At 46.6% G+C, this 113,430-nt stretch overlaps 3 protein-coding genes across 3 annotated transcripts; all 3 read right to left on the bottom strand.

The window, feature by feature from the left end:
* Positions 1-14,111: 14,111 nt before the first annotated feature.
* Positions 14,112-59,610, bottom strand: ppp1r37 (protein phosphatase 1, regulatory subunit 37). Its single transcript, XM_015340994.2, has 13 exons — positions 57,811-59,610; positions 42,352-42,449; positions 33,001-33,046; positions 31,279-31,379; positions 30,001-30,120; positions 27,919-28,069; positions 27,026-27,181; positions 26,676-26,788; positions 25,915-26,056; positions 25,403-25,569; positions 24,165-25,017; positions 23,405-23,490; positions 14,112-22,610 (listed from the first exon to the last, which is right to left on the bottom strand). The coding sequence occupies exons 1-12, from the start codon at positions 58,424-58,426 to the stop codon at positions 23,417-23,419; spliced, it is 2,637 nt and encodes an 878-aa protein (XP_015196480.1). The 5' UTR covers positions 58,427-59,610; the 3' UTR covers positions 14,112-22,610; positions 23,405-23,416.
* Positions 59,611-75,321: 15,711 nt separating this feature from the next.
* On the bottom strand, positions 75,322-86,885 carry bmp16 (bone morphogenetic protein 16). The gene is made up of 3 exons (XM_015340900.2): positions 86,567-86,885; positions 79,993-80,309; positions 75,322-79,002 (listed from the first exon to the last, which is right to left on the bottom strand). The coding sequence occupies exons 2-3, from the start codon at positions 80,300-80,302 to the stop codon at positions 78,116-78,118; spliced, it is 1,197 nt and encodes a 398-aa protein (XP_015196386.2). The 5' UTR covers positions 80,303-80,309; positions 86,567-86,885; the 3' UTR covers positions 75,322-78,115.
* Positions 86,886-99,925: 13,040 nt separating this feature from the next.
* gemin7 (gem (nuclear organelle) associated protein 7) lies at positions 99,926-100,828 on the bottom strand. The gene is made up of 2 exons (XM_006627622.3): positions 100,692-100,828; positions 99,926-100,439 (listed from the first exon to the last, which is right to left on the bottom strand). The coding sequence occupies exon 2, from the start codon at positions 100,405-100,407 to the stop codon at positions 100,057-100,059; it is 351 nt and encodes a 116-aa protein (XP_006627685.1). The 5' UTR covers positions 100,408-100,439; positions 100,692-100,828; the 3' UTR covers positions 99,926-100,056.
* Between the last annotated feature and the right edge of the window lie 12,602 nt (positions 100,829-113,430).

Raw genomic sequence — 113,430 nt, 5'->3', positions numbered from 1 at the left:
ACTCAGAACTAGCAGCCAACTGAAGCCGAGCCTTCAGTGTGTGAGCTTGGCCACTACCTGGCTGAGAGGCCTCCTGGCAAAGCTAAGATTGCTGCTGGTTAGTGGGATCAGTAGGGAGCTCTCACCCTGCGCTCATGCCTCAGTATAGTGACGGAGACACTATACTGTAAAAAAGGTGCAGTCCTTTGGGTGAGACATAAAATAGAGGTCCTCAGAGCGATTGTCCTGATGTTCCGGACAGTAAATACCCCGGAATGAAGTCGTGTCTTGACAGAAGGAGGGCCAGCTGAGGGCGGTCCAGGTTCCTCAGTCTGAACTCTCTCACTTCATCTGCCTTCACTATTTTAAAGTCCACTCTACTGAAAGTCCTCAAAATGTCCACCTAAAGCCAATATTTTGGTACTCACAGATTTAAACAATGCCACCTATTTTTTAAGTAATTTACTTTTTGGGAAAATTCCCCCTATTTTTCAGATGCTTTTTTGTGAATCAACCTAATGATTTCAATTGTGTCAAAAATAGTAGGAAACTGTAAGTGATGTCCCCCCACACCGTCAGTGGCTCCCCTTCCGCATGTCCGAGAGGCCAGAGCTGCAGCGCCGGCCCAGCCAGGCCCCCTCAGCACGGGCCCAAGCAGTGGCCCACCTTCTCATGTAGTATCATTAAAAAGCACTTTACAGGAAAATGAAAAAAACAAACAAACAAAAACAAAACAAACAAAAACAGTAAAACAAACAAAAACAGTAACTAAGATAGGAAATAAAATTTGCACAAAGGACACGAAGGATTTGAAATGCAGTAGTACAAGATTCAAGCCTATATGGGATGATAATAAATACAGGTTGTGCAGCAGACATTACACCGCAGAAATGTTCAAATGTGATCTTCATGCAGAGTGAACGAGTAAGTTGTATTTGTCTGTAAAACCGTCTCAAAGTTGAAAACAATATTTCTATGGGATTAAAAGAGATCTATCCACGAACCTGCTTGTTTACCATGCAATAGGCCTGCTTCAGGTCACCAGAACTTTGGTTGCCCCATTCTGAACTGCAGGCAATGACAGCAACAGGGTGCTGCACATATCTGGAAATTGTGTCTATTTTGTGATGTAAAATGTAAAAACGTGTACATTTTTCTTTTATTGTGGTTTGAAATGTACTCAATTCTAATTCTTTCAAACGCCGAAATATAAAAATAGCAATGCAGTCAGAAAGGTACTGAGGTGCCCAAGCCAAGTAGCCACTTGAGCAGGAGGATTTTGATGTCGACACAAAGCCTGACAGGAAGCCAGTGCAACGATTCCAGGATAGGAGTAATGTGACCACTTACACTAGACCTGGTCAGGATTCTGGCTGACAAATTCTGGACATACTTTGTCCAGTTTTTTAGTGTGCAATTATTTTCTAAAGTTTGTTTTAGTGTGGATTAAGGTACCCCAGCAAGTAGGGCATTGCAATTATCAAGTTTGGAAAAGATGAATGTGTTAACCAGCTCTTCTGCTACAGTCATAGACAACATAGGATGTAGTCTGGCGATACTTCTGTGACGGAAGAATTATGTTTTTACAATATTTTCCATGTGGATCAAATGTTAAGCCTGGATCAAATATAACCCCCAAATTCTTCAATTTAGATTGGGATTCAACCACAGTGACATCCACAGAGGGTTAGTGCACTGGCTCTAGACAGTAGCTGGAAGGTGCAGAAAAGCATGACCACCATCCTCATGCCACTGCTACTTCAGGATCTCCCTTGGCTCACCTTGCTCAGGAAGGCCAGTCACCTTGTTTTTACGTCATGAGAGGGCACCTTGACTGCAGGCTCAGTCTAGTCACAATATACCTTTGGATGTGAAATTAAGTGAGCCTCCACTGGCACCTCGTCCGACAAAACCGCAGTAGCTGCAAGCCAGAGGAAAGGTAGACATCAGCTGACAAATCACAGTGAGACGGAAGAGTAATCATCTGCAACAGATCCTCACAAGGAAACTTGATGTTTCAAGTCATTCAATTTTTGCTTTCAATTTTCTGAAGGTGATGAGAAAAGATTAAAATACTCTATATATGTATACAATGTAGGTAAGGAGAAGAAAAGTGGTTTGAAACTTCTAGTGCTGTTTCCAGGTACCATAGGCTGAGCACTGTAATCCAGATAACACCATCTGAAGTCATCATCTGATATTCATTTAATTTTCCCAAATGGCGCAGTGGCATCACAAGCTTCACAGGAGGCTGCTCATGAGTTTGATCCTGTCAGTGCTGTCTCTCCTGACTGACTGGAACTCTCAGGACTGAAAAATGGTGAATGAAGCTTGTGAGTGTGAATTCTGGGAAGAGAAAACTGTAAAAGAGAGCATGGGCATCTTTCTGCAGCTAACACCATGATGCAACTGCTGGTTTATTTTTTTCAAAATATCGAAAAAACAATAAATTCCAGTTTCTGTTTCTTTGGAACATGTCTGTGCTTAATGCAGGTGTTGCACCCTTCCTGCTGCCTTATTGTGGAATGGTTATTCCTACAGTTCAGTCTGAGAAAGTGTTCTAACAACAACTAAATAAACAAGAAATAGATCGGACGTTCCATGAGGATTATTATTGTCTCCCAAGTCCTCTGCTGCTTGTTTGTACGTGATCTAGAAATAATTGAGGGAAAATCTTTTGTTGCGCAATCATCTTAAAATAAGAATTCATCCCTTTTCCAGAATTTACTACAGATTTATTAATTCTGGTAAAACAAATTCTACTTTTAATTACTTATTCTCAAAAATATGTAAAGTGTCTTTTTTCTCCTGCTTTTCCCCACACGAACATACAATTTTGTGGCACCTCATACAGGGCAAGAGTCCTAGTCAGACACATGATTCCTTAAATACAGCAGTCTTCTTCACCTTAAAGAGGTTTCATGTAAAGAAGAGAACCCAGTTCATCACCAGCACAGCCCCAATATGACACACAGCAGCCAATCTGCTCCAGGAATTCCCCAGCACAGCAGATCATGTGCACGTGTGACAAATTGCTTTAACAATTGAATGAAGTTGAAATCTATGGAGACCACATTGTAGAAGCCAGGATCAGTGTGGCTGAACACTCAATTACCTACTGTAATTAAACAATAGATTAATCATTCATTAGACTTTAAAAAAATCTCTACAATTTGATGAAATTTCAACTTCTGATTATGTTCCAGAATATCTGATTTTCCAATGGCTTGTGTGCTCTAAGCAATTAAAAAGAAAAAGCCCAATTAAGACAGGGTTTAACCAATTAGCCCAAATGGTGTTTAACTGTATTTGAGAACTGAGCTAGAGGGAGACAGGAAGCAACAGGCCTCAGAAGCATAAATCTGAAATCTGCTCTCTCTGTGTTCGTGTGGGTTTCCTCAGTCCAAAAACAAGCCAATCTTCTGGCAGAGTAATTGGCTTCTGGGAAAACTGGCCCTGGTGTGCGTCTGTGCCCTGTGATGGCCTGGTGTCCCCCTCTTCAGCCTGTTGCTTGCTAGGATAGGCTCAGCTCCCTGCGACCCTGAATCGGAAGGAGTGGATGGAAATTGGATGGGTGGGATATTGTATTGGAGCCAACGATCAGAGGTGGAGAAATGAGGCTGTCATAGCTTTTAAAATGTTTTTTCCAGGTTCCTAATTGACTGAAATCCATAGTCAACTCATAGGCAACCCTTTGTTACACTTTCATTCTCCAGCTGCAGATGACCTATAGCAACCTGAAGCCCCATTCTGAGCTGGCATGGCAGGGGTTTGAATTTCTCAAAGAGATCAGATGTTACATTGACAGTAATGTGAAAGCGAGTGGTGGGTTGGGAACTGCTACTGGAGTAACTGAAGGAGCAGGAAAGTGTGAGAAGAGTGAAAACTGTACACTCACTTCCAAATGGGACAGTTTGTAAAACGTTTTTTTGCCAGGAGCCAAGAACCACGTCTGTAATTGAAACAATGTGCAATGCTCATTAATTTCCCCCTCTTGCATCATCCATCTGTCTCTCGGCCTGTCCCTGATAGAAGTCTTGTATGTTTTCATTTATCATTGCAAAATCAGCTGTGATTCATATACTGTACAAACCAGTTTGTAAATCTTAAAACAGTAAAATGTTAATATTTAGTACACCAAAAAATATTAGTTAAAGAGACAACAAGAATTCCACATACTGGGGGAAGTGTATGGGAACACGCCTTTACGACATTCTGTGACTGTGGAAGTAAAAATCACACATACAGTACCTCCGCAACGATCAGCTAATTAACCACTTCCTGGAACTCCATAAACATAAAAACCCCCAAGTCCCCTGGGTTGGGGCGGAACAAGTATTGTAAATTTCCACAGTACATCACACTTCTTCCACCTACTTCACACAGTCCTTCACCCGCAGCAGAGCACGAAGCTGATGTCTCTGATGGGCAGGATCCATAATGGTGTATACTGCTGGTGAAACAGGGACAGGAACAGAGTGGACAGAATGGTCCAATCATCCTGATCCTTATCACTGGCCACGACTGGAGCAGGGGTCACTGACATGGTGACCTCTGACAACAGAGTCCGCGAGCAGTCAGGCTCAACTGGTGACCATCCTTGTATCTACCCACTTTGGACTCCCAGAGTTACTACAGATATGCACTGGAACCTGGTTCAAATCTGTGAGCTACACCCCCACTCTTTTGTCCCCTCTGAGCTTGCTTTTCTGTAATATCTGTTGCAAAGTCTGGGTGCAGTTGACCTAACAGCACTTGCAGTCTACGATCCATGAGCTGCTCAGCCCTGCAGTTGAGTTTGGACTGGTGTGTTGTTAGATCAAGAGCCTGACCACCTTGGTAGCAAATCTCCCTCTGTCAGCCTGGGGCTTCATGTCCATTAGGTTTCACATGACTCCAACTCCGCAGGGTGATACATCACAAGCCAACGCCAGAGCCTTTCTGCTATTGTAATGTGCTAACACTCCATCTCTTTGAAACAGTTGTTCTGCTTAGAAGTATGATGCATTGTAATGTGCTGTACCTGTGCAAGTGGCTGTTTTTTCCAACTGGCAGTGGAGAGGCTCCAGCACAGTAGCCTTGTGTCTTAGGAGGCAATCGTAAAAGTTTGGTAATCCCAGAAAAGCTCAGTATTGTCCTGAGTTTTATATTGCTTTAATTTTCTGTAGGGCAGGTGCCTTAGCTTCTAATTGAAAGCTTAAGAAATCCAAATTTGTAGCTGCACAAATGCACCTTTCTTCTTGCAGGTGTAACTCTGGAGTACTTCCTGCAAGCCTTCATTGTGCTCCTGCTCTGTCCTTCTACAGATGAGGATGTCATCTAGGTAGGGCTGCATATCTGGGATCCCTGCTAGCAAGGTGTCCATGAAATGCTGAAATGCTCCCCAAATTGCAAGCTATGAACTCTGAAAAGGTCCCTTTGTTTATGGACAACAATTGAGCCTATTTCTCATCAAGATTCCTCTGTTGCTACATCTGTTTTGGGTCCAGTGAGGTGAACCCTGCCTCTCCAGCCAATGACACAAAGAGTTCTGAGACAGTGGGGAGAGGGTAAACATCAGGCTTCACAGATGTGCTGTCTGTGCATTGATAGTTTCCACAAATCCTTAGTGTCCCATCTTTCTTTGCCACTGGGACAGTGGGGGTTCCCCATTTAGAGAAGGACACTGGAATGAAACCCCCTGCAGCACGAGGCTGTCCAATGCCTCATGCCTCATCTGGGGGCGACAGAAGGACCCACCTCAATGGTCACATGGTCACAGGTGGCCTGAGACAGGCTCCTCACTCTTTAAAAACTCTTGCATATTGTTGTAGTATAGCCTGTGTTGTGGCCTGTACGGTCTTATTTACTCCTGTGACTTTGATGCCCAGTGGTTCAAACCACTCATGCCCAGGAAACTGGTTCCTTTCCTTTCAATAATGAGCAGAGGTGCTGTGTGCCATTTATCTTGATATTCCATTATTTCCTTAATGTTTTATGGGAAATAAGTTTCCGCTTAATGTTTTTTTGCTTAATGTCCTTTTTTTACAGTCTACATTAACAATGTTCAGTGGGCACCCCTGTACTGCACTTCCAGGATTTTGATTCTGTATCTGACATTCTTGTCTAACTGGAAGAAAAAACAGACCTGAAGATTACCAAGATTTGGATGGGATGCAAAACACATCTGTTAATGATTCTGATGAAGAAATGAAGAAATGACTTGCTTGTATGCTTTACAGTGTACTTTGAAACTTTACAGGGAGAATCCAAAACAAAGATTAGACTTTAGGGAAATCGGTTCTGACACAAGAGCAGGAGGGGACAGGATTGATAAGGAATTGGCAGATAATGCATATGAACAGTAAAGAACTGATTAGTTTATCAATAAATATATTTTTGTAACTAGAATTTTATAAAATGGTCAAGAAAGAACCGCTAGAGGAAGGCTGCCAGCGGTGTGCCTGGAGGAAGCTGGTGGTTTGATGACCTCCAGCTGTGGTGTGCCTGGGACGCGGGCTGGGCAGGACCGAGGGAACACTCTGGCAGCTCTAGCTGTGTGCTCATGTTCTAGAACAAGAGTAGAGAACAGCGAACGTGAATCGTTAGGGGGCTGTCATGGAGGGTTCTAGAGTGTGGTGAGATGATTAGTGTTACAGGAGAAAGAATGGAAACTAGTGCAGTGAGAGCAGCCTGCGTGTGATGGTAGGAGCCACGCACACACAGACCCGCAGCAAGCTCACACAGTGGGGTCTGTTACAGAGGAAAAAAGGAATTCAACGAATTTGAAAGAGGATATCAGACAGATAGAAGGGAATACTGTAATTCAGGCTGAATCATTTTTTCAGTAATAATTATTTTGCATTTCTATACTAGTTTTGGTCCAAAGGATCTTTGACAACTTTATATACAGGAGGGCCTATCAAGAACAAACCGGGCAGCCTTGTGAAAATCTCTGTTTTGCGTCAAGCAAAATCCATCTGTGACGATGAATTCCAATTACTCCAATCTGAACGCAGATACCGACTCCCCAACTCCAAAACCAATAGATTTAAGTTCTCTCTCAAATCATACATTAATTTCGCGTGCAAATATGTAAGTATGCTGTTGTTGTGTTTTTTTTCTGTCCGTCTGCACACCAACACTGTTGCGGGGATAATAAAGACTCTCTCTCTCTCTATCCACTACTGAAGTGCAGTGCCCACCTAAACCTGACACACAGCAGCTCGTGACATCACTGATCAGATGGATGGATAATGAATTGTTTCACTTCAATCCATTCACCATTTTCTAACAGCTTTATCCAACACAGTTGAGTGGGAGGCGGAGCCTATCCCAGCAAGCCATGAGCACCAAGCCAGGAGACACCCTGTTGAAAACGTCAGTCTATCGCAGGGCAGACACGAACCCAAACAAGCACACATTCACACCAGGGCTTTGGACTGCGGGAGGAAACTAGAGCACCCAGAGGAAACTCATACGAACATACAAGAAGGGAGAACATACAAACCCCATGCACTCAGCACCCCACACCCAGAAATGAACCCAGGGCCCCAGCACTGCTAGACAGCCCTTCCCACCACTGGGCCACCTGCTTCACCAATTCAATTGACTTCAGGAAAGCCATGTTGTACCGCACAAGACTGATACTGAATGTATCCAGGGGTTACTGCAAACGGTGCCATGCAATATTTTAATGACCTAGTGTCATGCCCGCCCCCACTTCAGGTCAGCTTGCATTATGCTGGTTGCTCTGGTTACATGACAGTAAGCCTGTTCCACCTGTGTGCTATTTTACAACCACACCCGTCTCACGTAGATCAAGCTTTTCAAGTTCAGCCTTGGCTTAGTCGGAGCTCTAGTTTAGAGTTTTCGCTTATCCTCAGCTGAGTTCTCTAGCGCTGTGTTCCCTGCCTTGTGTTACTCTCTGGATACCTGACCTAGCTTTGACTCCACCCTGCCTCTGGATTTTCCCTGTGCTTGCTCCACTGTGTCCCCTTAATGAACCTTGTTAACTCATTTTATTTGGATTTCCCCTGTGCTTCAGTACAGTGTCTACTTGGATTTGACCTTTGAGTGCCAAACCACGACTCTGGACCGTTTGCCTGTTTCCCTGTTTCCCTTGAGAACTCCTGCTTTACTCTGGTACAAACAGCAGTACACCTAGGAGTTGAGACTTCAGTTTCCCAGTCACAGCACTCAGAGGGGGTGGGACATCGATTTGAAAATGTTGGTCTAGAGGAAAGAATGGTCTATTGATTCACCAGAGCCACTTAAAGCAGACAGTTAAGAACTGGAACAGGGAACTGGGATCAGGAACACAGAAAATAAAAACATAATGGGATTGGGTGCCCGGAGCCCCGGACTCAGAAGTCAGGACGTCTGGGGATAAGGCATTGCCCTCGGGCTGCTCCTGAGGTCCCGTCGATAGGCGGGCCTTCAGACATTCGTCTTCCAAAGCTGAGCACTGAATTGTGGAGACGCTGGGCTTAAATAACAAATAGGGGGAAGAGACGCAGGTGAAGGTACTTAAACTAAACGTATTACAAAAAAGGTAGGAGCGCCCTCTAGAGGAGGGATGACGACCGTGACAGATTCAGAATGAGGCAACCAAGCTTCCGGTGACATGCAGCCGCCCTGTGACTCTGTAAACACGCAGGCGTGTGAATACATCTCTATTAATCCAATAGAAACATTGCTCTCGACTTCGAGACAGTTTCGCAGACAAATAATACATACCTGTGAACTTTGCATGCAGGTTACATTTGAATATTTCTGTAATAAAATGTCTGCTGCACGACCTGTACTTATTGGCCGTTACATCGCGCTACATTACTCATGACAGCGACAAGTGAGCAGGAAGGGCCGCTTCACGGCACAGCTCATGGGAGCCCTCACTCTCGCTCACGGAGAGACCAGGGGTTTGCAACAACATGGCGACTTACAGTACGTACACATAGCTCATGCTTTTGTACTTAATTTGAAATGTGTACAATTATATACTGTATACTGTAGCTGTACAAGACACTGGACAAGCTTGAAGAGCTTGTATCCATGGCAATTCCATTCTGAGGTTCTTATATATAACATTGTATAAGCAGAAGTATACACTGGCAGCTTGTCCACAGACTGCCATGTTTTTCCGATTGTGTCAATTGTAAGTGCCTGTGTAAGTGCTGGACTACTCGTGTTTGCTCCAAAGTTCAGCTGCGCTTATATTTCCTGCGCAGACTAAGAGTGTTTGGGGTTCGACAGGAAGTAATGCTCCTCTTCTACGGTGCTGTAATCATGAGCATGATCAGATATGGTATTTCAGTGTGGTTTGGTCATCTATCAGTTCATTTTAAATCACAAATTACCCACCTCATCCAGACAGCTTTGAAGGTCGTGGGAATGAAACAGCACCCCTCCCTGCAGACAATCTTTGAAAAACCCATAATCAAACAGGCAGGAAAAATTATATCCGATCCCTCCCACTTCCTCAATTCTGAATATCAACTTCTTCCTTCTGGCAAACGTTTTAGGGTTCCCAAATGTAAGTCAAACAGATACAAACATTCCTGTGTTCCACTATCCATTAAAGCAGTCAAAGCAAATGTCAAGGATAAACACAATTATGAGTCTTACAACCCACTTGAGTGCAATATGTTTTGTGATGTGTTACTGTACAAGTGCAATAGAATGATGTGCTGTATTTTTATTTTTTGTAATATTAAAATGTGCAATGTTTTTCTTCTTTTTTTTGCATTCTATACTATTTAAATGTACAGGTGTGCTGGGTGTCCATAAACCAATTCCCTCAGGGGACAGTCAAATCTTATCTTATCTCATCTTAACTGTGGAGGAGACACACATGTGAGATGAGTTATTGTGCAACTGGCAGTTTCTGGTAGAAACAGAAGCATAATACGTAGGAGTTTAATTGTTGTGAAACAGTAAACGCAGTAGGCCCAGTAAGTGAAAATGCACGGAAGGGCACCACCCCTGAAAGTGAGAAGGTTCAGAGGAGAATGCTTTGCCTGACGTAATTTTTGCTTTTGCCAGGAATGGTGCCGAGACCTGAATACTAGTGACTAGGGGGGAAACCACCCTTTGGCCACTGGTCACGAAACAAAAGAAGTGTACTTCTTGGTCTTCTTTAAACAAGAGATAGTATTTTTCGTTCTGTGAGGTCTATAATAAAATTCTGATAAATTCTTACATTATTTACAGCACACTTGCTATGAAGCCGAGCGAGAAACGGCTCTCAGAGCTCCTCCAATGTCCCACAGTGCACCACGGCGATCGTAACCAGGAAGTTAGCGGGAGTTTCACGGTTTCACTGTCTGCCATTGCTGTACGGGATTTGGAGACTGTTTTTTATCAACTATAACCACAGCAACAGGAATTTATTTTGCTTGTTTCTAGCTATGTCTGAGTGTTAACACCGGAGCACATCGTGAAGTACAGTAGTTATATAGATTATATAAATAACGCTTTTTTGGGGGTTTAATCCTGCTCAGCAGTATAAACTATGTCGGACCAGAAAAAAGAAGATCACCTCTCCAATTCTCAGCTCATCCAGCAGGTCTGTGGGATATTATCAGTGTTATGCACAGAAAGAAAACATTAGTGACGTGATTACAATGATTATCTTGTACAAAAAAACCCAGGGACTGAATATGAACAGGACATTTCCGCTGACAGTCAGGAAAACAAAAAAAAATGCCTCGAATAAACATTACGAAGACCAAATGAATGCGAGGGGGCGTTATTTACGAACCACTTTAGTTCCGTCCGCTTGTAGATCCATGTTGATAGTGCGCAGCTGAATCTGTTGACTTCACTACCAAAATGCGAATATGAGTCATTTCCTGCACTTGTCAGTCTTGAGCTGTACTGCCGTGCGTGTTATTCGCCCCTGCCTTTGTATACGAGCAGTAAACTGTAAACGCCAATAAATCTTGATAGCGCAACAGAGATGAGAAAGCATGGTATGTCGGCGCACTTGCTGCCCAGCGGCAATATTTTCTTGCAGGTGGGAAGGCGCTGCAATACTCAGAAGAGCCACATGGGGGCGATACAGGTCTTGGTTCCCAACCTCGAACACGCACGAGGATGCACAGATTAAGAGGAGCAGCTGAGTATTCTGTGTCATCTTCACATGTCCAGTTCAAACACCGGACATCCCAGTGGACTGACTGGATGAGACCCGACTGCACTGAAGTGTGCTTTTAGAGCAAGCGCAGAGGGTTTTGTATGTCTGGTGTTAAATGGTGACCTGTGTCTTTTGCACGGTTTGTGGCAGCTTGCCCTGCTGAGCTGGCTGCAGACGGACAGTGTGCAGAGCAAGGACTTACTCACCGTGGTCACAGGAGTGCAGGTGGCTCAGGAGATCCTCCGCAGGCTCACAGGCAAGGACCAAGTGGACGTCTACAAGGTGAGGATGAGAGGTTATAGTGAGTTCAGTCAGTCGTTATTTTCTGAAGTTTCCATCACAGAGCACAAGCTGCTCTTGAGCCACAGGCAAGTCACGCTGAGAGCCAGTCATTTAATTGACATTTGTATGCAAGTGTTTATAGGTGTTGCTGTTAACATGCTTGTAATTATTTTGCCATTAATGGTATATTAAGGGCAAAGGTGCAAACATATAGCAGGCCATTTATTCCAAAGGGTTTCCAAGTTATCAGTTGAGCAATAACCAAAGAATGTTACTCTGAGAGACTGTAGAAGAATACAAATCAGTAGCTTGAAATTGAAAAGGATGTGGAAGAACATGCTTCCTAACATGAAGGAGATTCTTATAAGGAAATGTCCTCCTGTCTAGTTACTGTTGGGAAAACTACAGATAAGAGAGCCTCACAGTAAGTAGACTGTCCAGTACAACATACTACTGTACTTGTGTAGATGTTGTCTTCCTTATAGTATTTGTACCTGCAGTGAATAGAGGCAGTGTGTAATTTGACTTGTCTGTGTCTCACTGATATGCACAGTACAGCACATAACATTCGACAGGTACGTGAAAATGAGAATGAGTTTACCAACATATGGAGACAACTGGCCCTAGTAATTATAACCTTAATGGTCTTTTCTCTGTCATCCTGCTGAAGAGAAAGCTTTCTGTAGCGTGTCTCTTGCAGTATTGTATGCTGCGCCCGTTACACCAGGCTGCTCTTGCTGTGTGAACAGGAGGAGTGCATTCTGGCCATTGCGGATTACGTGAAGTCACACCCCCGCGCTTCCCAGCAGGAGATTAACAGGCACGTTGAGAAGCAAGTCCTGCTTTTTGCAGCTCGTGTCCAGGCACTGGATTCGGCACCTCTGTTCTAACGCCGCTGGAGGACAGCTGCTCCTGGCCGCTCAGCAAGGGTGTTCGTGAAATGTTATTTTTCTTTCATTGTGCATCACTACACCCTGGACACATCTGAACTAGCACTGGGAATATTTAAACCCATTTCAAGGGTGTGTTCTACATATTCACCTGTCTTAATGTACATCTCATCTCTGTCTTGTTTCATTCATTTGAAATGTTGTGAATGCTATACAATATTTAGTTCAGGAAAAAGACTTAAAGCCAATATCCGTAGAGAACCATAACTATTCTTCGTCTATGAAAATGCATTTTTTAGAGTGTTCCCAAATACTGACAATCATAATGTATAATAAACATCTTGATCATTCATGTTTTAAAGTAAAAATGTATTTTGTGAAAGCTACAACTATTTAAGAATTTTTTGGCAATATATTTCCCTTTATTCTGCTTCTTCACATTACAAGAAAGCTTTACTGAAGCATTTATGTTGTATTCTTCTCCCAAAGTGATTTCAGGCAAGGAGAGATGTCAAGAGCTTAGTTATTAATATGGGCGAGTTATTTATACTCCGAATTAAACATACTCTTTCCCAAACTACACCCATTTTCTGAGCCTTTGACAGCTGTTGAGAGGATTTCCAGACCTCTTGAGCACATCCTCGCCCACAGGAGTCAGAAATACACAGGGTTCATTGGCGCTGGGTTTCAGCTGAGCGAGCCAACATTCAGTTGATGTTCGAGAGGGGATCTGCGTCGGTGTGTGTTATATGCAAATGGACATATGAAGGTGAATTCCACGCTGAAAAATGGTAGACTGTTGATGTAGACATGCTCAACAGTTCTGCTGTTGAGCAATCTTCAGGTGTGACAATAACACTGCCCTTGCAGAGCTGTGAAACTACACCAAACCAGTCTGTACATGACCAGCCTAAAGATGATAAGATGCAATCTGGAACTGACCACATCGCGCACACAGGACTGGGGATTTCATTCCATCTGAGCTCACTGACTCCATTACTGACGTACATGGGCTTAGATTGCTGTAGGCAGGCGCAGCAGCAGGGCTCTAGCCTCGAGCTGGGAGGCAGTGGGCTCGGGTGCTGTTGTGCTGGAGCTGGGCCGTTCGCTCCTGGCTGCAGTACAGCTGAGGCAGCAGGGCTCCACCAGTATCCGGTGTGAGGAGCACACTGTTGGCTATTGAATGTTATCCTAAAGTTCTTCCAGTCCTTTTGAGCCAATAAACTGTAGCGAAGCTGTTTCATTTCACCAACAAACTCCTCGTGTTCCATACAAAGAAAAGTTAATTTCCACTGCGTGAACCCGGTCACGTTACCAAGCCAATAATTACTGTAGGTTCAATTATATTAGGTAGGTATGTTATGGTATAAGGTAGTAGTTCAGGTGGGGAGCTGCGTCAGCATGCATAGGCTGCAAAGGAACAAGTAACAGGTTTATTCCATGCTGAAAAAAAGAAGAGAGGAAACACAACGTTTCGGGCGTGGAGCCTTCTTCAGGTGTGTGGCACACAGGCGAGCGCTGATTGGACTAATCCTCCCAATGTCTAATCAGCGCGAAGGACTAACCCCTAGCAACCGCCGCGTGGGGCAGCTCGCGGGCGGTTGCTAGGGGTTACACGGGGCAGTCCGCGCGGGTGCCAGTGTTGACTGCAGCTGTTGCCAGTCGCTTTGAATGAAAGCGTCTGAAGAGGGACAGTTTCTTAAAAATAAAAGCAATCACAAGGGCTAAAATTTGTTCTCCTAAAACACTGGCCCGTTGTTGGAATCTGAAGTTGCAGAACGTTTCTATCAATATTCTCTAAACCGAGACAATCTTATAGCGTCGGAAAAAAATAAGAGACGGTAGAAATTAGGAAACCCTTTATTTCAACCAGGATTATACAATAAACCCATAAATGCAGTAAAACACTTTTATTTGTTTAAATTTCAAATCTCATTTTCTATGTTCATAACAATGCAGATACTGGCCAGTTAAAAGCCACTTCTAACAAACTGAATGCAATATATTAAACCTGTTTCTCAGATCTGGTTTATGTTATCCAAGTGCTGAGATGCGTAGGACACCATCACTGGAAAAGCAGGCTGTACAGTCAGGCAGCCCACTGCTACCCCAGAACCAGCCGAGCAGGATTGGAGAGGCAAATTCAATTAAAAAAAACATTTGAAAACAGATCTGAACAAAAACAACAGCAGCAGCAGCCCTCAGCTACGTTTCGGTTGTGTTCTCTGCAGGGGGGGCGTGTTGGAGGTTGCGGGCCGATGGTGGCAGCTGTGCAGCAGCGGGGCCGCGTGCTCGTCTGGTGGCGGCTGGGCGTGGCCGCTGGCTCGCTGCATCGGTACACTGGGGCCAGTGGGCCTGGGCTCTCCCGCCCACGAAGGGCTCAGTGAGCTACAGGCCCCCGAGAGTGTGCGTACGCTGCACATGTGCGATAGAGTGTATATAATACACAGCACCAGAGGACTGGAGGACCAGCCCTTGTTCTCTTACTGTGCCTATACTCATGCACATTCATCCGTTAAAAGACGTTTAGTTCTTTTTCTGTTGCAGCAGTCCCATTCAAACAGCTGCTGTCAGTAAAACCTGAAATGGACCACCTGTGGGACCGGAGTCTTTGTTTACATTCGCGGAGCTGGCTGACCCAGCAGGGGCTCCAGCCCTGCAGCCAGGCACGTGCACCCCATCGCACCCCCACCTGACCGGAACACGGGTGCTGCTGTTTTGTCAGCCCGTCAGGAACAGTTCAGAAACGCACCTCTTCTGCCTCTTGAGGGCCATGCCTGTGTACAGTCACAATTCACCTTAAGCTGGAGGGGAAGATGCAGTTAATCTTCCAACCACTCGTGTTTTTCTGTAAATATTTCGGTTTCATCAAAATATTTTAATGGAATCTGCCCCTGTCCCCACGTGCCGTTGTTTTCCAGAGCACCTGGGCTTTCACAGGTTATTCTCATTCTTCGGTTGTGAAGGAAACAGCTCAAGCATGCTTTTCTCATGCTTCATGGCAACAGCAGCTAATGGGGAAGAAGGTCATTCATTTACTCAGTGTAAGGCTTGGCAGGTGTTGTGAGGAGCTCAGCAATGCTTTTGTCTCCCCCTGTTGGCCAAAGTCAACAAACCAGGCCGTGTTTCCAGCTAAGGCCAATGCAGACTGGCCTCCGCCCTGCAGCGTGGGGAAGTCCCCACAAGACGTAAAGCCTGACGGTCTCTATTGGCCGCCCGAGCCACCGGCTGCCCTCGGAGCTGCCACCGCCCGCCAGCCCTCCGTCTCGCACTCCTCCCGAAGGCGTGAAGCTACTGCACAGTTAGACTCTTACACTTCTCTTCAAAACTACTGCAAGATTACAAAACCTGCTCTAAAGCTAGAACTCTGAACAATTCAAATTCTGTCATTTGCTCGGAAAATCAGGAGTATTTCAGATCATGATTTCTCAAAAAAAAATCACAAGGATACCTGATCGTCCCCCAGTGACGTCCCTTTGACCCTGCTTCAGAGTGGACACAGGCAGGGTGGAAATTTGGCAACTGTGAAAACAGTGGCACAGTGGTGTGCCCGAAGCGAGATGTTTGTATATTAACACACTTGCAGCTACAGGAGTAGGGCTGGGGCTGACGGGAGCAATTTTGCAATTTCTTTCATTGATAGACGTGTATACCTTTATTGTACTGCTTTCAGATACCAGACAGAATTTAGCATCAGGGACAAAACAAAGCTTAGGGATGGAAAAGCACAATAATAAAATAAAAACAAAATGCTTTAAAAGAAGAAGCCCAAATAAATAGGAATAAAATCCCCAAACACACAAATTACAAGCAGGAGAGATCATAGTGTTGTACAGTAATACAGACATCTGCGATTAGCTTTGCTGAAGGTGGCAACGACCTCTGTTCACAGTCCTCACAGCTCCCTGATAAACATATTGCACTAGGAGGCCAGCTGTACAGATCTGTAATCCCACTGCCTTCTCTTAGCCTGGGCTCTTTTTCCTTTGTGGCAACGTACTTTTATCACACATCTCTTTCTTGATCTGTGATGGAAGGTCCCAAACAGTACTGAGGGCTCAAGGTGCATCATAAGCATTTGCTTGAAGCCACATGTGGTGTCCTGGGTGCCACACCTACTGCCTGGGCTCTGTCACCACTTTCTCTATGGCTGCAGAGAAATGTCCTTGGAAAAAGCCAGTGAAATCCAGTACAGAACATGCTCATGAAGAAACGAGCAAATACGGGCTACCTTGGTTTCTGCCATTTCCAGACTTCAATACAACTAGCAGTCAATTAACGTAATTACTTACATGACTCCTTAATTAGAGTGCTGAGTTTCTGCTGGGGATCAATAATGAAAAAATCAGGTGGAACTCTGACGAAAAAATACAAGAATAAAAGTGCCAATCATCATTTAATGTTTTACAACTCTGTAAATGTGAAATCACCCAATATACAGTAAATGGCTGAACCTTTCAGTCCATATAACTGAGTGAATGTTAATTTTGAAAAAGCATTAGAAAGCTGAACAAAAATACTAGGAGACTGGAACTACACAGAGCAGAGCTGAAGGATTTTCTATGACGTGGGGGCAAGACTTGTTCTCAGACAGGCCCAGGTGACTGAGGATGAGAGCAGTGCCTGGACACACACGGGCAATGTGCTGCTTGAGGGTAAAAGCCAGCCACTAGCACAGGACAGTCATGACAGCAGGGACAACCAGGGACGGCCGATCTGCCCCCCAACCGGACGTGAGAAAGCAGGTGGATTACATATCCATACACTGGACCTTCAGCAGAACGAAAGACAAGACTACAGGACCCCCCAAAATACATTTTCTGACAAATCCATTTGTGTACACAAAAACATCCTCACTTCCTCATTTACAGCCCATATTAGGATTCAGTTTCTGTTACAAGTAGTGTGTACATCTCAACCCCCTCCAGAAAAAAACCCCATGAACCATGTCCATTGAATGGTGACATGTCAAGAAATAAGACTTCTCTGTACAAGGCAAGATCAGCATGTGACAAACACTGCTGTGTAATGTTCACAAGCCATTCTTGAAATAAAAATTATACAGTGACAATGAAAAACAAAACTTTTTATGTCAAATTAATTTGACTGCGGTAAAATGTCAGTGAGGTTGATACATACCCCTGGTGTCTTACAAGGCTGGAAGTAAAACTCCCATTTTGCACCAGTGAGATCCAGGCCTGTCACTGCCAATACACTGAATAGCCTGCAGACAGAAAACCTGGCACTGGCCTTGCAATGCGAGCCTTTCCTTCCTTGTGCTGGTTGGCTAAGGCTGTACCTCTCGGCGCTGACCAACGGTATCCCAATGACTGGGCATCTGGGTCTGAGCGGCTAGGATACCTCCTGCAGAGACAGTCCTAATTACCAGCCTACACAGCAGTGACTCACCCTCTGCATTCTCCCAGCACCTTAACGTGGTTGATTGGGTGGCCACACAAAAAACACAGGAAAACGGTTTGTAACCAAAATCAACAGGTGACCTGAAGTACTCAAATGATAATAAATCAATAATTCCCCCATACATACTTTGTTTTTGAAGATAAAGCTAAGCAACCTACTTAACTGATTTTGTAAGATTCCTTAAAGCATTTAAATGACTAACACTTCTAAAATTAGCTCAACAATTTAATATTAGCGATGTTCTGCATCAATGAATTGCATTCATTTTGCTTGAATGCTCGGTATTCCTACAATTGCTGTCTGGGTTTACGCAGATCTTGCAGCTGTGCATGATTCTTCTGACTTCTACAACCCAGTACTCACTGCCCTTTGCATGAAGCACCTGAAGTTAAATTTCTCCTTAGTTTTCCCCTTAAATTTTCTTAAAGGAAGTTGCAGAACTGAAAACACTGTCAAAACCCTACTTAAGGGGCCCTACCTCTGCATTTAATACTTTAGGGGGTTTACATGCAACCAAGCTACGATTCTCACATTTTGTCACTTCTCACTTTTTAAGAGGGAATGACAGATCTGAACAGGTGTTAAACTTAACAGAATGCATATCACTCCAGCACTTAAGGGGCTTGATTTAAACACCAGATTAAGATTTTTAAGGTTTTGTGTGCTTGCACAATTCAATCAGGCATTCCAAAAGTCAAACTAAAAAAAATCTTGTATTTTCCAGCTCTAATTTCCCAGGGAAAACCAGCTTTTCATTTCCTGAAGTCGAACCAGCGACCCAAATTTGCACTCTCTCTTTCGCTGTCCTAGCACATCTACACAAGCCTCATTCCCTCAGGTACCACCCATCGAGAGTTAGTGTTCTGCCCTGGATTCCCGAGTGGGATGGCGAGACAGTAGCTGGTGCTACTGCAGACGGCCCCGATGTCACAACCCTCAGCACATACTGGGTTCCACAGGCAAAGGGGCTTCACTGACAGAAAACAGCTATAGCTCACCAGAAACAAAAGCACAGACCTCTGAAGCAAAGGTAAAAATATCTGAATAAAAGACGTCTGATCTGTAGTTAAGACAGGACCGCCTTCTCCGTTATGACATTTCAAGGTTGAGAAAGGAGGACAACCGGACCATCACTGAGGCATTCCTGCTTTCCACCTCGCCACCATTGTAAAATCTAAGTCTTCTCCAACCACCAGTAGGAGGAAAAGTTGGTGCATTAATCAGGTAAAGCTAATCATCTTCAAACTCTCTTCCCCCCCTAAAACAAATATGCATTGGTTTTCCCTTCTTGCAGACTATGTCTAGCAGCATGTCAGCAGATCCACTCAATGATCTAAAAACTAGCAAGAGGCTCAGAGGAGAGTCTTCACTTTAAAAGACACATCTGCTCACAGGAAATCAGAAATCTGATTGTCACTGACACCCAATCCCATCTCTCTCTTCCTGAAATCCTAGACACTGTCCTCCAATCCCAGGCCAAACCCTTTCTTGTCCTTACTCACTGGCGCCTCTTCTGACAAGAACGTCAAGCGTCCTATTTAGCCGAGACAGAAAGTGAGGAAAACGAACGAGAATTCCGCCAAACGTTTAGATCTCCACCCTGGAGACCGAATGCAAGACCCCCTGTTCTTTCTGGATTACCCACAACTCCTCCTTCTATTTCAAAGACCGGCCCAACGTTCCCTCCACAGAAACATTCCCAACCAATTCCTTGTCACTGCCTGTTGGACAGGACAGGTGCAAAGAAATACTCTAATCCTCACACGACAACCTGCACATAATCAACTGGATTAAAATGAAGACATTTACTCCCCATTCCTGGATCAACATGTCCAAAGTTTATTTAAACACCTTTATCTGCACAAAGTGGTGAGTAGTGAATGTCTGCTCACATTCTGCCTGGCCAGACAGGACTGAATGCCAAGTTTCATCAATGCCAGAGTCAACATTCTGCAAGAGGTGGTGTGTTTAGCCCGTTGTCCTTGTGAAAAAATAGCAGAAAATTCCCCTTTCAGTTATTGCACACTTACATACATACGCTAGTTCTTAGTTCCTTTTTGTTCAGGTGAATAGACAAGATGTCTTTATTGCACTTGAAGACATGTCCAAATAAAAACTGCCTGGCAGTAACACTACCAAAAATTGTCTGGAACAAAACAAAAATTCTGGAACAATCAAGGTTTTGTCAGCTATCTGTGGCTGAACAGTTCTTATGTGTTTCTATTTCCCTCTCCGAGCGACGCATGAAGTATTTTTTGAACACTACAAACTTGTGGAGCTACTATAGTGTCCAGCCGCTGTCCTGGGCTGTGTGATGGTGCCCCCGAGCCCACAGACGCCCCTCGCCCCTGGTGCCGATGGCAGAAAGAGTGAACCTCTACGGGCCTTATGTGTCAGCTGGAGTTCTGACCGATCACTGTGGTTCTCTGGGGTAGAGCAACGCCTCATTACTGCATAAAGCACCCCACATCTGGATCTCTCTGGATGCCATGGTAAGGCATCTACCAAAATAAAAACACAATTGCATAGTTTTGATCAGATCTACAAGCAAGCACTAATCCACTTATTGTAGCATTGGGTTAAGAAAAAACACTGCAGTGTAAACGGTGTTAAATCCTGAGATTTAACACACAAGTCTGACTTTCCCCAACAAACCAACTTAATTTTTTAACTGAAACTCACTCTTTTGATTTTTACGATTACTTTTAGATAAGATTCTAAACGCCTTCTGCTCATTGGAATATTAACAGGAATACTACCCCTCTCCCACCTCAGCAAGAGAAGGCAAAATTAGATGCATTCTCTAAACATCTGCGATGAATCACTGTAAGAATAATTAAAAGTTTACAGAAGTGATGAATGGGGTGATATTCTCTTGTGAGGGACTCAGCCATGGCCAGCCAGGACTCACACAGCTCAGTGTGGGGCTCGTCATTCACTGCCTTGCCATGTGACTCAAACCTTGTATCTGCAGGAAGATAAAAACTACAAACCCCACAACACATCTAGGTGGGCACATTTTTGGTGGCGAAAATGACACACTGATGAAAGCACCTAGACCGACCCTGCTAGCATGACACTTATACAGGAACCCCAAGGCGTTACAGTATCAGCTCCAGTAAAAAGCTTCTGTCTCTGTCCTCTCGGAGAAATGGGACCAACCTTTCACAGCCTCGTCAGAGGGACAGAGAGGAAAGCAAAGGGGCTGTGAGCCCCCAGCAGACACGAGCTCCGGTCTCAGCCCACACAGCAGTGTTGAATCCCAAAAAGCAGCCCCTGAGCCTTGCAGCAGAAAACTCGGACAGACTCTCCTGGGCACCATTAACACTTCAGAGACGTGCGACTCATTTCTGGCGTGACGCTTTGCCATGGGCAGCGTGGCAGGATCTCCGAGGAAGCTGAGGGAATATGCGAAACAAAAGAACCCTAAACTAGTCTCCCCGCCTGCCTGCTCAGTGCACCTGACAGGCAGCGAGGGCGGCACACAGAGCCCATAGCCAGCTGGTTACCAGGAAGCCATGGCACTGGAAGACAAGGGGGTGCCTGTGCTCATTTACCAGCCCCCAGCCAGCCCAGGGCGCACGGCTGTGACCTGAACTCATGTAGTGTTTGCACAGTGGGGGACACAATCTCCAGCGCTGAGGGGGGCAAGCCCCAGGCTGCTCTCACAAACAGCAAAAACAAAAACTCAACACACCTCCCTGACCCACTCTTGAAAACTGCACCTGCCCATAACCCCCCACCCAGCAAAAAAAAAAAAAGATTAATAAACTCTTATTTGCATCAGAAATAATATACACCTCAGAAGAAAATTAAAAAGAACCCAAAAGATTAAAAAAAAGAAATATCACACACAAAAAAGGCTCATAAAGCTCTAAAATAAATAAGAATATAACTGATCTCTCAAAGCAGCAAAAAAAGAAGGTCAAAGTCAGTTTGAAGGCAGTTGTCTGTCTTTCCATGTGAGAGCTCTACCACATGCACATGGCTGGAGACGGGTAGCGGCCCGCCGTGGCGCGGAGCCACCGGGAGACCTGCCGTCCTCTTTCCACGGCCCGCAGGTTCGCTTGCTCTGTCAGAACTTTCTAAGGGGGACAAAGAAAATCGCATGGGGTAGGAGGGAAAAAAGGCTTGCCGTTTTTTTTAAATCCCTGCCACATCCAGATATTGCTGTGGAAAGAAGGGATCTGGAAGTTTGTCTCCCACCTTGGCTGCACAGTGATGATTACCGGGAAAAAGACACAGGAAGGGGGGACAGCTCTGCCAGACTTCTTTTGGGGAAAAAACAGAACAGATGGCATGACAGACAAAATTACATCCCCGTACCCTCCCTCACCAGCTCCTAGTAAATACACAACAGCTCCACAGTCCCCAGCAGAGATATCCAGGCCAAGCAGGCTCTCTGAATGTGTGTTTGTGGCGTGAATGCGGAGCACTGCGCGACACCAGAGTGTGAGCGAGCTCATCAGGTCGCAGTGGAGGTGGGGTAGAGGGTGGCACAAGATGCTGTCTTTCTTTTCCCTGTCAGGAAGCAGACAGGAACAAGGCAGCGTGTGTCCTTGCGAGGGTCCTGTTTCTTTGGTTCACGGCCTGTAAGAACAGCGCGCGCCTCCAGACGCCGGGGAATCCAGCTCAGCGATCTTCCCTCGGGCTTTGCAAGGAAGATGGAATGTAGTGACAGAAGATACGGTGCGACTGTTGCGGCCTCTGTTGTCAGACATCGGCTGAAGGTCCTGTTGCGTGTGTTTTTCATCCATAATTTTCTACTGCAATAGTTCCTTTGTTTCTCGAAGTGACAGGGAGGCAACTTTAGCATTTCAGTTCTCATGGGTGGGCATAGGTGAACGGAAAAGAAGCTAAAAGCCGAGTGGGCGAGTTCCGAGGAGACCAGAGCATCTTGCATCCCGGGAACTGAAGCAGCCCTGTTGGGAGGCGGTGAAATCCAAACACAGCGTAAGAACAGAGAAACAGGCTGTTGCTTTAAAACTCCAATCCACTTACAAACACAAACACAAGAACGATTCCAAGACAGAGGAAGCTATTCAGCCTATCTAGCCTGTTTGGCAGTTGTAGCTAATTCTTCAGAGGATTATTAGCTCATCCATCATTAGCTGTTTATTGAAAGAAGCCAGAATACTGGTATCAACAACATGGCTATGCAGCTTGTTCCTCACTCCCACAGCCCTAGTGTCTCCAAGTAGTGTCTCCTGTTCCGAGTTCTCTCTTAAATTCACTTCCATGTACTAAAGGGAAAATTAGCTCTAGGCTACTTAACTGGATCTTGTTTAAGTGGTCCTCTATTACTAGATATGACTTTAATTAACTAAGTGCCCACTGAATACTGATCACTTGAATAATTATGGATTAATATTATTATGGAAAGTGAATCTACTGTATTACAATACTAGGAAATCAGAAACAAGGATTTACACATTAGCCTCCAACTTTTTCTAGGAAGTATTTAATATACAGTATTACCCTGAGGAAGTATAGGAGGTATAGCTGAGGAGGAATCACCATTATTTATCAGTCACGTACATCTGTAGCAAAAAGTCAGAGCATGGTGAAAATGAACTGAAGTTTGATTTAAAGCAATGCACTGCACCCACACAGGCTGGAGCCTACCTTCTGTTTCACTGGTTGGTCTAGAATAAAACAACGGTAAAGGCCTGCGCCCAGAAACCCATGTGGGTGAAAACGAACATGGCGGCGTTACCTGCACAGTGTCTCACGGCGCTCCTCTGGCAGTCTCCAGGCTTGCCTCACGTAGCAGCTCCTCCAGGTCCTGCTCGCAGTTCAGCTCTGTGGTCAAGGGAAGAAACGGACACTTGCTCAGCTGCAGGCGTGACTGGGCATCTCTGTACAGAACAGAACACTGCCACCATCATTTCTGCCAGGCATTTCCAGGTACCTGGTCCGACCTGATAGGTACTGTGCCTCAGACAATTGATTGTGTCGTGCACAGAAAAAAATTAATGAGCTTAACTATCAACATCTTGCTGGCTGCCTTAGACACCGGAGGCCAGTGCAGAAGAGATCTGCAGGAAGAAACTACTGACTGGGATTGTAATGACTCTGACTGAGAAGTCAGTCATGCTCCTGAGGAAGGAAGAACAACTGGGTCGTACTGATTAATCTGCACTTTGTTGGGAAGATGTTGAAGAAATCGGCCAGAAGGAGGAAAGGAATTCTTTATACAAGCCACACTGAGTAAATCAAATCTCATTTTCACTTCACTGTACTGCACAAAAGGAATAATCTTCACGATAATCTTAACAAATGAAACACGGGGAAATCAATGCACAGACTTTCCTAATCACTCCCCATAGTGAAACCACGCCCTGCAGTGGAATCAGACTGTGCAGGTCCAACGAGCACAGTGAGACCCAGACCTTCCACTGTCTGAGGTGCGGAATCTCATATCCAGGCCTCTCGCTCCTGAAGCTTGTTTGTCTGACCGGGGAGGAGAGACTCACCGCGCTGTGCAGGGTAGCTCGCTGCCTTGGGGGCTGGCACTTCTCTGGAGTCGGGCAGGATGAGGGCGAACTCTGGCTTCAGCCCATTGGGCAGGGTGGCCGCGGCGGCACTTTTGTCTCTGTCGGGGGCAGCGGGGGGCTGGCCAGCCTCAGGCACAGGGTTCTGCGGGGGGGGGCTGGCGGCAGGCGTGGGCGGGGGGGCCGGGGAGGGCTGCTGCTGCTGTTGCTCCAGCGGGCTCTCCACTCGGGTCACCACAAAGATTTTGTGGCCACGTCCTGGGCTGGACACAGAAATGCACCTCTCATTGGCAGGGGAAGAGGGGGGGCGGGGGGAGGGCGATTCAGTGACAGTGACCCCTGCCGGTCCCTGGGCTGGCGGGCTGGGTGCAGGGGAGCTGGTCCCGCTGTCGGGCTCGGTGGCCAAGAGCTGGGGTCCGGTTAGGGCAGGAGGCACTTCTGGGGCTTGTTCCTCCGCCTGTGCTGGTCTTATAATCTCTTCACCATCATCATCATCATCGTCGTCGTCGTCATCTGTGTCCGAGTCTGACTCTTGGACCACAGGGGTGCTATTTGTCACAGCTCCTGCTGGACTTTCCTCTCCTTCCTCAGCTTCTTTCCCGCCTCCTTCATTAGCACTCCCATCCTCTCCTTTCCGCTCTCCTTCATTCTCCTCCTCCTCTCCCGCGGCTACGGCCGCCTCCTCCTCTTCTTCGGGCGTGATCTCGGGCATGGAGGCCGACTGGCGCATCTTCTGTTCCGTCTCCTCCTTCTCTTTGGCCAGGATGAAGTTGCGCTTGCAGCCGTTCTGGATCTCCGCCAGCAAAGCCTTCTGGGTTTCGATGAAGCTCTTCACCTGCAGCAGAGGAGACATGAAAACATGAGAACAGAGGCTTCACCACACTTTATAAGCAGTGCCTTTCTTTCGTCAAATGAAAAACAGCACAATCGCATTTTAAGGCGATTTTTCTCTCAAATGATGTTTTTCTTATTGTGAACTCAGTTGTTAGGTTAACAGTGTACCACAACGAGAAGCCCCAAAGTCACATTGTTTCATTCTACCACACTCGAGAACATCAGTCTTGTGCACGAGTGTCTGCATCAGGCCCTACATGTGCCTGTGTGTTGTGGCTGCAGACAGACCAGAACACTTTGACCGTGTGAATTCTTGCTGATAGAACAACGCCAGCAGGACAGAAAGGGCCGACACCCCCATGACCTGACAGGCCCAAGGGACTCACGGTCTCTCTCTTGGGCTCCCGGTCCAGGTCCAGCCTCAGCAGCGAGGTGTTGACCTTCAGCGCCAGCGAGAGGGCCATCAGGCCGCCCGTCTTGATCTCGTTCTCCCGGAGGTCCAGGCGCAGCAGGCGGGGGCTCTCCGCGATGAACTCCGCCACGGCCACAGCACCTGGGCAGGCAGAGACAGGTGGGTTGGCACAGGGGGCAGACCACGGCAGGAAAACGATTTCAACACGGGTCATCCTTGAGCTCAGTAGAGACTGAGATTTCGGCACAGCTAACCGCACCAAAGCTCATTTTTATCTCCTTACGAGCAACTGTACGCACTGGCTAAAATCACAGGAGCCCCACCAAGCACCAAGTCCAGTCTGAACAGGACAGGGGCGTGTCCCACAATGTTTTAAAAAAATTTGAAGCCCGACCCCCTCTCCTTCTTCTGGTGGGACAGCCTCCAGGATGTGCCCCTGGGATCTGCAAACCGCGACTGTGACGGGCGTGGCAGGATCTGCCCTACCTTCGCAGGAGAGCTTGGTATTGGCCAGTCCGAGCCGCAGGACGGAGCGGTTCGCGATCAGCCCGTCTTTCAGCTTGTGAACCCCTTCGTTCCCCACAGAGTTGTGCCCCAGGTTGAGCGTCTCCAGGGTCTGAGTGTAGGGCTGGGAACAGAAAGAGGATGAGACATACAGCACAGATGCAGCCTTGCAGCTGAGAAAGCAGCCTGGTCTTTCACCGCTCAGGTGCAGAAACAAAAGAACCAGCTGCTGGAAGGAGGGATGTGTGGTTTGCTCAGCAGCTGACAAAACGAGGGCAGGATGAGGGTGAAAAGACAGACGGCTCAGTTCTCAGCAAGAACAAGGTGTGAGGCCGCTTCTCACGCTAAACAAACAATACAATAACACAATAATCACTTATAACAGCTTACAAACCACACTGTACTGTAATACTTCACTTGTTAGTCGTGCTAAGCAGCATCAATTAACCCAGCGGTAAAGAAACCACTTCCTCGTTGGGGAGAGCAGCACGCTCTGAGTGGTCTGCTCTCATCACAGACTGCCCTCCTGTGCCCTGATGGTTTCCTGGCTGCTCCAGCCATACTGCTTGAGGGCTTTACTCTGACAGTCCATCAGAGAGAAAACAGCAAAGTGAACTACAGCATTCTGGTGCTGGGAAAAGGCTGATCTGGACTTTTTTTTCTGAGCTGGGCAGATCCTCCCCCAGACCTGAATGTGAGCAAAGTAAAAAGCGTGTGAGAAGGGTCACCGAGCTCGCCCTCACCAGCGCAGATGCCAGGTAGGTCATGCCGTTGTGGGTGAGCTGGTTGTTCCAGAGCACCAGGGTGACCAGGCCCTTCCGCTGCTCCTTCAGCCCCTCGCACAGGTACGAAAGCCCTGCACATCACAGAGCCACATGTTACAAGGGATGGAAACAGAAACAGGCCTCGGCAACGCAGACAGGGAGACAGAACCAGACCGTAACATAACACAGAAGAAAAACAGAGAGGGGCTTTAACACAGCAAAGCAACAGAACCAGGCCCTAACTTGATATATAGAGAGAGATATATCTCTCTATATATATATATGTAGGAGAGAAAGAAAGGCCAGCGCTGCAGGGAGAGAAGACGGACCCGAGTCCATGATGTGGTTGTTACGCAGGTCCAGGATCTGGATGTAGTAGTTGAACTTGAGCAGGTTGCCCAGCTGGGCTGAGTCCTGCAGGCCGTTCAGCTTGTTGTCTGCCAGGTACAGCTCCCGCAGGTTCATGTTCATCTTCAGGGCCGTGGCTGCAGTTCAGAGAGAGGCAGGATGTCAGTGCTGTCAGTCTCCAGCTCAGGGCTTCGGCCCTGCAGGCCTCACGGGGAGCTGGGAAGTCCCCAGCGGCTCAGTGGCTGTGGATCTGGAAACTGTGGATCTACATCAGTCAAGCTGATAATTGATTCGATTCAGCTATTAAGTGATCAAGTGGGAAGGAAACCACTGCTGACAGAGGGGAACATACAGTTTGTCTGTCTAAGCCCAGGAGCAGATATTATCCTTGTAATATCCCCAATACCTGCTTAGAGAACAGAAGACAATTTCCAACAATCTGGATTAATCAGCGTCCTACTACATATCCCACCTTTCCAGAACAAGGCAATTAATCAGGGAAACTCTTACTGTCGCTGAACACACACTCTCACAGGTGAGTTCATATTCAGACCTAATTTTCGGAAGAGAATAGTTCTGAATAGCTCAGAAGATTGTGCCCTGCATTTCTTGCCTAAATTACATCAGGGAAATAAATCCCAAAGTATTTCAATCTATTTCACGTTGCATACTGAAGATTATTGTACATACCTTAAGATATTTCAATCATGTTTCCTCTTTTAACGTACGACTGCGCAGAAGGTAGTATTTGTTTTGAAGAGAGTGCTTTGTGGCTGAGACTACCACAGCGGAGCGTCACAGACCAAGCCGTGGACTGAGGCCGTCCTGACCGTCCCCATGTACACTCAGCACAGTGCGAGCGCCTGCTACTCACCCAGCAGCATGAGCGGCCGTCCGGACAGGCTGGCGTTCTCCAGGTGCAGGACGGCCAGGCTGCTGCTGATGCGCAGGGCTCGTGCCACGAAGGGGGCAGAGTGGTCCAGCAGGGGGGTGTTCCTGGCGTTCAGGTACTGCAGGCAGCTTGTCTGGGACGGGCAGGGACAAGAGGGACATGTGAGGGAGAACCGCAAGGTCGTTGACCCTCCTGCTCTCCTCACACTTGTACAGGGGGTTGTGGTCCTGCTTATGCTGTGACCTTGCTTATGCTCTTTGAAGCTCCACACCAGCATACTGGAGCAATGATGAGCAATTCCAGTGTTTGGGGACCAGTTTTACACACATTTCTGGTGTGGTCAGATCTTCATATAAAGTATTTTCTGCATTCCAATCTAAATCTGGATAATTGCAGTGCTCCTACATGTCTTATTCGAGCTATATCATGTGACACTGTGCGTTAGGAACTGAGCCCTTCTGCAAGGGGAGTTAACATGACAACTCTTCAGTGCTCCGTGAAACAAACAACAGACATGAGATATTTGATCTTTCAGTCAGAATCCACAGCCTTGATGACCTTCCCAATTTACAAGATGCATTTTTATGCTCAATGGATTAGCACGCTTGTACACACATCCAAATAGTTCTATGTTAGATACACCTGGATCAGAGTTGCAGAACTCTCCTGATGTTCTGGAACACCATGTACAGAGGACATGCATATTGCCTACAAATCTGCTGCGTAATCGTGTCATCAGTGAAACTGATCTATTTCACATGCCTCCACCGCACGCCCTCCTCAGTAACAGGAGGACACTGTGGGCTGCCATCCCCCTCAACTCAGACATCAGTGTCTGCCGTACTTCAAGAAACAGCAAAAAGGTATTTGCCCATCGACCGAAGAACAATATAGTTTCTGCACTCAACCTCTTGGCACATGCGGTTTCCAAACTTAACACACATTTGCCCTCAATGGAACAGATGAAACAGCCTCCACAGCCCTTTGCATGAAGCTGTTTCCTGTTTTCAGTCCTGAATGTGCTCTCTCAATGTCCACTGGTGTCCGTGAGTCCTTCTTCCACTAAGTGTCGCCAAGCAGTGCTCTGGGCTGCCTTTGTGATATAATTCACAACTGGCACCAGTTGATATATAATTCATAACTGGCACAAGATCTGATTTTTAAATTCATCTGGATTCCTTTTGTAACAAAGCATGGTTTCAGTTCAATGGCAGTTCTAATAATTAAACACTACAAAGTGCAGAACGACTTCTTTCCCTAAAGCTTCCTCCAAAATGTTGACATTGAAATCTGGGTTTTGCAGAAGCAGAAGTTAAATATTGTCAAATCCCCAGTCTGCATTTTCGTTTTTGGGTTCCTCCTGTTTTCACGAAGATCCTTTTTGACTGGAAGAAGAACAAGGTATGACAGATTCAATCCTTTGATGATCTGAGGATTTCAAGTTTATATCAAAGGGACTATTAACCTTTACATTGAGAATAAATCAGGGTAAAGATGAAGTTGTAGAGAAGAATTGTGGCTTGTTTATAAGAACAAAGAGTTCTCTTTACTAATAATCAGATTAACAAAGATAATCTGAAGAGTGAAGTCTGATCTGCACAGGCCTCTATATTTGAAGTGTGATTCAGGCTGAAACTCAGATTGCAAGTTGTTGCAGCAACATGAGTACTCTTAAGTATAAAAATAACCAGCAAATCTAAATTAAAAAATAAAATCAATTTCCAGTTATGTCTAGGAAATACAATAGTTGCACAATCTAGTAATCAGAAAGGTCTGAAGTTCTGATTCTGTGCCCAAATCCAGGTGTTTCCAGCTCCAGTCCAGTGACCAGAGGGACTGGAACACAGCACAGCCTGTGGAGCACTCACACTTCCCGCAGCGTATAATGAACCAGGACGTGTGAAGATTTATGGTCACAGTAAAAGAGTGGATTCCTAAATCACTCACCAGGCACTGCTGGAATTACAGCCCTGGAGCGCTGGAGAATGAGGAATACCACTGTATGGTTGAATCAGAGCATTTCACCGAGAATCGTCAGACCTGACGCACTGTCTCCTGGCTCACCTTCCTCATCATGTGTGCGGCCGCCTGCCAGCCCCGGGTGCCAATGTGCTTGTTGAAGGAGATGTTGAGGTGCGTCGCCGACTCGTAGTACTCGATCATGTCGAACAGGGCCGAGGCTCCCTGCGAGAGACAAACACCGGGACAATCTCACTGCCGGCTCCAGGTCCCGGGACGAGCGCAGGAGGGAGACGCATTCCCACTGTTCCCGTAAACACAACGGCGGACACAGCGGCGCTTGCTGCTTCGCTAAGGATCGCAGCTCACGCATCATTACAGCCACGTTTTCTACTTCTCTCTCCTGTCTTCTGCCTGTTTCTCCTCTCTCTCAGAACACGTTTCAAGTCGGTGATTTTTGAAAGGCATGGTTAATTCCTCCTTCTCTATGATGACTGATGAATAACATTTTTCTTTGTAAATGTCACCGTGCAGCTGTCTAATTAACTCTCCATTCCTGCCAACAGTTTTTACAGCTCTGATTGACTGATTAACCCCATTAATCCCATTCATTGGTTAAGCACCAGTCAACACTGAGAAAAAGTGTAATGATAATCTGAATTCATCAGTTTATTGAGACATTTTCTGTAGCATTCTATGGCGATAGCAGCAGCCTATTTTTTAACTTGTGTGTTAAATAGTGAAGGTAAATCAGAATAGTTTTCTGACCTGTTTTTATTTTCTAGTGAATAGAAATAAATTAACAAAAACTCAAAGAACAAAGAAATGAATGAACTGAACAAAGAAAGTAATGGGAGTTCAGATTGCCAGTAAATGCTTTCTTGACAGTAAGGGCTGGTGCTGTAAAAAAATCTGATCTAGCAGTTGACATGCTCCTTCCCAAGATACAATCATCAGGCTAGCATGTTAAAAATATTTTAGCCATCTTTAATGTGCATCTCAAGTTTCTAGGACAGCTTCTTTCTACACAAAGCCCAACAAATTGTATAAGAGATTTCCTTCCAGAACTAAGGCCAACGAAATTCTTCAGATGAATGAAATTTTGCCAATCTGGTAGGACATTAAGCTTTAGATTAATCAGTGCACATAGTGCCAGTATGTGCTAATAATTAGCTGAAAGATCATAGTGTCACATCAATGCAGCATAAAAGGACCAGTCTGAGTGTTGCTGGACTGATCAATACATCTCCAGTAGACAAACCCTTCCAGATCACGCAAACGAAGAAAAGCTAAGTCTCTCTGGGGTGGTTTTCTAGCAGCTGTAATGAGAAGTCTTTCCTGCTCACTTGCAAACAAATAGTCAAGGTAGGAAGGAAAACTCACATCTTCATCCAGGTTCGTTTGCTCCAAATCCACCACTTTAAACTGAACTCGTTTGAAGACCTCCTCCAGAGCCTCACAAGCCTTGTAATCCAGTTTCTCACCTGCAGACAGAGGGACAGACAGGCTGACAATCTGAGACCTAAGAACAGACAAGCTGAAGCAGAGGAAGGCAGGCCGAGACACAGAGATGGGCTACAGCAGATGACGTACAAAGACAGACGCAGAACTGGAATGTCAGAGATCCTAGCATGTAGCAATATTTTGTTGGCTGTATAACTGGTTTGGAAATAATAAAAATATCACTCCTTTGCACCATTCAAACGTATATAAGGTCCAGGCTGGATTAAGCACAGTCCAAACTAAACGCTCACTCTTCTCTGGCACGGGTTAGTTTAAAGCTACACTGGACTTGTAACCAGGCCCATGATGTTCGGGAGAAGCTGCTCCTCACAGGGACTGCAAAAGAATAACTAAAATCTGAAAGAGACATGACCAGGCAAGAGCAAGTTCACTGTCTGGCAGAACCTCTTGCAAGTGCAACTCTTAATGCGCAGCGATCACCTCCTAGCTGTCGTTACAACTGAGGGCTTTGCTCTTTTGTTTTTGCGAGACGGAACCTTGCTCATTTACCGACAGCTACCCAGGCAGCTGTCAGTTTTGTCAACAGTATATTCTTTCGTAGTGAGTGAGTGAGCACAGCGCTGTGAGCCAGAAGGCTGGCACTCCGAGCTGCACCAGCAACTCGCCCTCCTCCCTCAGGTCCCAGCAAACAGAAGCGCTGGAATAAATGAAACTGTGGGAGAACTCTGGAGAGATCTGGAAAAGGCCAGGGCTACCACACCAACATTCCTGAGGTCGATTAAGTTTATTTTGCAATACTGTTGTCTCTGCACCCTTACAGTGCAGAACATGGGCTAATAATTTAGCTAATAATCATGTGGGTAAAAGAGGCCAAGTGTGAACCAGTGTTTAGCCTGGCGGGCATTGTGCCAACCACAGCATGTAGGAAAATGATCAGTCACTAAAATGATACAGAATGAAACAAAGGCCAGTTAGACTAATAATAACAATGCTTTGTGGAAATGAGCATTCACAACTCTTCAAAAACCTCTGACGTTCAACACATCTCACCCCCTGCCACTGAAAGTATTCAAGGGTAAAATCTTACTTAATTAGGGGGGTAAACTTCCAGTGTGGTTAGCACTGCTGCCTCACAGCTCTGGGATCCTGGGGTTAGTTCAGATTAGGGAGACTTCTGTGTGGAGTCTGCATGTTCTAGCCAAGTTCACAATGGACTTTTCTTTTGACCCTCACCAGGCTTTAACGTTTCTTGTTTTATTTCATTTGTAATTTCGAGAAGGCAGCAAGAAATTATTCTGGGCCTTGGGCTGGGAAGTTTGGGAGTAGGTTCCAGAAGAGCACACAACCTTTTCTCGGCTCCGTGAAACCGAAGCACTGGTCAAACCTCCACACGGGGGTTGAATTCAGGGATTTTCAAGGCTGGTTTCCACATTCCTGCCTCATTCTTTGAAAAGTACAAGCTCATGTTATTAAGTCAACACATGAACACTAGTGCATTCACGCTCATTCCCTTTTCAGCCGTTTACGGTGCAATGACTCAGCGGAGAGAACCGGCTCAGTGTGCAGGAACAGCGGCCACGCTGCGGGAGACACTGGACCCTGTGGATGGTGCTCGAGAACAGCAGGCAATGGGAATCTAACCTTTGAGCTCCAAACAGTCTATCCGCTGGGCCAAGTCTTTAAATTCCTGAAAAAAAACAAAACACAGATTTCTGTATTAGGAGGCCAGGAGCCCCAAGTCATGTGAAGACAACATATGACTGCCATGGCCTGAATGCTGCAGTGTTCCAGCCACAGCTCTAGGCTCCCAGTACATAAGCAACAGTTTTCAAAAAGCAGAAAGCAATCTTACATTATTAAGTGCACAATGCAACTTAGTAACAGCAGTTTAATAAACTTACAATTTATCTGTCGACTTTCATTTTGAACACCTTAATTTTTTATTCAGCTTCGCCTGTTTTTGAACCACCGGCGGTACCGGTGCAGGTGGGGAGAGAGGACCCTGCACACATCACTCCACAGCCTGAACGTCTGCGTCAGGTGCTCGCCCCTCCAGCACAGGGAGACCCGACCTCCGCTGGTGGAGCAATGTTGCTCTCTTGGGGAGCCCCCTCCAGCACAGGGAGACCCGACCCCCGCTGGTGGAGCGATGTTGCTCTCTTGGGGAGCCCCCTCCAGCACAGGGAGACCCGATCCCCGCTGGTGGAGCGATGTTGCTCTCTTGGGGAGCCCCCTCCAGCACAGGGAGACCCGACCCCCGCTGGAGGGGCGATGCTGCTCTCTCTGGGATCCCCCTCCATCCCACCCTGACAGTGGTCCAGGGCCACCTGCTGCACCCCGGCCACAGCTCGAAGGCTCAGCCTGCACTCTCAGCTCAATCTGCTCCGGAGCCCCACACGCTTGATTCGAGCATGCTGGCTCCCACGATTTTTATTTTTCTACGTTATTGCCAACTCTTTTCTCTGAGAGAGTATTTATATCATCTTACACTCAGCCAGCTGGAAGAAAAAAAAACATCCCACAGATGAGCTAAACTGAACTTTTTTTTAAATACTATGTAAAAATGGGGACACTCGAGCACTGAGCAGCAGACAGTGCGGGTTATTGCTCAGGTGAAATGAATGCGTGTGCAAGGCCAAGCCAAGGCAGAGGCTCACTGGTGCTGCTGTTCCATCCACAGACACACGTACGTCACCACCCCAGCGGGGCAAGAAGGAATCCTTCCAATCCATTACGAGCTGTAAGCTGTTGACATCTCCCTCCCTTGTTTTATACTGGGCACAACAAAAGCTCAGACAGAGCAGCATTGCTCCCGAGTCACACCTCCAGCACAGCCTGCTACAATTCTGTTTGCTGTCAAGGGCAGGGCTGCAGGAAGCAAAACCACAGGCAGCATGAAGTCATGAAAACCGGGTTAAGATCACAATGTGCTGATACCAGGACTCAGGCTAACACCCACACTGCTTCTTAATGACAACAACTTATTTTCGGGGGAAGTAGTCTGCACACATTTGCTCCTGTAAGGGCACTAGGGGCAGAGGGGCAGCCCCTGGGGCGCTCTGAGAAGATGCCTGGTCTGTATGAATGGAAAGATCTGCCTCCGCATGAAAGGAATCTCTATGGAAGCATAAAACCCTGAAAATCATAGCAATACACTCTAGTCTGAGGTTTGATAGCCCAAAATATCAGTGATCCCCCCCCCCATATCCTAATATAATAATATCCTCTGCTGAATAGTAGAAAATACAAAACAATGTATCTAAATGGTCCAGAATTGGGTTAATCAGTAAATTTGATTAATTAGACCCTTCAAACATGAGGCCAGCCAGTTGTAAGCCACTCAAAGATGGCTATAACATGTTTTTATCAAACACTGCACTAGAACACATCACTGTAATTTAAAGACACGGGTAAGGTTACAGACAAGAGGGGGCAGGCCAGCCCATCCAGCTCACTGACCTGAGGATCTTCCAGCGGCAATGACAGTGTCTGGACAGCTTGTTCCACACCCCCGCATCCCTTTGTTTTGAGGTTTTCGTTTGTATTAAAATCCTGTTTTGATTTCCATTCAGCATTTGAAAAATTACACCTGGGCCCTGACGATTATTAATGCACCCCTGAACTTCTCAAAAAGTCAGGTAATCGCTCCCTGTGCTGGCTTTGCGTCAGCCGCTGTGGCCACCAGAACAGACGCATGTCCGGACAGGGGGGCACAGAGCAAACCCCCGTGAAGCCTCTGTAACACAGCGTCCCGGGTCGCGGCCTGCTCAAGCCAAAGCCACTGACTTCCCTTTCTAGCCACCCTCTTCAAGCTCCAGCCTGCTCTTCCAACAGCAGACCACCAGCAGCAGCCGCTGGGTGACCCGGCGCCTCCGAAAGACCCCAGAGAACCGACCTCTTGGGGGGTCCTGAAGCCAAAACACGACTCCAATTCCTCTGCAGGCCCAAGTCAGCGTCAGGCCGGGCAAGCTGTCTGCATGCTCGGGGATGAGAAAGCTTATAGTTTGAACTGCCATGCCAAATCCTTTCACTAATAAACATCCATTCCTGACATTCCTCAGACAGACAGGTGTGTGAGTGTGAGTGTGAGTGTGAGTCCTTGCCCCCCCTCCTTAACTCCGCTGTCAGAGTGCAACCCAGTCGGCTCACAGAGTGCTCTCGGCTGGCCACACACCTCACAAGCGAGACAGGCCACTCAGATCGGGGGGGTGCAGGAAATGTGACACGGTCCTGACAAGGGCCTGGGCCCTTGCATTCTACAGGGGGCTGAAAAGCAGAGGAGCGGCACACAGCAGGCTCTGTGTCTGGGTGGGCTAGCCTGCTGCTCTGAGAGCCACAGGGCCTTGATGTGTGCTTCTGTTCCAGGCTGTGTCTGCTTGCACCAGGCTGCAGCCACCTGTGCACTGCTGCAGCTCGCACTCAGGCCTCTTCCAGCTCCTGGGGGCTGCCTGCTCATCGCTGGGGCACTTAAAAAGCACGTTCAGACACCACAAGCCTGGGTGTGCAGAAAGGTATGATAATCCCTTAAAAATCTGCAGGGTCTCTAAATACATATTTCTACCAAATAAAACATCAATGTAACTGAAATTCAGCATTTCCACACCCCTTCAGGACTCATATCTCCTCACAGATTCAGAACTCTTAGTCTCACAAAAAAGAGCTCCTGCACTTTTCTTTTCTTTGAACAGGCGGTCCTTTTATTCTACAGCCCTTAGCTTCAGCACTTGTTCCTGGAGGCCCGCGGGCACGTTTCTGCAGACACGAGTGTCACCGACAGGATGTGCACAACAACGTACTGCACATCACTGCCACAGCTCAGGCACCTGAAGGAGGCTTTAGACAGGCCGCCGTGTCTACCAAGTAATTCAAATCCTCATTGCAACAGCACAAAAGACACAGAATTACATTGTGCAAAATGGCACTTTTTAAAGCAGGGAGCAAAAGGCAATGCACACTGCAGAAAGGCCGTGTTAAATTGTTCGAGGTTGGACCTGCTGGATACGAGTGTCAGGCTGAAGCCGTGCTGCACAGGTGAGAAGGTGTTTCCCTTCGAATGTTGTAGAACTGACCTGCACAGGAGCAGGAGAGTCTTAGTCCCGCTGAGCAGTGTGTGGAGGCTAGGGGACACAGCTCAGTGTGCACAGCAGCTCAGGCCATCTCAGCTTTCACTTCAACTTCTCTGAGCTCTGTTGTCTGTGCTTTTTTACAGATGGGCAGGGCTCCCAGGAATCTGAACCAGTAAAGCCCCTGCTAAGAGCATCAGCTGTGACACACAGATCACTGGTATGGGCCAAGCAGGGTGACAATAATATAAAACAAATTCAAGAAAGAAAAAGATTAAATTAAACATGCTGAAGCTTTCAGAACAAACCATAGCAGTATGAGGCATCTTTCTCCAGTGGTGTGTGTCCTTTAGGTGACAGGAGTTTTCCACACTGACTAAGAACATATTCAGGGCTCATTGTGAGTCATGAGTAACAGTAGGAATTTCACACTAAGGCGGCACATACTGAGACAGGGCGAGCTCAGTCCCCGACCCCTTCCAGCCCTGCAGGTTCAAGGACAGGAAGCTGAGGCTGCTCACTTCTTCTCACCTCCAGCTTTTGCAAAACCTGCCAGCCGGAGTCGGCAGCCTCACGGGGGACGGCCGCCGTTCATAACGTTCCCAAACCAATTAACACACCGCTCTGTGTGTGCATAAAGCCAAAGGGTACAGCATCCCATCCGATCTGGAAATTCAGTGGAAATCCGTTCTTTTTTACACAAGCAGAAGATGAATGGTGCCAAAGTGTGGTTGATAGTAGTTCACTGTGCCTGCTCAGTTTTGCAAACAAGCTGATACTCTAGTTGGATGCTGCTGCTTATACCCACAAGCCTTGAGCAACAGTGAACCACACCAGACCTGACAAACCTGTTTTGTGTTTTCCCTCATCAGGTAGATGCCATATCCTGTGGTCCTTGCAACTTGTTTATGGTGTTAACACTACTGTCAACTGTCTTGACACCTCCGTGCATCTCCCCAAAGCACTCAGGGGACACGGTGTCGTACGAGCTGGTGGAATAGTGACCGTAATCGTGTAATTCAATGAGAAGCTCAACCCACTCCGGTTCTCACCGAGCCTCTCCTTGCCCACATGGGTCACGAAGAGAGAAGGACAAAAGATAGGGGTCATGCGCCACACGTCACTTGTAAAGCTCACTCCGTGCAGCACAGCTTCTGCTCTGTTCTCCTCATGCCAACGTAAGTGGCAAAGTCAAAGACTCCAATTCAATGTCAGCTGTGCAGTTCATTAGCTGTTACAGATGACCAAAACACTAGAAATCTAAAAATTAAGAATTGTTAAGCCATAATTATGGCAGAAAGATTAAGCAGCTAGCCCTCCCACACAGTGCTCTGCAAAGGGTGAAAACTGACTCTCATTGTGACTTTGAGAGAGACAGCAATACAATGTAATCATTGTTCACGGCCAGCAGAAACAGCCTGCTGTGTTATCTCCTTGCTGTCCAAGCACTGATGATGAGACTGGGAAGGAAATAATAGAAATGCAAATTCTCTCTGCAGAGGGCAGCTTTTTTTACCAGCTCATTTTTTTTTATCATGAAAAATTCTTCAGGCTGGGTGCCTGTTCATTTACATATATGAATTTGTAGCAGGCAGGCAGTCACAGGCCAGTTTCTTCTGCCCAGCGTGTACTTTTTTTTTTCCTGATACACAATAACACACCTGCAAAACAGAATAAACAACTAAAAAACCTGACAAAGCCACAACATTGAAGAGCCAAGCACCTTCTGTTAGAAATTTAAGAATGTAAAAGTGGACATGCACACTGATTATGTAAAATATTTAAAGACGAGACTGCCTGTCTCATTGTCAGCGAGCGAGCAGGAAAGACCAAGGAAAGACTTCACAAGCCTTTGGAAACAACATGCGCTTTCACAAAACATCAGTAAAAATGTGGACATGTCATCTGAAAATACAGATGGAGGCTTTAAACACATCCCCTCCTTCAGGAGCAGTGTGTGGAATTTGTGAGATCCACATGCACAACTTTACATATATCCTCAAGAAGGCAGCAGCCCTGCAATATAAAATTAGAGATGAACAAGCACTGGCACATATTGTCCCAAGAAAATGTGCTAATAAAGAAAGGCTTTTAAAATATAATGCATTTGTTCCGAGGGTAATCTGTCACGTAAAGTTCAGAAGATTTCTCTCAAGGCTGTTCTTTAAACATCAGTCTTTAATTCTGCCTGAGTTAAAGCTTCACTGGTACTCTTGAGAGTTCTACCAAACACCATAGCTACCTGACATCAACATTTTCAGTTGCTTTGTAAAAAGAACTAATGATCTGCGCACCCACCCACACAGTTTTTAAATATTTTCTACAGACTGTGACAATGCAGGAAGCTCAAGACTCACTGGGATTAAAGGATGGCGCAAGAAAATCCTGGGAGAAGTTTTCCTATGAGTACCAGCTGACTGCAGCTAACCTGTACAGATCTCCCCCTCTTTGAATCGCAACATGCAAGGTCCCTCTGCTCTCTCCTTTGTGGCTCAGGTGCTGCCAGCCACGAAGTAACAAATATAAATATACACTGAGGGCCGTGCAGCGCACTTGGTACAAATGTTCTGCCTAAGCACTCAAGCCATAAAGAAAGAAACACAAACAAGCATGTAGTGTAAACTTAGCCCATGGGGCTGCATGAGCTCTGGAGTTCACACACTATGTCAAAGCTACACATGAACTTCCAAGCCATAGGATGTCTCCCCAGAGTCCCACATTCAAACGAACAGTAGAGGGATGTAACTGAACCCTGACAGAAAACACAATGCTGTGACACTGTTTTATCAGGACAGAAGTTTTCTCATTCTATCAATTAAAGGCATGGAGGCAGACATCAAGGTATGGACAGTAATAGACCTGTGTGTCTGGTCATTTGTTTGACTTAAAACTCAACAAGCGGTAAAACGTGCTCTGGCACAACTCACCTAGAAAATGTTCACCGTCACGAACCATCTTCCTTCAGCTAAGCTCTGACCTGGAGCCACAGCACAGGCAGGACCTTTTCCAAGTTACTGCAGCTGGACATTTCTACAGGAGCTCTGTGACACATCAGTCCCAGTGTCTCTGCTCCCGTACCTACCTGCTCTGCTGGCTTCAGCTGAGGGGTGTCAGACTCTGCTGTCTGTGATCTACCTCGCTGTCAAGCCAGGAAAACACGACCAACAGTTTTCTGCTGTCCTGAGGTTCACTAGCAAACCAGCCCCTGCACTGCAAGCTTGCACACCTCAGACCATTGTCTCCTGGGGAGTCATGAAAAGCACAGGCTCAGCTGCACCGGCAGTCCCCGGCCAAACAGAAAAGCACCCCTAGCAGAGTGTAGGTGGCTTTGTGTTGCTGGAACCCTGTGCTTCTGAGGTGACCTTCCAGCCTGTTAGACATCAGGCCAGCCAACCACAACTCAACCGCCTCTTGTTAAAAGCAAAAGATAAAACACTCAATGTCAATGTCAAGAAACCCTGCCCTACTTGTAAAGCCCAAGTGATTTAAAACAACAAGACGGGAGACTTCCAGCATGTTGTATAGTGACTGCAAACCCACAGTCTAACCATGCTCATCATGTTGAACTGCAGGGACCCTCACAAGCCCTGCAGTGGGCCAGGCTGGCAGCCTGACTGTGCTGGCTTCACCACATTAGGCTGATAATACCGTGTTGTGAAGTGAGTGCAATCACAGCAGATCACTCTCACATTTTTGTAAACAGAGGTAACTCCACAGACACTGCTGCCTGACCTCATTAGGACTCATTCCATGCACTCTGGGAAGTCCATCTTCCTCACATTTGTCAGCTCTCTACCATCTTGGATGATTTTGTGATTAATAATAATGGTCTGCTGCACCGCAGACAGGAGGTACCTACAGTGTTTTAAGCATGACAGTACAGGTATAATTATGAAGAGTTATTTTCAGTCCAGAGTGATGTTTGGAATTCTCTTCAATGAAGCAAAGACACACCGCAGTAAAAAATGTTACAGAACGAGCTCAGCCCTCCAGAAATGTCACAGCTGTGCTCTGCACGGGTTGTCTCATGATCTCCACTCCAGCTGACAGTCAGCAGGAATGTCCGAAGACAGAGAGGTAATAATGAGTCAGCCATGCTTAAAAAGAGGGACCTGTCACCAGTTCTGCAGAGCTGCTTTAGGTTGTCTACCTACTCCAGAACATCAGACCTCAAACCTCAATATTTTAATGAATATTTGATTGCAATACTGAATCGCCATGTGTTTCCAGCTGTGACTCGAGATGCACAGGCAGAACGAGGAGCAGCAGACAAGCTCCTCCAACACATACCCCTTCAAACCAGCTGCAAATGCCACAGGGGGCGCTGTTTCTTTGAGAACCGGGTTGACTAACACTGACCTACCTGGCTCTGTTAAACAATTCCCCACTGCTGGGGGAATCCTGTTCACAGTTGACAAGTGACACAATGGATATTTTTAATTGTAGTAAGAGTTTGCCCTTCAGGCGAGTTGTACAGCTGTGCTCCATGTTTTCCGTTGCATGACCTCACTCTAAACTTTCTTTTGAGCAGTTATGTTTGTCACTGAAATAAACCAGATCTTCTAGCTGCAAACCAAGGCCAGAGCTGCATTTCATGTCTACAAGTCTGCCGCTGAGCGTTGTGCCTCTTCAGTCCCTCAAGCACTGTTTACATGGGAAGCTGATCACTACACCCAGAGCCCAACTAGGACTTCAGCCCTGCAGGCTAGTGACATGTATGCCTGGGGCTGTGTGTTCATTTCAGCTGACTATGTTAATGAGACACCCCAACAATCTTCATTTTGACAGCATAAAGATGTACATAATTTAAATAACGCAAAACTCTTAACTAAAATACATCAAAATAATTAGGGCTGATAAGGATAAAAAAAACATCCTACACCCAGAGAACAATGAATACATTTGACTAATCTGGGATATAGTGAAGATGTAATAACTGCTAATTGCTTTTTAAAGTGAGGCATGGCTTGGTAAGATAAACCCCAGAAATGTGGAACACTATGTGTCACGTCTTTCCATTGTGCTCAATTCCATGGTTATACCATTCACTGTGCAACTTTTCCACTCCCTCGATTTTTACAGTTCAGCAATTCTTTTAAAAGTAATTTCCCTAAAGGCATTAGCTAAAGAAATACTTTGTATAATAACACATCCCCATCTGCACAGATATTAAAGCAAACAATTTGTGTAAAAGGTACAACTTTCAACATCCTGTTTTTTTCCCTCTCGTGTAAATTTTTCCCTAGCGTGACATGTGAAAGTTAGTGATTCATGTGAATGTTACTTCACTTAAAGCTTTTACTTCCTTTGAAAAAACTACAATTTTTCTGGAATTTGTTTTCCCTGGAACAGGAAAATAATATTTAATTTCTTGAAAAAATGAAAAAAACGGTTAAACAATAAAAATTATGTAATTATTAAAGCTGAATAAAAATAAATGTTGTATGTAATTTTATGGAGAATTTGCACTAGTAGAGCACGCCACATACTGACAATGCAATTTCATGCTTTTGCACCACCAAAGGAGAAAATAATTTTACATTTATGCGATATTGACTACATTTACCACTTACTGATTTCAAATCATGATGATTACTGACGACTCTGTCTGGCACACTGCTGATGAAACCCGGGCACTGGCTCAATTGTACCTTCAACCCACTGGGAGTTGTGCGTTACAGTTACAGAGCCACATATGAACACCCTGTATCTGGAACAAGGCAACTCACTTCCTTACCAAGTGCAATAAAAACAAATGTCTACAGAGCTGCAGCCTTGCATCTCCAATGAGTAAATCCATTTGAACACTTCAGCTGCTGATGTGCCAAAATGAATGAGAGCTCACTGAACTCAAAGGACATCAGGCAGTGACCTAAAACTGAGCTGCCAGCTGTTAGTTCTGCAGCGGAACAAGGAGGCGACATGTTACCTGTATCTGTTTCAGCACTTTCGGTATGGGCTTGCAGTTCAGCTTCTGACAGGCCTGGCGGTATGCTGCAAGGATCTCTTCCACCGTCACGTTCTGAGCTGTGGGAAGAGCAGACGAGACAGCGGCTCAGAGAGTGGTCTGGAGGAGAGAGCAGGCATGTTGCCACCAGAAACAACAGCAGCAAACATCCATCAGGACGACTTTCAAAAAAAGAATTACTATGTGTAGGTGTTATTATTATGAGCAGAAAAATGCTCTAGGAAAGCAAAAATAAACTTAAGCAATAAATATACATAAAACAGACATTACTGATTCAAATCACCTTTCAGTGATTTCCGGGGGCTGCAGTGTTACTGCTATTTATCATGCAGATTTGCCATTAATGGAATTTTAATTTAAAAAGAGTTAAACAGAAAAGCAATTTCCCCCTTCACTGATTGAGCAACCAGTCCAACACAAAGTCCAGACAGATTAGGACATAATCAGGGAATGTTCGTTGCTCCAAATAAGCCACAGCAGAACAGCTCAGATTCCTGCTACTCAGAAGATTGATCACCTTCACATTTTGTCTGCTGATACCTCTTATATAAGTCAGCATCATGCTCTATATATTTTAAATTTGTTACCTCATTCTGTGCACCGTTGGGTACACCGAGGTTATGACACCGTAAAATACACACTTTTCTGCTTCATCAGTGCTGTCTGCACATGAGCCTGCAGTTGGTAAAACCTGGCAAGGATAAAAGCTGTTCTGCAATAGGAGTCTGATCCAGCTTCCCCTGGGAGATCACAGCTGCTATGCCAGACCTGGGGGACAGAGGCTTGTGCTGTGTTCCCTCTGATAAACAGCCATTGTTGAAAAGCTCACTGCAGCACTGCTCAGCTCTGAACACCACAGTTCTATTGCTCATCTTTCTCCAGTACTTGCTAAAGGCATTATTGTTCAGAACCTCTTCAGCTCAGAGAGGGCCGCCTAATTTACTCTGGGCTCTTTCCAGTAGTCTGTGTTCTCTCTGCCGGCCACTTGAGGTTTGCTGGCCTTTCTTGTGGTAAAAGTAATAATTACACAACCTTTGGGGGTAGTTTCAGCCAAAGTCATTTTTGAGTTATTACTGAAGACCATAAAGTAAGGAGTGCTGGATTTGCTTTAATTATCCAAACAGTGACAATGGCCCTTTGTATACTTTGCCTGCCTCTGGTTTTGCTACCTGTCTGGAATTCAGCTGCACCAGGCAGCAGAAACATGACTAGATTGCTCTATGAAAAGTTACTGACTGACCTTACTGATCCCTGCAAGGTGAAAATCTGCGCCTCCCTAGACAGCAGGACAGTCCGGCCCTACTGTGACACACCAGGCCCTGCTGCACCCCAAGGCCTAGCAAACCAGTGCTGCTGTGTTTATGCTCACTCTGGTGTTGCATCCTGCACTGTTTCCCAGCGTGGCGTCCCTGACTGAATTCCAGGTGGTCTGCCTGCAATTCCTAAAATTTGACCAGGCTTTTCCGATATAAACTACCTTCACACATTACACCTTGTGTTGTCCTTGAATATAATAAATAGCTTTAACCACAATAAGTTTACAAGCTGACCAAAACATGGGCTTTCTGTTTTAGGAGATAATACACACAGCCCCCCTCACCCAACAACAAAACAATAAGACAGCTTTCTACCATAACAGACATCTTACATTCTCTTGAGTTAATTGTTAAAACCTTTCTATGCTACTAAACAATAAATTTCATTTTTAAAACAATCCAAAGATGTTAAAACGATTTTAAAATGCACTACTGTCTCATCAGTGTGCTCACCGCTCACTGTAACCTTCAGATAATGAGTATTCAAACATAACTGCCCAATTATGTCATTCCTACTTTGTTATGAGAAAATTAAAAGTTAATTCAGGAATGTAGCAGGTACATTAGAATATATTAGAATATATTGACTGTAACAGAACTATCACTAGAAATAAAACAGGCTAAATATTACAGCACAAAAGTTAAACAGAATCCAACCAAAGATGCCTTTTAACCCAACAGAATAAAAGCAAACCCTTCTTAATGTTCACCTACAACAGCAGCAGACGTTTCCCAATGCAGCAACAGACTTCTCTACTCATACAATGACTCTCTGTACGAACGCTGTACTTTGTGCACAAGGATAGAAGTAGTTAAAGGCAAAAACAATGATATTCAAAAGCAAAATCGGCCTGTGCAGGGGAGGGGAGATGAGATGAGGAGAGAAGAGCCAGACCCAGTGATTCTGTTAGCTGCCCAGTATGAGCAAGGAGCCAGAGGGGGAAAATGAAAATCTGCACCAATCAGACACAGATAAATATAAAACACTGCACTGCTAAATGAAAAGGTAACACACAGTGGGGCATTTCTGACCTTCATTTTGAACAATACTGTCACTCTGGACCCTTCATTATGATGCATCTGAGATTTCTGACTCAGGTGACCAGAAAAGAAGACGACTGATTTAATTTACCGAATGCATATGTACACATCAAAGTGACTTTCGACAGGCTCTTGTTAAAAAACACGAGCCCCCAAGCCAAGAGGCACACTGCACTTCTTCCTTCTCATTCCAGCGACACTCCCTGCAGCCGCTGTGAACTGGGGGGGTAGTCACCGGCATCCAGACAGCTTTTCCAGCCACCGCATCTAAATTGGCTCTTAGTGACTTCACATTCCGTGACGAATGACACAAGTGTGAACTCTGCAATAGTGGCTTCCACTTGATAACGGTAAACATGCAGGAGCATGAGCTGCCTGTCAGAAAAAACAGTGTCCGTCTTGGTGCTGCCGACACTGTGTGAATCAGGATTATTGCTGCAGTGAACAGACTGCAGGTGCGGAGGAACAGAAAATTGTGCTAAAGAGAAAGTAACCATAGACGTCTCAGTCCCCAATCATCCCTACTGCATCTCCTCCTCCTGCAGTGCTCTGTGAAGAACACAATACTGAGCAATTATGCAGCACGCAATGCAGAGCTATGGCAGTGGCCCCAAGCTGTTCACAAGCTGGCACGACTTGCAGCAGAGCACCAGCACTGTGGGAGATCATGGGCTCTTCCCATGGCACTGCACCAACAGGTGGCTCTGGAAGTGGGGCTAAATGACTCCCAGCCCCCCCGCTGACAGCCCTGGACTGCGACGGCGGTCTGACAGCTTCTCTGCTCTTCCTGACCGGACAGGTGCTCAGACAGGACAGCATAAAGAAGACAGAAATGTTTTGCAAACTATGTTTAATTTTGATTGCTACATCAAAGGCACAATTTTAGAATCCTTATGTGGTTGTTAATACAAATTAGTTTATTTATTCTGCACTAAGTGAATTAATCCTCAGTATAATTAACATGAGAATCTCAAAGAACTTCACCACTACATTAAAATCCACAAGACAAGTCAACAGATCTGTTTTTCCAGAGCATTGTAACATGATCATGTATTTGAACAATAACACACCCCGTGGCCTCACACCCAAATAAAAATAAAATCGTTAATGACTAACAACATAAGCTATTTTCTTTTAAAGCTCATTTGTATTTCTTCTGATCCAGGGATCATTTTAAATCCTCTGAGAAGTTATGCATGCTGATTTCTAACAGTTATCCACAGAGAGGCACACAGAACATATACAGCACGGTGAGACACGAGTGAGGTATAGGCTACAATCTGCTCTCTTCACGGTTCACAGATCGGAGGAGTTCTCATTCTGAAAACAGGCAGTAGTTTAGGAAGCAGTGGATCCTTTGAAATACCTGACTGACCATGCAGGTCAGCAGATGCATTGAAACACCCACAGGAAGTCAATTACTTGCCCCATGCAGCACAGTGCTATCTATTAATAGCACTTCCACTGAGACTGGTCTTGGAAGAAGTAGAAAAGAAATTCCATTCAAAGATACTGAAAAGAAGTTAGGATTAGTAAACCCCAGAAATCATTACAGAGGCATTGCTTTTCATGCTTCTGAGTCATTAGAAGAACATAATTCAGACAGCACTTCGCACTTCTGCTGTACAGTACAGAACAACCAACCTGCAAGAGTTAAGAACTGCTCTGTCTTTTTCTGTGTTGTGGGAAATGCGTCTAAAAAGCCCATCTCTTTGCAGCACAGAAGACACTGAAAGGGTGGAAACAGCTTTAACTAAACGTACATCAGTGCAGGTTTTTACAAAAGGGTACTTTAAAACAAGAAATATTTTAAATACAATAAGGACTTCAGATATCTTAAGTATTTAAGCTCCTTCTTGTTGACTCGGAAAGAAAAAGCACTACCAGTGAACAGACACAGGGGAGCCCAGCAGGAAGAGCTGCTGACAGCTATTCCTGTTCAAAATACTCTAGCAAGATGATCTGGTGCTGCTTTCACCTTAGTCCTTATACCTCTGCACTGGGGCTGAGGAAGGGGGGCAGTTCGCCCCAAGCTGTTGCAAGTTCCCACAGCCTTTTTATGCACCTGTCTGGTTGTTATGCTGAACAAACACATCCAATCTCCGCTGAGGCTGCAGTCTTCAGGCCCAGCAGTAACACACTGCATCGTCCCTGCAGTGCACGCATGTGTCCCACGCTGCATGGCCCAGCCTGCATATATCATTGCTTTTTCAGAAACCTGAGATGTGAAGGAACTCCATCCAAATTAACACTGGGCACACAATTAACACTGGCACAGAAGACACAGGTCCGGGACAAGGTAGCATTGAAACTGAGTGACAGACTCAGTTCACGGCAGACTGCTGTGAAAGAAATAAATGGGAGTTTGGCTCACTGAGTTCACAAAACAAGGCATTTTGCATTTAACTTCCAGTCTAATTAGACCCCGTGATTGCATGATGACCAGATCCTGTTAACTCTGGTCCAAAACTCAGCACTGTTTGACTTGGGAAATCAGGATCTGCCCCACACACAGCCCAGCCTGCCCACAGATGGTGCTGTAGAAAATGAGGCTTTTAATAAAAACCCATTTTAATTTCTAAAGTGTCTTCTGTGTTGCTCATGCCAGTAATACACACAAACCCATATGGATGCTGAAACTGTTGAAGACAAGGCAGCAGAGGAGACGAGGGCCCTCTGCGCCTTCTGTGACTCTGCCATGGCTGCTCAAGTCCACTGTACAGCATGGGCAAGGAGTAAGAGAAGCGTGAGTGGGGACCAGAACTCCTGCCATGTGGAAAACAAGAAGAGCTGCATGGTGCACTGCGCTGCAGGCTTTCAGGGGACAGCTTGTGGAAGAGCTCTGAATGACTGAAGCACAGAGCTTCGCAGGATCCCCGACGCAACACTGTGCACAAGAGAGTAGGCTGCAGATTTTATTGATTAACCTACTTTCCTTAAAAAAACATGAAAGCTGTACTTTGTGTGTCCCTCCCTTTGAGTCCAGATTGCATAATACAAACCCAAATGAAAAAAAATAAAGGAAAAATACCTGGCAGGATTACAGCAGCGGCATTAAAATTAGGGAAAAGGGCGGCTTCTGGACCAGTTCCCTGCCTGCATGTTGCAGGGCTGTCCCAGGGTTTGCGTCTCATCAGTTGCTTTCCTTGTAAATACTTGGCACAGACAGCCTCTGGGATATTCAGCTCTGCTCACCAGGAGACTCTGCAGTTCTGTTCTTAGGAATCAGTGAGCTGCTTCCAGATTCATGGGTGAAAACCTATGATTTAGCTGTGCGGAGGCGTGTATCTGAGGTGTGCTTCTCCAGCGGGGACCTAGCCCTGCCACACACTCTGTGTGCCAGCCTCTCCTAGGATAGTGTTATGGAGTATGGTGCTTTTGAAGTTAAAAAAGTGAAAAGGAAAATGACAGACGAACAGGAAAATGACAGACAGCTACTTAAACACTTGAAACAAACATGCATGATTCAGAAACAATTGTACAGGGCCAATTCATGTCATGCAAGCAACTGTCTGTGCAGAAGCCCAGATATACTGTTTCTTATCAAAATCCACAGACCAGAATCTGTTGGCTGAAAAGCAGAATTTTGCAAAACAGCAACATGAGAGGCCAGCCTCTGCCAGCCCCCCCCCCCCCCAGCTCACATGAGAGCTACAGTAGAGTGGCAAAGCAGCAGAGTGTTGCTGGCTGGGGAGAGAAAGAATATGATACATTTCAAGAAGAAAAACACATTGACCACCGTGAAGGAAGTGTTGACAGAAAGTCACGTCTGCCTCCAATTAATCTATTCTGAAAAGCTGGAGGAAACGTTATTTTGCACTGATGTGCTGTGACAAAACACATCCAATCAACGAGCAATAATACTTCCTGATGGGTCCCTTTATCTCCCCTCTGCCACTCACCCTGTCCTCACCCATACCCATTAACCCCAGCATCGCGAGGAGCGCGAACGGGAGGCTGACTAAAGTCAGATCCCCCCCTCGACCATCTGTGAAGAGCTCAGACCTGACAGAACAAGACAGGGGACGCTGCTGCAGTCAGAGCAGCATCTGAGCTGTTTTCTCTCCCGACAGAATAGAGACAGGAAAGAGAACTGCAGAAGCCGACACAAAGCACTTTCTCTTTAACAAGAACATTGGAAATTTGGACTGTGGCCACCTAGTAGAAAGCTAGACCACATCTTAGAAAGTATGCTTCCTCAGAAATACAGCTGTGGGCAGCACATCTGGCTCACCATTCTGCAACAGACTGTCAGCACTTTCCTGAAATCTTTCACTGTCTCTGAAAGCTACGCTGCTGCCATTACACTTGGCCCCTGTTCCTTAACAGATTTTGATAGCAGCGAGAACATTTCGATAAAAGTATGTTCGGTTGTAATTTTAGCTAGATTATTTGACAAACAATGATAAACATGCAAAGCAAGCACCTCTCTAGGCAGGGAAACGTATGCAGCTACTGTAAGAGAAAGTATCAGCTTCAATGAAATGGTCTCAGGGCAACACCTCGAACACAGACACTTTTAACCAGTCATATGAGAATCACAAATCACACTTCCAGAGTAACAGACAGGCCGATGCCTCCTCTGGGAATTCTGATGCCATTCCACTCAAAAGCAATTCACGAAAATGAACCCAAATTCTCTCCAAACAAACACGAATAACCGGATTGCTCAGTAGCTGTCTGATTTTTGTCCAAATGGGAAACAAAGTACAACTTTTCCTTCCATGTTCCCACATGTCTTAACCTCAGTTTTAAATGTGTAGCCGGCGGCACGTTGTCCTGTGAACAGCAGTCTTTGTGTTCGGTACAATTTGTCCTAAAACTGAAGCAGCTGCAATATAACACCACTGTGTGAGCAGCATCACTGAAGCAAACACTGTTCCCAACAATAGTGCCATTCCTGTAGAAATGCTTTTTAAGTACAGAGTGTTTAAGAGGCAACATAAAGTACCATAAACTACTGGATCACACAAGTCTAATTAACCTGAATAAATTTGCTTACATAGGTAAATTTGGCAAAGAAACTACTGCTGCACATAAGAAAGCACATTACATTCACAGACGCAGCCTGCAGGCCACAACAGCAAAGGTTTTTGCACACTGTGGCAGCACACTGGCTGGCACAGGGCAGGGAGTCACACTGGGAACAGTCCGGTGCAGGAAGAGCCCCAGTACTCTGACAGAGGGAAGCTGGGATTGCCTGGCCATTCAACAAACTGACTTTATAAACCATTTCTAGCTTCAAATAATCTCCTGCAGGGGTACTCACTCTTGCTTGGCTGCTCCAAAGAAATGATCAATTTAATTATAATTTATAGCAGAATGCATCTTGCGGCATAAAACCTGTTGGTCTACCGTGTACTCTGCCTGATGTGAAATTGAAGGGGTGTGGAATATCAGCACTGTGTAGAAACAGCAGCTAAGCAGGCACAGTGTTCAGACAGGGGCAGGAAAGGGCCGCAGCCGTCCCAGGCTGTGCTCCTGCAAGGAGGAAGCTGGAAGAAGGAGCATGTGCAGCACAGGTGCCTCACAGGAGCAGGGTCACGGCCACAGGCAGACGCTCATCCGAGCTACAGCACAGGGACGGGCGAGTATACTTTAACTGCCACACACAGTCGAGGAAGGAGTATGGTTGGGAAAAACAGAAAAAGACGTCCCTCCATTTACCACATGCTCACCACTGCCCAAATGCATCCAGATGGTTTCACGAGTGAAACAAACACAGGCCAGAAAACCTGGGAGATGCTCACACTGGGTCAATAACAGACAGTACTATCACACTGGAACAACAACAGCCTCCAACCAGACAAGGTATCTGAACTCCCTGCTCGTATACACATACGGCGAAGCGCAGCAAGTTCAGTTGCACAGGGACCAGACACGGTCACCAGAAACATATCTAGGCTTGGATTCTGTTACCTGAGCTCCAGTAGACGCCTGGCCCAGACATTTTGCAGCGGTGTGCACTTCCCTCACGGCTACATCAAGCAAATATTCACCTTTCATTACCATCACATCCGGGGAAAAAAGGCAGGGTCACCAGGGTCTAAAACTCAACATTTTAAAACACACCTAAAATGAATTCTCTCATGTCACTGTCCTGATACATGCCTACAGTGATACCCTGTGGAGGAAGTTAAAGCCTTCACAGCTCTAATTGATTTTTAAATTATAAGAATCAAGAGGAAAGACTTTGCAAAGCACAGCATTGCAACACTGCAACAGGTGCAGACGGGTTAACTTGGAGAACTGTCTATTGAAACAAGGTTCACTTCACAAAGTAAACAGTAATTTATCTCCTGAAGGAGGACTAACGGCTGAACTTTGGCAGGTATGCGACAATCCAAGCAACCACTGCATACCTGGAAGCACATAGCCTTTCCGCCCCACAGACAGCTCCCACACGAGTGCTTCCAGGCAGCAACACAGCTTTCACACTCTCGCCCTTGCGAAGATGCAGACGGGGGTCAAGCAACCTCACAGTGGGGGGCAGGCTATCCAGCTCACAGGTGGAGGGAGGGCTTCCTATTTCAAAATGGCTGCTTACAGCATAAACAGTGTAGTGGGATGTGTGGAGATTTAGGACGTCTGTGCACCCAACCGCTCCTGCCTGCCAGCATGCTTATCCTCTTTTCGGGCTTTCGGGTGAAAATGCCAGAGAGGAGAATAGGCTGGCCATCACAAGGCTGACCTGTACTGGAAACACCGAAAGCAGAACTGATCCTCTTATTGAGCATCTTCTTGGAGAAAATGAGTCCAGACAAGCTTCTCTGCTATTACACAGAGACGTGACCATCTCACTGCAGGTCTTTGTAGAAACAAGCAACAGGTCAGGAGCTCTGGCCAAGGATCGGATGACTTGAACTGAGTCAAGGGACAGCGGGCTAACAGACCCCCAGGGCAAGAGGAGTATTCAGAAATCTTTGGTCAAGCGTGTGCTTTAACAATTCTTTCGCAACAGAAACAGAAAGGAGGGCAGCTTCACTCAAAGTGGAACTCAACAGGAGACGTAAACAGCAGACATGTGGTCTCAGTAGCTGACTGCAAGAGTCAGCAGTTCAAACTCATCTGGAAACACCCCACCTACACCAGTTCACTGCCCCTATCCACCCCTCCAAAGGACACGGGTCCCAGCACAGCTCTGATGACACAACAACACACTGCAAAGCTTCTGTCTGAAATGGTCAGGACACAACAAAGAGATTCATAACACCGGGTTGGTGGTGGTTGTTAAACTTGTATCTTTCTGTACCCATATAGAGGGTTTTACACTACAGTCTACATAGTCACCCACTTCACAAAAGAGTCATACAAATATTGACACCATCCACAGAGAGGTTTGCTTTGACAACAGCAGGGAGTTGTTTCTCTGTCAGCAACACAAGCAGGGGCCTGGACTGTACTCTGGAGTTCACAGAAAGGATTCAATATCCTGCTCACAATGAGTGAAGGCAACTAGTCATTAGTGAAACAGAACTGCCTGATAAAATCTCCAAACACAGCTACTTTAACTTAAAATGCAGGACACAAAAATTACATAACCAAAACCTATAATCTGTGGTCTTTCTCATTATAGTCTGAACAATAGAAACCCGATGTGCTCATCTTAAGCATAGCAATGCTTCAGTAATGATTTTTCCTGATGAACAAATAAATGTGTTACACTGCCCCACTGCTACTCCCTTGTTGTAGCATCAACAGCCAGGAGCAGACAGCAAACCCAGGGTAAACTGCACACAAATGCCCCTCTGACAACACTACACAACTCAATTAATCAACAGCGGATTGAAAAGCCTGTAACATTACACATTTGAGCAGATGTAAAATTTGAATATACCAACAACTGCTTAAATAAGACTGCCTGGGCTACATGCCGATTTCTGATCTGTGGAACATATCCTGGTTCGCTAATCCCTGTTCTCCAGGGGATAGTTAAAAAATTTAGGTCACAACAACAAAGACAGCAGGTGTAACATCAGGGGTTTCCATCCTGTTCTGCCTGAAGGAACATTCCTCTTACGACCCAACCAGAATAAAAAGTCGTCAGTCGGCTGTAATTATAATAAATATCACTATGTGCAGCAAACAGTTGTAAAATATTACACAGCTGCATCTGCGGGTTGTGAGGTCGGGGTTGGTCACTGCAAGTGCAAACCCACTGAAGAAGATAGCTGGTAAAACCCACGCTTGACTGGGGGACGAAGAGTTGACCCGCAATTACTAGACTGCAATTCCCAGAGCAGGCCAGACAAGACTTCACAGCCTCGGCTGGTTCCAGGTTGGCTCTGTGCTACACTGCCCGCAGCCACAGCTTGCCCACTCGCCAGTCTCTCACGATGGCACATCGTCTCCCCACGAGCGATGGGACGGGCAGTCCTGGGATGGGCAGTCCTGGGATGGGCAGTCCTGGGCGGCGCAAGCTGCTCCCCAGGCACATGCCAGCTCACCCCAGCCTGCCCAGCCCCCACAGGCCTGCAGGTGTGGAAATAATAACAATATAAACTCAGCTCTGTGACTCGTCGGCCTCTCCACTGCACCAGGCAGACTGCAGTGAGGAAAGTCCACAGCAGAAAGAGCTGTTTCCTGCCTGGCGCTATTTTCTGCACACAGTCATGTTTGCACTGTGTGTGAAATATGACAGAGGCCACAGACAGCAATGTGTAGCCTCGCAGGTCATGACCGCACTGACACTAAATAACCAGACAGGATTAAGAGGGGTGTATTATTCAGAGGCTGCAACTGGCTTCCTGTGCATCGAATGAAGCAGTCAGACAGGAGCTTCGAAACAGCTCCACCAATATAGAATCACCTGGCGAAAGGGCCCAACAGGTGGGCGAGTCGAGGGGCACACGGCGCACAGACAGTGTGAACTTGTACCAGCAGGGCTGAACTGACTCGTAACTGGAGAGGGGAAACTAACACGTGGCCTAGCGGGCACTGCGCTGACCAGCCTGCTGCCGTGGGAGAGGAAACGCCGCGCTCCCCGCGAGCCCAGGGGAAGTCAGGAACAGGACGTCTGTCCCTGCAACTTCACAAACACAAGGTAAAGCGCCAGGACACTCATAACAAATATGCAGAAAATCTTGCCAAAACCCAACTTCTTATTGCAAGAGTCCGTAAGTGTTGACAGGGAAAGAGCTGGAAAGTAATTCCGCGGCTCAACAAGGAAAACAAAAACGCATCAGAAGCCAGTGAAGTGCGCGAGACACCAGGGTGGAGGATTCTGAACCAGCTGACAGCTCCCTGCCTTCAAACTGCTAGAGCCCGCTTTCCCCTCAATTTCAAACTGGCAGCAAGAGAGTCCCGCCCCAAGAGTTTTTGTGGAAAAACATAAAATTCACCCATTGGAGTTCAGTCCCCATGCAATACAGTAACAGGTTTGTATTTAGGTTCTCAAAGTTGCCTTTTTTAAAATATATATAAAAGGCTTAAGCCCCTGTAAACCACTGTGAAGACCCAATGAAGTAGAGATTCCCATATTTCTGTATTTGTAGTGAATCATGCACATTTAAAACTCCTTTAGGAAACAAGGTAATTTTTCCTGACCGCTGACCTTGCCAGTAATTTGGATCTGGAGTTTCTAAGGGCCTCTGGGATTGGCATTAAGGTGGAGGCACCCGTGACCGACTCAAGAGGAGACGCAGTGGTCAGGGGTCAGCCTCAGGCCTGTCCCTTGGGTCCCGCAGGTCAATATCCTGCCGGCTGCCGGGCTCAGCGACCAGCGCACAGCCCTGACGGCCCTGTCCAGGAGCGGAGGCTCAGCGCGCCAGCCCGCTCAAGCGCCTGCAGTTTATTCATGTCCCAAATGCTAAAAACATCATAAAAGTTTTGACGGAGCCTCGTAAATGCAATGTGATTCACCACCCCTGCCTCGTTGCTGCGCTCGCTGTTTTCTTTGTGGACTTCCGTGCACTCAGAGCGGCAGACCAGCTCCTCTGCAGGCCTGCATTTCAATATGGCTCAATAAGCCAAGGGCGTTGGACTAGCCCAAAACGAAGCACTTAAATATCAGTTCTAGTCTGCTCAGTTATTTCTCTTTTTCTTGCTGTCCTATAACCTTCTTAGTAATATAATTATTCACGTAACATGGAAACAAGCCGAACTCCCACTCCAGAGCAGCTCAAGCCACTTAAGATTTTACCAGCTGCAAGCTATTATTAGGTTAATACTAATACAACCTCAAGTCCTGGCTATTTTCCAGTTGTTTTGGCCTGTTCTGAGGCCTCTTGCTTAAACCACCACGTAAGCTTGAACAATTTCAAACATATTTGCTGTTCTCCTCGGTCAGTATAACCTGTGGTTCTGTTGTAAGACATGGAATGGTTTAGACTACTTGAGAATAGCTAGCGCAGGTGCACACAGCCACTTCACCACACACACACCATGGGCTACTGGCACACAGGAGCACATGGTGGCGGCACACAGGTTTAAAGTAAAGTTTAGATTCACCCCACATCCGTGTGAAGCCAAAGAGCTACACATACAAGAAGGGACTCCCTCCTTCCACCACTGAAGAGCTGAGCGCGGCCCCACCCGGGTGACACACAGCAGCCATCCTGCACCAGGAGCCCCACTGCAGATCGGGGGGAGGAGAAGTGAAGTTTCACCAGCTGGAATATGGGAGAACGTCAGGGAGGCCACATTCTACAAGCCTATGTAGCCAGGACAGGGGGGGTAACACCCTCTGCCCCCTGCCTCTCTGGAGGAGCTAACCCAGCCCGGACACAGCTGCCTCCAGCCGTCCCTGACATCCCCAGTCACCCACAGGCGCAGACACTCGACAGAATCAGCACCAGCAAGAAACAGAAACACATGGAAAGAGTATTTTGACTTTTCCTTCTCAAACTTAAATAATCAGCAATGACACTTGTGGTAACAAAGCCAATGTGATGTCACACAGCCTGGCGCTTCTGAAACCACAACCAAACAGTTTTCCAAGAACCGGGAAAGGGATGCGGGTGAGGGGCAGAGATAAGGAACCAGTGAGGCATCCCACTGGAAAGAGCCCGTGGCACTTTTATTGCACCGATAGGACTGTACATTAATCAACCAACTGAGGCAGCAGATAAAACAACTCAGACGCTCTTACTGGACGACCTTTAATCCTTTTCCTTGCGTAAATTCTCACACTAAAACCCCCGACTAACCCAGAGAGCTGCAGGGAGAATGACCTCCCTGCCACCTGCCTGTATTCTAAGATCAGCAGCCAAACAGATGGAAAGCCTTCATGCTGCTCCGCTGGCGAGTCACTGATCTGGTGTCCCCCCGTGGCTCTGGGCTGCCTGGCTGCACTGCTGTGGTAATCATCACCCAGGGGCCCTGCCGCCAGCACAGCGGGGCTCTCACACCCAGCCACAGACACATTTCACCAGCTAAAACCATCCCTCATCATCCAGGGCAGCACCTTCACCTGAACTGTGGCCGGTTTCACATACTCCACTATCAAATGCAAAACAGCTCAAAAAGGGTAACAATTACTGGAGCAACGTCACCCATCGAATTGTGTGAATAACTTCTGCAAAATGAATTCAGAAAAAAATGTGAACAGATCACAAATCCAAAAAAGAGGAACTACCAGGGCACAAACAACTTCAGTAAATCTAGTGCAGGATGCTGCAGTCTGAAAGCACACCATGTTCCACAATGTTTCTTTACAAATACTTTTCGTAATTTGTAACTTTGAAAATGAATTAGTGTTTTAGATTTCCATTACAGTCAGCGACTGGGTCATTCAGGACATGCATGTCTGTGTGTCTTGGGCGATTTCATGTCCTTTCCCTGGTATTCATTTTGGTGACTGTTACATATCTGAATAAGCAAACTGCGTAGTTAACATCACTGATTAAGATCTGGGATTTGGATTGTTATCTCATGATTTGTCCCTAACATTTAACTTCTGTCTGCACAAGAATGGCTACAAACAAGAGGATGTTTGCTTGGCATCTCCTCTGCCAGCACCGATGAGGAGCTGAAAGGTGAGCAGGGGTGCGACAGGCTGGCAGAGCTGCATGGCTTCTCCAGTGGGTTTAGATGGAAACTAATTTCCTCAGAGCTGTGAACACGGCAAATTAGTCGAGCTGAAAAACAACCCCAGAGGTCCACACAGGACACACTGGATCACAGCTAGCTGTGCAACAAGCAAGAAAACGCAGGAGGAAAGACAAAGCTGACGACATAAACCAGAGTCGTGTTGCCCTGGTCCTGTAGGTTTAATATGGAGATTTGGAAAACATGTTAACTTCATCCTGTACAGCTCTCCCTCCAAGCAGGTAGTAAACAGGCTTGGCAGCATAAAGAAGGACTTCGCTGCACAGCGGCACATAACCATTCCCCAGAGAGACCCGCTGACCCCTAAGGTGGCATCTCACGGGGCGGACGCAGCGCAGACAGCTGCACCGGGTTCTGTGACGTCACTCAGAGCTCCGCTGGCAGCCCAACGTAAACAATATCAGAAGGACAAAGGGAGGTAATTTTCAAATGGCAGTCTTGGCCAGCGCACAGTGCGAGAGCTTCTGTCTGTGACACACTGCAGAACACATGCTTCTGGGGCTCGGGGTCACACAGGGTGGCCCGGAACCCATCAACCACAGGAGGGATGAAGCAGGGCCTGGCTTGAAGAACTGGAAATTTGTGGGAAGGTAACGGCTGTTTTCATGGCATGCGTGTCTGCTACTACTCCACTAACAAGGACTGTGTGAGGACACTACTAGCACAAGACACTCCACTCCTTCTAGGCACATCTATTTTCCAATCAATCACTTTTTTAAAATCTTTAAAACCCGAGACATGTCTTTGCGAAGGAAAAAGAGCACATGAAGTTTAGCAGACCTGCAACTTGACAAGCTACTGTTACAGGATCTTGAGCAGAAGAAAAACACATTCACCACCATCAGCCTGAAATCTCACATCTGACCCGCCACTAGATGAGAGGCCTGGAATTCAGGATGTGCCATCTGGTCTAACAGCGCAGCCGCTGTGCTGTCATGAGAGCAGACAGGGCTGGACACGAAACAGCAAGACACAGTGGCAGGAACTCAGGTGCCAGCGGAAGGACGGTATTTACCATGCCTCCAGGGGTCCTTGGGCTCCACAGCTCCGGATACGATGTCCTCATCTGAGGGGAAAGTCACCCTTTTCACCCCGTGTTTCAGCTTCTCGTGCTCATCCGGCGGTGAGGGGGGCACACCGGCCCCCACCTGAAGGGGCGCGCACTCAGCAGCCCCCGGTGTCGAGGGTGGGGTCCCTAGGCTCGCTGGGCACTCCGAAGCCACATCTGGATCAGTGGACACAATGTCCCTGTCTCCCGGGCCCCCTTCGGGCTGCACAGGGCCCGGTTCTGGCCACTGCCCGTCCTCCAATGCCAAATCCACGCCAGCTTGTGCATCATCCCCAGTGGCACCAAGCCCTTGGGCCGCTACAAGCTCGTCTGCTGGGCCGTAATCCAGATCAGTCCCGGCCGTCTGGGGTACCTGAACCCCATTTCTGTCGTCCCCGTTTACCTCTTCTTCGCCCCCCCCATCCACCACCTCCAGTGCGGTCTCCCCCTCTACCACTCGCCCGGCTGTGTCCACCTCCCGCAGGCTGAGTCGGGGGATGATTTCTGCGCAGTCTGCCTGCTCGCCAGCGGATTTCTTCGCTTTCCCATTGCTCAACTCTAGATCCTGCGCCTCGCTGTTCATTTTCTCATTTCTACCAAGCTAGAACGGACGAAAACTGCAAAACACCTACCCCAGCGTTTACAGGATTTGAATAAACAGTATCTTTAAAAAGGGTGTAAACACTCCCGGTTAGGTGAAGCCCACACTAAGATCGGTTGTTTTGTTTGTAAACTACAAACACATGACAGGAACCACCTGCAGACCAACTGCACCTCGCTGTCCGGCCAAAGGTAGTGGCTTGTTCTAGTGTTTGAGTATCCGACTAGTCGCCTTTCTTTTTTCCTGGATTTTTCCTGCAACAGATGCACTATGGCGGGAGTATTTAATCACCGCGATGAATCAGTAGTTCAAACTTGTGAAGTAATCTCAGGTCCTGCTGACGTTCTGCCCCTGTCTTGCCCAACAGTAATCATAATATTTATATAGTTTTAAACACAGCCTGCAGCACCTAAACATTCAGCTATATATTAACTCTTTATCCAAGAACAGTCGTTTATGTTCTCTAATGAAATGCTTAAATATGGATGGGCTTCTGTGAATCTTTACACTTGGACACGGTTTGAAATACAGCTGCGTCTACGTCTCTCGGGGTAGACGAACACGTCGCCGCTCTCGCTCGGACAGCCCGCGGCTGATGACTCCGGCTGCATCAAGTGGGGATCATGTTGACTCCGCTGCTCTTCACATCGCCCTCTCGCCTGTATTCACTCGTTTCCACAAGAAAACAAACTTCTCTCCTCGACGGGCGCCTACCTCCCCATATTCCTCTCGCTCGTGTTTTATTTACGTCTTTTGTTAGCAGGAAAAGCTCCGTCAACGATTATTTTTCAAATCGCCCAAGTCGTGCCCCCAACTAGCATTGTTTAGCCAGGACGGTCCCATTCCCCTTTCTAAGACTCGGTCGAGAAGCTTGTTTCGGGTGACATCTTTCTCTCCGATAGTTTCGGCTCCTTTTCTGTTTTCCACCCTCCGCCTTGTGTCTTAAAGAAGCGATACGTCTCTCGCCAGAAACACATCAGCTTCTCAAACCTCCGCTTGGAAAACGACAGCTTGACTTTTCGGAGCAGCAGTTTCGACAGTAAGCACCGGAGAAGGCAGGTAACTATTAAGTGGCGATTTAAACACTGCCTAACAATAAACTCGTTTTAAAAAGTCGTTTTCTTTCAAACTCACCGGTTAAACTTTTTTTTGTCTTTTCTTCCACCTAAATCAAATAACTTTTAAAGACATTGAAAGCGAATCTACAGATTAAGATTTTTCTACATTTACCCAACAACTGTTTTGTTTTCCATTGATTGCCGTGATGATGCTGACGAATTCGACACTTAGTAAAAGCACATTCGTTACCGCTAGAGCGTTAAACATCATGCAAAATGAAAAACACATCTGGAATAAAAATCGACTATTATTCTAAATAAATTGTTGTACTTCAGTGTTGTATTTGTTTTGGTTAATAATATAGTTCTCCTCTAATATCGTTGCAACTCAATCTATTGAATCTGCTGCTTTGGTGTGTAGTAGGATTTCATAACGTGTGTTAAAGAAAGTGCTGCTTGCTTGTGGTTTGATTTATCGCTCATCAGTGATTTTTAACGTTTTTCTTAAGTGTTAGGAAATTCTTCGCATGTATTATCTGTAAACGTACAATCATTTAAACAATTGAGCAGTTTTGCACAATATAAATTAGAACTTCAAGCAACAAAACGCATTCCTCTGATCCTTTTCCCCAAGAAAATGTTTTCTTCTCAAAGTTGAAACATAAGGGATGCTTTATTTGCCTTCATTTATAAATATGGTTGATTTGTGTGTGTGTGTCTTGTTTTCTCTGATGTACTGGAATTTATTTGGGAACTGAACCTCCCAAAGCATCTTTCTAAAATGCTCCTCTTAAATATAAATAATAATAATAATTGCTTACACTTATATAGCGCTTTGCTGGACACTCCACTCAAAGCGCTTTACAGGTCATGGGGATCCCCTCCACCACCACATTACTTGTAAAGCGCTTTGAGTGGAGACGTGGAATCGGCCTGTCATTTTAGCCATAAGGAAGCTGGAAACAGAATTAGAAGAAAAGCTTCTGCAAGTTATTCGTTTTCCAGAGGATCAATGTGTGCTAAACTCAGTGGGTATGTGCAAAATGAAGGGGTCATGTGCAATTATAGAGGCTTAGGGTACAAGGGGAGTAAACTCACAGGTTCTGGAAAACTCTGTGGATTCCTGTAGGAAGGATGTGCAATGACTATGTATGGTTTGATGTCTTTAATGTAATGTTACAATTATTTTTAATGTAAGTTTATTTGTACTACTAATATGTTTCCTGTAAGCCTGTCAATGTGTAAAACAGCTGCTTGGATGCAAAACTAAATTCTGAAAAATCAAAGAGTAAGGTTTTATTGAATCATATTGTCAACTCAAATTAATGTCTGACTTGTGTTATTAATGACTCCTAAATCATTAATAATTGCTAAATTCACAACAGTAAATATTTTATATAATGTTTTTTAATCTTTTTTTTCTGTTACATTTTAAATTCTGTGTCAGTAGCTATTTTGTTATATTAGTGATCTCTGGGAGTCTTGTGTTGTAATGGTGTGAATAAATTGTGTAATGAAAACAGTTTTTCAGAGTGCAGCAACTTGTATTACCCAAAGGTCGACAGTTTTCCCTCGAAGATATTAAATAATACGTTTCTCCCTGTTTAAAGTCTTTATTAGTCAAATTTCATAGATCTGTTAAACATGTGTGAAGGTAGCATTATAGAAGGTGGTAATACTAAACGGATATCTGCAGCACATTTTAATATGGTTCATGTTATGCCGGCACACTGGGTCTATTTGTGTTTACGACGCTGTGGCGCTTGTGTTTTGGGATGACTGGGGTGCGGTACCTGGGTGTCTTGGGAGGGGTTGCCTGTCTCCGCCAGCTGTAAGACTTGCACAATGAAGAGCAGAACCTGCGAAGCCTGTCTCAGTCCCTGGATCTCCGCGGTGTATCAGCTCATAGGCCTTTCATTTGTTTTGCTGTTTTCACCCTTAATGTAGCTGTTGCTGGCGGTCAGCAAAAATGCGACTGAGTGATCAGAAGGACAAAAAAGGTTGTGTCCTGCTTTATTGTAATTTTCCGTTATTTCCCTAACTTAAAGAATTGTAAGGGGGGCATGACTAGGGTTGAAAAAAGGAACAACAGACAGAAATTGGTGGCCCTCAGATATATTTTTCTCACTTTTGTTCACCTCAGCCGAGCCTAACCAAGCCTTAATGTGGAAAACGGCGCGTCGCTCACCCTTCAGGAGTTCAACAACTCTGGGTTTGAAGTGGGGCTTGTTGAGAGCTCCGGTCCTCCTTCCCTGAAATACGGCACTGGGAAGGTCATGAAGTTGAATTCCTAATTACCGTGTCTGCCCAGTAAAGACCCTCCGGCTGGCATTCAATAACACGCAGGAATACCCGATTGCCTGAAACTGTGAGGTACTTTATTGACAATATTTTTTAGTTGGCCTTAGTTAAATGGTTAAAAGTTAGTTTTGACTCCAGTATTGAACATATATTTCTCCCCTTTTTATTCACAAGTAAATAATTATTAAATAGATCATATTTCGAATAATTGTAAAGACTAGTCGAGTTTTGTTACTGGTCACTCAGCTGTGGAGGAGCCACCATCTAAGTTATTCTGTTTTAAATGTTTACTAAATTAAAAATAAAATCCCCTGTCAACGGGGGATGGGCTGTGGTTCTGCTGATATTTGTATCGGTAGATATTTGTACAAGAGCCATTTCGATTCGAACATCACTGGGGAAAAAGAATAAGGGAATATGTCTCCGCCCGGACGGAGATTTAGGGGGAAAAAGACGTCTGGTGATCCTATTTAATGTAATTTCTTGTTTTTATATTTTACTATCCTTTACTTTTTTGTTTTTTTTATTATTTATGACTATGTACAGTGTCCTTGAGTTCAGTACAAATAGTAAATACCAAGTTCTTCTTCTCATTATTATTGTAACGCAGACCGCCGACATTGCAGGCTGTGCGAGCCGTCTTACCAGCGCGGTGACGTCACCGCCCTTCCCTGTGGAGAGCAGAGACCGCAGCCGCCGGGCTAACGGGAGATTTCCCTTTGGCTCAAGAGGCTGGGTCCCTGTGGAGTGACGCTGGAGGTCCGGGTTCGAGTCCCTAGAGCGGTGGGGGGTCAACCGGAGGCGGCAGTGGCGAGGGCGCGTGAACCCGACAGCGCTATATTGGTGTTAACAGTGGGATGGGGTAGCCCTTCGGATGGCGAATTAAGCGGGGGAGGGTTTTTTTTAGGAAAAATTGTCGCTGCGTCCTTAGCTGTGCGATTCCTGAAGTCACAGTCTGCGAATTTCTTTGTCTAAGATGTCAAACGAAACAGCTGTTTGTACGTGAGCTTCCGCCGTGAAGTAACAGGATTTGTGTATTCAAAAAGGAATCGATTATGGGAACATTTTTTTAAATGTGTTTAGCGTCGCACACAGCACCAGCATCGACCGCTAGAGGGCGGCGTTCTCAAGCAGCGGCGCCGTTTTCTGCTTCCACACGGCACCCGCGGCATGACCGTGCCCAGCTTTTCTACGCAGTCTTAAGTCTCTCTTAACCCATGCCACACACTTTAAAAATTAATAGAACTACCCTTCTGCAGACCCCATACTATACTACAATACTAAGATTTTATGTCATTTTGTTTCTGTTACTGTTGCTTTCATTAATTGTTAAAATAACATATATAAATAATAATTGCTTGCACTTACCTGTATATAGTGCTTTGCTGGACACTCCACTCAAAGCACTTTACAGGTAATGGGGATCCCCTCCAGCCTCACCAGTGTGCAGCCCCACCTGGATGATGCACCAGTACTCTCCCCACATACCAGCTCTCAGTGGGAGGAGAGCAGAGTGATGAAGCCAGTTCAGAGATGAGGATCATTAGGAGGCCATGACTGGTAAAGGCCGGGGGGAAAGTTGTCCAGGACTTTTCCAGAAAGCTGGGGTATGTGGAAAGACAAATTCCTAATGATAGAAATTGTATATGGCCAATAAAGTGATCTTATATAGACAGAGCTCTGCAATACATGAAGGAGCCCACTTACCCCCCACTGGAGAGCAGCCCTCCTACACAGCAGAACAGGCAGAGGTGAGAGACGCTGCTGCACCAGGTGAATTAAGGATCAATTGAGTCACTGTTAGCGTTTGTTCTACACCTCACCAGCTACATTCATCCATTTTCTAACCACTTTGTCCAGTACAAGGTCACAGGAGACCCACGTGAACACGGAGAGAACTTACAAACTCCGTACAGACGGCGCCCCAGGAATGAACCCCTTAGCCCCAGTGCTGGAGGTTCAAGCATGGCTGACCACTGCACCACTTCAGTTCAGACAGTCGCTGTCAAGATCATACTGAGAGATCTGTAGTGATCAGGTGAAGCTCCTCGGGATCTCTGGGAAGTAGTTACACTGGACAAGTGTAACACTGGCATTTGGTTTCAGAACCACATTGTACTCATGTTTCAGGGAGTCAAGGTTACTTTCATGAATGAGGTTTTAATTTGCTCTTTGGCTCCTTAACACAGAAGGAGGAAGGGAAGGTAAGAGCTCCCACCAGCAAGCTAAGTAAATATTTTAACATCAAATTGGAAGCATTTGTGCAGATTTCTTGAACTCATTTCAGAGGATTTCTCCACTTCCTGTGTATTATTAATGGCTGCTCTGTCCTGCGAGGCTCCTGGTCGCCATGCTTGACGAAAACCAGCTGTATCCCTTCTATATTTCCTTTTTAGTAAAAAGAATAAAGTAATTATTTGAAAATGTATCTGGTTTATAAATATCATGATCCTGTCACCAGTAGCTTATTTATATACTAACCTGCATGATTACGGGCCTTCATTAAGTATGTGGCTTCTGCATTAGGAAACTGGGTTGTGATTAAGCTCGCAGGCTGCATCTGTGTTTAATATGTTAGATGTGATGTTCTGCTTTTTTGTAAGAGGACACTACACTGATTTTCATTACAGCTCAGTACTTAATCACATAAATCAGCTCGTTATAGACTTAATTGGCTAAATTGATCAACTTCCCCAACTCTTCAGGTGCTAAAGCATCAAAGAGAAGTACAAGTGCTGCAGACCAGAGCTGGCCCTTTGTCCCTTCTGTGTCCCTCAGGTGTGGTGGCTCGGCTCGCTCTTGAGCTGGAGGGCTTGTACCAGTAGTGGCTGAAGCTGGACCGGACACGGTGGTTGGATCCAAGGCCTCATCCTGGGCCCTGTTCCCAGCTGCCTGTGGGACTGCTCTGTGCCGAACGTCCTGTGATTAAATCTGTTTGCCACTGTTTTGTACCGGTTTGGTAGAAACTGCAGAATAGTGGTCTGGCCTATAAAAAATTATCTGTGTGTTTCAGTCCTCACCTATCAGGAATCCCTCATTCAGAACCCCCCCTCATGCCTTTACTGCATTCTGGGAAAGGGCGTGGACCTGATTTTAAGTGGCTCTTGAGTGGATGGACTCATCCTAACAGCCCAGTGGAGGCTTTTCCAGAGCATCCACTCCACATTTCTGAATCCGACATTTTCCCAAGTGGTGTGAAGCTGGATATACCCATTAGTCTCTGTAAGACAGGGCCTCCCAGTCTAGGACTTCATCATCCCAGTGTCTGCTGGTAATTGTACCAGCTGAACTGTTTAAATGGGTCCTATCAGCACTTGGTAGGCAGTGGTTGATTGTATATGTATACTGTATGTAGGAGTGGACAACAATCAACAGTGTTAAAGCATGTGGGAGACTTGGGCTGCGCAAAGGGCCTCTTCTACCCATCAGGCCGGTCTGGCAGGTCGGAGCTAATTGATCAGAGGATCTCAACCAGCCCTTTCTTGGATGAAAACGGTAACGTGGTTAGCAACACAGTAACATGTGGTAGTTTACATGTAGAGAAAAGCGAGACCACGTTGTAAAAAGCTTTGATATGTCTTTTCCACTCCCCTTACATCAGACATCCTGCGATTTGTGGTGCTGAAGAAGACAGAACTACTTGCACTGTTCTTGTGAAGTGCAGTAATTTCAGGAGTGCATTGCTGAAATTGCTTATCCAAACTTGTACAAACTTACTCAATCGGCTCTCATTGTGCGAGTCGGATCAGCCTCATGTGAAAGTCAGTGTTTGAGATGAATTTAAAGTGGGTGTGTTAAGCAACTGGAAGGACTTATTTTTCTCACTTACTTTTCTTCACACAGATATTAAATCAACTTCATAGCTATTCTCAATCAATCAATCAATCAAAGTTTATTAACAAATGCACAACAATACAGCGTGCAACAGTAGTTGCTGGCAATGAAATGTCTTTTCTATGAGCTCACTGGGGGGATAAAAATCACAAAATTAAAGTTAGAAGATAAGGTGACATAATAATACATAAAATAGTGCAATAGAAATTGAATAAGATAAACTCAGACAGAGTTCAATATAAATAGAGCTGCGGTGTGTCCAGGGTGTGTGCAATACATTATGTCCAAGTAGTGCAGTATGATGAATACAGTGAAAACTGTGTCTCCATGTAGCCATTAGGGGTGATGACACGGACATATATTTTTCATTGTATTCGGCATACTGCACTACTTGGACAAAGAACTGTGGACTCTTTATACAAATAAAAAAAGAGATAATTGCATCTAATAACAATATCTCTCATTTTTAGACAAGCATATGCATCTAAAAACTATTGTGAAGTTGATAGTTTAGTATTCAGTATTTAAGCTGCCGTAGACTCAAGAAACTGCAATAAAAATGTGGATTGAAAACCTGTTTCATTTAATGTACAGTAGCAAATCTGATGTGATACCTCAGATACCTCTGTGGCCCTTATTCAGCCCCAATACCCAAATCAAATTCACTTCAGATGAAAGGAACTAGTCCATGAGCTCAATTAAGATTCGATGTGAAGAATTCAGCTGGCTAAAAGAAATGTTATTAAGAAAACAAGATGTACACCTTTATAACTTCGACAGTGACAAATTCTTATTTGAGTGACTGAAAGAGTGTGACAATCTCTGACAACTGGACTTCAGAACATCCATGTACCTTCTGTGTTGGTGCTGAGATTATTCTGTGCAGTGTCTTCCCTTTCATACTGTGTTGACAGACGTTGTGTCCTTGCCCTCAGCATAACATGTTGGCGACACAAGTGGTAGATCGGTGCTGCGCCTGGTTTGTGCACCCCTCTCACAGTGCCTGTGTTTCAGAGCTGAGACATGACAGGTCTGGCTCTGCCTGCTCTGCGGGAATAATCCACTTCTTTCAGAACCCGACTGAACTGCGCCGTGGCTTCTTGTGTCCCCTGCAAATCAAGCAGCTGAAAGTGTCTGTGGTCACTGTCCCCTGGGGACAGCGGGAGCAGGACTCTGGACATGTGCGGTGACCTCAGTGTCAAGCGTGGCGTCAGCCAGGACCTCCCGGCTGCTCCTGGACGGACACCCACAGGCACCAAGCGTGTGGCGTGCAGCGCAGGGGCTCCTGAGGCCAGCGCTGGGGAGCACAGTTCTGACCAGGGTGACCTGAAGGGCGTTCTCTGTTTTCTACAGATGTGAGGCACTGACTCCCAGGGAAGGAATCCAGGAGTCCCCAGCTAATCTGTTTCACACGCGGCGGGGCCCGCGAGGACGATCTCCTGCTCTTCGCTGATGAGGAAGGGCTTGGTTTTGCCCCTTCTTTCCAAACCCCTTTTTTGTTCGTTTCCGACTTTCAGAAAGTGAATGACGTTTTTTTTAAGACATAAATAAAGCACTCTAAAAACGGAGCAATCAAGAATAAACCGCAGCCAGGAGAGAGGAGTGGCGCACCTCAGGGCGCTGGAATAACGCCGGGCCAGCTGAGGCTGAGATGAACCTGGCGATTTTTCAAAGTGTTTCCTTCCAAAGCAAAATGTCACACAAGGAAAAGTACAAATTTAGAAAGAGATATGTGGAAAAATATATACTGTAATCTCAGGATTTTTTTTTAAACAAATTTTATGTGATCTATATTTGGGATTAAAGGAGCAACATCTGCAGTAGAGCAGAAAAGGTCAGATACAGAGCACTCAAAGGAGCTCAGCCACACTGGCAGGGAGAGTGCGGATCCTGTTTCACAAGGAACAGCCTCTCCTGCTGGACCGTTTTTTTACATGTTCGTTCATCAGTCATCTGCTGAAGAATTGGCCACCATGAGTAGCAATGTTTCTTGTCGTGATTCGTCAATAAAGTGAAAGCTGATCATTAACACTCAATTCGTATTCAGCATCTGTGGAACTCTTCTGTCGGCTGAGCCTTATCCAAGGCAGGGAAAGATGCCAAATACCTTTGCACCTGTCTGTTAAAATTTCACTCTTTGTTGCAGCTTTTAGATTTATATTTGTGTTTCAGTTTAGAATGTTATTTTAGAAGTTCAAGCCGGGAGCTGTGTCAGCGTGCATAGGCTGCAAAGGAACAAGTGAAGGTTTATTCCCTGCTGAAAAGAGATGAAAAGAAACACAAATACACCTTCTTTGTGTGTGTCAAAGCCCCAAAGAAGGCTCCACAGCCAAAACGTTGTGTTTCCTTTTTCTCTTTTCAGCAGGGAATAAACCTTTACTTGTTGGTTTAGAAGACTGTTATATTAGTTGGGTATCAGTTGAGCCCATAAGGAGATTTCTGCAGTACTGACCTGTCTCCTTATTTAACTGGCGAGGCTCAGTCTTTAGTCTCCCCTTCTGGAACCAGCACACTAAGCAGAGCCCAGTAGCTTGTTCTGGCCACATCAGCTGTGCCCCTGTGAGGAACAACAGACACAGGTCCCCCCTCTTGCTGCAGGGGCCGCTGGGTGTGGGAGCTGCGGAGTTCCTGTGTCAGCTGATGGCTGCGGCCGCGACTGACCGCTGGCGGACAGGAGTCCTGCTCTCCCACTGCGCCCCAGGCTGCCTCGGCGCCACCCCTGCCCACAGGAGCCAAAGCGGGCATCCTGCACAGATACACCCACACCCAGCCGAGTGCAACACCCCCATCAGCCCCCTCAGGCGGGCCCGCTCCTCCATAGCCCCGGGTTTCTAACGCGGCGCCGCGCTCCACAGCCTGCCCTCTGCTGGCGGAGACAGAAGTTCCACTGCCTGGCATGTCAAAGACCCACGAAGGGCGGCAGTTCACCACCAAGTGCAGTATTTCAAACGTTCCTTGAAAGCAGTGGGGAAAGCGGACCGTGTTTTGATTTGCTCTTAGTTCTGCGTGGTGTGCGCTGAGCCACATTACAGGTACAACTGTAGATGTTGGAAGAAACTGTTTTTTTTTTTTCGCTAGAGGGTAAACAAATATTAAGCATCAGTCCGGTTCCCTCATGCAGCAAAGCTTTTCTATCTACCGTTCAGGCTTCCAGGCCACAGAGCCGGCGGTGCCAGACATGTGCCTGTATCCATGGTCAGTCTTCTTCAGCCACTGGTGCTTTTGTTTCTGTGAAGCCCGGCCCGGGTAGCAGGAACAGCCCGCTGCTCCACGAGCCCAGAGAACGTGCGGCCTGCGGACCTCCAGAATGAGTGAGCTCAGTTCCTCACATGGCTGCGCTTGGGGCTCCCCAGCGGCTTCGTGCTTCTACTGGTTTTCACAGCACCGGCAAGTGCTGGGTTTGTCATTTCCGATTAGCAGGTGGGTTGAAGTTCTGATGAAATCCGGACCTCAGTTCCCTTCGCTTTGGTGTCAGGATTTCACAGGCGAGGCTGTTGGGGTGTTTCTTGTGGGAAAGAGGGAAACTTGGAAAGACAATCATGACCCAGGCAAGGAAAAGAACAGGGGAAATATGTGGTTTCTTGGGAACCAGACAGAGAAGGCTTCCATTGTGAAGGTTAACAACGCAAAGGTTAAGTGACACCGGTGCTGCCAGACTTCTGGCTCGTAATGGCTACCACATGTTCATAAGGTTTTCAGATCAAATTGCTGTTTTGAAACGCATCAAAACTGCGGAGGACTAAAACGAGGCCTCTCTCTGCCACCGCACCTGAGCTGGAAGATTGATGGTGTGTGGGGTAATGATTTTATTCTGGGGCCACGTCAGTAAGAGAGGCACTTGTTTTTCCTGTCTCCCCTCCTGGAGAGGAAGCTGAGGAGCTGTTCAGTTGTGTGAGGGGGACCCGCTGTCCTTCGTCTTCTTTTCCATCTGCACCCTGTTGTTTAAAGCCTTCCTGCTCTCAGTGTGCTTTGCTCAGATGTGATTGCTTTAAACGGCGCTACTGTCTTGGCGCCAAGACTGGGACATGGAGAAGCCATTCCGATTCCGTGTGGCTCCTCTCTGTCCTTCCGCGGCCCAGGATTGGAGTCTCCCTGCGGACACTGTTCCGGCAGTGGGGCCACAGAGCAGGTGGAACTGGACAGGTCTGCCTTCTGCAGCTGCCTCTGCTGTGTTTATGTGAGATCAGACTCTCTGTGACTGGAGTTGCAGCAGCCAGGGGTTGTCTAGATCAGGTGAGAGGCTGCAAGGTTTTCTGCTTTCAAAACTTCCAACACTCATTGCCTCAGATCTGCAGATTGGTGAAAGAAATCTAGGATAATTATAAGAAACCATTATCTGTCTCTTCTCAGATATATCTAAAAAGGGACAAACGGGTTAAAAATAATTAGTTGGCGAAGGGGCAGATGTTTAGTGTTTGTGGCTTTACATGGGATATATAATATCCAGTCCCCATTATAATCAGCTAAGCATTATCTGTTCCTGAGCACATGCTGTGTAGCAATTGGGTTAATATGGTGCTCTAAGCAATCTTGAGGACCAGTTCTGGTTGTGAACAGAGAGCCAAGCCTGCACTGCAATCTTTCTTCATTAGAGTTAAAGGGGTTTTATCTCCTATAACCTTGAAATGAAGATTCAACCCACAAGTACGACAGTGAGTCAGTGCCAGATGGTAACTGTCTTTCTTATACATTATATCCCCGAGTCATAAGTACAGGAGACAAACATTGTCAGTGTGTTGAATGACGAAAAAGGAAACTTGCAAGCTTGGAGCTTCAGCAGTCTTCAGACATCCCACTGGACCACAAGAAGAGCCTGCTTTTCTGTGAGGGCTGATTATGGCTTGAAGTTAGACCTGCAACAGTTAAGCCCTGATAAGCGAGGGTGTCACATGTATAAGCTTGTGCTGCACACTGTTTGCAGCCTAGGAGGACGTGGTGCTATGTACAGTAGCAGCAGCCCCAGGGCAATCGCACTGATCCCTCCTGCCCCGCACGGCACAGTGTTCTGCACCCTGTGAGCTCTGTCTCCCCCCAATCACAGCCCTGAGATCCTGGGTTCAGGCCCTCAGCAGGGCCCTGTCCTACTTGAGACCTGTTGTCGTTTGCAGTAGCAGAACAGGAACATGGTCTGAGCAGTGAGTGTGAGAGGAGGGGTTTCCCAATTTCAAGGGCACAGATGTGAAAGCTGTGTGCTGTAATCGTTAACAGTGCATGCAGTGGTTTTGAGTTTTGGGGAAATGCTGGCACTTTAACACAGACACATTTCAAATGATTTCTTGCCTTGGGGAGGAGTGTGAGTATTTTCAATCAAGGTAATTGAGGGCCTGTGGTGAGAGGAGCACATCCGACAAAGTGGTTCAATTTTCCCGTCAGAAGCAATTTAGCTCTTTTCACAAAACAATTAAAAATGGGACCTGTAGATCAGACAGCGTGGGCTGCCTCTGGGGATGTACCACAGGCCTGCGTGTATCTGTTCTTCTGTTCTCCTTCCTAACTGGAGACGGGAGGCCCAACAGGAGAGCTCTGTTGTTCCCAGGGCTCTGTGCAAGACAAAGGAAACCTCAGCCCTCGAGTGAACAATGCTGCTCTCTGAGAGTCTGGGCCAGGAGAGAGAGCGCTCTGGGGCAGATGTTGTTTGGACTTGGTGAACTCGCATGTGTTTAAATTGCTTAATCTGATCTGTATGCCAGGTCGGCTTTTTTTTTCAGGATGAAATCCATTTTAATGTTTCTCTGGAGCATAGTGTACTTCACAAAGTAATTGCTCCCTGTGTTTCATCTGCCTGTTATCAGTCATGTTTGGGAACATGTGCAAATGCAATATTTTGTCCTCAAGGAACCAAAAAAAAAGATTTATAATATCGCCCCTGTTTGCCATTCATCAAATTCAATGAACTCATATTTTTATTAAGTTGTGTTATTCTTCAGTCTTTTTTTTTACTCGTCAGTGTTGTGGTTTTGGACTGAACGGACGAGCTGAGGGCTGGGCTGGCTTGTTTCGGAGCAGGTCCTGTGTCCTGTAGCGGAGACACCTGCTGGAAGCTCACCCTAGTCCTCTGTCTGGGATGTCTTCTAGCTTTCCTCCTGAAACACTAGTATTCAAATGTTCAAATGATCACAGAAATATAACCAGGGGTGCCAGTTTAATTGGTGGGAACTATTTTTTGACCTGTCAATCTGATTGGCTCAGTCTTCAGCTACCGAACACAGTCCTCTGGCCTTGAACCCCTCTGTGGTTAGTGGGGTGACAATGCAAAGAGCCCCACGAGTCTTAGGTGTCACCCGGTGAGCCAGCATCACGCTGTGGGCTGTATCCCATACCGCTGTGCTGCCCTGAGCAAACTCGGAGCCTCATGACAGCTTAGCTCACTTCCGGAACTTAGTGACGTACCGTATACAGACATTTTTACTTTTTCAACTCATTTACAGTCCCTGTGCTGCAGTGCCCTAATGACGAGTAAACGATTCTGTGGTTCCTGCCACACCGGACTCGTTAGCACTTAGTGATGTCAACTGCAGTGTTCCCACAATGCAGAGCAGTCGTGTACAGGCAGACACAGCACAGCCGGTGAGCTAAGTGTAACAGGCAGAAGAAATACGGTGAAAGATCACCATGGAGCTTCTTTTGCCCCAGAAGAGACACTCTTTTCTCGGCAAAGCAGAAAAGAGACAACCTCTCACGTCTAGTTTAAAAGGTGCTTCTGTTCTGGCGCGTTCCAGAGGCCCAGCCAGGCGCTCGGCTCAGGCGTGCTCAGCTCGGCCGGGCTCGGTGGGAGGCAGAGTGAGAAAGGCATTCGTCATCACTCCTGGCTGTTCCTTCCAGCTCCTTCACATCTGTACCGAGTCACATCGCAGGAGTAAACAGCTGCTGGCTTTATGCTTTTCTTTGTAGTTTTTAAGTGTAGATTTATCGTTGTGGCCTACTGTTGAAATCTGAATGTAAGGAGGGGAAGATAATCACCATGCTGTCATTGCAGGGAGGGAAAGGTACTCTCTAGTCTCTCAGGTGTGACTTGATGACACCTTTATTCTTCACCTTGTGGAAAACACTAGCACGCAGTGCCCTCCCCGACTCACTGCCTTAAATGAGGAGTATTAATTAATAAAAAGCTCTGGTCATCACTGCAGTTTGTGTTAAAGGCATTAGTCACAGCCTGTGAAGTTGTTTGCTCTTGCTGGAGCTGCCTGTCATAGTAGGAGTTTGTCAGAGGGGAAAACGAAGACGAAAAAGAAAAAAGTGAGAGTCGATCTGATTTCCAGCTGAGCAGAATCGCCGTTGTGTTGTGAGACACCTGTAAAAACATCATTTTTCATCTCGGGCTGCAAGAAATTACTGCACAATAGCTTCCCTGGGAGATGCTGAATTTTTTGGCGTTAAGTTTTTATCCAGCTCCGCTGTTCTGCAGACAGGGATATCTGGCTTCCAGGAAACCGCAGTGAGACGGACCACCAGCTGCCCAGGGCCAGCTCTCTTGTTGGCGTCTCAAGCTGCGGCCTTTTCCTTTCATTCTTTTCAAGCCTTTCAGGAAGCAGGCCATTTGGCTCATCTAAAGGAGCTCATTTTGATTTTAGTAGTTAATTGATCTGAGGGTCTCATCCAGCTGTTTCTTGAAAGACGCCAGGGTGTCAACCTCAGCAACATGACTGGGTAACTTGATCCATACTCCCACAACCCTTTGTGTAAAGCCTTTTCCTTTTGTGTCCTCTGATTCATGCTTCACTGTCATTCTGAGGAGGTTCACTGGGTTAACTACCTCAGTGCCTTGGAGGACTCCTAATACTCATAGTCTTCTCTGTTCAGGCCTAAAAACATTTAGCTCTTTTAGCCTGTAAGAGTAGGACATTTCTCCAAGTACTGAATTTTGTCTTTATCACTCCTCCTGTTCTGTTCTGGTATCATCAATGAATGTCATTACCACTCCAGAACCTAGATCAATGACCGTCCACTACCCGTTCTAATGGATCTCTATGTAACTCCAATAGTTACAACCCCCAGTCTGAGCATTCACCCCATATCTGTACCCATTGTCTATACAGTTCTCAGTCCTAATGTGTGTACTAGCTTGGATGTTTACATCCTGCAGTTGAGGAATTCATATTTTGTAAAGAACTTTATCAAAACCTGCGAAATTGAAAAATATCCTTTTATATGTTTACCATGACCCACCTTTTAAATCTCTGTTGACTATCCCCTAGAATTCTGCTTCCATGCAGACAATCTATTAGTTTCCATGACCTGACTTGTAAAGGAAGTCAGACTTATTGGTCTAAAATTACTTGGTTCAGTTTCGTCTTTATGGCGGGCACTACATGAGGAATTCTCCAGTCAACGGGCACGAGCTTTATCCTGAGTGATGGCTGGAGATTTTGTTAACACTCCATAAATAACATCCTTCATTTCCTTTAGTACAGTTGGTAAAACACCATCAGGCCCTGGAGATTTGTTTGAATAACACTTCTGCCTCCTCAGTACTTGTGCCTTTTAGCATCTAGTCAGCCAAAATGTACAAGAATTGCACTCAGTAAGTGTGAGGGTGTGTTGAATCCAGAGAATGGATTTAAATATGGAGATGATTACTAATCAAAGCTGTTCAGCTGTTCTGTGGTATTCCTGATCTCACCAGGACTTGTTTCCTTCCTGCTTTGTCAGTTTTACAAGGTGAGAGTGGAAAGTGGCGTTTTTGGGCCAAGCGCTGACAGCTGAGGCTACGCAGAAGATCTTTTTCACATCCTTGTTCTGTCCTTGCTGACACAGAGGACTTTTGGAAGTGGGAGCAGAGGGAGGGGGTGTGCTTGAGCACTTGTCTGGAAAGTGGCAGACCAAGCTGTGTGTGAGCTGTTATGTACAGCAGACATGTACTAAGAGAGTCAAAGGGAGGCGCATATACAGGTGTGTGCAGTAGTGTCACAGCCCGAGTTCATATCCTGTTTTCGTGCAAGCAGTGCTATCCTTTCCCCCTGAGGGGCTTAACCGCGCAGCTTCCGATAAGAGCGTCCGTCCTACTCCGTGTTCACCTGCAGAGTGCCAGCGGGCCGCAGCATCCGAACATCTGTAGGCCCAGCGAGGCCCGGCCAGCACCAGAGCAAAGGTCTGCTCCCAGCCGCGCGTGACTCATGTCGAAAGCACGCTGCTCGTGGACTCTGGAATGACTTCTTCCCCTCTGGGCGGCTGTTGGAAAGGCGCACACCCACACTCCGACACACACATGCGCGCTGGAGCTGGTCTGCAGTCTGAGAGGGGTCTATCAGTCGCTCTGTAGTGCACCTGCTGCCCCACGTTCACCTGAGGAGCGAACTGGAGCTCCTGGTGCTGGGCAGGGACACATGCGCAGGGCATGACAGACACACACACTGACACACACACTGACACACACAGACATACACACTGATGCACACGCACAGACAGACATGCACACACAGACAGACATAAGTACACATAGACACACACAGACACACGCACACATACACAGACAGGCACACGCACACACACAGACACACATAGACAGACTCACACATAGACAGATACGTGCACACATACAGACACAAGCACACACAGACACACACACAGACAGACATGCACACACAGAAAGAAACACACACACAGAGACAGACACACGCACACACAGACACACACATCCACACAGACACATTCCCAGAACATTGACAGAACCCAGGCAAAGCTCTGTTGAGTTGTAGTATGTATTTGAAAATAAATATATTAATCTCCTGGACCACAAAGAAAAGTTAATACAAAGGTGAAGTATGATATCAAATAAAACATCTGTAATAAAAACAAAGCAAAGGCAAATGACAAAGGACTGCAGTGTCCATTTACTGTGGTTGTTCCTAGTAGCAGTGTGTGCTCTACAGATAAAAATACCTTGTAGAGGAGGTTAAGCAGCACAAAATCGAGGAAGCTTCTTCGAAAAGGAGAGACTCTGCCTGACACACTCTCGGTCCTGTGAGACGCAGTGAAGCTCTGGAGGGCTGCATGTTTCTGGGAGAGTGAGCTTCTGAGCACGTTTCTCTCAAGCCATGAGAACTTTGCCGCTACCGCGTTTTTTGTGTGATTAAAAGAAGGGCATCGTATTGAATGTTCCATGTGTTTCCGACACACCCAGCTGGAGTGAGGACCATCTGTCTAAATCTTCACAACAGCACCCTGGGACCTGCAGAGCTCAGACATATTTACTTATTTCCTGCTTATTTCCATCAGTCTTGCATTTTTCTTCCTGCAGATTGGTTCAAACAGTGTCAATTATTTTGGTGAATGACATTTAAATGTGAGTGTCATTACGCTATTCTTTTTGGTTTCTTCAGGAAATTGCTTAATGAAACTGAATCTTTATCTTAATATTTACAGATGCAGAAATATATAAGTTAAAGCATATTATTACTGAATCCTGTTAAGTGTGACCTTTATTTGATCATTTGTTCACACCCAACAAAATGGACAACGCAGGGTCATCTTCCATTTCCAGCCATCGGTGGTCTTGCCTGAATCATTAAAGAAAACTCTTGTATTTTCATGTTTTCTGACTGTTTGTGTCTTTTAATAAAAAAAGTAATTTGGATGTAATTGTGAGTGAAGTAGAATTCAAAGCTGCTCTGGACCAGATTCAAGAAGGTGTTGTGTCCGAGGGAGAATTCAATCGACGGATCCAGACCTAGAGCACCGTGTGTGAAATTCCCAGCCTCGTGACCATTCGGAAGCGCCGTGTTCACTGAATCGCTCCCCAGCGTCTCCACTCTCAAGAGCTTCTGCCACAGCAAGACAGCAGCAGCACTAGGTGTCACTGAAGGTCTGAACGCGCCCCCAGACGCTGTCTGGCCCGCGCTCAGCGTGTGCCTGGGTCCCACTCACGAGGAGGCCATGATGTTCAGTTCACAGCCCGGCAAAAAGAAACCTTTTCAAAGAAGCTTCTTAACATTTAAAAAATGGGAGGAAGGGAAGTCTTGTGAACACGGTTGGAAATCTGACTTGCTGCACGACTGTGTCAGGAAACAGCTACCTTGTTCACGTGAGCCAGCAGGCTTCTGGGGCCTTTCGAGGCCAGGTCTTAACATTTATCACTGGAAACACCACTTTCGACTGTTCAGATGGAGAGTTTAGATATACAGTTCCTTCAGATATTCAGCTACTATTCTTCCATGCAGCTTTCAGAAGACCGTACGGTCCTTATGCTTCTGCTATTACAGAGCTCAGAATTATAGCTGTGTCACTTTTTGTTTTATTTTCAAACCTCATTTCCTCCTTTGTTCAGTCTCGGTTTGAGAGAAATTAAATACACAGATCTAGACCCTGAGCATCACAAGGGAAAGAACACTTTATTAGCCCTATACAATTTCTTGTATTAGGAATTCGTCTTTTCGCACACCCCAGCTTGCTCTCCATGAGACACACAGACAGGGAGAGAGAAGCTTGGGGTCAGAGCACAGGGTCAGCCATTTATACGGTGCCCCTGGAGCAGTTGGGGTTAAGGGCCTTGCTCAGGGGCCCAACAGAGTAGGATTCCTCTGCCGGTTGCAGGATTTGAACCGGCAACCTTCCAGCCACAGGCACAGATCCTGAGCCACAGAGCCACCGCTCTGCCGCTTTTTTCTCTAAGATCAAATGCCCTGGAGGAGACCTGTGCTCCAGTGTTGCGTGAAGAGGCTTCTCTCCTGTCTGTGAAGCTCTGACTATATAGCAGCACACCCTTCCGATCACTGTTACTATTAATGTTTTCCCTTGTTCAACCACCTGTCTTTGTAAAAACTGTTCTGTTAGACTGCAAGACTGCAATGTGGGGCTTTCATGGAATTTAAATAGTTCCTAGTTTCCTAGTTCTAGTTTATTTAATACTGGTACACTCATGTTTCTAGTTTTATTCTTTCATTCATTTTAAGGGCCCATTTTCATTAGAAACAGTCCCAGAGGCCCTCTGTGTCCTCACAGTGGTTTTCAGAGCTGCTCAGCTCTTAACGTTCCCAGGAGAGTTCATTGGCTTAAACTGAGCAGTTTAACCTCTTTTCCCTGTTCTCTCCAGGTGCTGCTGCTCCAGAGAAGCCTTGAAAGGCGATATATACCCACTGACCCTCCAAGACTGGACTGGAACACCCCTGGTTTATAACATACGGTGTGGATATTTTGAATTAGAGACATCTTTACAATAAAAGCAAAATATTTCCCTTACAGTTTTAAATATAAACATATTCTTAGAGGAAAGCTTTTCAAGTGGCAGTTTCTCAGATGTGTACTGTCTTTCCACCTGTTTGTTTTCACGTTTGCTGCTCTTTACTTTTAATTCACTCATTGCACAGAAATGTGGAGCCCAGTCCAGAAAACACCCTCTCGCTCAGTTCCTCCCGCGGCGCTTCTCAGAACTTCTGTCTGAGGTGTCCCGTGTCTGCTGGCACTGAGCCTGTACTCGTACTGCGCTATGGGTTTCAGGGTCCGAAACCGGGACGCCCCGCGTTGAGATGGGCGCGGCCTGCTGTTATCTGCAGCCGCAGCCCTCCACCACCATGTCTTGGTAGTTCTTGAGCACCACCCGGTCGTGCTGGTCCAGGTAGAGCATGGCGATGGGGCTGAGTGTGGTGGGCACGCAGCAGGCCCGCGGCACGTTGCTGTTGACCGAGTTGACCAGCGTCTGCACCATGGCGTGGCTGGAGGAGTTCATGTGGTCGGCCAGCGGGAAGCGGCACTCCCCCATGCAGAAGAAGGCGTGGTAGCCACTGGGAGCCACGATCCACTTGTTCCAGCCCACGTCCTTGAAGTCCACGTAGAGGGGGTGCCTCCTGCAGCGCGCCCTGGCCATCTTCTTGAGCTTGTGCAACCTGCCGTTGCGCTTCACCCTTCTCTCCCAGGGGCCCCTGGTCCTCCTGGGCTCGACCCTCTTCTGGGCCAGGGGCTGGCCCCTCCCGTCGTGGCTGTAGGTCACCAGGAGGGGTCTCTCCTGGGCCCAGCTGGGCTGGTCCTGGCCCACGGATCTCCTGACCCTCAAACGCTCCCTTCGCTGCTCCGGAGGGCGGCTGCTGTTCAGGTGCGTCACCTCCAGCACGAATGCCACATGGTGCGTCTGGCCATTGGGTGTGTCAAACAAGTCCGCGCCAAGGCTGAAACTTTCCCAGGAGTGCGAATCGTGGTCATCTGCCAGCAGCCTGGACGCCAGGAGCCGGGTCTCGGTGTCTGCTGGGCTCCTGGGATCAGGGAGCTGGTATAAGTTAACCCTTTGAGTCCCGGAGGGCACAGACTGCTCCCTGCGGGAGAGGCGAAGCTCAGCTGATGTCACCCGCTCGTCCCTGGGAATGGACGAGACGTTGAATACGATGTGGAAGCTGTCTGTTTCCCCCTGGCTACTCGGGAGGAGGTGTCTTGGAGTCTCTAAGAAAGGGAAATCATACAGTCAAGCGCATTTGAACTGCAGGTAATTAAAAAAAAATCACTGTATCACTTGAGAAGAGATAGTAAAAAAAGGCATCTTGAAGTAAAGGATCACAATCATCTAAGGGGAGAAATGATAACATTTGAAGTAGAATACAGTGCATAAGCCTAACAAGCAGTACTGTGAAAATTCAATATCTATCTGGGGTTGTCTCTCTGATAGCTCTTCTCCCCAAGGAGCGACACAAAGTGTTTCTGTAATACAGCATGTCATCCTGCAGTGACTCTACCTACAGGAGGACCAGCTACCTAGAGAGGACTCTGCCTACAGGAGGAATTGAGACTGATCTCCATATGAATACCCTCCACTCAGACAGCGTGATGGAGCTGAAATGGATGTGAAGTGATTCGTCGGTTTTATTCTTGGGGTCCCTGTTGGTTTGGGAGGAGAAGGAGTGTCACACTTCTCACTGCAGTTTCATTGGCCATTGGAATATTCTTCTGGAGCTGTGCAACAGTGCCTGTGAGAAAACCTATTGATGAGTGTTGTCGTATTCAGTCCTGCAGGGTTCAGTATTCTACTATGCACTTGATCCCCAGTGAACACTCATTATATCGTAGTCATTTAACCTTATCTAATCAAAAATAAATAAAATCTCATTCACTAAGGAGACATAAACACAGAATTTAGCCCTAAATTAATTTTAAATTTTCTTTCTGATCTGTTTATTTGGACTATGCTGCTACGCAGGAGAAGCAGACTGAAGACGAATGCATGGATGATGACTTCAGCAGTTAAATGTCCCAGTACTGTGGTTCTGTGGTGCCTGGGCTGGGTCAGGGCTCATCAGCTCTTCTAGAAGTTGCTGACAGACTTTAATCTCTTTCTGCAAGACCTGAGAAATATGAATCAGGCAGATGTCCACAGTAGTGAGACGAGCCACAATCTGGACAAGTTGACCCAGTATCTGCACAGCCAGATGTCCTCACCCAGGGGGTGGAAGCTGCGGAGGGTGTTGGCGCCCTGGGTATGCCTGGTGGGGAACCTGAAGCCCGGGTCCTGAATCAGGTGGAAGTCCTGGGAGTGGAACCGGTAGACGTCCAGCAGGTACTGCGGGATGGGGGTTCCTGGACGGGGTTCGGGCCGGTTCCGCAGGCCCAGCCGGGTCAGCAGCAAGTTCTGAATGGTCTGAGCCAGGCTGAGCTGTGGCGGTGTGCTCGGGTCAGAAGCCCCCTGGCGAGCTGACACGACTTGAGGTAGCAACAGGACCATCAGGACCAGGAGATTAGCAGGGAACATTGTGGAGCTGTGTGGGGCAAGAGAGAGGAGCTGGTTAAATCAGGTTTAAGCAGCTGACTTTGCTGTGTAGGAGGAGTTGTAATATTCTGGAGGGAGAAGCAGGCTGGCGACTGTCGAGACCAGTGATCTATTCTATTGAAGGGTTTCAGCACATCCCGCTGTTGTATTAGTTTATCACACACTGAACCGACTAACCCTGGTCTGGAGACTTGCTCCTAATACACACAGAGCTCGGCTGAAAAGAGTTCCATGTCGGGGTGAAACTGAAAACGATAGGTAAAGATCCAGCTCAAGGGCTTGTGAAATGCAGCTGCCTAGAATTTATCTGCCAGCCACAGAGACCTCAGCTGCCACAGGTTACCACATCCCTGCTTTCTGTTCCAGTCAAGCTACAGTACATGCAACTGAATGCAGAGTGTAGTGTATGCAGTCTCTGCCCTCCAAAGGGAAGCTTTCAACTGAACCCCCATCCCCATCCCCTCTGTGTAGCGAAACACCCACTGCACATGGGCCTCTGTGATAGGCATGACATTATGAATTAGATTTGAGTTTCTCTGTCATATTTCATCAAGATAAAAAGCTCTGAACAGGCCTGTAGTCAGTGGAAGAGGAGGTCACTGTCAGAGCCCTGCTGGGCCTGCCTTGCACAGCTCTGAGCCTTCCTGCTGTCTGCATGCAGCAGGTTTCAGACGGGTCAGAACACAGCGGGGGAGGCTGATAGAGCTGTTCGTGTGCTCACCCTTCTCCCTGCCAGAATAACAGCACATTTGAACATACAGTAACTTTTTGAACTCCAGAGAGCAAACTGTAGAACTGGAAAAAAAAAAACCTGCACAGAAAGATTTGTTTCAAAGCTGTGTCAAAGTTACCAGTTTGACACTCTGAACTTCCCTAAGATGATGCACTTCCCTGCACCGGAACAGAACCTCTTGCTGTAGCTGATGGTTTGATGTTTTTCAGTGAGACTGGTGTTATAAAGTCACAGCAAGTCAGGCATGGAGACACAAATAAACCCTAACCAGCAGACCTCTCTTCCTTTCCAGCCCTTGTTGTTGATGGCATTAAACATGAGAAACAATTATCTACATATCTGGCCAACAGACCATTAACCCTTCTCTCAAAGTCAGTGTCTTAGTCTCGGTGTGACTGTGTGTCAGTTCTTCCAGCTGTTTCTAGAGTGAGCAGAGCTGACACAGCGGCTGAGCTCTGCACGTTGAGGTGCAGGTGTGGAGCAGTGGGCAGAGCTCCGGGCTCGTAGCTGGAAGGCTAAACCCAAAAGCCAAGTGAAACACTGCTGTAGTGCCCTTGAGTAAGGCTCTTCACCTGGACTGTTGCTGTAAACTGCCCAGCTGTCTAATGTTCATTGCTTTGGATACAAACAAATAAGCCAAATAAGTTATTTAGTAATAATTTGGTGTTGCAGCCCGTGGTGACAAAGGTTATGCCATTGATGAGGAAAGAGTTGGTAAACCCTGTTTATTTTCATGGGACATTCTTGCTTTATCCTTAATCCACTCAGAATAGATGTTCAGACAATAGACACTGTTTTTAACCAATTTAAAGAGAAGACCCCTGAGATAAGAAATCAAGATGCAAACGCTCGAAGAATAGAAGCAGGATGGATCAGCCAGGTGTGCAGATAAAGGTGCTCAGAATGGGAGGAATTCCTATTTCTCCTCAGTCAGGCCTTTTGGCTTTACAGCTGTTCAGTAGCAGTGTGTCACTCTGCACATACAGTGCTGCTGCTCCTTAAACTCAGGGGGCTGGTTCTTAATTTATAACCATACATATCAGAGTTATTGGTAAAGTTGTCTTTAGGTTTCCTAAAGGTTTTCCAATACCCAGGATAGCATTTCTGACAGGCCTAGGCTACTCTATGCGCTTGTTTTCAGCCAAGATCGTTGTAATTAACAGGGTCTGGTTTGTACACACAGGAAAACGACTCTGAACATGTTGGAAACATGCAACTCCATCAACTGGGCGATGGAACAATAAAAATGTTTAATTGGCATAATTATAAACAGGAGCAGGTAAAGGTTTATCCCACCTTGAATAGAAAAGAGACAACAATTCAGAGCAAGAAGGCTCCACAGAGGAAAAGTTGTTTCTTTTCTCTTGATCTCTTCCTTTGCAGCCTACGCATGCTGACGCAGCTCCCTACTCAAACACAACCCTAAACGTGGCACGATGCTTTTCACTGGCAGAGAGCAATACTTGTCCCTCTGTTTCCCTGCATGCAAGCACAAGTAAGAAAATGAGAAAAGATGTTTTTTGGGTGTGCCATAGAAGCCGTATCAGGGGACGAGGTCGCAGTGTGAACCCTAGTGCCGTGAGCACCCCTATACTTCTGGCTTTGTAGGACCCCCTGTCCTCCTACTCCGCCCCCATGAGCCCCTATTGGAACACACACTATATTGGTCATTTAATAATAATAATAATAATTGCTTACACTTATATAGCACTTTTCTGGACACTCCACTCAAAACGCTTTACAGGTAATGGGGATCCCCTCCACCGCCACCAGTGTGCAGCCCCACCTAGATGATACACCTGTACTCTCCCCACACACCAGCTCTCAGTGGGGAGGAGAGCAGAGTGATGAAGCCAGATCAGAGATCTGGGATTTTTAATGACCACAGCGAGTCAGGACCTCGGTTTTATGTCTCATCCGAAGGACGGCGCCTGTTTACAGCGTTGTGTCCCCGTCACTATACTGGGGCATTAGGACCCACACAGACCGCAGGCCTCTGCTGGCCCCACTAACACCTCTTCCAGCAGCAACCTTAGTTGTATTTATTATTTGGAACTGAACTGGGTTCTGTTTTATCCCCAACATTCCCCTCTTGTGCAATCATGTATCGAGACAAACTTTGCTGTGTCATGCAATCAATTGTCATTCTATATATTCTTGAGCTCACTCCGCAAGATCCTTTACATCAATACGCCACTAAACACGTACGATGGGCTGAATGGCCTCCTCTTGCTTGTGACCTGTGTGGTGTTTTTGGGGTCTGAAAGTGATTAATCATAGTGCCATCAGTATGTTCTCAGTGCTCATCTGGAGTGGTCCAACCTCACAAGCACAGCTGCTAAGAAATTTGGCAGACCAGGTGAAGAGAGACTTGTTGCACCAATATGTGCGTGCTGAAACCCTTCTTAAAATTGTGCCGAAACGTTGTGTTTTCTTTCTTCTCTTCTCAGCATGGAATAGACCTCTTACTTGTTCCTTTCCAGGCTGAGCATGCTGACGCAGCTCCCCACCTGCACTACATTTCCATATCTAAGTCACATTGAAATTTGATGCAAAGACACTCATTAGAGAATCAGAGAAAACTGGCAGAAATACAATATTGTATTGATTGCATTGATATTGTAAGATTGTGAAACGCCATCAAATGAATGCAGATGTAGACTAAACATGCCAAAAAGGTGTCTGCCACCTGTGCATTTAATTTTTCTTCTTGACTTAAAACAATCTCTTTGCTAAGGTGAAGGTCTTCCTGGTAAAATATACTGTAGTTGAATTGACAAACAAGCACATTGCTTGGCTTGGTTTGAAAACCAAGAGTAGGGCTGATAGCCGCTAGACAGATAAGACAGATAGCACTACAATGGGCAGTGGTAAACTGCACTTCTCCACCTGAGTAAATCCTAGAAACAATCACAGGCTCAGGGCCTACAGTATGTCTCTTCCCCTTTCCCGTTGTAAAAATAAGTGAAGTGTTTGCTCCGTGATAGCCCAGAGCCTTTTAATAAAGTTCCAGTGGTGGGAAGCTTGAAAAATGTGTCTGCTCACAGCTCATTATCAGATTGTACCAAGCATGTCTCCCTTGGAAGAACTCGCATTGAGCCAGCCGGCAATAATCTGTTACTGTTGATTGTTGATGTCAGACAGCCCAGCAATGACATTTCCTATTTGGGAATCTGATTTGGCTGGTTTAACACAAAAGGCTGCACTATGGTAACATCGCTCAGCAGTCATGCAATTTTCAAACTGACTTATAGGCAGAGCACGCGGTTATTTTCATACACGCCTATCCTCTAATTTACAGGATTGCTTTCTCCCAAGAAACGTGCACACTTCAGCTCATCCTTGTCTTCTGGATAATGAGATTTTCCAGGAAAATTGCATGAGCTCATGCAAACCCGGATGGGGAGATAGTTCCATCTGGCTAAATGGATACCCAGTAAAAAGCATTAGCTGAAATTGTGAAGCAGAGGCAGAGAGGCAATCGTGTCATTGTGCTTCTGGGCTTCGCTGCAAAACAACAGCCTTCACTGTACTGGCTGTGTGGTAGTTTGTGTGGGGGAACTGACAGCTGAATGGAGAGCTGAGAGTCTCCTGCCAGAGATAACGCAGTCCCCTTCCTCCAAATGAGAGAACTGCACCTGTGTATGTTCCTGGCACTGATGTGCTGCCCTCTTCCTTATGGCCAAGAACCTCCACAGTCTGCTGCTTCAATCACAGCACCACAGTGGGCTGCTACAGCCCTGGAAACACCCAGGGATACTTACTGCACCCTACATGAGCCACTAACACCATAGACATCAAGAGATATACAGCTGGCATCACTTGTTTCATTGTTTGCCACCTTTCTGCCTGAACACTGCACAGTTGATCCCTGTTCCTACTGAGCCTTAGCAGCCTGAGTGTAGCCCTGCCTGTGTCACACAGTCCCTTCTCTTTCTCTCCTGTTGTTGATCCTCTGCTTCTTTTCCAGTTTTCATCTCTTCATCGCTCTTTGACTCTCTACAGAGCTGCAACATGCTCTCCTAGAGTGAGAACTGCCCGAGTGAAACACAGACTCCAAAAAGAAAAAAGGAAAAGATCTAGTCAACAGCCAGATCCTTTCCTAAAGCCCACTTTCCCCTTACTCTCTGTAAGATGCTGCTAGATGTGATAATACTGGGGCAGTATCGGGATAACGATGTGATGTGCTAATACGGGGTGGTGCAGTGGCTCTGTGGCTCAGGATCTGCGCCTGTGGCTGGAAGGTTGCTGGTTTGTATCCCGCGGCCTGCAGAGGAATCCTACTCTGTTGGGCCCCTGAGCAAGGCCCTTAACCCCAACTGCTCCAGGGGCGCTGTACAATGGCTGACCCTGTGCTCTGACCCCAAGCTTCTCTCCCTGTCTGTGTGTCTCATGGAGAGCAAGCTGTGGTCTGTGAAAAGACAAATTCCTAACGTGAGAAATTGTATAGGGCCAATAAAGTGATCTTATCTTATAATACCCTTGAATTCTAATTGTACTTCTCAAGATCTTCTCAAGGCTGTGTGACAGAAGTGTGGCACTCGGGAGCATGTTACTGTTGTGCACTGCTCTGAAGATGTCTGCTGACAGTGCAGTCTTGTGTAACAGAAATAATATTCCTGAGAGTCAAAACATGTTGTTTTCAGGAAGAGGACATTCAAAGAGGAAATGGTATTTTACACAGAAACAATACTGTATTGAGGAATGAAACTGTCTGTTAGAAGTGAAAATGCAGACATTGTGATTGTTTTTAAAAGTACTTAAGGGTGCCAGTGCCCTTATAAAGGCGTACTGTTTGAATAGTACAATCATAGAAATCTGCTATAATACTGAAAAAGTTAACCATAGTGAAATAGGACATAGCACAGGCTGGTATGGAGGCATTTCTGTCTGTATCAGAGTGACAATGACAACTGCCATGTTTGTACTGCTGCCTCCTTAATACACACGTTTATCGCTGAAAACACAACATCATAACATTAATGATAAGATTTTCCAGGCCGGAAGGTACATATACCTGAGCCTTTTTATTAATTATAGCATTTTAATGCTGAAACCGACTTCCGAATTTGCAATGCTGACCACAGATCTAACTATCACACACACAGAAAAACACAGACACTGCAACCTTGTCTCACACAGGGCTCTTTTGAACCTCCTGGGAGATGGCAGTACTCAAGACATCATTACAAAGCCCTTCTCCGATCTGCAAGGGCTGTACAGCTGTGCTTTAATGACTTTGCTGGTTTTTCTTTTTTTTTATTGTTGTATAAAATTGGTGTCACGTATGTAAGAAATTAAGGGCAAGCTATCTTAATCCAGCTATCTCCCAAACCTCAGATAGCTGGGTGGAATAAATGTAGTTACTTCCAGGTGTTGAGTTCCTTTCGCGTGGGAAAGGAAGATCATTATTTAAACCATTCAGATTGAATTTCATTTGCTAAAGAGTCCATACGGGACAGCAGTATCTCCTGTCCCACGCCCAGACCTCTCTGCGTTTAGTCTGTACTCACGTCCAGCAGGCGTCGGGGATGTGCAGAGTCCATGGCTTATCCTTGAGCTCCAGTGTTGCTGACCCCTCTCTCCCCCTGCCTGGTCAGGCTCCTCTCTGCCCTGCGGAGGTTCTGTCTCCGGTCAGGCTCTCTGGTTATCCCTGCATCCTGTCATGGCTCTTCCTCATCCGAGCAGCTGAGTGACTAGTCACAGTCCTGCACCGCTCCCAACTTGCCTTCTGCACAGCTCTGCTAGAAATAGAGCAGATTCTTTAACCTGCAGACCCTGTTGTCCTCTCCTCTCCCTCTGTCTCTCCTCCCCTTTTCTCCCCTCTGCCTCCCTCCCTCTCCCTCTCTCTCCTGCTCTCTCCGCTAGGCTGCGACCCAGCTGCTAAACTCAGATTAACTCTAATGGACTTTCCTGTCTGTGGGATCCTCCCTGACTGTGACGTCACGCAGGCAGCGGAGCCCCACACTCAGATCAAGTCGGCGTCCAGCTCCAGTTGGGGAGCAGAGCTTTCCAGGCACGGGGACAGGGACACAGTCCAGTAATTTCATTACCCTTCTCCAAGGTCATGCATCTTCCTGTGTGTTTTCTGCAAGATTTGATTCCATCAGGAAAATAGATTGAACCCACACCCTCTCCCCCCTTCTCATTTAGGTGGGGATCAGTCCTTGTGGATGATTAACTCTGAATCCATCATCAGTATTTCTGCACTTACACTGTGTCTGGGTGCCTACAGAGCTTTGCTGTACCATGAGTACACCATGGTGTTTCCTCGTGAACATGCTTCAGAAACGCACAGTATATAACGGTGCACTGTGGCATTTCCCTGGCCCAGCACTGTGAGGCCTGTGACATCATGTCTAGACCACAGCACAAGGAACACCATGATAAATTAACAGCGTTAAACATTCATTGCGGTGTGTCTTTGTATCTGCGGTTTTTGCCGTTTATTGTGTGAGTTCACAAGTCAAATCAAAAGGTTGCGTGGCTGTGCATCAGTTCCCTGGAGCCTTGCTGACCGGTTCCTGTCACAACCTGGAGCAACTCGACTGAGCGGTATTTCTGCTGTAAACCACGTCCTCAGAGGCGGACTGTGCTTATTCTGTACATTCACTTTGCTTATGTTATCATGTTTTACTATTCCACTCTGCACTTTCGTGCTGACAAGGTTATTTTACTGTGTTTTACTGTGCTTTTACCACTATTTCATCAAGCTTATATATATTCTGTTTTACTATGATTAATTAAAAAGGTATACCACTTTTGGCTGAAAAGTGAGAACAGCAGTTAGTGTGTTAACAATTGACCTATTGAAAACAAAGTCAACAAGAAATGTGACAGGAGACTTACCTCTGTATTAAGCATGTGCACAGGAGAGCCCTGTAAAGATCTTCACTCCTGGAAACTGAAGAGAGCAGAACGAAACGGCTTTGACCTTCAGAATGGGAGTTGCTATGGAGGTTCAGCACACACAATTTGTTCACTGTCTGAAGTATCTGACAAATCATTTTACAAAGTACATTCTGTTTTTCAGAAATAAATCCGTCAAGACAAATATACTGTAGATTTCAGTGTAAAGCACCACAATGACCTAGAGACCCCCTGGGAACAGACAGTGACAGATATTTGTTGATTGTTTTTAGTGATCACAAACACTGGCAAATGCAATCTAAATTTTCTGCATACCTATTACAAATATGTATATATATTAGCAGGAAAAACCCAAAGTGTTTTTCTAACAATATCTAATATGTTATCTTAGCAGGCCTTTCAAAATAAACAGTGGAAAGTTTTAGTCATTTTGTGGAAATTGTCTAAACTCTGAAGAGGCTTTAATGTTTGTTACCTCTTGTTGTCCAAAAGAGAGCTAAGCACCCAGATGTGACAGAGTGAGTCATCTCTATGTGGAGGGGAAAAATATATCAAACTGTTGTGCTACAGGGTACTGTGAGGTGGCTGTTAAAGAGTTAAAACTCTTTGGGAAAATAGGAATGCCCCTCACTGCCAGAAAAAAGAACTGAACTTCTTTTAACAGAGAAGATTATAACAGGGCCTGATACAATCTTCAAACACACTGACAAAGTCAGCTCAGCAGACTTCAGAATGAACCAGGGGACACCAGTGGAAACTTTGGGAAAGTGTCCTGAAAATCTGAGAACAGGAGGCACTGCTTTGTGCAAAGCCTTATAGGACTATGGAACAAAATCAAGATGGGATCCTGGGTTCAGTTAAAACACCAAACCAAGCCCAGTGGCCCCCTGTCACATGTTAATATTCCCCAGTGGTACCGAGGCAGGAATCCGAGAGTCTCCAGAAAGTAACAAAATAAAAAGCACGCCACCTGCCCAGTAATGCTGACCCCTCAACACGTGAGCTCCTGTGATCTATCCCACCTGCTTGAGCCAGTAAACAACAGCAGATGTGGTCGGAGAGCGAGAGAGAGTCATTGGAGATCGCCAGACACATCCCAGTTTCTGGAAAACTATCGACAAATCCCATCTCCACCTACTTTCCGGCGGCTTTATTTTTTTAACAAATGTCTGCTTTTATTAACTGTCGGTCCTGGCGCTTCTTTCCATATTCCACTGTTCTGCCAAGAGCAGGCAGACTGAGACAGGGCTGTTGGAAGCATGCCTCTGTCTGATTATGAAAATAAGTTGTCCTCAATTAAGTGAAATACTTAATAAGATCATTGATCAAATGTCATTTCTATTGTTTTTAATCGAAGGCCTTAATTTTGTTAACAGCGAAGCTTTTGGAGGTCTGTCTTATGGGTTGAAGACAGAGTTAGCTTGAACTTCTTTAAGTTTACTATGCATTATGGATTTTGCAGGACATTAATAAAGTTTCTGAGTCTAAATCAGAGGAAAGAAATCTGGGAATTAGCTTCACAAGGTGCCAAGACCTGTCATTAAGCCTGTTTCCTGTTATTTCGTATCGTACTCAGTATGGTGCTGTGGGTGATTCATCACAGGCCTGTTTGCTTCGGTCACTGTGCCCCTCTCAGGCCAGCGCTGCATGCTGGGAAGTCCTCAAGAGTGGACTGGAGCCCCGAGGCACTGTGTGGAGTTCCTCACCCATCCTCTCCTTTCTCCTGTCAGAGGGAGCAGCACAGGGCCTCCTATCCCTCCCTGCCTCTCTGCTGTCAGCAGTGTCTATACCGTTACAAGCACTTAGGCTCAAGCATGTGGCATCTTTGGTCCTACCCCCTGTTTGTTTGCTCTGGGACAGTGAGGAAGAGTCATGTGCAGAGAAGTGCAAGAAGGATGTTTCCTGGCTCAATCCTATTTCCTGCTCTGGGTTATGGGGTAAGATAGCTGTTGGGGCTGAGGGGGGTATTGCTATGTGCAGCACAGGGCATATAGCTGAGGATTATGAAGTGCATTCTTGGAGAGATAAGATTCCATTGCTTTGAGCTCACTCATTCTTTCACAGAGGCAGGGTGGCCGTTAAAGGCTGGCTCTCCGAGACAATGAGAGATGTGTTTTGATTGCACTGTTTACTGAAGATACATAGCACACTCTCAGCAAACACTCGCCGGGGGTCATTTCCTTTCTGCGCTGCGTGATAAAGCTTCACTTCCCTCAGTGCCTGCTCTCCCAAACACATTCCTATGATGTCACCAGACTGAACCGTAAAAACAAGGTGCCTGCAGCAGGGGCTCAGTAGCCTTTTCTGGCCTTGTTTTGCGATCCAGCATACACAGAAAAGTGCTGTGATGGTCTTGCTCAAGACAGCTGCCTGAAGGAATGGGTACAGAGGGTCACCAGGCTTGGAGAGCAGTCGGGTTCAAAGCACCCACCTTCCACCACCCTTTGTGAAAAGAGGTGTATTCCATCTCATAGGAAAATCACTTTAATTTGGGGGCGTTGGATAACTGAGCTCTTGAGGATTCACTATCGAGCTAAGGACCTTCTGAAAGCTGATTGTGGTAAAATTTCAATGAGGTCTTGCCGCTCTCCATGTAGTTTCATGTACTGTGATTTGCCATGAGATCCTGTGTTTTGCACAAACTTTGTCATGAGTTTGCTCTGAATTTGTCGTACTTTACTGTCATTGCCTTTGAGCCCCCATGATGTACTGCAGTAAACCTGTATCATGAGAGGAGAGTCAGACTTCCTTCCTCTGTCCATGACAGAGCAGCTGGTCCCGTCCACTGGGGCTCTAAGGACGGTGAGTGGTCCAGAAAGACTGGGATCTTCTGCTTTCACCTCCCATCTCGATGTCTGGGGGGAGATGTAAACCATATGAGCTTTGCACAGCTCCACAATGCAAGTCTTGTCTTTTGCTTTTCATTTTGATGCATTTTGTCTGAAAGCTATCAGAAATCTGACCAGAAGGCACTATCTATTCACTGTTGCTACATCGGTGTGCATCACTTTTCCCCAGTGATGGCTGCTTGGGATATATCTACTTTTTCTGTCTTCCCAGCTCAGGCAGCCACCTACGCAAGGGACGTTTCCTGGAGGCTTCCTAGTAATAATAATATAATAATAATAATAATAATTCCTTACACTTATATAGCGCTTTTCTGGACACTCCACTCAAAGAGCTTTACAGGTCATGGGGATCCCCTCCACCACCACCAGTGTGCAGCATCCACCTGGATGATGCAACGGCAGCCATAGTGGGGAGCTCTCAGTGGGGAGGAGAGCAGAGTAATGTAGCCAATTCATAGATGGGGATTATTAGGAGGCCATGATTGGTAAGGGCCAACGGGAAATTTGGCCAGGACACTGGGGTTACACTCCTACTCTTTTCGAGAAACGCCCTGGGATTTTGAATGACCACAGAGAGTCAGGACCTCGGTTTTACATCTCATCCGAAGGACGGCGCCTGTTTACAGTATAGTGTCCCCGTCACTATACTGGGGCATTAGGACCCACATGGACTGCAGGGTGAGCACCCCCTGCTGGCCCCACTAACACCTCTTCCAGCAGCAACCTCTGCTTTCCCAGGAGTCTCCCATCCAGGTACTGACCAGGCTCACACTTGCTTAGCTTCAGTGGGCTGCCAGTTGTGAGTTGCAGGGTGATATGGCTGCTGGCTTTACATAGTACATCGGAGTAACAGATTCTCCTCCCATTTGCAAAACTTATACATTTCCAGTGTGGCTCCTGTGCGAAGGAAGATCAGTGATTTAGTATTGTTGATTGAGTGGTGAGAACAGCCTGCTCCCTCAGTCCTCTTGTAACCATCGCCCAGTCAGCCTGCAGCCAGGTCAGCGTGTGAGTCTGGAACAAGCTGCCCTGTGCTGTGGAATCCTGGAGGAGATCCTCATGCTATATTATATATTATATATTATATATGCCTTATTAGTTGACCCAGTTTGAAAGAGCCATGGTGGTGTGCAGATTGGCTACTCTGGCTGACTGTCGTGCAGAGAGACGTCCCTTTCGAGAGCGAAGAACAGCGGAGCCCGACTCAGGGGTAATTGATCTTGTGTGCCGCTGAGCCGAACCCCAAACCAAGAGCTGGCGCACAGAGCAGCTCAACACAGGTAGGTTCCTCTGCAAGAGAGCCGCCTGAGCCTCACACTCTTTGTTTATTGCCTCAGTGTGATTGACCACTGTGAGCCTGTCGAAGGGCCGCCAGGCAGCACTCCTGGCAGTGGAAATGTTTCCAGCTCGGGACAGACGGTGCGTGGAGGGAAGGGAGATAGCCTCCGTTATCTCCGTCTGGAGTTTACCCAGGTCCCGGATAGGATCAGTAAATAAACAGCCCCGGCTGCTCTGGGTTCCTGCCGGCTCGGCCCGGCCCGGCTGACATCCCGCTCCCTTATCTGTCGGAGAGGAGAGAATCGGAGAGCCCGGCCAGTGGCTGAGGGTCCTCGGGCCAAGCTGGCCGAGGGTGAGGGACAGGGAACAGGGGGCAGAGAGCGGTCACTTCCCCTCTGACCAGACTGCACGCGCCAGGAAAGAACAGTCAAGCCAGGGTCAGCAAGCAGCCCAGTTAAAAAAGAAAGACTTGGAATAAATGCCCCCTCCCCTTCTGCAATGTCAGAGATAATTCAGAGAGAGTCCTGAGCTGGTGAGCTGGCCAGTGCAGATGTCTGGACTTGAGCTTCATTGGCAGGTTCAGTAAAACCAGGTTAGGCAGGCTTGTGGAACTGTCTCTGTGGCTCGTGACCTTTGTAGCCTTGCTGATTTACAGTTTGTAGTTAATTTGTAATTAATTAGTTAATCCTCCGTCTTTGCTTTTCTTACCACGCAGGTAGATACGGTGTCAGTGAGGACTAAAACCCTCACCATGTGGGCAGTCTGAATGGAGAACTAGATGTTCCTTTGCTCTGGATTCACCTGGTCAGAGCAACAGTCAGAGCAGGTTGGACCAGCGCACTGTCACGGACAGAGCAGACAATAACCCAGAATCAGCCCAAGAGTTTTGGGGACACATGTGACACTGCAACACACCGAGACAGAGTCCCGGACTCACCCACATGTACCCCTGCAGCTGGCCTGGGCTTGGCCCTGATGTTATCAGAGAAATGTCTGTTCTTCCTTCCTTTTTAACGATTTCTTTCTAGCTAGAAATCACATGACCTCTTCCTCTAGAAGAAATATGACATTATATTTTATTTTTCTCAGTTTCAGTTATGGGTGTTATTGTCATTAGCACATTACTGCTTGTTGTACTCCCAGGACTGTGCTTCGAGCACATATTCACTGAACCTGCATTCAGTCTTAAATCAAAAGTCTATAGTTGTGCAGATAGAAAGCATTTTAATTTCCAGCCGAAAGCAAATTGATGGGGAAAGTGGCGCTCAGGAGACTGAGCTGTTCAAAGACGTCTGTCAAAGAGGTCAAATGAGGGCTGTGAGCAGGAAACTGTCGCTGCTTGAAAATTGAGATTAAGCTCCAGCAAGAGGCCAGGAGCACAGTCTTGCAGGCTTGCAGGAGGGGTGGGGGAGTGAGGCAGACATGTGGAAGGGCCTCCAGTGTGTCCTGTGAGCCTTCCCTGTGTGTCCTGATGCAGAGGCCAGGCATGCAGCTCCCGCCCCGTTCCCAGCAGGGTCAGGGACTGGGTCACAGCCCTGCTGCCCCGGCGCTGGTGGTGGCTTCCTGGGGTGGGAGCTGTAGGGTGTGGGCATGGGTGTGTGCGTGTGGATGTTTCATTAGAGGTAATTACGCTTGATGCCAGCCCTCCCTGGAAACCTCTTAATTATGAGAAAGAAGAGCAAAAGAGATAAACTCAGGAATGAGAACAGAGGAGACTCAGTACTGACGGAGAGACTGATGGGAACAGTTTCTCTGTGGAGAATCTGTGGGAAATTGAGCCCATCAGAAGTGTGTGTGGGGAGAATTTTTACAGCACATTATGATGCACAGTACAGGGTTTGTGGATACTTTATATGGTAAAGTATGTTTAGGAATGAGCATAGTGCTGTTAACGTAATAGCAAAGGGTAAATACCAAAAGTCTATTTCCCTTCCTTAGTTACCGCACTCAGCCTTCATGCAGAGTGCAACTGGCTCTCTTTCATGCTGCATTAGAGACAAACTCATCCACTCTGGGAAGCTGGGCCTTGTGCATCAGGCAGGATTGTTACAATGTTCTTGCCAGGGACCTGTTGGGTGCTCATTTAATAAAATACAGTAGTGTGCTTCATGAGCCTATCCCACAGACAGCTCATCATGGTGCACTTGTAATCTCACTTTTGCCATGTTTGTCCTGCATATTTTGCACAAATGCACCACAGTTTACCATTTTATAACCATATTGGTAGCATATAATAGCACTGTTGGTGAGCCTGCGCAGAGAATTCGCACTTCTGCTGTAGCGCACAGAGCCCAAGCTGCGGTGTGACGTCTCTGTGCAGGCTCACCATGGTTAGTGTTCTGTAGTGCGACGCACAGAAACCGCGGGCCAAGCAGGGGTGGATACTGACCAGCCGTGACGGGGGGGGGGTTCCCTGTTTGTGCTGCACAGTCCCGCAAAGCAAGAGGCTGAGTCTAAAGTGGGATAAAGTGTCTGTCTGTGCGTCTCCGGGCCAGTGCACACGTGCTGTTGTTTGATGCTGAGAAGAAATATATATTATGAAAACCGAGCTAGAAGGGAAAGGAAACCACTTCCACTCCAAGATGTGCTTTTCTTTCTTCTTTCCTCCTGCTGCGTCAGTCCTTATCCAGAAGAAAACATATTGGAATACATCTTCCGTAATCGAGTGTTGCCCCAAGTTTCCAAGGTTTAGTTTAAAATCTCCTTTGCCATTTCCATGACGGCAGGGAGAGTTTTAAGGCAGTTAGAGCACATAAGTCCCCTGGACCCCTGTGGGGTAACAAAGCAGGAAACCTCTTTGGAAGGAGTCTGTGTAGTCTCTCTTTCCTGCCCAGCTTGTCTTCTGAACTGACTAGTCTGGGTGCCACTGCAGGCTCTCACAGATCAGGGGCTTCTTGAAAGGCGATGCAGAACCTCTCTAAGACTAACAAGAGCACTCGGGGTGTCAGGTCTGGAAATTAGCAATGGTTGCTAAAGGAAACGAGGCTCTTTGGCTCCTTGTCGCCTGTGCTGGACCATCGCCTCAGGTGCTGTTGCAAACGCGAGCTCTCTGCCCAGTGTAAGCAGTGTGATGGCTCTAGCTCTCACTAAGAGCACTGTTTCACACTCAGTAGTGACACAGGTACATGAGGCCTGACTGGCATTCATTGAAGATGGAACAGGAAATGCTTCTTTACTCAAAGAGCTGTGAGAGTCTGGAACAGGTCCGGGATTTTCCAGCCAGGTGGATGAGGCCCAACTCTAAGCTTCTTCAGGAATTGGCTGGGTGACTTTTTTATTAAAATACCAATAGAACAAAATGGGCCAGATATAGTCTCCTTCTGCTTGTAACGTGCTTCTGTTGTTGTATAATCAGACTTTGGTTTTAAACTTGTTTTAAAAACGTTTGCTGAGGTTAAAACAATGAGTTAAGGGAGCACATTCTGTTTAAGGGAATAACCTACAGTTTATGTTTCTGCTGGATATTATGGTAGAATAATTACAGTAAATAACGAAATTGTATGTAAAATGGAACAGTCACAGGTAACTTTAGAAGAGAGAGTGAAAAACTAAGCAAAGTAGAAAAACAGATGTTAGGACACAGCAGAAATCAAATAAATTAATACACTGTGAAGCAGGAATACAGTAGGTTTGAGCAACTGAGGCACCGAACAGGATGTTGAATAACAGGAGCAATGCTTTGAGAGATTAAGAGCTGACATGGTGGATTTTAAAGCTGTTTGCTCCAGAACAGGATTTGCTCCATGTTTTCTGAACTTAACTGTAAAAGTTCACCGAATGTGTTTCCTGAGGACCCTGGATCATCCCCTGGTCCTAGCTGGAGAAGCACATCCCAGCCAGACCGTCCTCTGCGTGTTGGTCTGCTGAGACGGACACTCCGCTGATCACAGGATCAGGGCTCGTTTCTGTTGGCAGGGATGTACCCCAGACTGTCATTAGTGCTATCTTTTATCACCAGCTGTTTAGTCTGAGGAAGATCACAGATCAGCGGGCTTTGATCCCCAGCAGATAATCTTGTAGTTTTAATTTTTTTCATAATTGACTACCAATTAAACCATTTCCCGTCTAGACACCATCGAGTGCCACCCTTTCAGCCACCTGGTAAAGGACGCAGCACCCTTTGTGTCCTCTTGCTCCCCACAGGCCTGCCGAGTGATGGCAGGGTGGCATTTTGAGGCCAGCACTGACGGGTTCCTGAGCGCCGTGCTGCCAGCGTTCTCCTGTCTTGGAAAGAAATCCGTCTAACTGTCCTGCAGAGCAGAGCCAGTGTGGGACAGAGTTGATCATACCGATTGCCAAGTTTCCCAAGTCTCCACTTGTAAGGTACAATACCAACCTTAAAAAAAGACATCAGGCAGGCACTGGCAATGGACGTTGGGTGATGGCTCTTGGCCCAGACAGTTGTGATTTACTGGAAACACTATGCATGCTGGGAAAATAGAATTACATAACCTTGCTCATCCATAAGCAATGTTGTGGCTCATAACCCGATGACTTCACTGTGCTGGAGTTTGTCCAACATTCCCCTGTTGTACAGCCTTCGTGCACTGACTCACTCGCTGTGAAGTTTCCACAATGGGTGCATTCCAATAAACATTCCCAGGGCAGACCGAGCTTTCGGAGAGGTCTGAATCCTGACGGGGGCGCGAAGGAAAACAACAAGACATCAAGCCACAAAAACAATCCATGTTCCTTTCTTTAATGTATATCGCCGACTAGAACGACATTCCAGAGGTCCATGCCAGGACCTCGAGACACATGGTGGTTGAAGAGATTACGAAGGAATGAAAAGCACTTGAACAAACCTGCTGTCCTTTTTGTTTCACACCAGTTTTCCATTAACAGACAGAAACCTGCAGGCCTTGTGAAACTGAACAACACAAAAGGTTCTATCAATTAAAACCGCAGATAATTAGTTGTGTTTCTCCATCGTGCTTGGACTGGGCTTTCCAAAGCAGGCAGGAGCTGCAACGATCACACGCAGTTAGCTTGGTGTTGTGGGAATATTCAGAGAGAGGAAGCACTTGTGAAAACCAGGAGCGTGCCTCACAGGACACGGGGGGAGCCGTTTCTAAACCGTGGGGGTGCACCTCAGAGCCCCACGTCTAAACCACACTGCTGCTTTCACCTGTAAAACGAGGAGCTGTTTTGCTTCTCCTTCCGCCTTCAGCGGAGCGGTGGAGCTGGAGAGCCATGGGAAGGGCTACGTCACCGGGTTTCCCCACACAGAGCCCTGGCTCTCAGCCCTGGAACCCGTGTCTGCCAGCGGCAGCTCTCGCCGTGCTCCTAATCACGAGCCGATCTGTTTCAGTTTCTACATGAGGCCTTTTTTCCTAAAAACTGCTCTGGCAGTTTCTCAGCGGTCCATGTGTATATGCATAACGGCCTGGCGTCCTGTCCAGTCGTCCCGTATTGTTTCTGGGACGGGCTCGAGTGTCCTGTGACGCCAACAGGAATAATCATTTTTTTCAGAATGGTCTCATTATTGGCTGACCAGCAAAAAAATAACAACTCTGTGATGTTTTATACAGTATGTACGATCAACTGCCTAATTATAACTCCTGAAACCTGAAAGATGCTGAGAAAATATTAAAATTGCTTAATTGATCCAGTTATTAGACCAATCAAGCGGATGAAAAATTCTGTGGAGAAATGTGTTTACTTTGAAGCTCTCTAGGAACCTAGCTTGACACTCACACTCACAGAACAATTGTGATAATACTAATTAGTCAGATAATAGCCGTCTTTTAAGCCTGGTTCAGACTGTCTTTTCTTTGGAAAAAAAGTGGGGGAAAAAAGTCCTAAGTCATCTTGCTAATTTAGAATCTGAAAATAAATATTTGTGCTGGCAATTTGTGGAGAGGTGATTTTTTTATCACAGTCAAGTTCCCTTAGTTTGACAGGAAGCGAGTGGCTGTAAACAGGAAAGGATGGAATGTACTTCCCGCTGCCCGCTGTGGTGGTGGCAGCACGGCGCAGCTCTGCTGTGCCAATATCACGCCCCCCACACACTCCCATCATGACCCCACAGGCTGCCAGACCCCAGAGAGGATGTTTTTCACTCAGAGCCAGAGGCAGGCAGCCAGGAAAGAAAAAAAAACTAATTCTTCCAGAGGAGAAGACAGCAGAGATCCACTGCACTGCGCCTCTTGCAACAGACTCACACAGACGTGCTGTGGACACAGCAGAGCAGGGGAACATGGGAGAGCCTTCCAAGGGCAGTCTGTGAGATCTGCTTTCTCCTGCAAGTCGATGACAAAAATAAAAGCAAGAAATACGAGTTTGGCAACTTACAGAAACTTTATTACAACCTTATTTGACAGATGCTCTTTATCCAAAGGAGCTTGCCGAGGTTTAAGTTTTGTCTAACATGCTGATGATAAGATAAGATCACTTTATTAGCCCTATACAATTTCTTGCATTAGGAATTCGTCTTCTCACATACCCCAGCTTGCTCTCCATGAGACACACAGACAGGGAGAGAAACTTGGGGTCAGAGCGCAGGGTCAGCCATTGTACAGTGCCCCTGGAGCAGTTGGGGTTAAGGGCCTTGTTCAGGGGCCCAACGGAGTAGGATTCCTCTGCCGGCTGCGGGATTTGAGCCGGCAACCTTCCAGCCACAGGCGCAGATCCTGAGCCACAGAACCTCTGCTCCGCCTCATGCTGGTGCCAGTTCTGACCGCTGGGGTCGCTGGAGCACTCTGGGCAGAGTGTCTTGCCCAAGAGGACAGCACCAGGGACCTGAACCCACAAGGTTCCAGTCCGAGCGCCAGCCACTTCTGCATTTTTGAAGGACACAACAGGAGGGAGTAAAATCACTCAGGGAGCTGTTCAGCGAGTCAGTGCCTTAAGCACCTGTAGCCTGTGTGTGATCTGTCACTGACGCACTCTGCCCCTGCTAACCAGCCGCTGTGATCAAGGTGGCTTCATGGGCAAAGTCAATTAATGCAGCACCAGGCTGAAATTTTCCAGATGATTTACTACCTTGTCCCTCCTACAGGCTCACTTCGTGACCTGGTGGTTTATAAATTATACATATAAATAATTATAAATGATAAAAGTCAAAGCACTGACCTGGCAGGTGGCCTTGCACTCAGAGCTGGCCTTTATGTGTGTCCCCCTGGGACCATTTTACCAGGTTTTATAGATATCATTAAATAATTAACTGCTTGAAGGGTTGAGGACATGCAGAAGTGCTTAAGGTTTGACTTCTGCCTTGGTGGTGAAACAAAAACCAGACTGTCCTCCGTTTCACAACGGCCGAGCGCCAGGAATTCCAGCCTCCCAGACAACTATATCTGAAATCCACCTGCAGCCGTTTCCTCTGCCTCATAGCGAAGCGCTTCGCAAGCGGGGAGGCGTCTGCCCCCGCTTCTACACAGCGGGCCCCCGGGCAGCGCTCTGTCGCCCTCCGCTGGCCGCTCGCGTAACAGCGCCTTCTTCCGGGCCTCTGGGATTGACTGGACGTTCTCAGACACACTGCGGCCCTCTGCTGGACTAAGCGATGTTGAAGGGAAACGAAGGGATGATATTAAACAGAGCACTGTGCTTTCTTCCTCAGTAAATGCGGCTATTTATTTTCTATATGTTCATACATTATTACCACCTGAAAAATATTATATACACGTTTAGTACAAGTAGCCATGAAAACCATGGTCTTCAGTGCAAAAGCAGCGCAAAAGCAGAGTCGACTAGTACTTGATCCTCGGCGAATTTACTGTATTTTAGTGAACAAGTGATTGTCCTGATCCTAAACGCAAAGACAGACCGACCTCGACGTGCACAACCCAGATAAAATAATCTAAGGTCATTAACAAATCACAAAGGTCATAACAAATTTAAAAATCTTTTAAATCGTGCTGCAAAACACGCATCTCAGCTGAAGAATTTATTAGAAAACGGCTAAACAATAAAATCCACCTTCACTCAAAAGGCCGGACAACAGTATTATACAGTAGGTCTCATCCTGTTAAAAGGCTGGTGGTCTCTGAGGAGGTCGCCCGTCTTCACAGCTCAAGGGAGTAGGAAATTATATCAGGGCAGCGCAGCACGGCGGCCCTCTGCACGCCCAGCGGGGTCTGCAGCTCCGCCACCTGGAAGTTCAGGATGTCAACGTCGGAAGCGCCGAAGGTGGCGGCGACCCTGACGCCCCCGTACATGCTGAAGCGCACCGGGCTGCCGGCCATGGCGAGCAGGCTGCGCAGGTAGCGCTCCCGCAGCTCCGAGCGGGCCCGCTGCTCCTGGCCCGGCTGCCCGGCCGCGCTCAGCGCCTGGAACCGGGCGGAGGTCGGGTCGAACCCGCGGCCGTCGGCGTCCGGGCCCCGGGGCAGCCGCAGCACGCTGACCGGGGTCTTCATGGCACCGCGTCGGGGCGCAGCTACCCCCGGCGCTGCAGGGAGAGACACGTCCGCCCGTTAGTCAAAACACCGGAGTCAGTTTGTATCGTGGCGTTACAAAGACGACGTGATTGAAATACTTTTATTTATTTATTTCTCCAAAATCCCAGACAACACCAGCTTATTCTCGTTTCCATCTGTCACATTTATTGCCTTGTTAAACCTAGTTGTAACGGTTTGCACCAATTCTACACGAATCACGAAAGCAAAAACGATTGAGAAAATTAAACCCGCAAGCTACTTACAATTAATCTAGAGAAAAGTGACACAGAGTTTACTAGGAATTCGGTGTCTTCGGGTAGAAAAACCTACAGGCCTATTTAGGAGGATTAAAACGAAGAGAGCTCTTTCCGGGCGCCCCACCGATACTGTTCCCCAAGAGCAGGGTGAACCGAGACCGCGCTTATAGGTTCCTGGCTGGTCTGAGAAGAATGTGCTGCATGTGGCGCCCCCTGCTGACTGCATCCATGATACAGTACAGAGCCGCAGCGCTTCTCTGGAGAGCAGTGGGGGAGGAGAAACCGGAGAACTTGCTTCTACTTGAGCTTCTACTCAAAATTATCACTTCAAAACACATATCTAGTGCTGGACTATGTAAGTCGTTATACTCCTATATGCTCATATATTGCTTTTCCAGACACTCCACTCAAAGTGCTTTACAGGTGATGGGGATCAAGAGCCAGTACGCTCCCCACACAAGCTCCAGTGGGTGTGTGCTTGAATCAGGGTCAGGGTCAGGTGTGTGCTTGAGTCAGGGTCAGGTGTGTGTGCTTGGGTCAGGTTCAGGGTCAGGTGTGTGTGCTTGGGTCAGGGTCAGGTGTGTTCTTGGGTCAGGTGTGTGTGCTTGGGTCAGGTTCAGGGTCAGGTGTGTGTGCTTGGGTCAGGGTCCGGTGTGTTCTTGGGTCAGGGTCAGGTGTGTGTGCTTGGGTCAGGGTCAGGTGTGTGTGCTTGGGTCAGGTTCAGGGTCAGGTGTGTGTGCTTGGGTCAGGGTCAGGTGTGTTCTTGGGTCAGGGTCAGGTGTGTGTGCTTGGGTCAGGGTCAGGTGTGTGTGCTTGGGTCAGGGTCAGGGTCAGGCGTGTGTGCTCGGGTCAGGGTCAGGTGTGTGTGCTTGGGTTAGGGTCAGGCGTGTGTGCTTGGGTCAGAGTCAGGTGTGTGCTTGGGTCAGAGTCAGGTGTGTTCTTGTGTCAGAGTCAGGTGTGTGCTTGGGTCAGAGTCAGGTGTGCTTGAGTCAGGGTCAGGTGTGTGTGCTTGGGTCAGAGTCAGGTGTGTTCTTGAGTCAGGGTCAGGTGTGTGTGCTTGGGTCAGAGTCAGGTGTGTGCTTGGGTCAGGGTCAGGTGTGTGCTTGGGTCAGAGTCAGGTGTGTTCTTGAGTCAGGGTCAGGTGTGTGTGCTTGGGTCAGAGTCAGGTGTGTGCTTGGGTCAGGGTCAGGTGTGTGTGCTTGAGTCAGGGTCAGGTGTGTGCTTGGGTCAGGGTCAGGTGTGTGTGCTTGAGTCAGGGTCAGGGGTGTTCTTGGGTCAGGGTCAGGCGTGTGTGCTTGAGTCAGGGTCAGGTGTGTTCTTAGGTCAGAGTCAGGTGTGTGCTTGGGTCAGGGTCAGGTGTGTTCTTGGGTCAGGGTCAGGTGTGTTCTTGGGTCAGGGTCAGGCGTGTGTGCGTGGGTCAGGGACAGGTGTGTGTGCTTGGGTCAGAGACAGGTGTGTTCTTGGGTCAGGGTCAGGTGTGTGTGCGTGGGTCAGGGACAGGTGTGTGTGCTTGGGTCAGAGACAGGTGTGTGTGCTGCAAAGGAACAAGTAAAGGTTTATTCCTTACTGAAAGAGAAGAAAAGTAATACAATGTTTTGGCTGTGGAGCTTTTTTCAGATGTGAGAGAGAGGAAATCCAGCAGTTGATAAAGCACTTCAAGAAAATGAGGGAAATTAGGAGTAGGCTACATGCAGCCATATTCACATATCTGTTATGTAATGCAGGCAATGTGACTCAATAACTGTGGGCTGAGTGTGTTATGCAGAAGCACTGTGGATGTCAGCTGAAAGTGTCCAGGTAGACATGACAAGTGATTACGTCCTCACTCTGTGTGTGGGAGCAGCTGGCTGTATTCATTCAGCCTTTTCACACAGTCAGGACACTGGGAGGAAACAGAGGTGGAAGAAGAGAAGAGACCTGGCAGCAGTACAAGCTGCCCTCTGCATCCGACCCAGACCCAAGCACACACCTGACTCTGACATAAGCACACAGACCCGGCACAGCTCTACAGCCAGGGGCGGTCTGGTTTCCCCAGGGTAGACTGTGCCAAACACACTGTAATGCATAACATCGTGACCGGATAGTGATCTGATAAACTCCCATCGACGGTGCCAAACATTCTTGACAATGAGTCAAAGAATGGAAGCTGCAACAAAGCTCCTTAATGATTTTCCTTGATCATTTCATTTTAGATTTAGACCCACGCCATACAAACCCAACATTCAGAGTTTGTGACCCCAAGATTTAGATCGGGAGAGGACAGATTGCATACTTCCTGATGGCATCCTGTGGGGCTTCTCACCTGCTGCAGTTTGGAGAAATGGGCAGCAGGGACGAGTGAAGTACGCAAAGAGTCAATCAAGCCCTGAAGAATTCAGGGTTGAATACGAAACCACATGGGTTGTGGCTTTGATGTGCAAATAATCAGAAATCAGATAATTCACATCCTGGGCTTTGGCAATGATGTGGTTTTCAGAGTTCTGATAAGTAGTGCATACCATACCGCCAGTCCGCTCCCCACACACCAGCTCTCAGTGGGGAGGAGAGCAGAGTGATGAAGCCAGTTCAGAAAGGGGGGTTATTAGGAGGCCATGACTGGTAAAGGCAAGGGGAGAATGTGGCCAGGATGATATAGCTGCTGGCCTGTCTTAGAGTCGTTTATCTGGACTGCTGGGATCTTCAGTTCAATGGGCGGTCAAATCAAGACCAGACTCTTCCAGTTTCTAAACTGGCTGTTTGTGTTTCTGGGAAAATGTTTTTTTTGAATATCCTTGATTATGTCCACCCTGTAACTCCAACCTGAGAATAGCTCAGAATAGGAAGGAAGAAGGTGGGAGTGTGATTATGTTCTCATGGTCATTATGTTTTTTTGTGAAGAAGTTTTGTTACTGTTTAAAGGTGAACATAAATCAATGAATTGAACAATGTTTTGGACCTGTCAACATCAGCAGCAACATTCCGTGTCTCTGGTGTCACTCCCGGCAGCTCCTGCTAGACTGTTCCTGCTGGACACAGGAGCACCAGCTCGCACCCTGACCCTGCTGGACACAGGAGCACCAGCTCGCACCCTGACCCTGCTGGACACAGGAGCACCAGCTCGCACCCTGACCCTGCTGGACAGGAGCACCAGCTCGCACCCTGACCCTGCTGGACACAGGAGCACCAGCTCGCACCCTGACCCTGCTGGACACAGGAGCACCAGCTCGCACCCTGACCCTGCTGGACACAGGAGCACCAGCTCGCACCCTGACCCTACTGGACACAGGAGCACCAGCTCGCACCCTGACCCTGCTGGACACAGGAGCACCAGCTCGCACCCTGACCCTGCTGGACACAGGAGCACCAGCTCGCACCCTGACCCTACTGGACACAGGAGCACCAGCTCGCACCCTGACCCTGTGTCACTGAGGCCTGCTCCTGCCAGACCTGTTGCTGCAAGAGATCCAGACACAGGAGCACCAGATGAGAGCCAGGACTGTCCTCTTCTAAAATAGTGGATACAGAAAAAGAAACCTGTCTTCCATACATGACCACATCACAAGTGTATGGACAGGGAGATGGTCAATTTCAGAGAAATAGCGCATCTGACTATTGGCAGGGAGGCCAACTTTCTCCATTGGAGTAATACAGATTTGAGCCAATCATTTGTATACCCTGACATCACACTGAAGCCATCCAGAATAGAAAACAGAGTAGGCAAGGACTGGACACCAGCTCCCAATAGGGATATTAAAACAGCGTTAACACCCCTCCTAAGCAGATATGAGAAAACAATTCAGGAGGAATGCCATCAATAGCATTAGCTCCGACAGAGATATGGGCACCTCCCATACAACTTCCTTTGCAGCCTGGAGACTAGGAGAACAAAGGAGAATTTGTTTTAGGATAGAAATGGTAAGTTGTGGCCTGCAGAGCCACAAAGCTTGTGGCTTGTGGCAGCTGGCTGCCTTGAAAGCAATAGTTATACTTTGATCCACAATGAAGAAGTTATCTCCAGCTGGTGTTCATGTTTGTGTCACAGTTCATTAGTCCCTGTGTGAAATAGTCATAGTCCATTGGAAAAGTTCACTACAGGGAAACTGCTGTGTGTCTCCACACTGTTATACCATGCGTTTACATAACCTAAATTTGCATGGTGCTTTACCATATCTCTCAATGTCTTACAGTCCTACTTCATTTCCACCTGGAGCACAGCCCTGGTTAGAGAGAGTAATACTGTAGTAGCATCTGTCTGGCCAGCGGGGACCCCGCTCCCTCCCTCCAGCCCAGGGGTCACTGCGCTGCTGTGTGGGGGTCCGTGGGATAGGGGACCCCCGGATCAGCAGGAACACGGTCCAGCACTCCACAGCTCGAGCGCCAGATACAGAACAAATCGAAATGGAAAACAGCTAAATAGAAGCCTGCCACAGGAACATTCGCCTCCCGCCACCTCCCTTTTACCGCTGTGACATCGTCATGCGTTTTCAAAGTACAAGGCAGTATTGTCCACGCTTCCCGTCACAGCACAGGAATATCAGCTTGTCTCCACATGTACGGCCTGTGGGGGTTCTGTTCGCCAGTCAAGCGCGCTGTTTTCCACACACACAGCCAGGAGCACAAGACACACACGTCCCACGTTCCTAGGCGATAATAAGGGGAAGAATGAGGGTGAAGATTAGAGCGCTTCATACTGCAGCCACACCAATAGGGCTGCCTCCAGTGGGTGTCTGTGGTCCAGTAAAAAGAGTGACATGGAGAGGAATGTAAACCACTGCTCACACAGGGCAGGTCACTGCGCGTCTGGCAGGACACTGAGCCATGGATCCCGGAAGATGTTGACAAGGTCTGGGAGGCGTCATGTTCTAACAGCCCAAGGAAGAGTAACTAGGAGCCATGAAAAGGACCGATCACAGGAGGGCTTTCAAAGCTTTTTCTGCAGTGCAGAATTGGCTCAGTGTTTATCAATCAGCATAAAAATCTCTCCTGCAGGCCTCTCCTGCGCCCGCTGTGCGCAGCCTGAGAAAATGGCTGCAGCTATGTTGCGGAGCTGCCCTCATCTGCTCCGAGGTGCCACCTGTCTCACCAGCAGGCTTGTCCACTCTCTTCAATATTTAAAAAATCACTTCTAAATCAAACTGGATTTGACCTCCCCGCTGTTCAGTCTGCTTTCCCCATCAGACTGGAATATTAGGTAAAAATACCTCATATTTTCTAACTGTACCTGTTGTAGATGATTAAAGCTGTATTTGCTCAGCCAGCACAGTCTGCTGTGTGGAGTGGAGAAGGGGCTGGCACCTGCCTCTGTGCCACTGGTGTCCTGCCTGGTCCTGCTGCCAGGCCTGATGTACATCAGGACCAGAGAGTGGGCAGCGCAGTGCAGACCGGTGGAATGTGTTGAGAGCAGGATGTGCTCGTAGCACAGGGATTTAGACTGGCTACATGAGGACACCTCACACTGTTCTGTAGCATTCCTAAAAATAAAATTCATTTGCAGGAAATCCCCTATTTTGCACGCCAAGTCCAATTTACCTGTTTCGCTGTTGTCTCGATGTCTACCGACACTAGTCCAGTCCTGGAGGCAGACATCTCCGGACTGTGGCACTGAAAAACACTGGCAGCCCCTGTTGTGGCTGTTTTTAATAGCTTCTGGAAATGTGGCTACATTTTTTGGATGCCTTGGAGAAATTAGAGTTCTTGTTTGTGCTGGGACCAAGCCACTGTTAGCAAGTGCAGTCAGCAAAGAACCAGGCCAGAGAGGCAAAACCCAGGATGTGAACATTTACTGCTCGTGTTTTTTTCCAGTCCTGTCACATCCTGATTAAATTAAGTGCTTCATGATGGCTTTAGTTTTTTAAATAAACCTGTTTAGACCAGTTTAAAGGCCATCAAGGTTATTGGCCAGCTAAGGCACTGTCCCAGGAGGTTGCAGGTCTCTCCTGGCTGTGTCACTCCCGACTGTCTCTCGTTGTCTGAGACCACGTCAGCCTGGCTTCGCTGTGCCTAAGCCCACAGATGCCCCCCAGGCACACGTCAGGAGAGACGCAGGGCTGCTGCCAGCAGTGCCCGGGCTCTTCTGGGCAGCGTGAACTCCAGGGGGAACTGCCAATGGAGTGGGCCTAGAGTCAGAGAGCAGCACCCCAACGCTGGATCAACCAGTGCATCAGCAGGCTCAGTGGGGCTCCCAACACCCAAAACACAGAATTTATAACCTTTACTAAATGGACAACAAATGAGAAGTTAACAGAAATTACCACTGCAAATCTATGAGCTCCTCATCCCCCGTCCACACTGAGTATGCAGGTAAAAGCAGGTCATTATAAAGGTAATCTGCCTTTGTAAAATCTTAGTAAAAGCGGTTTGTGCAAAGCAACATTTACATTATGCATAAAGCAATGTACAGTATGACACCAGGAATGTAAACAACTGGAGCAGTATGTGAGTCACCAGTCACAAGAGATAAGCAGATCGTGGGACTTGCAGGTGCAGAGTCTGAACAGACTGCTTCTGGAGAGACAGAGGAGGCCTGTGGGAAAAGAGGTGCCCTGATATCTGGGGTGTGAGAGAGGAGTGGGGGTAGTGAAGAGAGTTTCAGGAAGAAGACGCAGGGGAAGACAGGCCTGCATACTCATGTCTCGGTATGCGCAGACATCAATAATGGTGCTCTTGTACTGCTGTGGGAGTACTTCTGCTAGCTTTGCCCTTCCTTCCACAAAACATCACAGACCTGACAGTAAATATTTACATATTAGTATTTAATGAGAACACTGATGAGACATACACACAACATATACAGTACAAATGTAAATAGGACAGAAGCCAAACAAACATTGTCACATACATATGTAAACAAGTTTCCATGTAGCAGCATAATTATACAGTGGAATTCAGACCTCGTATGGCAGTGGGAAAGCAGCTGAGGTTGAAGCAGGCAGTCCTTGAGAGGAAGGATCTGAAACGTTCTCCAGAAAGGAGAAGCTGAAAGAGACGATGAGCTGGGTGAGAGGGGTCTGAGATGATTTTCTAGGCACTATTGGAGGTGCGTCTTGAGTAGAGAGATGAGATAGAAGGGAGTTCACAGCCAACCAGCTGGCCCTGTAGGCAAACTGGTGAGGACCCAGCAGGGGAGATGTACTGTACTGTGCTTGAGGTAATTGTTGAGGTGAGATATTTTGGGAGATTTAGAAACAGGTATTATAGTAGATATTTTAAAACTGTGAGGGACATTCTGCTGGAGAAGTGAAGTATTATAAATGTTGGTAAACACAGGAGCCAGTTGCAGCTGCATCTGACGAATGGTCTGGGCCTGTGGCTTTTCTTTTATTTTTTCAGGAGTCTTACTCCCTTGAAAGCTATAATTTAATTATTTATCTAATTTTAATTGCAGTTTATAACAGAGATTTGTTCATTGCGATTTTTATTGTAATAAGGATAAAAAATGATAAAATCTTCTACACTGAAGCATTCAGAGATCTTCCTTACTGCACGAATTTCAGGAGTCTTACTTGGTTTGAAAACTACAAATCACACCACACCCCAATCTGGGTGCACAGACTGATAACACTCTTATTCCAATACCATTATTATCATAACACAAAAGCTCACTACAGGAAGAAGCGTTTGTTTAATTAATGGAACAAGAATGAACAACAGCCTGGCTGCGTCTGTTTTGAACATCAAGCATGGCTTTCGGCCACTTCTCAAACAGATAAAATAAATCATTCTTCAACTCGATCAATGGAAAGTGATAAAATAACATACCAGCATGTCTGAGAGACGAGTGACAGGCCAGATGACTCACTGGACTAGACATTTTGGAAGTGCATACACAGCACAATACAAAAAAATTTCAATTCGGTATAAAGCCCACCAATGTCTGTCTAGACTTTTTAATGCTTCACCAGTATTAGTTCAGAATTCCTAGTATATGAGACAAGTCAGCTTTATTATGTTAATGCTGAAAATTCTAGTAGACCTTTTGCACAAACAAAACAAGCATCTAGTCCTTGCTGAGGTGATTTAAATCAATAATTAAACTGTTTTCAAATCCTTCACAAACAAATATTGTCTTTGAGGCTTCATCTCTAAATATATCTGAATCTTGCACAAAGCTTAAGATCACAGAATTCTCGGGCTGATCTTGCAAGAACTGAAGATGTTCAACCTGTGGAAAAGCAGGAATCTCCTGTCTGTGATGACCTTCTGCCTCAGCTGCTGCTGGCACTGTAGGATTACAGTGGCCCTTTAATGATAAATTCAGTTCTAATACATTTTTACAAGACACTACTTTTCTTTTCATAGAGATCAAAGCTTTATCTTCCCTGCTACCTAAAATCTGAAAATACTCAACTGTTACAAACCACTCACTCCAAATTCAGACTTTAAGCTTTTTGAAAATGTTTTTTCTAACTGGATCTCTCTGGAAGATCAGTTTAACTCTAAAGTCACCTTTTAAAGATTGAGCCTCCCCCGGAGCCTCTGGAGCAGTGGTGTCTTCAGATGTTTCTGTTCAGGAGCCCCAGGCAATGTCCTACCCCTCCGATTACACCTAGTGGAAGACCATTGTCTCCTCGTTAGAAGCACAGGCACAGTTGGTAGACAACAGTAGGAGGATCACAGAAAACCGAATATATTTATAATAAAGATCCTACCATGTGGGGAGACCTGTAAACAGGATCAAAGAGGACCTGCTTTGATTTTCTTAAGAGGATCAGACATGTTCCGAATTTGCTGGAGGTGGGAACATTAATGCCTGAATCAGAAAACAGCCTGAGAACAGTGCTGAAAAAAACATGAGTGGGTACAGCTGTTTCACTGAGGCAGAAGACAAAAAAGTCAATGGGGAACTGAGCCAACAATATCAGAAATAAACCCAATGTTCATCAGCATAAAGTGAAATAGAATGTTTAGGTCCTGGAATGTCAGTGGAGGCAAAGTGATGTCCAGAGCACACTAACTCCATGATAAGAGCGAGTGGCCAAGGGTTCAGTTAAGTCAAGGGTTCAGCTTTCCCATAAGTAACTGTCTCAGTCGGTTTTTAAACTTTGCAGGCCAGTTTGTAAACAGACCACTGAAATGATGCCATATGATTACTGAAGTGGCACCTGTCATGAACGACACTCTGTCAGGCACATGCAGTACCTATCGACAGGAGGCGACAGAAATACGCAGCTGTGCTTCAAGAGCTGCTGGAAGTAGAGTCTTGTGTGTCGCACGTCATGCACTCTGCCAGGCAGTGGAAGGCTCTTCAGAAGCAGGGTTTCGAAACAGAGTCGACGACAGTTAGATGAAGGATGGAAGAAATCGTAGCAAGCGAGGCCAGGAGGACCTTCATGAAGCTGACTCTCTCATCTGCCAAGGTCGAGGGGCCAGCTACAGAGTTTATCACATTGTGGTTTTGCACTGTAGTTTAAGGAGAGATACTGCAGAAATCAATCAGAAATCCCATGTCTTTCAAGCATAGTATGTGACTGAAGCTCGTTTTCAAGTAAGACTTCTTACTTTCTGCAGCTCTGTGCTCTCATTTCCAGAGTCGACCAGAGTGGTGTCGTGTTTTCTGTGATACAACAGCCTGTAGCTGCAGCACATCCGCTCAGTTCCCAGAACTGTGGGTGTCAGTATGGCTCACCATTCCAGTCCCATGTTTCTGTTTTTTTAGGACAGCCAGATTTCCACCCCTTGTATACGCATGAAAATGTTGTAAGGAAAAATCCTGTAACATAGGATTCGGGGCACGTAGCTGGTATGTGGGATGTTGTTGCCGTGCCCTTGGGCAGTGTAACACAGGACGTTCCCACAAGCCCTCGCCACCTTGAGCCGCCTCCTTGTTCCACCTTCGATTGAACAATCAGGCAGCCAATCCACTGTCTTCAAGGCTTCACAACCTGCTAGACTGACGCTCTGACATTGAGCTCACTAGAGCCGTGATAGCTCTATCTCTGCACTTGTCTGGCACAGGTCACAGGTCACAGGTCACAGGTCACGCTTTCATTCCCGTAACTGGCAGCCCTCCTCCTGCTCACCTCTGCTCTACCTCGCCTCAGTCTTGCTGCCTTCTCTTCTCTCCGGAGCCCTGCACTTGGGTTTCGGCCTGTCAGTCTGCTTCAGCGCTGCTCAGAGAGTACCTGCAGCATTAACATGTGCTGTATAAAAGTCTGACTGATGTCATTCATTCTCTCATATCCAAGCCTTACCTGATATCCATCCATCTATCTATCCATTTTCTCCACCTTTCAATTGAGGGTCCCTGGGCAACCCCCGGCAAGCAGTGGGCACAAGGCAGGGTGCAGCCTGGACGCATGTCCATCTCAGGGTAGACACAGACACAGACACAGACTCACACCACAAGCCACAGTGGCGAGAAACCCACACAAACATCGGGAGAATATACAGACTCCAGGCACCAGTGCCAGAATCAAACCCAGGGCCCCAGCTCTGCAAGGCAGCAAGGCTAACCACAGCACCACTCTGCTGCCCGCGTGACTGACAGTTTTTCACAGTGAGAGCACTGTGTTTACGTCTTCACGCTTGGGAACCAAGGTGATGTAATATTAAAACACAGATAAAAATTACCAGATTGGTAGGTTTCAGCTCCAATTTGAAAAGCACCTGCCAGGAAGGAAAACGTCTGACTGCAAAGTTTTTTATGTTTTATACATTGTTTTCCCATATTGTTTTCAAGATGTAAAAAATATAATTCTTAATAATTTCAAGATGTAAATAATTGGCTTAAAAGTGTCTTTTTTATCTTCAGCTTCTTGGAGTTCATTGTCTCCCATTTTAGATTTATAGTTTGCGTTTTTGCTACATGCATGTAACTCTTATGCAAACCCACTGTTAAGTCATAAAGGGATCTTTAAAATTGGTAGAACCAGGCCAACAAACACACAGCTGTAAGGCTGAAAATCCTGAAGTGCTCTTTATGAACTGTGCATGAAATAAGCAAAAATATTGCATCCAAACACCAAACCAAACCAAAATATTGAGCTCCACTTTGACCTTCTAAATAACTTCTTGAAATCCCAAACTAATACAGCCGACCTGCAAAACTGTTTACTTGCCTAAAGCAGTTGCCAAAAACTCCCTCCATTGAGACCCTTCTCAAAAATAAGCGCTTCCCAAGATTCACTAAAACTGAGAAAAACTCATCAAATCCTTCAGTCCACAGCAAGTCCTTGTCACATGGATAGGACACAGAAAGGCTCTGCCCTCTGTCCTCCAGATGTTAGAAATCCACTGACTGACCCAGAAAGCCTGTGCTTCACTCCCCAAATTTGGAGGATTAGCAAACATTGTAGAAGCTGCAAGGCACATTCAATAATATATAGCCCAAATTAAAGACTGGACAGTCATCCGGTACATGATTCTCAGTACCTCCTGCACTAATCTGCTCCCAAACCCTCCTAAAGTCACAAGGAAAAGAAATAAATAAATAATACATTTTAAACTCAAGCTAGTTTTTCTGACAGGTGTCCAGTCTGACAGAGCTCTCCATCCGGTCTTTATTCATCATGAGCTCCTTGGAGGAATCTGTAATAAATATTATAAATAGTAAATCTCTTTTAGTAGAAACCTTTTTCGAGGTACCTTTTTTTACCAAAGATTTGTACTTCCCACCTCTGATGCCAGAATCTCACAATAATCTGGAGAAGGTGTATTTTTAATAGCTCTCAGAGAATGTTAAGGCATAATGCTTCAATGAAGGTGATTTGGCCCATATAGGGATTTTTAATTTTACCAGCTTTAGCTGTGATTCCAAAATATCCAATTTTGGCAAAAAGTTAAAACTCTTACTGTTGAAGACAAGTAGCACTGTGGGAAGCCGTTTTGCATCTCTCCGACTCTGTGTGGGCACATGAACAGTTTGGATGTCTAGCTATACAAATAGCATTTGTATTAAAAATGCTTGTTGGCACGAGCAGCTTCCTGTCATGTGATTTGGTAAACAAGTGGGTGAATTTCTTGGAACAGTGAAAATGTCTTGCAATTAAGAGAAGGAAAGGAATTAGCTGAAGTAGGGAGCTGCATCAGCATGTGTAGGTTGAAGAGGAACAGGTAAAGGCTTATTCCATGCTGAAAAGAAAAAAAAAGAATTTGGCACCAGAAGAAGGCTCTGAAACATTGTGTCTCTTTTTTCTTTTCTTCAAGGAACTAATCCACTGAGCCATTTGGGAACTGAAAATTTGGGGTCAGCCCCTCCTCCTGCCATGTGCTCTGTTCACATGAGCAGCCAGGTGTGTGCATTAAGGGCAGGCTGACAGGCCTGTCACAGAGAAAGCTCTGAATTGATGCGCAAAGTATTATGCCCTAAAATTTCATGTTCTTATTTGCTAATGACAGCTGAGACAGTTGAGATGAGTTTTTCCATTTTTAACCTGGAATCTCACTAGCTTCGTCTCTTCATGCACTCCTAGCATTGCCCAGCTGGTATCGGTCGCAGGCACCCCTGCCCCTCCAGCATGTGTAGTGGAGCGGGTTTGGGCACAGTGACGCCATTGCCCTCCCTGTGCGTAGCAGAGACCTCAGCCGCCTGGGCTGGGGGAGGTCTCCATTAGGTCATGTGGCATGTTCCCTGTTGTGTTACACTGGAGACCCAGGTTCACACCCCAGGTGTTGTGGGATGAACTAGCAGGGAACCCAACTATGAAGTTGCTAAATTGAACTGATTTTGGCATATTCAACTGCTCAGGAGCTGGAGATTGCAAGTTCCACATCAAAACATATGATTGTTTGGTTTTAAGGGCAAACCACCAACATGTTTAAGAACTGC

Source organism: Lepisosteus oculatus, chromosome 3 (genome assembly GCF_040954835.1).
Source record: "Lepisosteus oculatus isolate fLepOcu1 chromosome 3, fLepOcu1.hap2, whole genome shotgun sequence".
In the NCBI taxonomy this organism is placed as follows: domain Eukaryota; kingdom Metazoa; phylum Chordata; class Actinopteri; order Semionotiformes; family Lepisosteidae; genus Lepisosteus; species Lepisosteus oculatus.
The sequence above is the reverse complement of the archived record's forward strand: the minus strand, read 5'-3'. Positions and strand labels throughout refer to the sequence as shown.

Excerpts from the sequence above, each read along its gene's own strand:
- gemin7 (XM_006627622.3), bottom strand. The coding sequence starts at position 100,407 with ATGAAGACCCCGGTCAGCGTGCTGCGGCTGCCCCGGGGCCCGGACGCC.
- ppp1r37 (XM_015340994.2), bottom strand. The coding sequence starts at position 58,426 with ATGAACAGCGAGGCGCAGGATCTAGAGTTGAGCAATGGGAAAGCGAAG. Across the intron at positions 31,380-33,000 it reads AGACTGTTTGGAGCTCAAAG|GTGAGAAACTGGATTACAAG; the intron begins GTTAGATTCCCA and ends CTCTGTCTGCAG. Across the intron at positions 30,121-31,278 it reads AAACGAACCTGGATGAAGAT|GGAGCCTCGGCCCTGTTCGA; the intron begins GTGAGTTTTCCT and ends TGTCTCTCGCAG.
- bmp16 (XM_015340900.2), bottom strand. The coding sequence starts at position 80,302 with ATGTTCCCTGCTAATCTCCTGGTCCTGATGGTCCTGTTGCTACCTCAA. Across the intron at positions 79,003-79,992 it reads CCGCAGCTTCCACCCCCTGG|AGACTCCAAGACACCTCCTC; the intron begins GTGAGGACATCT and ends TCCCTTTCTTAG.